Source organism: Talpa occidentalis, unplaced genomic scaffold, assembly GCF_014898055.3.
Source record: "Talpa occidentalis isolate TD23 unplaced genomic scaffold, MPIMG_talOcc4v2.1 talOcc4.8, whole genome shotgun sequence".
Lineage (NCBI taxonomy): Eukaryota > Metazoa > Chordata > Mammalia > Eulipotyphla > Talpidae > Talpa > Talpa occidentalis.
Genome location: NW_023605194.1, coordinates 43,702,866 through 43,844,712, shown reverse-complemented (window position 1 = coordinate 43,844,712; position 141,847 = coordinate 43,702,866). Strand labels below are relative to the sequence as shown.

Here is a 141,847-nt window from a genome sequence, read left to right as displayed (position 1 = left end):
ACCTCCACCCACCCCACCCATGGACAAAACTTATCTGACAGTGCCCGCTCTATCCAAAAGTGATGCTTCTTCTTTCTTTGAACTAAACGAGGCTGTCTTCTGGGCTCAATTAAACCAGCAGTTTATGAAAACACCCATTTCCCCAGTCCCACCTCATTATTTGAGGTCAGCAGTCTGATTTTTGCCAAATTGCTAAGGAAAAAAAATAGTCTTTAATTTTATCTTAATATGATTTTCCCAGATTACTGAGAAAGAGAACATCTTTTCATATGCTTATCAGCCATTTGGATTTACTCTCCTCTGTATTTGTCTGTTGTTATGCTGGGTTGTTTTTTTTTTTAAATTGATAGGCATGAATTTTTAATAAAATCATCTTTATTCATGGGTGGATGGATAGATGGATAAATTGATAGATAGATAGGTACTGTTTACAAGCAGTTCTTTCTCCCAGATTATTTGCTCTTGTAACTTTTATGGAGTGTATTTTGTCATAGAGAAGTTGTAAGTTATGATGTCGTCAAATGCTGCATTTGGTTTCTTATATCATGTGTAAGCAACCTTCCCTCTCCACAGATCTATGTTTATTTCCTATGTTTTCTTTGAATTTTTGCACAATGTTGTTTTCTAAATTTAGTTCTTTAATTCATTTGGAATACATTTTGGTGAATGCCATAAAGCAGAGAATAGAATGGATATTTTTCCAAATGAGTATTTGTCTAGTAGCCCATTTTCTCTGCTTCTTGAAGTACAACCTGCACCATGCATTTTTCTTCCCATCATTGAAAATGGCCGGGATTCCAGTACCCAGAGCTGACTCCAACAGCCTCTGAAATGAGCACTAGGTCCCCATGTATTCCTGGGGCCACAGAGTGGACATGTGGTTGTCTTCTCCCCAGTCCCTACTCATCTTCTAGTGACCATCTCTGAGTTTCCATCTCAGGCGCAACAGGGACCGAGAGCCACCCTGTCCACCCCGTGGTCCCGACGCCGAGATTGGCTGGGGGCTAGGCATGGACTCAAGCGGCCACTGAGGCCAATCAGAGCTTATCCTGAGCATTTGCTGTGTGACCAGAAGGGTCTTAACGACCTGGTTAAGGGATAGCCGAGAGAGATTTCTCCCAAAAGACACCCCTTCCCATCCTCAGAGCTGGCAGTGTGGCTTCCGTTGGATACCCGGATGGCCTTTCCACCCGTTGGGTGTTGGTGGCTGTTTCCTGGGCTTGTGAGATGACAGCGTGTTTATTTGCTTCACAAGGGGAAGTGACGTCATTGTCACAAGGGTTTTGGGAGAGACTCTCCATAATCTAGGCTCTGAGGGGTCAAGCGTCCTGAAGTTTCCAACCCCCTGGGAAGGGAAGCCCTGGCAGTGGGGGCTGTGGAAGCACTTGGTGGTAGGGGTGTGATGGGGATCCTGTGCTAGTGGCCCCATCCCTGGGCTTCTCTGCCTCTCTCTTCTGCATTAGGCTGTTGTACTGGGGACAGGCTTGTCCCTCCTGCCTTGGTTCCCCTCCTCCAGTGCTCTGGCCTACTCACTCCTTGTCTGCGGACAAGCAGGATCGAGATGTCTTACTGAGATTTTCCAAGGAAGATTTGAGGAGGAGGAATGTTGGCTCCAGCCAGAGCAGGTCTCCTGGCAGGGAGGTGACAGCAGCAGACCAGAGAAACAGGCTATAGACAGGGGTCCTTGTGTCCCTGAGCCTCCCCACGCAGAGGAGTCTGTGTGTTTCCTGAGAGAGTAGATTGTATTGAGCATCTCATGTACACCTGAAAAATTGTTTCAGTCCACTCTGCTCCCTCTCTATCTCACCTCCTTTGATAAGAGGTAGCCCTCAGCCATCTGAAGGACCTGGGGCAGGAGAGGTGTCAGCCCACAGCAGGGGCCCTTTCTAGCGCTGGGTGCCCTGCACACTGGCCACTGCTTCTGCATCCCATCCTGCCCCACACATGGGTATATGTGTGATCTGAAACTGCCTTAACTGCCAGCATGTCCAGGCGACACATGACGAACTGTGGACTCGGAGAGGGAACCACTGGCTCCAGGTCACTTAGTAAGTTAGAGTGTAGCCCACCACACACATCTGTCTGGGAAGGCTTGGGTATGCTGTTCCCTCCAGATGGAATCAATAAGGGCCTTTTTGCACAGTTTTGTGGATACTACGAAGACAGTAAACAAAGACATGCTTTTTGGAAATAGTTGGGAGATGTAATTAGGGAAGAAAAAACCAGAATGTCGAAATCATGGAACCTTCTCAAGCAAAACTCTAATATCATTTTCATATACACGACAGATGAAAACCAAGAAAAAGCTACTGTATGACCCAGCTGGAGTCCCCACAGCACCTGCTTCATGTCGCAGATACTGATCGCCAAGGATTACTCAGGGTTTATAAGCTAATTTGCATGGTTTGCTGAATAAGCACATTTGTATGGTTTTAATGACGTACAAAGGACTTGAAAGCAATTTGGGTTCCTAACAAAGCTTTATCATTCCCTGCCGTCTACTTTGCCTGTGAATTAGCTCAGCAAACCATCTTTTTGTTTTGTGTTTTGAATTATAAACAGATGTTTACACGTGGACAGCCTGCTCCAGCTTCAACACAGCCTCCTCTTTCACCTCTACCCGGCTCGCTCTGTAAGGGGTGAGGAGGGGGTTCTAGCCAGCCTGGAGTCCTGTACTCTGGGTGCCCCCTCGCCCACAGCTGCCTCCAGCAAATGCTGCCCCCTTGGGTGAGGAGGGCCCTTGGAATGAGAAGGCGGTGGTGCTTTTTAGAATTAGAAGGAGTGGGCCCGTCTGGCCCAGGGTGTATGACCGTGAGCAGGCCCCCATCTGTCCTGCTTGCAAGTGGAGGGGTCAGGGAGACAGAAGGAGGTCGGCGTACCCAGTCCAGCGCCCCCCACAGAGGGACGCCCGGTAGATGCTGCTCCCTGCTTGTCCTTCTGGCTCGGGCATTCCCAAGTCCGGCCTTCCCAGTGCTCTTCTGGTCTAGAGGTGGGCATAGGAGCTGGGGGTCTGGTTCTGTGGGGGCCCCGGGAAGGGAACCACCTGTGCCCTAACTTCTAGCCCCTGGAGAGCTCTGTGCAGCCTGTGGGGATTGTTTCCAAATACTGAGGAGTCCAGAAGGCCCTGGCCATGGTGGGCAAGGATCCTTCCATGTAAGACAGGCCCGAATGGAGGGAGTGAGGAGCCAGAGAGAAGGAAGAGACCCCAGGAGACCCTCTGCGCTGGCTGGGGGGAGGCAGGGGGAGCTTAGGGCAGTGAATATTGCTTGGGGTCTGCAGTGGCCGAGGGCAGCCAGGCTGGGGTGTCAATGGGAAGCAGAAGCTGGGCGCAAACCCAGAGCCATTGGCAGCAGCTTTCCCAGCACTAGGCAGCCAGGGGGCATTAGGAAGCCTTCCTCAGCTTCAGTTTCCTCAGCGGTAAGGCAGGGCTCTCAGGACAAGTAAATGAAATAATGCCCGGGGGGGGCCTGTCCCACAGCAGGTACTTAAGAAATGGAAAAGTAAAAGGTAAAAGCAAAGCAGCCCTTGAAGCCCATCCTCCCCTTGTGTGCCTTTCAGGCGCATGTGCCAGAGCAGGGCCCCCTGGCTTCCCTCTGGGTCAAGGCCCCCTTTTCCAAACATAGCAGCTCTCCAGGCTGAGGGTCTCACATTGTTTCAAGTAAAAGGGGAGAATTGGTCTTTCTTGGGGGGAAGGGGCAGTGGGAGGAAGTTGCCCTCAAGGAGAGCCCAGAGGGAGGAAGAATTCCCTCCAGCCTCACCCCCCACCCCCAGCCTCCTCACTCCTCATCCTCAGGACCAGGGCTCCAGGCTCCCTTTTTCTCACCCTCCCCATCTTGCTGCCCCCGCCTGCCCCCTCCACAAACCATGGGTCCTCAGTTCTCAGCCATGTTCATTCACTATGGCCCGACAGTGCTTTCTTGTTGGGGATTTCCCTTTCACACCAGGCTTGGTGGAAATACTGAGATAGAGGCGCCGTGGTCCCTACCCTCAATGAGCTCATGGTCCTGTACGGGGAAGCACGTCAGCATCATTCATTCAATCAACAGTGCTTATTTTTTTTTAAAGAGGGATTTTTTTTCATAGATTTATTATAAAAGAACTGGGGTAGAGTCAGAGGTTTGGGAGAGTGAGAGAATTCACCAGACAGAGCAGGGAGCAGAACAGGCAGATGCACCTAAGACAATGCTGATGGGAACAGCGGGCGATGCTGGAGCAGTCTGCTGCGCCATGTGGGTTTCTCCCCGGCTGGCTGGGATTTGACCCCGCGCTGCAGGCAATTTGTACAGCTTCACAGCACAGTGCTCAACAACCTGTACCACTGGGGAAGGCCTCAACAGTGTTTATTGAGCCCCTACTATGTCACGCCTGTGGTAAGGGCTATGGAAATGGTGATAAAACAGAATGAGAGAGCGTACAGGGAGGCGTCCATTGTTCAAGGGGAGAACTCTAAGGGGTGGGCAGAGTGGTGAGAGAGGACTAGGCCCTTAATGCCTGGGAAGGCTTGGAAATGCCATGGCCAGGTCATCAGCACGAGGGTGGTGTCTCCCATGCCGGAGAGCTGAGCTGGATGTGGGGTTGTGTCTCGTTTGGCGGGTGGGAAGGGGGGCACTGGAAGGTCAAGGCAGTGGCTAGCTGAGAAGCCAGCGGCAGGTTATGGGAAACAGTGTGGTGCTCCTCAGAGGGTTCGACATAACCTGACAAAGTCTAGCCATTCCTCCCTTGAGTAGATGTCTAAAAGAAGCGAAAGCAGCGACTTAAACAGATACTTGTACCCCAGTGGTCATAACATCATAATTCACAGTAACCCAAGGGTGGAAACACCCCGAGTGCCCATTGTGGTGAGGCATGGAGAGCTGTGTCCCTGCCCTGGGACGTGTTCAGCCATCACAGGGCCGAAGTCCTGCAACCCGCACAGGCGTGGACCTCGGGACAGTGTGCTAAGTGAAAGAGGCCATATTCCCCGACTCCACTCAAGGCAGGGGCCTTGAACAGGCCAATTCACAGAGACAGACGGTAGAAGAGAGGTGACCAGGGTGGAGGGTGGAGAGAAGGGGAAGGAACTGTTTCTTGGGGACAGAGTTTGCGTGAGAGACCATGACCATCTTCAGGCAGAGACGGAGGTGATGCTCACGCAACCTTGTGACTGCACTTAAGCCATGAATGGCAAATGCTGAATGAGAAATGCTCGTAGCATCGGAAAGAACAGAAGTGGCAGGGTCTTGCCAGCTACCTCAGGGCGTGGCGGTGAGGAAGGTTTGGAGGACAATGCGGGAGAGAGGGGATGGAGCGTGAGATTCTCGACCAGCATTTCAGGAGTCGGGCGCCGGGGCTGGTGGAGGAGGTTTGGAGCCAGTGTGAGAGGAAGCCCCCAGCTTTCTAAGAAGGGGTTGAGTCCAGTCACCTGAGAAAGTTGTTGGCAAGAGCAAATGGAATCACGCAAGTACAGTCCTTGAAACATGCCAAGAACTGTCATTTATTATTTCATTTGGATGTGAGTGAGAGAAAAATAATGGACCGGAGCGGCGAGGAGCAGCAGCGAGGTCTTTCTCCACTGCGCCGACTGGAGAAATGCTCTATAAAATGATCGGGGTCCTCGCTTCGTTAGGGCCTCCCGCGTGGCAGGACCTTGGGCGGAGGTCCCAGACCTAAAGCTGCTGATGGAGCAGGAGGAAAGGGAGACGGAGGGGCAACCTCATGTCATGACCGCTGAGTCTCACAGGAGTTTGGGCTCCCAGGGGAAAGCCGCGTCCTGCAAGCAGGTGACGTGTCACTGCTCCTTTAAGGGAAACCGGAACCAGCTGTGGTGGAGGGTCATTGTGAGTCCAGATGTGAGTGGGAGCCTCAGAGTAAACAAATTCCCATATACCCGTCAAAACAACAGCAGCTGTTTTGGGTCTGGCTGGCTGGGTTGCCTATCGGGGCCTTTGGGAAGAGAAAGGCTAAGCAGTAGAACTTCTCCAAGCCTGGAAAAGTGGTGCTCGTGGAGGATGTCTGCTAAGCAGATTTGGGGTGATGGAGCTATTGGGCTATTCGGCCATGCCCACTGAGAGTCAGGGTCTAGATGACGGGTTCAATCAGGGCCCGGCCCCCAACTCAAGCTGGAAAGTGGTACAACAATCATTGTTCTAGGAACTCATTTTACATGGCACACCCTGGGGCCTCAGCCGCGTTTTCCGAGATTGCGATGTACTAAAGAGAGCTGATTGAGTTGGGGCTCAAAGTCACATAAAAATCAAAGTTCAGGGCCTCCCCGGTGGCGCAGGTGATTGAGTGCCGCCCTGTGAGCTGTGCGCAGCCTCTGCAGTGCAGGTTCATTCCCGGCAGTCCAGCGAGAATCCCACATGGCGTGGCAGACCTCTCCTGTCCCGCCCGCTGCTCCCCTCAGCAGTGTTTTTCGTCAGTCTGCCTGCTCTGTTCCCCTCTCTGTCTCTGGTGAATCCTCTCACCCTCCTGCACATATGGCCTGTACCCCGGTTCTTGTATAAATAAATGAATCTTTAAAAAAAATCAAAGTTCATGGGCTAGATCACTATGGTTAACATGTGGTGAATGTGTGGCTGTGTCATTTCATTTTCCTGCATCTCCCTCTCCGTCATCACAGCCACAGTGGTGCGAGAACCCTGCCCATGTCCCTCAGGCCCTGTACCCAGCTGGCCCTGCTACTCTGGGTTGGATGTCAGTCCTTGGCTACTCTCGAGGGTCCTTTTTGTGACAGTGATTGATGTCTTTCTGTGTGACACAAACCCTAAGCACCCCATGAGCATGTCATCTGTGACCCAGCTCAGACAGTGTGAAGTCAGGAGGATGCTGTTTGCCCCACTTATGTCTGTGGCATCCTGGGATGTGGATGGCTGGGCTGGAAAGAATCTCATGGTCAGGTGTGAGCAAGGGGAGAGGTGTAGGGGGAGAGGAATCCCACGAGCAGGTTAAGGTGGTGAGCCTGGCCCTACTACAACCTACCTAGGCCAAGGGGGCACTAGCAGTACCCTGAGCAAAAACTGCTCCGTTGGGGCAAGGAGAGAGTGGAGGGACATAGTCAACAGACTCCAAGAAAACAGATGCCAACCAAGAATACTCTATCCCGCAAAGCTCTCTTTCCTCCATGAAGAAAGAATAGGACCTTCCCAGACAAAGAGAAACTCCGGAATTTCATTGCGACTAACCCCCACTCCAAAAAATACTATAAGGAATCCTAAAGCCAGAACCTCAGAGGGACGAATAACAACGAAAGAAGACCAAAAAAAAAAAAAAAAGTTATTAAAAGAATAAATAATAAAATCAAGGAAAGACAAACATAATGGCAAAATACAGATGCTAACATATCAATATTAACTCTAAATGTAAATGGACTAAACTCTTCAATAAAAAGACACAGAGTTGCAGCCTGGATTAAGAAACAAAACCCAACCTTTTGCTGTCTCCAGGAAACACATTTAGCTACAAAAGATAAAAATAGGCTCAAAGTCAAAGGATGGAAAACAATCCTACAAGCAAATGGGCCAAAAAAGAAAGCAGGAACAGCTATACTTATACAGATAAAACAGACTTCAACTCAAAAAAATAAAAAGAGACCCCAATGGTCACTACATTATGATTAAGGGGATAATACTTCAAGAAGAAATAACACTCATTAACATATACTCACCAAACGAAAGAGCACCAAAATATATCAGACAACTGTTGTCCTCTCTGAAAACAGACATCAGAGAAAACACATATGTAGTGGGAGACTTCAACACACCACTATCAACATGGATAGATCAACAAGACAAAAAATAGTAAGTAAAGAAACTAAAGCTCTAAATAAGGACCTAGAGCATTTGGGCTTAACAGACATCTATAGAACACTAAACCCCAAAAAAACGGAGTACACATTTTTCTCAAGCGCACACGGATCATTCTCCAGGATCGATCACATACTGGGGCACAAGACAAACATCAACAGATACACCAAGATTGAAATCATACCAACCATCTTTTCTGACCACGAAGCCATCAAACTAGAAATAAATCATAAAAAGAGACAGGAACTATCCTACCTCATGGAGATTAAAAGCCACACTACTGGAAGACCACTGGACTAACGAGGAGATCAAAGAAAGAAGAAATTAAAAAAATTCTTTGAATGAATGACAAGGAGGACAACAATATCCTAAATGTATGGGATGCAGCAAAAGCAGTAATAAGAGGAAAATATATAGCAATAGAAGCTCACATCAAAAAACAAGAAAGAACTCAAAGAACAACCTAATCTCGAAGCTCAAAGATCTAGAAAAAGAAACAACAAAAAACCCCAGAACCAGTAGAAGAAAAGAAATAATAAAAACCAAAGCAAAATAAATGAAATTGAAACTAAAAAAACAATCCAAAAGATCAATGAAACCAAGAGCTGGTTCTTTGAAAAAATAAATAAAATAGACAAACCCTAGCCAGGCTCCCAAAGGAAAAAGGGAAAAAAGGGAGAAAGCACAAATACACAGAATCATAAATGAAAGAGGAGAAATCACAACGGACACAGCAGAAATCAAAAGAATAATCAGTAACTACTATGAACAGTTATATGGAAACAAGTTCAACAATCTAGAGGAGATGGACAAATTCCTACAACTCTACAATCACCCAAAGCTAGATAAAGAAGAAAAGAACACCTAAACAGACCAATTACAAGCAGCGAAATTGAAATGGTAATTAAAAACCTCCCCAAAAACAAAAGCCCAGGACCTGATGGATTTACAAATGAATTCTACCAAACATTCAGAGACGAATTAGTGCCTATCCTTCACAAACTCTTCCAAAAAATTGAGAAGGAAGGGACAATACCAAACACGTTCTATGAAGCCAATATTACACTAATACCAAAACCGAATAAGGACAACACAAAAAAGGAAAACTATAGGCCAATCTCCCTAATGAACACTGATGCAAAAATCCTCAATAAATTTTAGCTATCAGAATCCAACAATGTATCCATAAGATAATTCACCACGACCAAGTTGGATTCATTCCAGGGGCACAAGGATGGTTTAACATCCGAAAATCAATCAACGTTATCCAACACATCAACAAAAAGAAATATAAAAACCATATGATAATATCAATAGATGCTGAGAAAGCTTTCGACAAAGTGCAACACCCATTCATGATAAAAGCCCTTGAAATTCTTGGGATACAAGGAACATACCTCAACATCATAAAGGCCATCTATGACAAGCCAACAGCCAGTATCATTCTCAATGGTGAAAAGCTGAAAGCAATTCCATTAAGATCTGGAACAAGACAAGGATGTCCCCTCTCACCACTGCTTTTCAATATAATACTGGAAGTCCTAGCCAGAGCAATAAGACAAGAGAAAGACATCCAAGGAATCCAAATAGGAAAAGAAGAAGTCAAACTATCACTATTTGCAGATGATATGATAATATACATAGAGAACCCCAAAATCTCCACAGAAAAACTAATTCAACTCATCAATCAATTCAGTAAAGTGGCAGGATACAAAATCAACACGCAAAAGTCAGTAGCCTTCCTATACACAAACAATAAATCTGAAGAAGAAGAAATCAAAAAAAAACCACCCCTCTTTTATTATCGAACAAAAAAAATCAAATATTTGGGAATAATAACTAACAAAGAGGTAAAGACCTATACAAAGAAAAACTATAAAACACTGTTAAAAGAAAATAGAAGAAGACACACAAATGAAATGGAAAGACATCCCTGCTCATGGATTGAAGAATAAACATTATTAAAATGGCATCCTACAAAAGCAATATACAGATTCAATGCTATTCCAATCAAAATTCTCAATGGCATTCTTCAAAGAAATAGAACAATTATTGATGAAATTCATATGGAATCACAAAAACCCCGAATAGCCAAAGCTCTACTGAAAAAAAAAGAAGGAAATGGAGGCATCACACTCCCAGACTTCAAACTATACTACAAAGCCATAATCATCAAAACTGCATGGTATTGGAACAAGAACAGACATACAGACCAATGGAATCGAATAGAAAATCCAGAAATAAACCCACAGATTTATGGTCAACTAATCTTTGACAAAGGAGCAAAGACTATGCATTGGAGCAAAGAAAGTTTGTTCAATAAATGGTGCTGGGAAAACTGGGTCGCTACATGCAAAAGAATGAAGCTTGACCACTACCTCACACCATACACAAAAATCAACTCAAAATGGATTAAAGAACTAGACATAAGACCTGAAACCATAAAATACATAGAAGGAAATATAGGCGAAACACTACGGGATTTGCACATCAAAGACATCTTTACAGACACATCACCCAAAGCAGTGATAGTGAAGAGAAAGATAACAGCTGGGACTACATCAAATTAAAGAGCTTCTGCCACAGCCAAAAGAGACAATAACAAAAACAAAGAGAAACCCCACCAACTGGGAGAACATTTTTGCACCCAACACTAATGATAAAGGACTGATCACAAAAATCTGCAAAGAGCTGATGAGACTCAGCAACAACAAAGAAAATAATCCAGTCAAAAAATGGGCAGAAGAGCTAAAAAGAAACTTCTCTGAAGAGGAAATGCAAATGGCCAACAGACATATGAAAAAATGTTCAACATCACTTGTAATCAGGGAAATGCAAATCAAAACTACCATGAGATACCATCTCACACCAGTGAGAATGGCACATATTAAAAAAACTAGCAACAACAAATGTTGGCGAGGATGTGGAGAAAAAGGAACTCTTGTGCACTGTTGGTGGGAGTGCAAACTGGTCCAACCACTATGGAGAGCTGTGTGGAGATTTCTGGACCTACTAAACATAGAGCTTCCATATGATCCAGCAATTCCACTCCTAGGTATTTATCCAAAGGACACAGAAACATCAATTCCAAAGAGCACCTGCACTCCTATGTTTATAGCAGCACTGTTTACAATAGCTAAGCTTTGGAAACAACCCAAATGCCCAAAAATAGATGACTGGATCAAGAAGATGTGGTACATATATACCATGGATATTACTCAGCATTCAAAAAGATAAACACATGCAATTTGCAGCAACACATGGATGGCACTGGAAGGGATCATGCTCAGCGAAATAAGCCAAAAAGAAAAAGAAAAATACCGGATGGTCTCACTCATAGCAGGAATCTAGAAAACTTAAATAAGGGACCAGGAAAATGAATATAAGAAAGTGAAAATCAAAATCAACAAAAAACTATGAACCAGAGACACTTTTTGGGGGGTGGGGGGCGTTAGGGGAAGGATTGGGGTCAGAATGGGGCGTTTGCAATTGTATGGGGGAATATAAAAATAAAATTTAATATTTAAAAAAAAAAAAAATTGTCAAGTGGATCAAAAAACAAGACTCAACTCTATGTTCAATATAAGGATTAGTAAAGTTGGATTTCTCCATTAAAAAAAAAAAAAAAAAAAAAAAAAAAACTGCTCCGTTGGACCCAACTCAGCTGGTGGTAGGGCTCATTGAGAAACAAGAGGGCAGGGTTGGTAACAAGTAAGAAATGCTCTTCACCTGCCACAGAGGGGCCTCACTTCTGTTGTCAGTAACAGAGAGGAGGGCAGCTGGCCCAGTCCACCTGACCACCACCTTGACAGTGAGTGGCCCTTCTGTGGCTCCTTCAAAGGGGAGGTGTGAGAGGCACGGCTGCCTGGACAGGAGTCAGCATAGTGGTCGTTCTGCCCAACCAAGCCACCACTGGGCCTGGAGGGTTTAGAAAGCAGGTTTTTGTGTAATATGACAGGTCATGGTTAGAAATGAAAGCTCAAGGTAGCTCAAGTAGAATAACTACCTCCAGAGGTAATGATCTGGGAGAGTTCAAGCAGAGGCTAGAAGATTCTTTGGTGGATTTCATTCATTCACCCATCTAACCATCCATCCAACATTTTTTTAAAGCATAAATTTATGTCAGGCACTGGACTAGATGATTCAATTATGACTAAGATAGGAGTGGCCCTGGGTCTCACAGTGCTATGATGGGGAAACATGGAAGCAGTGTTCTAGGGGCCATGACCTAGACTTGGCAGTCAGGGAAGTCTTCCTGGAGGAAGCTGCCTTTGAAGTTGAAATCTGAAGGCTAGTGGACTTACTCAGGGTCTTTTCTCCTGAGGAGAAAAGTTCCAGAAAGAGGAGGCAGCGTGTGTGAAGGGCAAGAGAGAGGCATGGCCAATAGAGGAACCAATCAGCTCAGTGACGCAGAGCTTAGTGGGGACCGAATTGAGAGCAAAGCTAGCAGGCCGGGCCTGTGGGTCATTTTGGGAGGATTGTGCTTTATCTCAAGAGCACAAGGAGTCAATGAAGGTTTTAAGCAAGGCAATGATGTGGTCAGATGTGTGTCTTAGCTGATGTCCTGAGGCTGACCTTGAGATGGGGATTCACAGGTAGGTTGTTCATATGGGAGGCGATTCCAGAAACAACCAGTAGAGTGGGAAATTGAGACTGGGAGGGAGGCAGCAAATAGAGCATGTGCAGTCAAGCAAGTTACAGCTGTGGTAACTGGAGTTTGATCTTGTCGGCATCTCTGGGAGCCAGCACAGACTACTTCCCTCAGCATTATTCTTGCCAATGGGGAGAGGGCTGGGGTGTTCATATACCACCTCCCACTGGCCATTGGTTGAAGGCTGTTCTGAGCTGGACCAGGCATGTTCACTATTCCCTAGCACTTTCACCTTCCGATGGGGCAGGCAGAGTGAATTGCAGGTGTTCCTCAGGCAGAGTTGTGGGGGTTGCCTTGGAGTGGGGCCTGCAGGGCTATGGTGTTGTGGGGTGATGGAACAGGGAGGGGTAGATGGGAATCTAGAGATCATGGAGGAACTGGAGGAAGACTATTCCAGGCAAGAGGTATTGATGGCCCGAGCTACAGAGGCAGAAGGAGGCAATATGAGAAGGCAGAAATGTGACACGTGACAGATGTGGGGGAATAAAGAACACTGGTGTCCACAGCTTCTCAAAGCACCCCCTGACTGAGGGACACTGAGAGGAGTAGATGCCCTAATTTCTGCAGACCCCCATCTCCTGCCCACTGACCAGCTCAGGCAGGTCAGCCTCCTGTGCCCTCTGGGGCCAGCAAAAGGAAGAGAGCTGGCATAGTGGAGGGTTACCTAAGGGGCCTCAGGTGGGCCTCAAGTGGGGTGAAACAAAAATGTCATGGGGGGCCTTGAGTTAGGACTTAGGGTGACACTGCTTCCTTCCCTTTACAGGGGCCATTCCTTCTCCTTGTCCTCACCACACCTTCCCCCCAAGAGTCCTCTTTCCCAGATTCTATTGGCCTCCCTAAGTTTTATTCAGACTGTAGTCCCCAGGACTCAAGACCTGGCCCTGCCATGAACTTCTGTGGCCACAGTTAAATCCCTTCTTTGGGGTCTCACTTTCCCTACATGTAAAACCAGCAGGGCCAAGCAGAATACCTTTCAGGACCCCTCTTGTAGAACTCACCTTCCAGAAAGGCTCAAGGCCTCCTCCCTCTAAACAGTCCCAAGAGGAAGTAGAAAAGTAGTGTCCTTTGGGGCAGCCCAGGCAGCGGAGAGACTTGCCTGAGTCATTGACCACCAGGGCACATGAACGACTCCCATCCTTGTTGGAGCTGTCCGGGAGCCAGGCCCACCCTGCCCCTACTTCCTTAACCCCAAAGGTATGGCCCACACCCATGTTTATTTTCAATGAGCACAGCAGCGAGTGTGAAGTTTTAAGATTTTTCTTGTGCCCCTGTTTGTGTGTGAGGCTGTGAATGGAAACATGTGAGAACGGTGGTTGCAACTGGACTTATCAAGCTCACCAATACCTCCCGCCCCACTTGGGGATTCAGGGCTGGGCATTTGAGCTGCTGGATCACACAAAACCCAAAGGGATTAAAGTGTAGGGAGTTTGCAATAAGTCAGGAATGTTGTGCCTGTAGTTCTGAGCCCCTCTGCAATGGTCTGGCAAAGCCACATCCTCTCATGTCTTGGAGGCCACCCTGAGTTTTGCCGCCCACCCCACAGGGCTGTGTTCTGAGACCTGTGTCCAAGGTGCATGAAACAAAGGCCATTTACTGATATATCAGAACCGGAGGCTCTGGGGTTGATTGCCTGCCAAAGCCAGGAGACCCTCAGATACCATCTTATTGGAACTACTGGTTCTCCACCTCAGATTGTGGGATAGGAGAAGCTTTTCAAACTGTCAAAAGGGTTCTATTAAAATTAGAGTTTTTCAAATCAATTGCTCTGGTACAGTTATGGCCCATTACCATGTTCTCTTTGTTTTGTACCAGATTTGCCTACATTGTGTTGTTTTTAAAGAGTGAAGTGAATTGCTAATAATTAGAAGTCAAAATGGGATTTCCGGGTATTTTAAGAAGCTGGAAGGCTGGAAATCATGGGCTCCTACTCTGCAAGGGACCATTGGGGTGATGCAGAGCTGCAGGCCAACTTTAGAGATGTTCTTCCATTCACCATAGTCCGCAATGTTCCTATTGTCACCCAGCTGGGACATGAATGTCCACTGCCATTTATCACTAAGTATATGTTGTCGTTTCTCAAATCATAGAGTTATTGGGCACAAAATATTTTGGGTTCCCACATTTCCAACAAAAGAAAAAAGGCAATTTATTTGTATTATCTGCCTGCCCTTGGGGTGAATGTCAGTCTTTTTGTATAGGGTTGCTAACAGAAGGCTATCTCTGTGCCCTGTTTGTCGCTCTCTTCATCACTATCACATCATTTTAAGAATGTATTTATTTATTTTCCATTTTGAAAGGGCAGGAGGAGGAGGGAGAAGGATCCGAGGGAGGGAGGGAGGGAGGAGCACAGGGGACTGAGGTGATGGTGCACGGGTGCATTGGGGAAGGAATTCTATGGGGACTACACGTGAGGTGATGGAGGAAGCAAATGCTGAAAAATGAACAAAATGTGAAAAATTAAAAAAAAAAGAACCCTGTTAGGCCAGACATTCTGGTCCTCTCTGGCCTGCTGTTCTCACCACGATGCCCCACTCCTGTTTCCTGGAGGCTCCCCTAGATGCCCTTGGAGTGCATAGTCCATGCAGGAATCCCCCCCAAGGTGGTGCAGGCACTTGACTTGGTAGGAGAATTTCAGGTGACCTTGGCTTAGGTTGCAGTTCACCTCGTATGACCCAGATTTTGGTTCTGAGTCATATGAGATGAGAAGGTCATCATCCCAGCCATGGTCTTCGTCCCAGACCTGCACTCTCAGGGGCCTCCCCATTTCCAGGACCACATCCTGAAAGTCCGGCGTTGATCGCCAGGTGGGCTTGTTGTTGTTCCACACTGTGCTTGTCCTCAGCTCCTGGTCGCCGAAGAAGGCCTTCACATAAGCGTCTGTTTCAGTGGTCCAGGCTCCCCTCAGGCCTCTCGTCTGGAGGTTCTTAAGCTCCAGGTGTGCCAGTCCCCTCTTGCGAGGACAGCAGCCGTGGTTGGTGAGTTCCATGGCACAGGCACTGGCACGGGTCTTGGGGGCTCTTCTGCTGCCCCTCAGGGCAGGGCCGGCTGCAGTCCCTCCAGAGAGCCCTGTGCAGCATGTACTTGCTCACGGCCTGCCTCAGGGCCTCTCGGTGTGGGTCCTGTCTCTTCAGCAGCACATGAAGAGGCTCCAAGGTGTAGTCCACAAGGCCTGGGGTGTCCTTCAGTGAGTTTACCCATTGTGAGAACTGCTTGGGCTTGGCATGGATCCCAAATAGCAGCTCATGCGAGGAAGTGTGGTGGCCACCAACTAAGTCAACATAACGTTCCCGGAAGGTCTGGTGGAAGGAGTTTGTTATCTTGCTCCTCTTCCTCTTCTCCTCACAGGCCTTGAATTCTGCTGAAGAGCTGACCTGGAAGCCTATGCTGACCTCAGCCTCGACAGCCAGGCAATCCTCCACCTCCTTGGCTGTCAATCCCTGTAAGACCAGTTCACAGGTGCGCAGGGCCGTGAGGGGAGATCCGGCCACCCAGCTTCATGGACCGGATAAAGTGGGTGCCGTAGTTGGAGATGAGCCTGAAGTACTCAGTCTCTGTGGATTTGTTGAATTCGGGGAGTAGGGCCCTGAGGGCCTTTTTGAATTCAGGGTGCAGTGGGGGGTTGTGTACTAGTTTCAAACTGAGGGAGAGAAAAACAAGAGGTCCAGCAGTGGGTAGTATTTTCCCCATTCAATAACTCCCTCAAGATGGCCCAAGGTCACAGGGAAGTGGCCGAACTAGGACTTGAGCCCGGGTGGTCTGGCTCCAAAGCCTAAACAACTGAATCACTGAGCCCGCAGAGAAACCCTTCCTGTCTGTTTTCCTGCAGTGATCAGGACTTGATATATAAGTTTGCACTTTCCTTTTCAAAATAAAGTTTTTTCTTTTCTCCTTATTTTCTAATTATAAAAAGGGATGCTACTATACTGATGGTATGTTCTGGATTTGGAAGATAGTACTGTTGCTGCGGCCTATCTGTCCACTTGATTGGGATCTGCATGCGTGGACCCCTGACAGTTCTGGCCACATAGGTGCCCAGTCTCACCCTGAGGGAAAGTTGGGGTCCAGGTATAAGAAATCAGACTGGGTGACTCTGGAGTCCATGCATTTCTCAGGTTGGAATCTGGGTCCCGAGGGCTGGGGGTGATTGCAATTGTTCAGCGCTAGAGTCCTCATGCCCAGCACAGAGCCTAATGCCTTAATGCCCTGCACAGTGTCAGACTTAAATAGTAGATGGAAGGACAAATGAAGTCAGTGATGGGAGGGACACAACCAGGTCTCCTGTCTCTGCCCCATGCAGGAAGGACCCCACAGGAGTGCCAATGCTCATAGATGAGGGGATTATGGGACGACCTCAACAGCCTCATGTTCTTGGGCACAGCTTGCTAGCTTCCCTCTACCTGTTCTCTGCCTGGGCGCTTCCAGATCTGGACTACAGAGGGGAGAGGCCAGAGGGCACTTTACCCTTTGGTGTGTGAGAACCAGGATTGCAGTTTCCTCCTGGTGGAGGGAGTCTCTCCATTCCCAACCTGCCATTCCTGGGCTTTTAGACCACTCTAAATTTCCCACCTTTTTTTCATGCCCCCTCCATGCCCCTCTGAAGCACATCTGTAAAATTGACACTCCACCTCATCCTTGCTGAAGATGTACTCGTTTTGGTTGGTTTTCTCTGCTGTAAATTTAACTGCCTCGGAGTGCGAACCAGCCATGGACATGGGTGCATTGACCGTGGGCTGGGGAGTCACATCTAGCTCCATCCGCCAGTCATTGTGGATGTTGCTAGCTGCATCCCACGCCACACCCTGGACAGAGGTGACCTTGGCTCTAACTACCTTGTGCTGGCAAACAGAGGACTGGGCACGCCAGTGCGTGAGGGCCACGGGTAAGCACTGGAGGGTGTCATCCTGCAGGATGTTCTTGCAGAGGGTGCAGATGCTGTCTGGCCGCAGGTAGTGGGTTGTGTCCACTGGGAAGGCGCCTGAGCGCTGGAGACTGGTCACGTCTACTCCCTCCCCTGCCAGCCATGTGCCGGGCACGCAATTCTTGTGTCTACTGCATGCAGAGTATTTGAAGGTGTTGCAGAGGGCAGGGGTGGGTGTGGGCAGCAGAAGGAGGAGGATCCCCTGGAGAAGCACACAGGTGGCCATGGAGCTGCAGAGACAGGAGGCACAGGGCTTCAGGAGGGTCCTCCCCCAGCTGAGGATTATTGGGACCTATGGAATCCAGAGGGAATGCCATCTCTTTTAAGTCACTGAATGTCAGAGCTGGAATAACACTTACAAACCTGGACCACCCTCAACATTGTCCAGATGGGCCCACGGAGGAGAAGGAAAGGACATATAAGCAGAGGATGCCCTGATTTCATTATTTCAGCCTAGTGGAGATCCAAATTGATGACTTTATCCTTTGCATCACAGCCTTTGCTGGTGGGAGGGTGCTCTGGGTAGAGAGGAGGGGCAGGCAGTAGCTGTAGCAAATTTTGGGGAGGGAACTGGTGAGTCTAGAGAAGTCTAGGTTCTGGAAAATGTTACTTTGACCCCAGAATACTCACTTCTCCTACCCTCATCTCTCTTACTCTCCATCCCCACCCTATAGGCACCTTAGGTTCTTGATATAACTGGGAAAAAGGGGAGGTTGTGATTCACCCTTATTCTCTCCATTTCCTCTTTCTGAGCCTCATGGAAGAAAATCAGTCTGAATTCTAGAATAAAAGCTCCCATATGCCTATACCCTAAGATCCTGCATGGGGGAGGCCTTATAGTTTGCTCTCCAGGTCTCCTACTGATGCTCGAGTCTCCTGTTGGTTAGTCCCTGCCACACTGGGATCCAGACAGTAACTATGAGCTACCTATTGTCTACAGTTGGACAACAATTACCTAGAAGTTTCTTCCCCAGTTTGAGGTGGCTCTGGAGCCTCAGCTGGGTTTGTTTATAATCTGTAATCTCCTCTCTCTACCATTATCCAAACTGAATTCCTTGGAGGCCTTTCCTCTCTGGCACCTGGCAGAGGCAGCCACCTCTCTGAGCCACTGGGTTTATGGAGGGCATGAACTCCCCCTGCACTCTACCTGGAGCCTCTGGGCCTTTCACAAAGCAGTGGCTTGAATAATGGAATTCCAGGCATTATGGTAGCCCCAGAAGTAAATAGCAGAAGAGGAGCCTTCCAATGGCACTGGGATCCACCTGTACCTCTGTGTTTATTGCAGCACTATTTACAATAGGTAAGCTATGGAAACAACCCAAATGCCCAAAAATAGATGACTGCATCAAGGTGTTGTACTTTAAAGTCAAAATCAAAATCAACAAGCAACAATAAAGCAGAGACACTACAGGGGAGGGAGGAGGGAGTAGGATCAAAACAAAGGGGAATGGACATTGTATGTGGACAATAACCAGATGAAAATGCATACATTGTACAAAAATGAAAAATGATGCAAAAAATATATTAAAAAAGGAAAAAAATATAAAGGATTTAGGGAAAACAAAACAAAGGCCCTGGGATTATCCCCCTTGGGAAGCCAGCAGTTTATAACCTTAATCCAAGGAATTTGGTCTCCATACTGACCCATATCTCCAGGGCACTTTTTTTCAGCTTTCTTAGTGACTCAGTCAGCATCAGAAGGGCCTAAGAGACTGTGTACTCTATACTCTTTGCATGGTATATGAGGAAACTGAGGCACAGAGTGGGCTCAAATCTGCCCAATGAGTTAGCCCCGGTGCACAGTCTGGAATCCAAGTCTCTTTCTTACGTGAAACAGCACTTCCTGCCCCTTCAGGCTCTTCCCTCAAGGAAGTGGTTTCATGCCCATGCTCCTCTGTCCCTACCCAGGGCCTCCCAGTCACCCCAAAACCCTCCCACTTTCCTACCTGGAGTCCTGTGTCAAGCTGCTCCTAAACAAACATTCTTGCTCTTCATGGGAGGCTTCTGAATTGGTGGTGTCAGGCCCCCAGGCAGGCTCACCACAGAACTCATCACTTCACTTCTGCTTCTTGCCCCACCCCAGCACCACCCACCCTGTCTTCCCCTTATACTGTTACAGGGCTCTAAAACAGGTTGCCTGTCTATGGGTCCTCACCTGTGCACTTAAAAGGGACTTACACTGCAGGCACACACAAAAAGTTTAACAAAGATTTAATTACAAGGGAAAGGAAAATGAGGAAATATACAACTCAGAGAGAAAAAAGGGAGATGAATTCTTAAATGTGTCCTACCTGTTCTGCCAACTTGGAATCCCAAGTGACCCGCCAAGACCAAACCTGCCTGGCCAAGAGCAGGAGCCAAGTGAGCCCAGACCCCACTAACATGGGTGATTATAAACTGAAGTGGGGGAAAATGGCTGCTTAACTCCACCCTTAGGTCCTCGCAACCTCCCTTTGGGGATCATGGGATTTGTAGTTCCCAGTGTCTTGATGGAGTGGGGGTGGCATCCACAAAACCTGTATGGAATTTGCTCAGGACATCCTTCGGGCTCCAAGGCAAAGTTCGCTGACCCCTGCCCCCCCAGAGGTCAGAAGTTGCGCCCCTTGGGGGATGAGGGTAATCTTTTATAGGGCAGAGTTTGACCTTGGTCAGAGGTGGAGTGAAGTTGCTCTTCAAAGAAGTTGTTCTCTCTTGGAACTTACTGTTCTTTCATGGCTTCTTATCAGGCACTGTTGCCTCAGGCAACACCACACTGATAAAGAAACGGGAGTCCTGGAGCAGGCTACATAATGCAGGATGCTGCTGAAGAGCAAGATCCTGGCCTTTTTATTCACTCACAGCATCTGTTGTAAGGGGAAGGAGCAAAAGGAAAGGGGAAGGAGATTAAAGAAAGGGGAAGAATGTAAAAGAGTAGGGATGGTGAGTCTGCCCTCCAGGCACTTCTTATCTGCTTGATGACTCGGTATTGTCATTGAGACCAAGCCCTAATTCCCCCCACCCTGGTTTTAATCTTATCAACAAGGTGTTCCACTGATCAGCTTCTGGGTTCCCTTGTCATACATTGGTCCTCGGCCCCCCGGGCTTACCTGGTCATACCTTGTGATGTATGAGTCGGGAGTACATGTTATGCATCGGTCCTCAGCCCAGCCTCGGGCGTTCCAGGTCATACCTCCTGATGCATAGCCTTCCCAGTGTGATCCAGCTTTGTGCTCTTGTTTAATTTGAAGGGCGCCTTGAAGGGTTAGGCTCTGTATCTAACTGATCAGGCCATCTTAACCTTGCTTAGAGCTATAGGTGACAAATTGGTGGCCAACAGGCCACTTAGTGTAATAGGGTGGTCCCCAGGAAAGGGGGAGGTTCCATGTTCCCTGCCCCACCCAAATGGAGGGTGGAGCTGAGCAGAGAAAAGAAGAAGCTGCAGAGGAGACTGAGGAAGGAAGCAGGATGGAGCCAGAAGGAGACCTGGAGGAGGCACATGGAGCCTAGAGACACGTAAAGAAACTGCGTTTGTCTTTTGATCATGGACTGGGTGACACAGATGTGGGTGAGACCCGTGGGGAGGTGACAATGGCAGCTTTTATCTTGATGTTGATTTTGCACTTTTCCTTCCGGGCTTGTCTGGTTGTTTCTGACCCTTTTCTGTGGGTCCCCACTGGAAGATGCTTTAGACTTGTGGCGGGCTTTGGGTCCTTGTTCTGGGCCGATCCCATATGGATGGACTTTTACCCACGAGGGGACGGGTAACTGGGTGCTTCATTTAGAAACTAGACTCTTTGCCTTTCCTGTATTGTTTCCTAGTGTTATTAAAGTTCCTTCCCATTAAAGTCTCCTATGTTTTGTGTTGATGCGGCGGATGGCAGAACCCATGTAGAGCAGGCAGGTTTGCGGGATCTGGGGTGCCCCTCTCCCTGCCCTGTAACATTAGGAGTAGCAGACCCACAAGGTGCGGTGCAAACTGGGTAGAGCCAGCTCCCGGGATGCAGGTGGCCACAGTTTGATGTTCCCCCCTCTGCCTCATCTCTGCCCTGGCCTCGATCTTACAGTCAGGACCACGAATATTCACACTGAACATGCCTGCCGCATCCCCAATTCCCGAAGTACCTGCACCAGCTCGGCGTACATCTGCCATCTGCTCACTGTCTCCGGCACGTCTCCTGCATCAGCACATACTTACTGTTCGTATGGCAGCCACTATCCATTCCAGCAGGGTGTGATCGCCTTGGCCATACTGCCGGCTGTTCTGTAGCCTCTGTCTCAAGGATGGGTGTAAAGTCACAGTTTCTCCATCTCCTGTGATGTACAAATAATCCCATTCACCCCCAGGTCCCACAAACGTAGCAGCCAGGCTGCCAAGGGTTCCCCTGGTTTCTGGCAGAACTGTTTTCCCAAGTCTACCAGTTCAGCCTGGGTGTATGGTCGGAATGTCGTAAATTCTGTCATTTGTGGGGGTCCAGCAGCCTCACCCACCGGGGCCATAGGCCGCTTTTGCTTCATTTTCTGAGTTACCACTGGATGGGCCCGGAGCATGGGAGTAGCCTCCTCCTCTCCAGAGGAGTCCGGCATCCCTGGAGTTGCAGGTTGGTTTGCCACCACCGGCTGAGACTCAGGCTAAGGTCAGCCTCCCTCTCCTCCCCCCCTGAGAAGGAGTCTGGCATCTTCGGAATGGTGGGTTGATTTCTCTGAACTTCTTCCTCCAAGAATCCTCAAACGTTGTTGCAATTCCTGTGTCTCATACCATAGTTGCTGGATTCTGGATTGCTCTTTCGACTAGACTCTCTCAGAGTTGTGAGAAAGACTTTAGTACCAGGAAGGCACAGAGCTGGTTCTCTATGATCCGAGAAGGTGGGTAATGGAGAGTCCTGGAGTCTCAGTGGATTTCTCAGGCTTTTATTGAGCTGTTACATGGCAGGCAAGTGTGCCAGGGGGCCAGGAGGCTGGCAGGCCTCAGCCCCCAATTGTCTTCCCTCCGGGTTCTCTTCTGTGTTCCCTTTCCCTTTCTCTCTCCTGCCTCTCCTTCTCTCTCTCCTGCCTCTCCTTCTCTTGGCGAATATCTCAATAATGCAGCCATGGCCCACAGAAGTAAACACACACAACTTATAACAATGTAACAAATGCAGGCACCTGCATCAGGCATGCAATCCTAATGGTGGGAGGGCAGAAAAGCCTGAAAGACATTTACCCTACAACACCCATGCCACAGCCTCTGCCGCCTCGCCTTGTGGGCACTTTATCTATCCAGGGTCTTTTTTACTTCGTATAGGGTCTGCTCCAACTGCAACGGGGATCCATCTACCTCTGGCCATTGTTGGGGAGGTGCCCACTAGGAGAGGAGGCTGGCCACCCCTCCATCCCTCCCCAGGTTTCAAAGGGTTCCATACCCATCTGCATTGAACCGTTCTGCTTTGAACCGTCCTGCCGTCTATGCCAAATGTAATGCAATCATCCCATACTGGGTAGGTTCGTCACCGGTTCAAGCAGCCCTGTTGGTGTTTTCATGTTTTCCGCTGTTCGCCACCACACCTTGCTGCACTCCACACCATGCCGCTCTACACCACGCCATCCTCTGCCCCTTGGCCGAGTGTGCATGTGCAGTGGAAGGGCAGAAAAGCCTGACTGTAGGAGCAGGATGGGCCACTGGGCAGGTTATCTATGATCAGGCAGATGGGTAAAGTAGAGTCTTGGAGCCCTTGGTGGGTCTCTCAGGCTTTTATTGAGCTTTACATGTAGTGTGGCAACCAGGTACACAGCAGGCAGGGGTGCTGGGTGGCCAGGAGGCCGACAAGAGAAAGACATACAAGGAATCCAGATGGGGAAAGATGTAAAACTATCATTATTTGCAGATGATATGATAATATATATAGAGGACCCTAAAAACTCCACAGAAGAACTACTCAAAAAAATCAACCAGTTCAGTAAAGTAGCAGGATACACAATCAACACACAAAAATCAGTAGCCTTCCTATACGCAAGCAATCAATCGGAAGAAGAAGAAATGAAGAAAACCATCCCTTTCGTAATTGAAACCAGAAAAATCAAATACTTGGGAATAAACCTAACAAAAGAGGTGAAAGACCTATACAAAGAAAATTATAAAACACTGTTAAAAGAAACTGAAGAAGACACAAAGAAATGGAAAGACATCCCCTGCTCATGGATTGGAAGAATCAACATTATTAAAATGGCCATCCTCCCAAAAGCAATATACAGATTCAATGCTACTCCAATAAATATCCCAATGACATTCTTCAAAGAAATAGAACAAATGCTGATGAAATTCATATGGAACCATAAAAAACCACGAATAGCCAAAGCCCTACTGATGAAAATAAAGGAGAAAGGAGGTGTCACTCTTCCAAACTTCAAGCTATACTTACAAAGCCATAATAATTAAAACAGTTTGGTATCGGAACAAAAACAGACACACAGACCAATGGAACTGAACAGAGAACAAAGAAATAAAGCCGCACTTTATGAACAACTAATCTTTGACAAAGGAGCAAAGAATATGCAATGGAACACGGACAGTTTGTTCAATAAATGGTGCTGGGAAAACTGGACCTCCACATGCAAAAAAAATGAAACTAGACCACTACCTCTCACCGTGCACAAAAATCAACTCAAAATGGATAAAAGAACTGGACATAAGACCTGAAACCATAAAATATAGAGAAGAAAATATAGATAAAACACTACAAGACATACATCTCAGAAACATCTTTAAAGGCTCATTACCCAAAGCTGTGATAGTGAAGGCAAAGATAAAAACCTGGCATTACATCAAACTGAAAAGCTTCTGCACAGCGAAGAGACATTAACCTAAATAGAGACACCCCACTGATTGGGAAAAAATCTTTGCACTCCATCCAACTGATAAGGGACTGATCACAATGATATACAAAGAACTCACATGGCTCAACAAAAACAAAATAAACAATCCAGGCAAGAAATGGGCAGAACAACTCAGAAGATATTTCTCCAAAGAGGAAATGCAAATGGCCAACAGGCATATGAAAAATGTTCAACATCACTTACCATCAGGGAAATGCAAATCAAAACCACACTGAGATACCACCTTACACCAGTAAGAATGGCACATATCAAAAAAAACAAGCAACAACAATTGTTGGCGAGGATCTGGTGAAAAAGGAACTCTCCTACAGTGCTGGTGGGAGTGCAGACTGGTCCAACCATTGTGGAAAGCTGTGTGGAGTTTCCTCAGTCTACTAAAAATGGAGCTACCATATGATCCAGAAATTCCACCACTAGGGACCTATCCAAAGGACACAAAAACAGTGATTCAAAAGAACACCTGTACACCTATGTTTACTGCAGCACTATTTGCAACAGGTAAAGCCTGGAAACAACCCAAATGCCCAAAAATAGATGACTGGATCAAGAAGATGTGGCATATATACACAATGGAATATTATTCAGCAATCAAAAAGATAAACTCATGCCATTCACAGCAACGTGGATGGCGCTGGAAGGAATTATGCTCAGTGAATAAGCCAGAAGGAAAAAGAAAAATATCGCATGGTTTCACTTATAGCAGGAATATAGGGGAACGAAATAAGACATCAGTGTAAAAAAAAATAATAACAGTACAAACCACAACAAAGCAAAAACAGACAATTATAAACCAGAGACATCCTGCAGGGGAGGAGGAGGGAGAGGGGTGAGAGGGAGGGAGGAAGGAGCACAGGGGACTGTGGTGATGGTGCACGGGTGCCGTGGGGAAGGAGATTCTAGGGGGACTCAATCTGAGGGGGTGGGAGGAAGCAAATATTATCTAAAAATGTAAAAAAAAAGATAAATGTTAAATTAAAAAACAGCAAAATAAAAAAAAAAGAGAGAAACAAAACCCAAACTTTTGCTGTCTCTAGAAAACACATTTAACTACAAAAGATAAAAATAGACTGAAAGTAAAAGGATGAAAAACAATCCTACAAGCAAATGGACCAAAAAAGAAGACAGGAACAGCTGTCTTTGTATCAGATAAAACAGATTTCAAACTCAAAAAGGTAAAAAGAGACCCTGACGGTCACTACATTATGATCAAGGGGACAATACTTCAAGAAGAAATAACACTCGTTAACATATACTCACCAAATGAAGGAGCACCAAAATATATCAGTCAACTATTATCATCTCTGAGAACAGACATCAGAGAAAACACATATGTAATAGGAGACTTCAACACACCACTATCAACAATGGATAGATCAACAAGACAAAAAATAAGTAAGGACACTAAAGCTCTAAAAAAGGATCTAGAGCTCTCCCTGGAGCCCCCCAGACACAGCCATGGGTCAAAATGAGGGCCTATGGCAGAGAGAGTCAGGGCTGCCTGACCTCCTGGAAGACAGCTCCAGCACAGGGCAGCGGGTCAGATTCCTGAAGGCCTTCCCTACTCACTGGAAGTCCATCCTCCGGGGAGGGGAGGCTGTGGAATTCCTGCCTCTGCCTGGCTCACCATCCGTCTTATGCCACTCCTACAACTGCCTCCTTGACTACCCCTTTGCACCTGCCTGGCCACAGCCTCCAGTGCCTGGCCACTGCCTGGCACTGACTACTCCATGGATGAGCATTGCCGCTTTGACTTCGGCTCTGGGTACCACAGCTGCTCAGCGGTGAGTCCCTACTGGTCCTGCCAGCCGGGTGCCATGTCCTGTGACCCAGGCTGGTCCACCCAGCCCACCAGCAGGTCTGGTGATGTGCTCCCAGGCTGGGTGGTGCCACCATAAGGGACATAGGTGAACAGAGCTCATTCTGCCACCTTCTGCTACACCCCTGCCCTCCTTGCCCTACCTGTGTGCTCTCCAGCGAGTACAGTGGCTGGAGAACGCTTTAGTGCCAGGAAAGATGGCAGAGAGCAGAGTAATGAGATCCTGGCTAGACTGGTCTGGGAGCTGACCTGTGGGGGGTCTTTGAGTCAGAGCAGGCGCTGGGCTCCAGCTGGGAGCACAGTTGTCACCACCTGCTCTTCAGGGGCATGGAGGAAGGTTTGGGGCTGGCTTCCCACCCTGGTGAAATTCTCCTGCACACACCTCCCTCCAGGGGGTCAGCTCCCGCCCCCTAATGCCCTTGTGTCTGAGGAGATAGACACAAGGCCGCATAACCCTGCCCCAGCCACAGGGCAGAGCAGGGCACAGCCTGGGGATCAGTGAGGGTCACCCAGAAAAGAGATGAGCAAAGGAAAGGGGACAGCCCAGGCCAGGTGCTTGCAGAAGGGGTCGGGCGGGCCTCGGCGACCCAAGTAGCTCAGCCCCCACCCGGAGCGCAACACCCTGCTCGGCTCTACAGAGCTGGGAGGCATCGATGTGCCAGGTAAGCCTGGGAGACAAGGCCTCGGCTTTGTGCTGGAGAACACAGGGGAGATGGCATTTTGATGGCCATGTGCTGTATTTGTTGTCTGCCTGGGATGATAGGAGAGACTATTGGGAGAGACTATTAGGAAATTGGGGCTTTCCTTGACATTCTGTTACACAGTTACCCTCCCACCTCTGGCGTGGCAGGTGACAATGGAGGGAGATGGGAATCCTGACCTTGTCTGGGTGCTAGGGTCTGGGAACCCAGGGGCTTTGATGCCCACCATGTGCACGGGACTCAGAATTTCTAGAACCTTGAACCATAGTCCCTGCTCAGTGACAGTGTGGCCTCTACAAGGCCGGGAGGGCTTAGGGAGGAGACAGGGCAATGTAGGCTGTGGCTGGCTCCTTCTCCTCTGTGCCCTAATGGAGAAGAGGCATCTGGCAGCCACTGGCACTTGGGGTAGAGTCAAGTTGTCTCTGTGTGTGTGTGTGTGTGTGTGTGTGTGTGTGTGCGTGTGTGTGTGTGTGTGTGTCTGGACGGGCTCCTCCTGCCTTCCTGGCAGTATTCTGGGCCCAGCATCCACCACACCCCCCTCTCCCTCTGTCGCTACCCTTTGCCCCCTGGGCAATGTGGCAGAGCTGGAGCACCAGTGCAGGCTGTGAGCCCGCTCCCCCTGCCACGCAGTTCAGGACCTTTGAGCCCTGCAAGCAGCTGTGGTGCAGCCACCCCAACAACCCGTACTTCTGCAAGACCAAGAAGGGGCCCCCGCAGGATGGCATGGAGTGTGCACCCGGCAAGGTACCTGCAGGACGGGGGTCTGTAGCAGCCACAGCCTTCATGGGGTGTGGGTCCCAGGGGATGCCCTGCCCCCCACCAACTGTGCATGTGGAGTCAGTGCTAAAGGAGAGGTGCAGGCCCCGTGTGCAGGGAAGGCTGCATGGAGGCCTCACGGGAACTTGCGCACACTCAACACTTTCGTCTCCCACACGCCACAGTCCTTTGCTCCTGAGTTTGCAGACTTGGGTCTTCCATCAGCCCATGCAGCAGGATGCTTATTTCCACTCTGCAGATGAGGAGGATGAGCCCGGCCATGGGGAGCTCCGTGAGGTCACCCAGAGAGATTAGCAGAGAAGAGAGGCATGAGAGACTCTGGGCTCCTCCCTGCGCTTCCCCCAACACCTGCCCTTTCACTTGTCAGTAGGTGTTGCCCCCTCAGCAGGTGTGAGCAAAGGGCTTCGTTTCCAGGGGCACCTTGTGCCCAGGTGCGAGTGCCCTGAACTGGGGTCTGAAACCCCCCTTTGCTCTATTGCTGGTCCCTGGGTCATCTCTGTGTGGTGACCTTGGGCCATTTATTGAATGTCTCCGGGCTCTGGCCCCTGGCCGAGTGTCCTTCTCTCTCTTCGGCGTTGTTCAGAAGTTACTGAGTCACGTCTCAGTCGGTGAGGGAGCACGTGTGCAGCGGGGTGCTAAGGGGTATGATTACTCAGCACCAGCTGTTAGTCCTGACACGGACCCACACCCACCAGCCTACCCTCTGCCATCACCAGGCTCTTTTCACTCACATGTGCTTGTGTTTGCACAGGCCCTGGGGCACCAAGCCTGGTGAGTGATTATCCCAGGAACTGGGGCGGCTACTCCAGGAATTCCAGATCCCAGCCCTCTCCAGACACAATTGGAGCAATAGTTAGTCAGGGGCTCTCCATTTTGGCTGCACATAAGAAGTCCCCACCCCTAGGACAGGGAGTGGCTGCCCATGGGCACGAGCTATCTCCTCAGGGTGATGGAATTGTTCTGAGGTTGGAGTGTGGTGATGGTTGCACAATGCTGCTAGGAAAAATCATTGAATTGCACACTTGAAATAGGTGAATTTTATGGCTTGTAAAGTCTACCTCATTACCCTTCTTTAAACAACCGCTACCCCTGGGGATTCTGACTCAGGGGGTGTGGGTGAAGCCAAGGCATCTGGAGTTTTAAAATTCCCCAGGTGATTCTGAGATTGCGAACCACTGACCTCTCTTAAGAAAGTTTTGCTACATTTCTCTCCTGTCACCCTAGAGAATAAAGGACGGGAGAAGTTTGGCTGAGTCTTCCTTTGCTTCTGACCCTGCGCTAGGGCCTTTGTAGGTGTTACTGCTTCCAGTTCTTACAACAGTCCCATTTCACAGGTGAGTAAACTGAGGTTCAGCAAGGTGGAGTGACAACAAACCACACAGAGCTAGAAAAGGCTGAGCTGGGACTTGGACCCAAGTCTTTGACTCATGCATGTGCTCCTCCACTGCATGCATGAACCTCCCTGTGTGGCTGGCTTGCCTCCGGGAACACCACTACTTGTGACCCCTAGGTGTGATTTTGAGGCACAGTGCTGCAAGTTCAAATGCTTGGTGGCATGGGCACGTTGTCTTCCCTCTACTATCAGTCCTTTATTTCTTCCAGGACACAGTTGTTATCATCACTAGTAATTCCCTCTGCTGTTTCCCAAGCTGCGTGTGCCAGCCTTTCTCCTTGGCACAGCAGCCCTGTGGGTGGTGTCCACATCGGGCAGTTGAGGAGTGCCTTAGCAAGGGGAGCCTTTTGCTGAAGGCTACTCAGCCCAGGGGGAGGTGTGGGATTCTGTGTAGCCCCCCTGCGTGGCTCACACTCAAAATCCCTATCCCTGGGCTCATCCCTGGTGCCACTACCTGTGTCTGCGCCAGGCTGGGTACCTCTGTGGCAGCCTAGGATGACCTCACCCCCTCTGATCCATCTAGTGGTGCTTCAAAGGTCACTGCATCTGGAAGTCGCTGGAGCAGACTTATGGCCAGGATGGAAACTGGTGCTCCTGAATCAAGTTCAGGTCAGGTTCAAGGTCATGTGGGGGCTGGGTGTGATACCGCAGCCAGAGCTGTGATAATCCCTATGAGTGTGCTTGGCTGGGATGGGCAGGGCAGGGCAGGGGACCCCTCTCCTTAGACTTGGGGGGGTTGGAGGGGAAAGAACTGGGGGCCTGGGCACAAGAGAAGACCCCCTCAGGTTGGGTGTTTTAATGGCCAAGGTCCCGCGTCACTATTGGTTAATGACCCATCAGGTCTGACACCCGAGACTGGTCCTAACCAGGATGCTCAAACTCTTGTATGTGGAAGAGTCCTTGGAAAGTCCGGGTGGGTCCAAGACTCTGCCCTCCTGGGCCCCCACAGCCCAGTTAAACTTGGAGCAACACTCATGTAAATGCCCAGTAGCCAGGTCTTCAGAGAACAAATACCACATGAAGCAAAACTTCCTTTAATCTTTCTTCACTTACCTGTTTCTAGCATCCAACCTCCACTCCCACGCCACCACCCGAATGTCAGCATTCTGGGGAACAGCCCATTTTCCCTTGTGTGCCCTCTGTGGCAATCCCCTCCCCTCCCCAATTCTTCGGGGCTGTGAGTGCAGCTGACCGTGGCTCAGCAGCCTGCTTGGCGCAGCTGCAAGAGAGATGGAGCGGCCGGCGCGGGCGTGCAGGGCAGCGCTCCAGGAACAGAGATGGAAGCGCTGGGCGGGGGCAGCCAGGCCAGGCCCTCCCGGCTCCGGGTAGCGTGATGAGGAGAAGGAATGACAGAGTCCAAGGATGGCAGCGGCTCTGGCACCCTCAGGCCCTGCGTGTTCTGCTGCTTCCCTCCATGGCCGGGGCTCACTGCCTCCGGGGCAGCCTGCTCCCGAGCGAGATGCTGAGTTCCCCCCTAGGCCACGGGCCCACGGGAGCTACCCTGTGACTCCCCCCTGGGGTGAGAAAGCCGGGCTTAGAGGGAAGCCTCGTGGTGCCCACTCTGAGTGAACCACCTTCCGGCCCTGATGGGCTTTCATACCCTCGATCCTAGCATCCATTTATTGAACTCCTCTGTAATAAAAACTACTTTTATTTCATGCGGCTTAAGTGAAATAACGTGTTGCTCTCAGCACCATGTCCAGCACAGATGAAGCACTTAATAAAGGACAGCAGCTTGTAATACATGACACACTTTTACTAATATCAGTATATCAAGTGCTTGCTCTGGGCCAGATGGGGTGTTAAACACTTAGGTGCATCCACCCGTGTAATTCTCCCAGCGCCTCTGAGCAGGGCCGGTAACCTCGTGCCCTTGACACTCTGCGTTAGTAACCTTGCCTCATCCTCTTCCGTTAGTGGAGAAGAGGCTCTAGATGGTTTTACAATGGCATTTCTTATTGATTCTTCACAGAATGGTGGGAGGGGGTAGAACAGGAGAGGTGTGATGGTGCCTCCTTTAAAGGGAAACAGTGAGACTTAGCACCTTGCCCAAGTTCGCATGGTCAGGACTCAGAAGCCACCTTCTGAGTGCAAACCCAAATGTCTTACAACCCCATGGTTCATGATATCAAGTGGCAGTATGTGCAAATAGGAGTGGATTACTCATTTATTGAGTGCCTATTGTATGCCAGGCCTTGTGTTAGGGTGAAACAATATAAGATGACAGGCTGAGTTTTCTAGCAGTCCAGTTGGGGAAGGTTGTTGTCCCTGCCTTCCCTCCTACACCCTCCACCTCCTCTGCGCCTACCTTCCCCTTCCCTCTCTACTCTTCTCTCCCCCACCTCTTACTCCTTTCTTCTTCCCCCCTCCATAGACAGATATCTACATGCACACACATGTACGCACACACATGCATGCACACACACGCACACACACGAAGAGGCAGTATATATGTTTGGGTCCAGAGGGGTCAGGAAGCCTCTGATCTCAGCAGTCCCCACAATGGGTCACTCTAGTTTATAGGTTAGTGAAGCCCCTCTTTAGGCTGCTCTAAAAGGCTTAACCATCCTGGTGGCAATACGGGAGTCTGATCCTGCCAGTCTTCCCTGCCAGCAAGGTGACAGGCCTCTCTGTGCCTGCCACAGTCCAGCCTACGGAGGCCACCTGTGCCCAGGGCCCATGTTCCAGTACCAGATCTGCAACAGTGAGGGGTGTCCGGGGCCCTACGAGGACTTCCGGGCCCAGCAGCGTGCCAAACGCAACTCCTACTACCTCCATCAGAACACCAAGCACAGCTGGGTCACCTATGAGCCCATGGAAGCTGGGTATGTCCGCTCCGCCTCACACCTGCATGTCCTTGGGCATCTGCTGGGTCCACATTCTTAAGGATGCCACTCCTGGGCCCACCGGTGAAGGTGGAGGGACTGTGGGCAGGTTGCCACATCACTTTGTGCAGGCCTTTCACTGCGTACCTCAGGGGACCTCTGTTCTCATCAAAGCTGTTCCTGATTTGTATATTTATGATAACATTTTTCTGGCTGATGCAGAGGAATGTTGTGAGCCAAGGCCATGTCACCAATGTGGAGGCCGTCAACAGAGTTGGCCATTGGGTTGGTGCCTTGCAGACTTGGATTTACTGTACAGGAAGGCATCTGCCTATGCAGGCATGCCTCACTTTGCACAGCTGCTGTCCCAAGAACTTGGTGCTGTTCTATGCCATGGTTTTAGGATCTACCCAGCTGGTGCCCGTCTCTCTCTTCTGGAACATTTCTGTGACGGCTGTTATAGCAGCAGAGAGAAGCCAGCGAAGGGCTGGGATTCATGGCATGTTAGAGCCTTCAGGCTGGAAGGACCCTTCACAGTCCTCTGTGCACCCATCCCTGACAGCCTCTCGGTGGTCCTTCCACAGACCCATGCTCACCCCCTACCACACAGCTCTTGGGCTCTGACAGCAGTGCCGATTAGAAAAGACTTTCCACTCCTAATCCAAGACTCTTTCTTTGTGGCCCTGTTCTCAGTACGTTCAAGGAAGGACGCTCAGCTCTTCCTCTTTAGGACGACAATCAGCAAGTTGGAGGGACCTCAGAGGCTTATCCATTCCTGCTGGTGTAAAGACTTCCCTGGAACATCCTAGCAGGAGTGTCTACCCTCTGCCTGGATTCCTCCCCCTCTGGAGAACTCACCACTTCCTTGGCACTGTCCCTGGCTCCATGACTGCTTGGAGACCCAGCTGCCCAGGGCAAACAGGTCTGGGCCCTGCCTCTCCTCAGTGGGGTTGGGGTCCCGTCATCTACCCCGGGTCCCACCAGGAGCCCGCTTCCTGGGCATGAAATCCAAAGTGGTCCTGGGAGTTGTGGCTTCAGACCTGAGTCCTGAGTGTAGGGCAATTTGGGAGCCCATGGACCAGGAGCAGGAGCAGAGTTTCCTTAGAAATTTGGCTGAGGAAGTGACTTGCTGTGAAAGACTTGCAAATCCATTCAGAACCAAAACAAGCACCTCATCATGGGGTGTGTAGGGGTGTGAATGGAGTTGGGGAGGCCATCAAAGGGGTTGGGGTGGGTGAATACTTAGTGTAGGGTGGCATGTCTATCCATCCTGATAGGAGTCGTGTATTGGACACAATTTGTATTTAGGTAAAAACCTTCTTTTTGGTGATTGGCCTAATTTCTAAACAGAATTGCATTGTTTTTTGAACACTGGCTCAGTAAATTCTCCAAACAATAGGCATCTTGCCCCCTACTCCTATATCCCAGTCATCTTCCTTCACCAGCTACAGAGCCATTCCCAACCTCAGATCTTACAAGAAGCCTTCACTGGCCCCTTACTCTGTAGGGTCAGTGCTTGACTTGGCTTCACACGCTGCTGAGGCCCAGCTTCCTGCCATCACCTCCGTCCTCTGCCACAATTTCCTCTTCCTGTCTACCACCACCTGCCTCTCTCGCTCTGCCTCCTCTCTCATGCTAATCCATGCCCAATATGCCCTCCATTTGATGCCCTCTCTGGCCAGCTCCCTGCCTCCTGGATCTCATGAACCGCTTTGCCCTTGTCTTTGGCCTCCTCCAGCGGACCCCGAGGTCTGTGTGTGGGCCTGTGCGTGTTCATGTCGCCGTCCCTCCCTCCTGCTCTGGACGTGAAGGAGCTGATGTGGCTCTTCATGGTTCCAGGTGCTTTCTCACCTACTGTGTGGGCGTCCTACCTCCGGAAACATGGAGGCCGAGAGCTTAAATGGGAGAACTAGGACCGGAGCCCCGTTTCCTCTCCCCAGGCATCAGAGCACTGGGCTGGGTCCCTCACCCCTCCTTCCACCCAATCCCAAGGCCTCTGGGCTCCTTGTGGGTGGTGTGGGTGGGCTGGCTGTGTAGTTACCCCGCCCTCAAGGGAGCCTAGGAGCCTGAGTCCCCGGAGGCAGAAATGGGAGGCCTCCCACTCCTCCAGCTCCCATTCTTGGGGCTGTGGGCTGTGTCACATCCAGGGTTGGTGATGGTCCCCCCAGGAGCCTTCCCATGGTGTTCCAGACACACGTAGCTTGACTGCCGTGCCTTCCCACGTAGTTCCTGCTGCTGAGGAAACAGCCCCTGGCCCACTTCTTTCTGGAGAAAAGAGAACTGCTGTGGGCCCTGGGTGGCCTTGGGAAGTAAAAAGTGAGGTACAGTGCTCACCCTCCTGCTCCCTCCAGGCGGGCAGCACCCTGGAGGGTTAGAAGAGCGCTGTCAAGCGTGGTGTGGACATGCTTCAGGGAAGAGCCGGCCGTGTGTGTGCTCGGCCTTGTCTGCTGGCCTGCTCCTGACCTCTATGCTAGGGAGAAGTTTGAGAGGACCCCCTGAAGTTCCCTTCCTCCTGAGCATTAGTCTTTCATGAGTCTTATTAGGTCACTTCTACCCACAAACCTTCAGTGGTTCCTGAGGGTTGGCCCCTGGTTAAAACTTGTTTCTCTCACTGGCCCTTAACCCTGGTGGCTTTTCTGTGATCTGTCAGCTGTGAAGAGCCACTGAGGGCTGCCTACCCTTCTACCTCAGATCCTGAACAACTGAGAAAGAGGCGAGGGAGTCATTCAGGGACCAGAGGGGGCAGAGGGCAGATGGGTTTCTCCCCCTTCCCAGGCAGAGAGCAGCTGGCGGCAGCAGATCCCAGGCAGAGGGAGATGAGAGGATCCCTGCTGGTCCACAAGCCAGAACCCCTATGGCCTACCCTGGCAGACCCCTGCATGGCCCCTCCTGGCCAGGGAGCAGAGCTCTCACCACCCCCACACCCGGAGGCCTGGGCTTTCCTCTAGCCCCGGGAGCGTTGGGGACCAGGAAGGAGATATTCTTCCTTAGGGTGACAGAGAGTTGGCCAGAAGGCCCCTACCTTGTGGTCAGAACTGGACATCCTGTCCAGGGCCCCTTGGACCCTCCTCACCCCTCAGGTACAATGGAGGTTGTATGCCTGGAGCTTTCTGCTGGCAGCCTGTCCTTGTCCGGTCTCCCTTCAGAACGGAGCAGTGGTTAGAATTTCACGAGGAAATAGGGGTTCAGGGAGGCTGACCACCCTCCCAGGTTGGAGGTGGCTTCTTCCTGGCACCAGTACACCTAATGGCCTTTCCTGTAACCTGGATGGGGCAGGGTCCCTCCCATTGCCATCTGAATCCACCCTCTGTCCCTGCCCTGGTGCTGAGGGCAGCAGAGGGTGTGAGTGTGTGTGTGTGTGTGTGTGTGTGTGTAGGGTTTACATGAGTGTGCATGCGGGCTTTATGTGCGCTGTGTGTGAATGGGGGTGCATGTGGCATGGGGTATCTGTGTGTGGGGGGCATGTGTATGTGAGTGTGTGTTTTATGCGTGAGAGTTTCGTGAGAGTATGTGGCGTGTACATGCGCGATGTGTGGGGTGACCCCCAGACTGACTCCCGTATGTCCTCCAGGCAAAGGCAGCCCAGGTGGAGCAGGAGGCCCGGAGACTGCATCTGCGGAGTCTGCAGTACCTGGAGCGCTCTGTCCACCTGGTGCTTCTCAACGCACATCTCCACCTGGAGAAGGCGCAGTCCTGGCAGAGGCCGTTCAGCACCTGGATGCGGGAGGTGAGAGGCGGGAGGCTGAGGCGCAAGGGGCGGCTGCAGGAGGGGCCAGGTCATTCCCGTCCGCTGTTGAGACTTCCACGTGGCCCGGCGTTTCTCCTGTCTCACTTTGGGGCTCAGCACCGTGTCTGTGCGGGACAGGATGATCATCTCAGCTTGAAGAGTAAATGCGTGCACGGGGAGGCGCGAGGGGTCCTGGCGGTCCCCCAGGTACTGTGCCTGCTGGGCTCCTGCTGTGCTCATCTGCCAGGTGCCTCTGGCTGGCTGTTGTGCCCGGCCCTCAGGGCAAGCTGGTGTGGTGGCTCAGCTCCTGCCAACTGCCCTCTGTGACCTTCGGCAAGTGCATTGGTCTAGCCTACTCTCCTCAACATTAAAATGGAAATAACGTTGATCCTGTAGCGTGACCTCACAAGATTTTGGGGGGATTCCGTGAGGTCAGTGTTGGGCTGTGATGAGCAGGACTGTCTTCGGGGCGATTGTTGCTCCTGTTCTGCAGGGTGACCGGCACAGGGAGGTCAGTCCTTGCTCACGGTCAGTGTGAGAGCCAGGTGATTGGTTCTAAAGCCCCCCATGTCTGTCCTGAGACACCGTCCTCAAGGTCCTCTTGATCATTGCCCTCTGCTCATCCTCTGGTTGTCCTTCTTGGACACCACTGCTTTTGGAGGCAGAGCTGCCGCCTCCACACCTAGGCCAGAGGTCAGGAGAGAGGCCTCCTCTTCTCGCAGTGCAGCCTGTAATTACTCTCCGCCGGGAAGCTGGCCCTCCTGACCTCACCACCCAGTCCTGGCAGTTCTAACCTGGACTCCAGGCTGGAATTAGCTCCCCTGGGGCAGGCGGGCAGGGGGTGCACACCTCAGCCAGACTGAGGATGCGAGCCTGTAGGGGCCTTAAGCACGTCTACCAGTGGGTTCAGAGCCACAAGGGAGGCCACGGCAGTGTCCAGGGGCATGGACGGTGGCGACTAGGCAGTTGTGCTAAGATGAGGCTCCCCACTTCCTTACTGTGTGAGTGCATGCTGTGCTGAGCCTCCTCAGGAGGCCCAGGAGGAAGAGCCACATCCCTGTTAAAAGGAACCTGAGGCTCAGCGCAGTTAACACAAGTCAGCTCAATCAGGTCGCTTAGCTGGGGGGCGGCACTGGCCCCAGTCTTGTTCAGAGCCAGCGAGGAGAGCCTGCCCTGTTGTTCAGGTCACCCTCCCTCACCTGGAGCGCTGCACCCTCTCTGCTTTCCTCCCCGGTGGCATCAAAGGCCGGAGTTTATGAGAAACTCCACCAGTTGGGCTTCCCTGAGCTGGAGTGTGTGGAGGACCCGCCCTTGTCCGGGCTGCGCTGCTGCCGGTGGGCCTGGGCCGCAGGGGACTTCCTATAGGAGGGTCTTCCCCTGCCCCTGCCTCCTCCTGGGCTGGTGTTCCCGGTGCTCTTCCCAGGGTGGTCATGAGGAGGCAATTCCTAGTCCCCCAAGAAGGACTTGGGTAGGGACTGCTTCTATGTAAGACCTTTTTGTGGGACAGTTGGCACAGTCACACCTTGTAAATGACATGGCCTCCCGGAAGAGGGGCGTGTGTGTGTGTGTGTGTGTGTGTGTGTGTGTGTGTATGAAAGAGAGAGAGAGAGACACACACACACATGCCTTGCAGATGGGCTGTCTGGGCTCCCCTTAGCACGCTAAGGAGCTCACACCCCAAATTGCCAGCCAAGCTCCGGGCTACTTCCCTCCTCCTCTGTCCCTTTTTACCGCAGCACTGGCAGCCCTGGTGCAGGGCAGGCAGGCTGCAGGTAGTTTCCTTCCCTTTCTGTCCCTCCCTGCTGGGCCCCTTGGCTTCTCCCCTCTTGCTGCTTGAGCACTGCCCTTGGGCTCTGGCTCCCTGGGGAGTGTATGCAGTTTGGGGGAGAGGGGAGATTGGTACTTTAAAGGCCGCTTTATCCAATTTTCTTGCCTCTTGGGCTCTGGCTCCGGGTTGGAGACTTCTGCAAGGATAACAGCATGGCCTGCTGGAGGCCCCTCCCTCTCCTTTCTTTTCCTCACCCCCTTCCCTGGTACTGGGAGGGCTATGGAGGATTCCACAGAGCCAGGAACATCAAGAAATTCCTTTCAGGGCAGGAAAGAGCTTCCAGAAGGTGGGTGAAATCCTGTGGAAGAGGCCTGCTTGATTTGCGTGGGAGCCCATCTAGAGGTGCTGAGGGAGACAGGCTCCACTGGAGAACCTCCACCCTGCCCATCAGCTCCAGATGGCTCTGCGCCTCCACCTTCTTCAAGCAGCACCCCCAAGGACTGACAGATGCCTCTCAACAAACTGGGGTGAGGGCACAGGGCAGAATAGGGCTCACCTGGATTCCAGACCATGCTTGCTGAGCACCCAGGAGTTGCCTTCCATTCTGGGTAGAGGGATAGAGGGGCCATGCACCTTGAAGTTCGAGGCACCAGGACCAACACTTGTGGTCAGTGGGAGGCTCCCCAGAGAGGTGGAACGGGCGGATGTATTGAGCTGAGCCTTGTAGCTCTTTCTCTGGGCCCTGCGCCTGTGAAAACCCAAGTCCTGAACAGTGGGGGACTGCACCCCAAGTTGGCTTGTGAGGTCTAGGAGGTTGCTCTGTGCCTAATTTCTGCAGAAAAGCAGGTGGAGGTGTTACTGGTCATGTTTAGAAAGGGGAGAAGAGGCTGAGGTTATTCACATCTACCTAGTCTTGGAAAGAGTTTGACCATCTTGTCTGAATTATTTTGCTGAACTACTGTATGTCATCTGTTCACTACCTTTTCAGATTTGTTGTTGGTATTGTTTTTATTTTTGCATGTATTTAAAAAATTTCATTTCTTTGCCCACAAGGATGAGGGGCCAGAGACCAGGGTTGAACTGGGAGGGAGCCTTCATGTTCTCATGGTTGGCCCTGCATTCCAGCTGTGCTGGGACCACTGACTGGTCAATTTCCCTCTCTGCCTCAGTTTCCCCATCTGTACAATGGGAGAATAATACTTGCCTGCCTACCTCACAGGGGTGTTGTGAGGATTCATTTGTGATTTTTTTTTTTTTTGTGCAGAGCTTTTGAGCATTAAAAATCACAAAATGTGAATTGTGCCTAACTTGATTTGTCTGTATTATGGGGCAGATGGTAGAGAATGGGTGCAAACTGGGGTCCCTGCTCCTTTGGATAAGAGTGGGTGGGCAGGGCGAATGATGAGCACCTGCCCTTAGCACTCCTGATTCTCAGTGAAAGTGTGTTTTTCAGATCTCCCTTGCCACCCTTGCATCCTGTCACATCCCCAACCTGCCTTACTCTTTCATTTGTGCTGTCCAGGAGTGTCATCTAAGCCCTTCTTTGAAGAAAGCAACCTAACAAGTCAATTTACACTAAAGTGTGAAGGACAGTTGTATCTAGAAAAATGGAAGAGAGTGGAATTTCAGACTGCTAAGGAAGGTAGACCTCTGCCTCCACTTCTTCCTCTTATACCCTCATGCTGCTCTTGGCTCCTTCAGGTCCGGGGTGCTTGAGCACACTTGCATTGAGAGCTGTGTGTAAAGAAACTGTAAGGAGAGAGGAAGGTTAGGCGAGTACTGACCCCAGACTGCTCTCCAAGCTCTTTCATTCAGGATTTGGGTTGTAGTGCTAAGGTCAGCTGGGGATGGTCAGAATGGAACATCCTGGTGATCTCACGAGCCTGGGAAGGAAGGCCTCCTGGGTTATTTCCCAGCATAGCAGGGTCCAAGGATGCTCCCCTTGGCTTCTGAATGAGAGCCTAGAGGCGTGTGCCCTGGTGTGAGTGTGTGTGTGTGCGGGGGGCAGTCTGCACTTTTATGTCTGGGATAAGGGGTCTGGGTAGGGACACACAGATGTGCCTGGTGTGTTCAGGCGTTTTGTAGGGTACATTCAGCATCAGTGCAGGTGAAGTGCCTTGTGTGCCTAGCACGCAGCAGGTAGTCTTGCAGAAATCGTTTTTGGCTCCATAGAGTTGGTTACTTGAGTTATTTGTTCCTGCATCTAAGGAGGCCAGAGAGGTGTCCCTAAATTAGCCACCTGGAGACCAGAGGTTCCTTAAAAGTCAGGGAAGCTTGAGCCCAAGGGGATTGAGCTGGGGCTGGAGAATCAGGGAGATCTTGGGAAGGGCTAACTTGACAGTTTGCCAGAGGAACTCAGCAGGGAGGGGGTGAACCAACTCTCTTGTTTGTGTGACTGAGAAGAGCAGGATTGGGTCTTGAAGCTTCAGGGTAATTGGAGGTCTAGAGTTTGCTGGGGTTCTGGGTAAATCACTTCCTTCCCCAAGGATTATTCATGTGAAATGGCCAACTGATCCTTGCCTTAGTCACGTGATTTGTGGGAAAATAGGAAACATGTGTTTTCCCTCTGCCCCTTGACCTAAGGAGGGTGGACAGGACAGACGCTGGGTTTTGCTGGCATCTGCTGTTCTGGGCCCCGGTGCTAGCTTTTTACATGTACCATCATATTCACAATAGAGAGAAATCTGGAGGTAGGACATTTATAGAGGAGGAAACAAAAGATCAAATAGAAGGCAGAGACCCATTCAAACTAGAGGAGTTTGGAAGAAAGAAGAAAATAAAAATCATGTATAGTCTCACAACCAATGCCCAACATTTTGTTCTATTTCCTTCTCTCTACGTGCCATACTGTGCTTTATATGTGAGCATGTAATGCATTCACATCTGCTCTATGAAATTAGGATCCGGAAGTTTGATTACCCCATCTCTTCATTTACCATGTTGTGACGGTCAATCAACATTATTCTGGTATTTCTGTGAGGGGAGTTTTGAATGAGATTAGCATTTAAATCACTAGACTCAGTAGAGCACATTGCCCTACCTCAGAGTGGAATCTAAGCCAATCAGCTGAAGGCCCAAGTAGAACAAAAAGGCTGACCCAAATGTACAAATCTGACGTGTACTGCTTGATGAGTACATCTCATCAAGTACACTGCTTGATGAGTACACAGATGCATACACCTATCTAACCCAAATCTCTATCATCAAGATACACATCCTTACATTTTGGTTATTTTTTAATGTTAAAATTTATGAAGAACATTTCAAGGAACATTTTCAAACACAAATATTTGGGCAGGTGATACAACTCCTGGAATAGCGAAATACTGAAAATGGCCCCCATTGACTTATTCAAAAAAAGGGATTGTAAAAAATAAGGTCAATAGAAATAGCTCAGAGGACCCTTAGTAGCATGTAGTAGGTCATTGGGAATTGGGTATAGGGAAACTGTCCAGGGAACCCTAGAAGCCTTCTTTGGCATCCACAGGGTTGTGCAGACCTCCTCTCAGGAGAACTGGCACCTTCAGACCCAGCAAGTGGGGCTGCCAAGGCCCACCTCCCCTCTCCAGTGCTCAGTCCCTTGGGCTGCTCCCAGCCAACAGCCAACAGTGAGCACCGCAGGGGCCCTAGAGCCTCGGCTCGGGCTATGTCTGCCCAGTGCAGTGTGCCTGCATCTGCCAGCCTTGCTTGGGCCTCCCCATGGTCTGGCCAGGAGCTCCTCAGAGCTGCCCTGCTCGGTGGGCTCTTCTCCATCTCTTCTTTGATCTGAAGGCCCTTCCTGCCTTCTGCCTCCTCCTTTATGCTCCACAGTGTCTTCTCCACATCAATCTCACACAGCCTATCCCACCCCAGACCCTGCTGCCTGAGACCTGGCTGATGCCCCCTCACTCTTGTCTTGGCCTCTCTGGTTGCTTTCTGGGAAGGTCAGTCTTCTTTCTGGGAAGGTCAGCCTTCTCTGACTGCACTTGAAGAAAGGAACCACCCTGGTTTCCTGTTGTCTATGTGCCGTTCCAGGCAGATGAAGTTGCCTATGCAGGCATGCTCGCTATGCACAGCTGCTGTCCCAAGAACTTGGTGCTGTTCTATGCCATGGTTTTAGGATCTACCCAGCCAGTGCCAGTCTCTCTCTTCTGGAATATTTCTGTAACAGCTATCATAGAAGCAGAGAGAAGCCAAAAGGGCTGGGATTCATGGCATGTTAGAGCCTTCAGGCTGGAAGGACCCTTCACAGTCCTCTGGCCCCCATCCCTGCCAGCTTTTCGGTGGTCCTTCCACAGAACCATGCTCACCCCCTACCACATAGCTCTTGGGCTCTGACAGCAATTCTGATTAGAAAAGCTTTCCACTCCCGACCCCAGGCCGTTTCTTTGTGGCCCTGGTCCCAGGATGTTCGTGGAAGGACCCTCAGCTCTTCCTCTTTAGAACGATAATCAGCCAGTTGGAGGGACCTCAGAGGCCTATCTATTCCTGCTGGTGTAAAGACTTCTTTGGAACATCCTTGCAGGAGTGTCTAACCTCTGGATTTCTCCCCATCTGGAGAACTCACCACTTGCTTGCCACTGTCCCAGGCTCAGTGACTGCCCAGAGACCCAGCTGCCCGGAGCAAAAGAGTCAGGGCCCTGCCTGTCTTCAGTGAGGTTGGGCCCCCAATCCCTACCCCGGGTCCCACCAGGAGCCTGGCTCCTGGGCATGAAATCCAAAGTGGTACTGGGAGTTGTGGCTCCAGACCTGAGTCCTGAGTGTAGGGCAAGTTGGGAGCCCTTGGACCAGGAGCAGTAGCTGAGGTTCTTTAAAAATTTGGCTGGGGAAGTGACTTGCTTTGAAAGTCTTGTAAATCCATTCAGCACCCAAAGAAGCACCTCAGCATGGGGTGAGGAGGGGCTGCAAGCTGATGGAGCCGACTACTTTCTGGCTTTCCCAGGACTTTTAGACAAATCCAGGAAGTCAGATAATCCCCAACCTCCCATTTTCTAAGTAACGCAGCAAGTGTTGATAATATTCTCTGGAACCTCCTTTTTAGGATATTAGCAGTACAGAGCGAGAAGGGAACACCTAATTGGTAGAACAAGAAAGGCTGCTGGCTCCCTTGCTGCTGTTCTGTTTTACAAACCCAAACAGACCACTGTTCTTTTCCCTTTCACAGCCTTCCGAGGTGTTTGCATCTTTGTCAAGATTCACCACCGTCTGTGTGTCTGGTGAAGTGTGTGAAGAGTCACAGCAGGCTCAAGTGAGACTGGCTGCCTCTTCCATGTGCTGTTACCTGAGCAAATTCCTTAATGTTTCTGGTCTTTGGTTTCTTCCTTCGTGATCTTAGACCTTCTTTGGGGATATTGCAAGGTTTGAAAGAGTTAATTTATAAAAGGCATTTCAGTTTGTACATCAAGAGTGGGTAAAGGTGTCACAGACTAAGTGTTGGCTTATTGTTGTGATTATTATTTTAACACTTGCCACTGATGTAGCGTTTTATTGGCCAAGGATAATAAATAAGGAACTGAAGGTGGGAGAGCTCAGATTATTCACCCAAGTCACGTGGCTAATAAGTAAGTGACACAGCAGAGGGTGTAAGCCCCAGGCCATACCTGGTGCAAGAGAGCTGCTACCATCACATCATTTTGTGTGTCAGGTTATGTGTATGAGTCAGGTCAAGGCACTTATGATTCATCTGAGAGGCTAAACTTGGTGGGCAAAGAAGTTAGAGAAAACAGAAGTGCTGGGGCTGCAGGGTTGGATTTAATATGAAAAGGCATTCACCACACTAGAAAGGGTTGCAGAAAGTTCTTAAATGACAGCAAGAAGCTGGGTGGGAATTGCAGCTGCGTTTGTGCAGCAAACACACTTGGTGTGGCCCAGCCCAGCTCATTTCCAGGACCCAAGAATATGGAGGAGCTAAACCAGTTTGGACAAGGAGATTTAGGGCAGACCTGTAAGTTCAGCCACTTGAGTGAAGAAAAAAAAAAGAAGACTGTTTTCCATTAGGCTAATGGGCACTGTCTGTGAGAATCCTGTTAGGCCAGACATTCTGGTCCCCTCAGGCCTGCTGCTCTCACCACACTGCCCCACTCCTGTTTCCTGGAGGCTCCCCTAGACGCCCTTGGGGAGCATAGTCCCTGCAGGTAGCCCCCGTCAGGTGTTGCAGGCACTTGGCTTGGTAGGAGAATTTCAGGTGACCGTGGTTTAGGTTGCAGGTCACCTCGTGTGACCCAGATTTTGGTTCTGTGTCACATGAGCCGAGAAGGTCATCGTCCCAGCCATTGTCTTCATCCCAGACCTGCACCCTCAGGGGCCTCCCCATTTCCAGGACCACATCCTGAAAGTCCAGCGTTGTTTGCCATGTGGGGTTGTTGTCGTTCCACACTGTGCTTGTCTTCAGCTCCTGGTCGCCAAAGAAGGCCTTCACATAGGCGTCTGTTTCAGTGGTCCAGTCTCCCCTCAGGCCTCTTGTCTGGAGGTTCTTAAGCTCCAGGTGTGCTAGTCCCCTCTTGCGAGGACAGCAGCCCTGATTGGTGAGTTCCATGCCATGGCACAAGCACTGGCACGGGTCTTTGTGGCTCTTCTGCTGCCCCTCAGGGCAGGGCCGGCTGCAGTCCCTCCAGCGAGCCCTGTCCAACACATACTTGCTCACGGCCTGCCTCAGGGCCTCTCGGTGTGGGTCCTGTCTCTTCAGCAGCACATGCAGAGGCTCCAAGGTGTAGTCCACAAGGCCTGGGGTGTCCTTCAGTGAGTCTACCCATTGTGAGAACTGCTCAGGCTTGGCATGGTTCCCAAACAGCAGGTCATGCGAGGAAGTGTGGTGCCCACCAACTATGTCACTATAACGTTCCCGGAAGGTCTGGTGGAAGGTGTTTGTTATCTCGTGCTTCTTCTTCTTCTCCTCACAGGCCTTGTATTCTGATGAAGAACTGACCTTGCTGCCTATGCTGACCTCAGCCTCGACAGTCAGGCAATCCTTCACTTCCTTATCTGTCAATCCCTCTAAGACCAGCTCACAGGTGCGCAGGGCCGTGAGGGTCGAGATCCGGCCACCCAGCTTCATGGACCGGATAAAGTGGGTGCCGTAGCTGGAGATGAGCCTGAAGTATTCAGTCTGTGTGGAGTTGTTGAATTCGGGGAGAAGGGCCCTGAGGGCCTTTTTGAATTCAGGGTGCAGTGGGGGATTGTGTACCAGTTGAAAACTGAGAGAGAGAAAAACATCAGGTCCAGGGGGCAGTAGTATTTTCCCCATTTGATAATTCCCTCACTATGGCCCAAGGTCACAGGGAAGTGGCCGAACTAGGACTTAAGCCCAGGTGGTCTGGCTCCAAAGCCTGAACAACTAATCTCTGAGCCCACAGAGAAACCCTTTCTATTTTCCTTCAGTAATAAGGACTTGGCTTAGAAGTTTGCCCTTTCCTTTTCAAAATAAAGTTTTTTTGTTCCTTTTTATTTTCTAATTATAAAAAGTGAAGATACTATACTGATGGTATCTTATAGTTTTGGAAGCTAGTCCTGTTGCTGCGGCTTATTTGTCTGCCACTCAATTGGGCCCTGTATGCGTGGACCCCTGACAGCTCTGGCCACATAGGTGCCCTGGTCTCACCATGGGGAAAAGGTAGCATCCAGGTATAAGAAACCAGAGTGGGTGACTCTGGAGTCCATACATTTCTTGGGTTGAGATCTGGATCCCAGAGGGCTAGGGGTGATTGCAATTTCTCAGCACTAGAGTCCTAATGCCCAGCACAGAGACTGACAAGTCAGACTTAAATAGTGGGTGAAAGGGTGAATGAGGTCAGTGATGGGAGGGACCCAACCAGGTCTCCTGTCTCTGCGCCATCCAGTAAGGACCCCATAGAACTGCCAATGCTCATAGAAGAGGGGGTTATTGGGAAGACCTAAATAGCATCATGTTCTCAGGCACAGCCTGCTGGCTTCCCTCTACCGGTTCTCTGCCTGATCTGGACTACCGGGGGTTAGGGGGAAGGCCATAGGGCACTGTATCACCTGGTGTGTGAGAACCAGGATTGTGGTTTCCTCCTGGTGGAGGCAGTCTCTTAGTTCCCATCCTGCCATTCCTGGGCTTTTAGATCACCCTAAATTTCCCAGCTTTTTTTCATGCCTCCTCAACCCCCACTCCCAAGCTCACCTGTAAAATCGACACTCCACCTCATCCTTGCTGAAGGTGTACTGGTCCTCGTGGGCTTTCTTGGCTGCAAAGTTAGCTTCATCAGAGTGCGCACCTTCCATGGTCATGCGTGCGTTGCTGCTGGGCTTGGGATTCACGTCTAGCCCCACACGCCAGTCATTTTGGATGTTGCTAGCAGCATCCTTGGCCACACCCTCGACGGATTTGATCTCGGCTTTGACTACCTTGCGCTGGCAGACTGAGGACTGGGCACGCCAGTGCGCAAGGGCCAGGGGCAGGCGCTGGAGGGTGTTGTCCTGCAGGACGTTCTTACAGAGGGTGCAGGTGCCATCTGGCCGCAGGTAGTGGGTTGTGTCCACTGGGAAGTAGCCTGAGCGGCGGAGACTGGTCACGTCTACTCCCTCCCCTGCCAGCCACGAGCCAGGCACGAAAGTCTCGTGTTCATTGCACTCAGAGTATGTGAAAGTTTGGCAGGGGGCGGGTGTGGGTGTGGGCAGCAGAAGGAGGAGAATTCCCTGGAGAAGCACAGAGGTGGCCATGGAGCTGCAGAGACAGGAGTCTGTGGACAGAGCTATGGAGGACACCCAACTGCTCCCCCAGCTGTGACCTGTGGAAACCAGAGGGAATGCAATCCCTTTTAATTCACTGAATGTCAGAACTGGAATGACCCTTATAAACCTAGGCTGCCTCCCTCTTTGTAAAAATGGGCCACAGAGAAGTGATTCTACCAAGGACACACAGCCAGAAGGATCTCCCAATTTCATCATTTAAGCCTTGTGGAGATCCAAATTGATGACTTTGTCCTTTGTATCACAGCTGATGCTGCTGGGAAGGTGCTCTGTGTACAGAGAAGGAGGCAGACAGTTGCTGTAGCAGATTTGAGAGAGGGACATGGTAATTCTAGAGAACTCTGGGTTCTGGAAAATGTTATTTTGTTGACCCCAAAACATTCATTTCTCCTACCCTCATGTCTCTCTCTCTTTTAAGATTTATTTATTTATGCACACAAGACCTGGGGTACAGGCCAGAGGTGCAGGGCATAAGAAGATTCACCAGAGACAGAGTGGGGAGCAGAACAGGCAGATTGACAGAAATACACTGCTGAGGGAAGTAGCGGGCAAGACAGGAGAGGTCTGCTGTGCTTTGTGGGTAGATCCCTGGCCAGGGATTGAACTCATGCTGCAGTAGCTGCGGACAGCTTCATGGTACTGAGACTTAACCCATTGCACTAAAAGGGAGGCCCCTTAACTTCATCTCTCTTATTCTCTATCCCCACCCTATATGCACCTTAGGTTCTTGACATAACTGGGAAAGAGGAGTGATTGTTATTCATCCTTATTCTCTCCATTTCCCCTTTGGGGACCTCTTTCTGAGCCTCATGGAAGAAAATCAGTCTGAATTCTAGAATGAAAGTTCCCATATGCCTGTACCCTAAGATCCTGCATGGAAGAAGCCTTGAAGTTTGCTCTCCAGGTCTCCTACTGATGCTCGAGTCTCCTGTTGGTTAGTCCCTGCCACACTGGGATCCTGGCAGTAACTGTGAGCTACCTATTGCCTATAGTTGGACAACAATTACTTAGAAGTGTCTCCCCCAGTTTGAGGTGGCTCTGGAGCCTCAGCTGGGTTTGTTTATAACCTGGAATCTCCTCTTCTACCCCTATCCAAACTGAGTTCCTTGGAGACCTTTCCTCTCTGGCATCTAGCAGAGGCAGCTGCCTCTCTGAGCCCTAGGTTGATGGGGGGCATGAACTCCCCCTGCACTCAACCTGGAGCCTCTGGGCCTTCAATTCAAAGCAGGGTCTTGAATGATGGAATTCCAGGCAATATGGCAGTCCCCTGGAGGTAAACAGCAGAAGAGGAGGCTTTCAAAGGCCCTGGGATCATCCCCTTTAGAAGCCAGCACAGTTTATAACCTTAATCCAAGGAACTTGGTCACCATACTGTCCCTCCTCATTTATCTCCCAGGGCAGTTGTTTTCAGCTTTCTTAGTGACTTAGTCAGCATCTGAAGGGCCAAAGAGACTGTGTACTCCACCCTCTTTGCTTGGTATATGAGGAAACTGAGGCACAGAGTGGGCTCAAGGCTGCCCAATGAGTTAGCCCTGGTGCACAGCAGTCTGGAATCCAAGTCTCTTTCGTATGTGAAACAGTACCTCCTGCCCCATCAGGCTTGTAGGGGCAGGATGGCCACAGTGCAGGTTTTCTGATGCAGCAGATGGGTGAAGGAGAGTCCTGTAGCCCTCAGAGGTTTTCTCAGGCTTTTTTTTGAGCTGTTATATATAGAGCAGCAACCAGGTACACGGCAGGCAGGGGTGCCAGGGGGCCAGGAGGCCACAAGGCCTCCAAGGTGCCGGCAAGTCTTCACTCTGGGCTTCTCTCTCTGTCTTCTGGCTTTCTTTCTCCCCTTCTCTCTCCTACCTCTCTCCTGCTGCTTTTTCTCTTGGTGACTATATCAGTACTACTCCCATGGCCCACAGAAGTAAACAAGTCAGCTTACAACAATGGAACAACTGTAGGTGCCCCATCAGGCAGGGCAATCTTAGTGGTCAGAAGGCAGAAAAGCCTGAAAAACCATTTACCCTACAAGGCTCTTCCCTCAAAGGAGTAGTTTCACACCCATGCTCCTCTGTCCCCACCCAGGGGCTTCCAATCACCCCAAACCCCTCCTGCCTTCCTACCTGGAGTCCTGTATCGAGCTGCTCCTAAACAGACAGCCTAGCTCCTCGCGGGAGGCTTCTGAAATGGTGGTGTCAGCTCCCCAGGCAGGCTCACCACACAACTCATCACCAGGCCTAGTTCACCTCACTTCTGCTTCCTGCACTGCCCCTAGTGTCGTCATGGGTTCCCTTAGCTCTCCCCACTCACACCACCAACCACAATGTCTTCACCTCATCCGGCCCTGCTGACAGCCCTCAGAGGACCAGAGGCTCATCTGCCAAGCAGAAGTGTTGGGGTGTGGGATGGGGCGAATAGATGAGGTTTAGGCTAGAGGAGCACACGGGACCGAGGACTTCAAGATTCAGCTCTGGGATGGAAGAAGAGGCCCGCGGGGGTGATCTCCCTGCACTTGAGCCAGGGCGCTGTGGTGTGAGATGCAAGAGGCGACAGAGGGAAGGCGCTCACTGAGTGGGCTCGGGCTGAACAGCCTGGGCTGGGGCCGGCTTCGGTATCCACTAGCTGTGTGGCCTGGTAACTTCTTTGGCCTCTCTGTCCCAGTTTCCTTATGTAAAAATGGGGATAAAAATAGCTAGACCCACAGGCTATGAATATTAGGGGAGTTACTACATGAGGCTCTCAGAACAGAGCCTGGCCCTCAGTGGGTGTTAGTACATGTGACCATTCCCTCCTTCCTGAGCAGTGGGGAGAAAATTCATGTTGCTTAGACCTCCTTGTCCACTTCCTGCCAACACCTACATCTGGCCCAGCCCAGGTTCTGAGACCCAGACACGGGGTCTCCTGCTCCCCCTTTTTTTTTTTTAAAGAGGCATGTATTTTTATTTATTTATTTATTTATTTGTTCGTTTGTTTGTACATGCACTGGGTACAGTCAGAAGCGCAGGAGTGTGAGAGAATTCACCAGAGCCAGAGCGGGAGCAGTCCTGCTCCCCTTTTTGAAGAGAACCAGAGTCGGTGCTGCTTCCCAGGCTCTTCCCAGCCTTGGCCAGCATTTGCAGCCACTGGTGTTTGAGCTGTAGTGGGACCCCGCCCAGGAGAGCTGTGGGTGAGACCCAGGGTCTTCATTAGAGAGAATGATGGAGCTGGAATAAGTGAAGGGATAATGACCAAGATGTTTTTCAGAATGAGAAAAGATGTGAACCTTCCATTCAGGAAAAACAAATCCCCAACAGGAAGAATTAATAGAAACTAATATCTATGTACAAACTCGTAGTAAAATTTCAGAAATGAAAAGATCTTAACAATAATTCCTCCACCCCCCAATAAATTTCTAAATTCTCTATAGAGAAATGACCATTAAACAGAAACAACAATGGAAGCCAGACAATGAAATAACTTCAAGGTGCTGAGAGGTGTCAACCAGCAATAACTTCAAAGTGTCTACCGGCTAAAAGTATGATTCAAAAACAAGGGTGGAATAAAGATGTTTCCAGCAAGCAGAAACTGACAAGTGTACTGTCAGAAGTCACCCACATGGTGCAGCAGACCTCTCCTGACTCGCCCACTGCTCCCCTCAGCAGTGCATTTCAGTCATTCTGCCTTTTCTGCTCCCCACTCTGTCTCTGGGTGGAGCCTCTCACCCCCATGCCCCCACACCTCTGGCCTACACCCCAGTTCTTCCATGCAAAAAATAAATGAATCTGAAAAAAAGTTTGTAGAGAAGATAAGTCACATTATAAAGACAATAATTTAAAAAAATTACACACACACACACTAGTGCCTTAACAGTAAAGCACAAATAATCCTGTTTCCCCTTTCTCTTATCTACAGATTGTATGGTCAAACTTATAGGTCTTTGTTCAGATAATTTTTACTTTCATGTTTTATTTCTTATAAACTCTTTATTTCATTCTGTTCAAATGTCATGACTGTTTTCTACTCTTTTGAACTTTTTTAAAAGCATTTAAACATAGTCATTTACATTTTATGTATAGTCATGCTAGTATTTAAATTTTTGTGTAGCTCATTCTTTATGCTATTTTATCAACTGAATATCCCCTCTTGGTGGCTTGTATCCTTAAGTGTTTTGCTTATAAGTTTAGATTGTGAGCTTATGCTGGGCTGCTCTTTGTCTGTGGGAATCCTGCAAAGCCCGGGTAGAGAATATTCCTTCAAAGCATGTTTGCATTTACTTTGGTGAGGCACCTTCCAGTTTTACCAACCTACCTATTTATGTTAATTTTTTGGCTTGTCATATATTCTGACCCATAAAAGTAGCATAAATTTGAACTTCAAATGCAGGGAAGGTAGGTCTGTGGCTATAATGTTTTAGGAGAAACTCTGTCCTTCCACTCAGATTTGAGACTGAGATAAGCAAGTGTCTTTCCTGAGTCCCTTTTCCAATAAGTAGATCTGTTTCTAGTTTATCCTTCATTGATGTTATTGGTGCTTTGAGAATTTATTTAGGCTCTATGTGAGATGATCACAGCTTCAAAATTCCCCTACCCATCCCCTCAAGTGCTATTGCTTGTTACTCCTGTGGTCGTGATAACCTTAGGCTCTGGGATTCTGGATACCAAGTGCCCTCTGGGCATCCAGTGGTCTACCTGTTCTTTGGCTTCTACTTCTTGGAATTTCCCTTACTCATTTCCAATTTTATACATGTTTTCTGATACATGCCATATATTTGATCTACTCTTACCAGGTGTTTTATAGCAAGGGAGATTTTAAGCATATTTATTCTATGATATTTGATGTCCCAAATATTATTTACTCAACACATGTTTATTCAATAAATATGGAAGGAAATAAACGTTTATTGATTGCCAACTCTCTGCTATTCTATTCTTTCTATTTTATTCCAAAATACTCAAAAGACTGATCATTTTTTAAATTCATTTTTAATTTTTTTTTATTTTTTACATCATTGTTCACTTTTAAACAATATTTGTTGTCCCCCAACCTCCTCAGGTGTAGTCCCAACAGAGTTTCCTTCACCAATGCACCCCTGCACCATCCACCACAGTCCCCTACTATTTAGAAATGGCAGCCACACACTTCCCTTTGGGCTCCATGGCTCACTCTCTTGATTTTGCACAGCACAGAAATTATAGCTTACAAGACCTTCACATACATCATTTCATCTCCATCTAAGAATGCTGTGGCACACGCAGAAAACTGTTATTCTTAATTATTGCATCTAATGAAAAAATGGAGACCCAGCAAGGATCACTTGTTTAACATGATACACCCAACAAGTGGCAGAGCTGTGACCAAACCCAGGTTTTGTGACTTGAGGCCAATGCTTTCTTAGGAGTCCAGCTCATATACAGCTGCCTAGAAAATACACTTCCAAGTGGAATTCCAAAGTCTGGAGAAATTGGATTTCTAACTCATCAGTGAGCTCTCAATTTTCCGATATTTCTATTAAAGAACAGTAGGTCTGGGATTTCCCTGCGAGAGTGGTGGCCTAGATTATAGAGTTTAGAAAGTTGGTGTGGGTTTTGTGAATGTTCTGAGGGCCGTGCTTGGCCATGCTTGGGAGGTTGTTGACCGGTTACTGGTAGCCACAGGGCTGTGAAAACATGAATGTCTCACTGAGTTCAAATCTGAATGGAAAAAAGTTCTGAGTAAGTCTGAGGAATGACTCTTTGGAAGAAATTGAGCAGTGTCTGAGATGTTTCCATCTGCCTTTCAGCTAGAAAAGTTTATTCCTAACACCCTGTTGCCCTGGCACAATGCTCTGCACACATTTATCTGTATGAAGTCTCTACTAAATAATAATTACCATTATAAATCTCCTACAATTAACCTTCACTATCACCCTGGAACTACTTAATAATTATGATGTAAATGAATCCTCCCAATGAAATCACTCCCAGAAATCTTGAAACTCACCAGCCAAAAAGCCCTTCTTGGTCAAAGCTTGACACCTGGGAGTAGTGGTTGGTAACAGAATCTAAACAGAGCAGGACAGTAAGAAGCCCAGTAAAGACCAGATACAGATATAAGTAGGGGAGAGAAACAGAAAGCAGTTCAAGCACCTCCCTCCCAGAAGAGGGAGCCCTAGAGTTACGAATCTTGGTGAAGAAATCCTTGTCTGTTCTCCCCATTGAGAAGTACAGTCAGGGCCTCCCTGGTGGTGCATGGTGTTAAGATACAACCTTTGAAGCTATCAGCAGCCACTGCAGCACAACTTTGATCCCCAGCCAGTGAGGCGACCCACATGGCGCAGCAGACCTCTGCTGCCTCGCCTGCTGCTCCCCTCAGCAGTGTATTTCAGTCATTCTGCCTGTTTTGTTCCCCCTCTGTATCTTACCCTCCACTCCTCTGGCCTGTACCCCAGTTCTTGTATGCATAAATAAATAAATCTTTAAAAAAAGAAAAGAAGTACAGAGAAACCTGTTTCTTTCACACAGGGAAAGGTCACTGAGAAGGAACCTGTCCTCATTGAGGGTTCCTATAAGAAAATTAGGCTAGTGAGCATAACAGGTCATCAGACATAAAGGTCTCTAGAAAGACACACACATAAAAATAAAAGAAAAAAATTAACATTTCAAAATGAATTAAAGGAATTTTTTAAAAAGTGACCCAATCTATGAAATTAAAATATAACTCTGAATTATAAAAATTCACAAGTGAAATGATTGGAGAAAAGGAAAAATTGAAATGTGCTCATATAAAATTCAGTAAAGTAGTTTATTTCCTGGAAAGAAAAATAATTTCAGAAATTAAAATTAAATAAGAGTGAATACAAGGGTCAATAAATAACACAAATAATATCATAGGAGAAATAAAAGATGCAAAGAGGAAAATTAAAAAGAAATAAACATAATCTGGAGAAGGGGGAAAAAGATGTGAAGAATGCAACTGATATGGAAGACAGAGAAGATCCAACTTGTATCAAAGAGAGCCTGAAGGAAAAAAAAACTCACGAAATGGGATATCTCATCTATGAGAAATAGGATCTACAGCCTGCAGACATGCCTGACTGAGCACCCTCTGTAGCCCGTGCATCTCTGGGACCTTGGGTGCTCTGTTGAATGCGTATCTTTTAAGGCTGCATGGCCATGGGCTAAAGCTTCTGTTTACACATCTAGGAGTCTTCATCCCTTCCTGCCCAGCAGTCATACCTGGTCACTGAATGTGAAAGGGCCTCATAGGGCCCTTTGACAGGTAGCTGCCAGCTTTGTTCATCCTCACCCACTGCTCTCGCTTTAGTGAGATGAATTAGGAAGCTGAGCCTGTGATCACCATGTCCTGATCCTGCAGAGGGTCTAGTCATTTGGTCTGCTTCCAGGCCTTTCTGACAAAAGCATGTTTTAGGCTGTTTAGTTATGGGCAGCATCAGCTTTCTCACTTGAATAGTGTTACAAAGGATTTTCAAACCCACCCATGATCTCATTTGGTAATTTATTAATAGAGCAGAATCTGCACTAAATGCCGTCACAATAACTGTTGACATGTGCCAGTCACTGCTAAGCATTTTGCATATAGTCACCTTCACCACATTTTGATAAACCAGCTCTGTGATTTTCTTATTTTGCAAATGGGGAAACTGAAGCTGGGGGCGGAGCTTAAGAAATGGTCCCAAAGTCTCAGAGCTGGTAAATGACAAGCCAACATTGCTACCTTTCCTTTAGCCCTTCCAGATCCTGCATCTGACAGGGACAAATCAGGGGCAGTGCTTGGACTCCCCTGCCAAAATAGTTCATGTCTGAGTGGAGGTATAGACTACTGAGGTTGAAGAGAAGGAGGTGGAGTTGGGCTCTAGGGCACCCCCAGTTGGTGTGGGTGCTTTGGACAGGAAGCTGGGGAACTTGGGTTGCAAATCAAATCTTATGTACCTATCCACTGTGACCTTGGCCAAGTCCTGTCCTCTTTCGGCTTTCAGTTTCCCCACCGGAAAAACTGCTGGAATACTAGTGGTCCTCATCACACAGCTGTTCCATAGCAGCTTAACCCTTCCCAGGAATCATCAGCTTAATCTTTGTAGGATCTCTCATGGCTAGATACCTCTATTCTTCTCATTTTATAGAGAAGGAAGGTAAGATGAGAGGTGAAGTAATTGTACTAAGTCACCTAGATGTTTAGTGGTGGTGCTGACTCGAACCTGGCCCAATCTAATTTTGGGCCCCTCTGGGGTCTTCTGTTCTGTCTAGGGTCAGGGGAATAATTCAGATTAAGCAGGGCAGGACATCCCAAGGACAGGCATCCTCTGTGGGCAATCACAAATCATCTCAGCCAGAGACAACACCCCAGAAGCCCCCTCTTACTTGAGAAAGGATGCCTCCACTTTCTTGGTTGCTTTCCCTCTTCTGGACCCCAGGTACTACCGAATCCCCCCCCCCCCTCAGGGCTCACCTGGATTGTCTCCGATCCTGCCTCCAGGTGCTCTAGTCCTAGGCAGGGCTGAGCAGAGGGAAAAAGATGGAGCTCAAGGCCTGCCCTTGTACTCATGGATGTGAGTCTTCTCCTACACAGGCATGCTTTCAGCCCCAGTACCTGTTGGAGGATAATCCTATGCATCTTTTCCTGACCTGTTGCAGCTTTTGTTCTCAACTATCTTTTCTGAGGATTTTCACATAAAAGTGGCTCTGGACAACAAGATCTTATTTCTCTCCAGACAGAAGGCGGATTTTCTTGCCGTTTCCCTGGGTGATGATTGGGCGGTTTGCTCATGGACCCCTTCTAAGAATGGACTTTCCTAAACTGGGGTTCCTCAACTGTGATACCAACCTGTGTGGGCACAACACCCACCTGGTCTAACCTCCAACTTGGCCCAGTGGGACTTGGGGGGCTCAGGAACATGCAGCTCATGCTGCCTGCTATGGTCCTCGGTCCTTGGAGTCTGGAGCCTTCTGCCAGGAAACTATGGATTATCCTACAGGGGTGACCGCCAGACCCTTCATAGCCCCTTAGTGTCAGGCCACATGGATGGTGCTGATAGAGAACGCATTCTGGGAGAGGAGGGCACAAGAGTCTCATGGATGCTGCAGTGAAGGGAGAATATAAGAGGACCCACGGGCCTGGTCACAATGCTCTCTCCCAGGTGGTGCGAGAGGGATTGGGGAGGGCAGCAGGAGGGAGACAGGTGGCCCTAATGTCACCTGGGCTGCTCACGCTCCTGCATACAGTCAGAGGCAGGGTCAAGGGTCCCCAGAGCTGCTGTATAGGCCTGGGAGCACGGGTTGCATGGCAGCTTTCTCTCCTCTGGCTCCCGCGTGACTGACAGCCCACATGACCCTGGGCACTAATCTGCGTCTTGTGTCTGGCTGTCTGGACCATTTTCACTCTGACAGTGTTGCACGGAAGTCACTCCCGAGGCCCAGGTGCAGCCCCCCCAGCGCTCATACCTCAGTCAGGCTCTTAGGTCACTGGGTGTGGCTGCCTCAGGCCAGCTGCTTTCTGGGGCCTGTGGTTGGAGAGGTATGTGGGCCTATTTTGAACATTCAGGGGAGGACAATCACTCTGAGTGGGAGGATGCTTCCTCTTGGCCAACTGGAGTGGACTCAGGGACTCACATAGCTTGGGATTCCTGGTTTTGTAACCTGTAACCTGCAATCTAGAGTCCTTTTTTAGCTCATTCTGGTTTTGGTTCTTCACAGTGTACTTTAATTCTTCAGCACTTTGCTCTCTCTGTGACCTTCCTATGGCAGTCTGTACCCCTCTGCCCAAGGCTCAGCTCCACTGTCCTAAGTAGCCATGCAGGGTCTAAGTCAAGGGCCCTCAGAGGGTTGTCTGAACCTGTTCCCATCCCAGAAACCTCCCAGCTTCCCAGAGCTGACTTGGCTAATTGGTCCAGCGGACTGGCCAAAAATCATATCCAGGAGGCCTGTGGAGGGTAAATGTAGGGTGGTACAGGGCCTGGCTGGCCTCAGCTGCTTGGAGTTATAAAAAGAATAGAAGTGGCTGTGGTGGGTGGGTGACTAATGGTGACCCCTGAGGGTGTCACCTTCAGCTGTTGGGTGAGATGATGTGTATCAAGCCTCACACAGTCCCAAGACAGGCATCCCTGGAGGCTGGTACCTTTCGCACTATCTAGTTGGGCCTGCAGGGGCCATTTTTACCGAGATCCCGGCCTTAAGCAGAGACCTGCAGTCTCCTGAAAGCTGGCAATGAGTCCAAGGCACCTTGGGGAACCATTATTTGCTATGAGAAACCATTATGAAGCTAATAATTTGGTAAGAACTGATGGGCTTGCAGAACCCATAGAAGGTTGGAGAACATGGATTTTAGTATCTAAAGAGCAGACTCTGAGACCCAGCCCTGCCACTTATTGTGTGAGCTTTAGCTGGTTACTTAACTTCTCTGAACCTCAGTCTACCCACACTGATTACATGAAAAAAGAGTAAAATAAATTTTTACCTGACTTTGTGTCCTAAGGTAGGGAGAAGTTATCCCTGGCTGGGTCATGCTCAGAATATCTAACCCCGTGAAGGCTGAGCTGAAGGCACTGGCCCTTAACAGCAGCCTGCCACACTTCACAAGCATCATTGTTGTTTTGTTGACAGGAGGAGCTCTGTCCTTGGGGACCTTTTCACTCAAGTCTGGGTCCATCAGCCATGGTGGTGTCAGTCCTCTTGGGCACTCTTTTGGAGCTGGCGGGGTTTGCTTTGCCAGCTCTATGCTGCCGAGTCTGGCCTGCAGTTCCCCACACTGTGCCAGGTAGATACTTCTTATGTGATCCCTAATCCCATACACCCTCCCTGATGATGGAGCCAAACTCTTAGAGGAACCATTTTGCCAGCTGGAGAGAACTGCTCGTTCCGTGTGGAGGCGCAGGGAGGGGAGTTCAATGCCATTCAATGCAATACACACCCAATGGGTGCCAAGCTCTGGTGGGGCAAAACCAAGTAGTATGTGTCTTTCTCTTGTTCGTAATAAGGGATACCCTTATTACGGTATCCCTTACTGGGTTCTGTGCCAGGTACACAGCTGGTGCTCCATAAATGCTCGTAGCCTTCTCCATGGCCAGATGGTGGGTAGAGGCCTTTCCCTCTTTTGGAGGACATGTGAATGGCAGCTTTTAACTCACAATGAGTTAGAGCTGGGGCTTGAAATCTCTGTGCAAATGGAAGGCAGGAACTTCACAGGCAAGGCTGGGGTACCCATGTTGCCCCCCATTTGAAAGTGGGTGGATTAATTGATCAAATGGAGATTCATATCTAACGGGTGTGCCCTCTTAGTGGGGGCAACAAAGGAGACTTCTCCATCCCTCAGGGTGTTATCGTTTAGGGGCTGAGCAGGAAGCAGAGCTGCCCACAGTGCTATACGTTGCCCGGTCTGCTCCTGGCTCTAAAGTTTCCGGATGTATGTCTGGTGTCGTGGGTGCCCATCAGAGGTGGTTCACAGGTATTTCTAGTCTCATTTTCCAAATTTAGAAAGAGAAGGATCACAAAAGGACCATAGCCCTGGAGCAGTGCTGGCCTTGTGTGAGGGGAGAGAAGTCTCCATCCCATGTGCCCTTTTACTCAATTTCACAACAGACTGTTCCCTCATTCCACTGAAAATACATAGATATAAAATAACAGTCTCAGTTGTTAGAAACCTATCATATTAAGATGTATATGTTTATATTATATATTTTATAAAGAGATAAAGTTCTATTCCCATATAATTATGAATTATAATTGTGTTATATGTTATATATGGTATACATTTTTTATGTCATAGTATATAATTTATTATATATTTCACAGTATATATTATATAAATATATAGAAATGTAGATTATAAATATAAAATATGTAAAAATATACCTTAATAGGTATATTTGATGAATTTCAAAAGACAAAGAATACTATTATAAGCTCCTCCTATTCCATATCCTCAAGTTTTCACCCTTTTGGGCACTAAATATCCTACTATACAACCATGGTTGACTCACCTCAGTGTGAGTGAGGAATTTAAAAACAGGTTTTATTCTCACCAGCTTTCTAAATCCTAATTCTGTGCCTGCCTTATCACAGAACCTTCCAGTGACTGCCGAGAGCCCTCTGCACAGGCCACACTCTTCCCCAAGACCCTGCTGGCTTCAGAAGGGGGCCTCTCAGCACTGCTCTTCCTGCCAGTCCCTCAGCCTCTGCTTTCCATCCTGGTCTCGTTTCTGATCCTTCCACCAACCATGCAGTTCCTTGTGCCTGAGATGCCCTCCCCTTTTTCTCTCACCAACACCTGTGCCTGTAAGACTTGGCTGAGAAATCAGCTTTATTCAAAGATTGGCCTGGTGTCCCTCCTAGGCACACTCACCATGCCTGTGTCTACTCCTCACCCAGCAGGTCACCCCACCTTGGCACTCCAGACCCCTTGCCTATGGCCTTTCCTAGGCAGCAAGCTCAGAACACACAGACTGCTGTGCCATGGTCGCCTCTGGACGCCGGTGTTCAGCACACGCTGGAGAGACATGTCCAAGTGATGGTAGAACTGAACATGAGTTGGAGGTAGAGAAGGAGAATCTGTGTCTTAGGGGTGAGGGAGTCAGTCCTCTGACTGGTTAGAACCAGACGGAGAAGCACCAGCTCCAGCATTTTGGAGATTTGGCCCATTTTAAAGGTTGGCATCACGCCTGGCTTCCCAGCCCCAAACCATTCACTCCCCTTTCGCCTTCCTCCTAGAATCCCAGTTTTGTTCCTCTCCTATGAGCTACCCTGGGCTTCAAGGAGGGCCTTAGCCCTCATCAGGGACAGCTGCATCAGGGACACTGAGTCTTGAGGGTCAGTTGCTGCAAAAAAACCTTTATCTGTTCTTTAAAAGGGGCACAGGAAAATGCAGAATTCTGTAAGATGAATGTCCTGGTTTTGTCAGAGATTGGAAGAGAGAAAAGAGAAAAAAAGAGTGGAAACTATTTAGAATAGAAGCTGGCAAACCTTTTCTGTAAAGGCTAGGTCATAGGTATTTTAGTCTCTGAGGCCATACTAGCTCTGTAAAAACTACTCGACTCTGCCTTTGTAGCAGGAACCAAAAGAACATATAAACCAGTGGAGGTGGCTGGTGTATTTATAAAAAGAGCCAGTGGGCTGGAATTGGCCCCGGGGTTCCATTGGCTTACCCATCATTAAAAGACAATTCAGAGGCATCAGTCAAATATAGTGCATGGACTTTGGACCTAGAGTCTTAAAAAACAGAGTTAAATTAACAAATTGTGACAGTTGGAGAAATCTGAATAATGATAGGGTCTAAGATGGTTTTAAGGAGTGGTGGTTTATTTTGTTACATATGACAAAGACATGGTTTTTGTTGTGGATGTTACTTTTGTTTGTTTGTTTTTTAAGATTTATTTAGTTATATAAGAACTGGGGTACAGGTCAGATGTGCAGGAGGGTGAGAGGATTCACCAGAGACAGAGTGGGGAATAGAACAGGCAGATTAATGAAATACACTGCTGAGGGGAGCAGAGAGACAGGAGAGTCTGCTGTGCCATGTGGGTTTCTCCCTGGCCAGCTGGGATTGAACCCTTGCTGCAGAGGCTGCAGACAGCTTTACAGTGCGGTGCTCAACTGCCTGTGCCACCAAGGAGGCCCTTGTTTTTGCCTTTAAAGAAGATAGTCTTTATTAGGCTGAGTCTAAATTGGACGTGATGTTTAAGACTGCTTGAAAATAATCCATAGCGTGGAGGAGAAGGGATCAAAATAAAACAAGACTGGGGCCTCCCCTGGTGGCGCAGCAGTTGAGCACTGGGCTGCGAAGCTGCTCGCAGCCTCTGCAGCGCCAGTTCGATCCCCGGACACCAGCGAGGGTCCCACATGGTGTGCAGACCTCTCCTGCCAAGCCGCTGCTCCCCTCAGCAGTGTGTTTCGTCGGTCTGCCTGTTCTGCTCCCCGCTCTGGCTCTGGTGAATTCTCTCACCCTCCCACACTTCTGACTGTACCCAGTGCTTGTATAAATAAATAAATCTTTAAAAAAATAAAAATAAAACCCATAGGATGACAGTGATGAAGCTGGATTATGGTAAATGAGGGGCTAGGGGGCCTTCTTTCTATCCTTCTTTTTTGGTGCATGTTTGAAAATTTGCATAATAAAATCTTTAAAGGTTAAAAGGAGGGGACATGAAAGAACTCCCTCTTCCATCGCCTCTAGTCACTATTGCAGCTGGTAAACATATGTTGCTGGCACTAATGCAGCCATTTTGTGGCTCAGTGGGGACAAGCCTGGAATCAGACTGACCACCAAAACTGGCAGAGTGGAAAGAGGAAGGAACTGGGGCGCTGGGTGATTTTGTCAGACTGTCATATTAACCACAGCAAGCCTGGTTCAGTATTCAATATTAAGTAGGCAATACTTGAAGCCGTGATTAATTAATTAACTATATATATTTATGCTTGTGTGTAAGTCATCTGATTTAGACAAAGGAAAAGAATGGAGGTCTGGCTCCCCTTGCTGCAGGATGCCACCCACAGCATTGAAGAGGTCATCAGGATTAGAAGAAAGGCTTGTGAGAAATGGGTTCTAGCTCGATTTCTCTGGGTCTGTCTGTCACAGCCAGGGGCTCCAAAAAATGGAAGAGGTTTCTGCTTTCTCTCTCATCCCCCTTGAAACCCAAAAGGTCAATGCCAGGGGCTGCACTGGACTAGAAGGATGCTGATGTTGCAATCAGAGACCTACAGTTTCAGGAGACAAAACGCAGACAGAATTCCCGGAGGACAGCTGGCCTTTCTGGCACCCCTCCTTATAAGGATCAGGGGGCCTCCTCTTCCTGATCCCCTCAACACGTAGTAACCACAACCACACAAAGTCCACACAGGGCACAAACAGCATTGTTTCTAACTGATCTCATGGCTCAGCCAGTCTCAGGGGTATCAGCTGTTCTGTAATGCATGACAAATCACTGTGGTTAACTTAACCCGTCCGGGTCTGCTGGATACGTTCATTAGACACTTGCCAGAAAATGTGCAGCAGGAATGCTGGGAAAAAGGATAGAGGTCATGCATAGTCTCTGGTTCTTCAGGACACTCCTGGAGCTCTTCCCAGACTTGAGTTCAGATACTGCTAGAGTGCAGGCTTTGGAGGCTGGGGTGGAGGCAAGGGTGGTAGCCTTGAACTAGGAGCAGATTACAGATCCTCAGGGAGTTTTTTTCTCAGTTGTAGTTTGGCTTGATTTCCAAGGCTTTGCTTAGAACAGTGATTTTTAAATTGGAGCATGCATTAGATTCCCTTGCAGGGCATGTTGAGACACAGATTCTTGAATTTCTACTGAGTAGGTCTGGGGTGAAGCCTGATAATTTGCATTTTTAACAAACACCCAAGTGATGATGATGATGGTGATGATGGTCTGGGGGACAAAGATTTGAGAACTTCAGGCCTTGAACTTCTTAGCAGGACTGTGGGATTGTGGTTCTCAGGTAGTGGGAGGAAGTGATCCAAACTCACCTTTTTCTTCTTTTTCTCTTTGGGTTGAGATGGAACTCAACCATGAATGGCCATTGGGCCTTTGGTCGGGGATGGGGGGGATGGAATAGGGGGTAGGGACCAAGAACGGTGATGCTCTAAGACCACCTGACTAGGAACCAGGAGACTTGGGGTGCTATCCCGAATGATCTCACTATGTGGCCTTGGGGGTGTCACTTCTGTGCTCTAGGCCTCAGTTTACCCCTTTGTAAAATGAGCAGATGGCACTTTTGGGGTATGTATTACACAGTTTTCACAACGAAAGATTTCTAAACATAAAAAAGGAAGCAGAAAACAAAATGCACTGGGTGACCTCTTAAGGGGAAGAGGGTGTTAGAATCTCCTGCAGATATGCGGTATCCTCAGAAGCCTGGGGTTGGAATTCAACTTGGGTGTGATGGGACTCCGATATTTCCTAGCTGTGAGCGCTGGGGCAAATTCGCTTCATCTTGAAGAGCCAGAAAGTAGAGAAAAGGATACTACTTGCAAGGTTATTGTGGGAACTGAAGTAAATATGTGAAGTAGCTGGCCAACAAGTAGCAGCTATAAGGATTGCTTTTGTTATTTTTACAATCTTTTCAATATGTTGGGGAACAGAACAGCAACTCTTTTCTGCCATCCCTGGCCTATTGGTCACCTTCATGTTGACGGTAGTATCAGGATTTACAAGTGTGTGTCTCAGGGTTTCCCCAGAAATGATTATTCTGAGACTTGCCTAGCAAATTTCCATGAACTGTTCCTTCTCCAATGCCCATTCGTTTGATTAACTTAACTAATATTTATTGAGGTCCCACTAAGTGCCAAATACAGGACAGGCACTGGGGACATAATAAGGAAAAAAATCCAGACAAGGTTCCTGTTTCTTATGGAACTCATTGTCTCTGTGTGTGTATGGGGGTGGAGGTAGAGTCGGGGGGTGGGGGGAGGCAGCAGATATTAATCTGTGAATCACACAGAATTAATGAAAATCAACAGTGCAAAGTGCTGTGAAGGAGAAGATAGAAACAGTGTAACTAAAGACAGGGGGGGTTTGACCTAGTTGGGAAGCCAGGACAGGCTTAGGAAGTCATGACTGGCAAAATGTCCAAAGGGTGAGCCAGGATTGACTGGGTAAAGAGCTCCCGAGCGTGGAACATTTTGGGAAGAGGGAATGGCCTGTGCAAAGGTCCTGCAGCAATCTGAGCATGGTACGTATATGGAGTTAGGCTGGAAGGATGAGAAGACAGGAGGGTTGGGATCCTATATAGACCTTTGTAGACTGACTTAGGGAGTCTGGTCTTTGTCTGAAGAATAACAGAAACTTTGGAGGCTTTATAGTGGAGATTCCACATGATTACAGTTTTCAGATATCTCCTCTGGATGCAGTTGGAGAAAAGATTGTAGGGGACAGAGAAGAGGGGGCAATCTGTCAGGACAACTTATTGGCAGCGTTTCAGTGAAGGGATGCCGGCAGCCTGAATGGGGCAGGGAGTGTGTTTGCGATCCAGGGAAGTAGCTGTATTTGGGAGGCCCTTTGGAGCGGATCCACAGGACTTGGAGGTGATTGGTGTGGCTGGTGAGAGAGAAACCCAGGTGGCTTTCTGGCTTCCTAGCCGGGTGGTGGCTTTCACTGAACTGGGGTGGAGTTTCTTTCTCCTCTCCTGAGCATGCAAAGACCAGCTGACCCCTGGTCACATAGGGGCTTATAAAAAAGAGACTCTCTTTGTGTGTTTCAGGACAACCTGTAAGTGATCAGCACAGCAGCTGGCACTTAACAAATGACAGCCATCTGCCAGCAGCCCCCTGAACTGTGATAACTCTGTGCTCCCACTGTGTCACCTGTGACCCTCCCCCCCCCAGGGGCTCCTGGCCCCTTATCCCAGACACCTGTCTCACACTGACATGCTTGCTTCCCTAGAGGGTGTCTGTGACTCTCTCTGAGATGGGGAGATTTTGTTGTCTCAATCTCAAACCACCTCCTCTTCACCCTGGAAGGTGGAGCAAGGGAGAGAGAGTGGGTGCTTGGGCTCCAGAGGTGAGGGTAAGTCACCTGGGTTCTGAAGCCGGGGTATCTGGCCCTACTTTAAACTAGCTGTGTGACCAGAGACAAAACTCTATCCCTCTCTAGATGGGGCTGGGGCACTGCATTGGAGGCTGTCTCAGGGCAGCGTGTTTCCAACTCTGGGGTTTTGTCTAAGCTCAAAGAATGTGCTTGAGTCCAGCACTGCCTTCCTCCTAAAGGGGTGCTCACTCAAGGCAGGCTGGAACCCATTTTCTTCCCTGTGCTCAAGGCAGTTTCCTTTCCAGACCCTACCCCCACCACGGCCCCACCCCCCGGGGGAATGCTCCCTTGTCTGGTCTCCATAGGTTGAGTTAATCCACCTGTCCAGCCCCTCTCCTGCCTGAATCTGCATAGCCCTCACTGGGGACCCTGATCCTTCATCCAGAATACATATCTCTTCCACTCTCTTATCTGGTTTTCAGGCTTTCTCACGTACCTGTCACATCTTCCAGTTGGTTACTCACTCTGTGCAATGCAAACATTTGTATCTCCCTCCTCTGCCAGGATCTTGGACAGAGGAGTGCTGGTTTATGGAAGACCATTAGCAAGAGTTGGTGATGGTCATTCTCCTGTGGGAAAAATTCCAAGGTGAGAGACAGGACTTGCTTCCCTGGGAGGGTCCCCACCTGATGCTTGTAGACTTCGTAGCTTTACCTCTGTTCATTCCCAGAAATGGGGCCACCCAACCATTTTCCTCTGGCCCAGACTCCTAGCTTTGCTCCCATGCCCCCTCTTTCTAACAAAGGCTTCTCAGTAGAAAAGATTTTGAACATATAATATTTGCCAACAAAAGCAACCATTGTAGCCCAGGGGAAGGGGGTGGGGTTAGGGAGCCAGAGTGAGGCTTTACTCTCTGTTGCCAAGTCAGGCTGCAGGGAAGGCCCTAGCCCACTCTGTATGAGTCAGGATGCTGGGTCCTGGCTGTAAACTGTCCCTCTTCACTTGCCATATCTAAAGCAGAAAGAATGGCATACAGTCTGTGGAAGGGGCTTGGGTCTCTGAGTTTTCTAGGTAAGTTTCCCTGGAATGGCCCTGCAGTGGGGAGAAAAATTTGCAATCACATGCCATGACTTTGTTCTGCCTCCACATGGCCCCCACTCTGTAGCTGGGAGAAGTGAGACCCTGTGAAAAGGCCATTTTATCCTGAGCTCACTTAGTGGGCTCATGGAGAGGCAGAACAGAGACAGCCTCCTTTCAAGTTCCCACTGACATGCACATGCCCCTCACGTCTTACTTCATCAGCCTCCCGCATAGTCTGGCTCTTGACTTGACAGATCTAAAAGGACCAGTAAGAGGAGAGAGAGAAACTTCATTCTTCCCAACTTAATATAGACCAGGTTGGTGGTGCCATTTCCAGATCTGTATGCTCGGATGTTGCCTGTAATAGAATATGTCCTGCCTTTGCACAGAACCTCAAGAGTGACCATCTATGACTCCTTCAGTCCTCATAGTTCCCCTTTGACAGATGAGGTACTGCAGCTCAAAGAGGAAAATGACTTGCCTGTGGTCACAGGGACTGTACTTGGCAAGATTCAGCCTAGAACAATTCCTACCTCTGGATCTTGTCTCTCTTTTCTGCTCTGCACTTAGTTCTGGGTTCTGATTCCAGCTCTGCTACTTACACGTTGTGACCTCAGACACATCACTTCAGCTATCTGAACCAGCTTCAAAAAAGCACTGATCCTCAAAAACCTTGACACCATTCCAATCATTTCACAAGCACTGCCTTTTAGAAGGCCGCGGGTCAGGTCCCGGAGGCACGAGGATGAAGACTCCAGGTCCTCTACCAGGATGAATGCATTTAAAGTCCAGCACGGGTGTAGACTGGGTGACCTCATGTCGAGGGAAGAGGGCAGGAACCCAAATTCCTGCTCAGGCACCCAGAGAACCCCAAGAGAAGCCCGGTAGGAGAATTTCCAGCCACAAATTTGCTTCTTTTTAAGAAAGCCACACAACAAAATGTTTGAACTCAAAAGCAGAAAGATTAGGGGTCTTTATATACTTCATACAAAGGTTTCTTTATTCCACAGTTCTTGAAAGAGAGAGAGAGGGAGAGCAGGAAAAAAAACTCTCCTTTCTCCAGTTTCTACCTCTGGATTGCTTGAAATACAGTTCAGTTGAAATCGCTAGGAACCCTTTTATGGAGTAAAGTGGTAGCTGGGCCACTACCCTGAATACGCTATTGGCCTCAGCAACATTACAAATGCAGCACCCACTCTCATCCCTCATTCTCATTCTTCACAGGGTCTCAGTTCTCCCAGTTACAGAGTGGGGGCCAGATGGGGGCAGAACAAAGTCATGGCATGTGATTGCAAACTTTTCTCCCCCACTGCAGGGCCATCTCAGGGAAATTTACCTAGAAAACTCAGGGGCCAGAACCCCTCCATGGCCTGTACCCCATTCTTTCTTGGTTTTTGCCACTTGAGCTGGGCAGGTGCTACTGGTGCCAAGGTTTTAAGTAGAGAACAGTTATTTATTGAGCAGCTACTATGTGTGGTAGTAAATGCCCACTTCACGATGAGGAAGGTTCAGAGCTAGGGCTTCAGTCAAGGCTATCTGACTCTAAAACCAGGGTTCTCCTCACCTTGCTCAGCCCTGCTCTTGATTTAGACACAGGCCAGTCATCGCACTTGGGGGCCCAGGGAGCTGTTTTCTGCAAAATGGGAACAACCAGGGGCCTCCCTGGTGGTGCAAGGGGTTAAGCACCACACAATGAAGCAATGCACAGCCTCTGCAGCATGAATTCAATCCCCAGTCGGCCAGGGAGCTACCCACATGACGCAGCAGACCTCTCCTGTCTCGCCCGCTGCGCCCCTCAGCAGTGTATTTCAGTCAGTCTGCCTGTTCTGTTCCCTGCTCTGTCTCTGGTGAATCCTCTCACCCCCCACACCTCTGGCCTATATCCCAGCTCTTGTATACATAAATAAAAATAAATCTTTAAAAAAAAAAGGGAACAGCCAAGAGGTCGAAGGTTCATTGGCGGCATCACTGAAAGGAGACGGGGTGAGGGGAGGGGGTGTGCAGAGAGGGGGCTGTTGCTGCTCACCGTCTCCCAACCAAATGCAGAGGGACATGCCTTGGACCCAGCGGTTCTGGAAGGCTGGCCTTGCATTAAAGCAAGCCGGGCGGAAGAGCCAAAAAGAGCCGCTCACACTCCGGGGAAACCCGTGCGGCTCTGGGGATACTCGCCCAGGGCGCCAGGAGCCCCAGCTCTGGCTCCGCGTGGCACTTCCGATCCGGCCACACGCCGCAGCTCTCCCAGCCCCGCGCCCCGCCTCCGGGCGCGCAGAGCCCCTCGCTCAGGCCCGCGCCGGCCCCGCCCCGCCAGTGTGCCCACCCCCGGCCCGCCCCGCCGCCCCCTCGGCGGCTCCCGCGGGGTCCCGGAGCTGCACGGCGCGGGCTGGACGAGCGGCCTGCAGTTGGCACGGGGGGCGCTGGCGCGTCAGCCGCTCGGCTCTCCCGCCGGCAGCCTCGGGAGCTCGGAGCCAGCGGTCCAGGCGGCGGCGCCGCGCGGGGGGCCGGGAGCAGGCGGGCGGGAGGCTGCGAGGCGGGAGGCGGAGGCCAGCCGACCCAGGCACAGGCAGCCCCGGGCGCGCCCCGACCTCGCCTGCAGCCCGGAGCTCCGGGCCCGCGTCTCAGTGCGGCCACATGGCTCCGCTCCGTGCGCTGCTGTCCTGCCTGCTGCCCCTCCACTGTGCGCTCTGCGCGGCCGGGGGCAGCCGGACCCCAGGTGCGTGCTGGTCGGGCGCGCGGGGCGTGTGGGGTCCGGGGTGCACGCGGGCCAGGGTGACCCAAGGGTGCTGGAGGAGCCGGGCAGCGATTGAGCGGTTGGGAGGCAGTGTGCACAGTGGGGCTGGACCTTCCTTCCTTTGAGTCTCCTGCTCTGTTCCAAGATTTCTCTCCCTTTCTGGCACCGGAGCTGTAGAGTGAGACCCCAGGAAAGGATTTGAGAAAAACGGACTCTCTTCTTAGGGAAAACCTCTCTGTCTCTTTTTCCTTTCTTCTTCAGCTCCAAGTTGTGCGGGTGCCTAGCTGTGTGTGTGTGTGTGTGCATGTATCTGACTGTCACATACAGAATCCTTGTGGCAGGTGGTTGCCCAACACCATAGTGAACACAGGACACTCACACTCCTGCATAGAAACACACCTGTCTCCCTCTCCCCCCAGCATTCTCTCACCCTATGCACAAACCCTTTCACACACAGACCTGACACAGTCCCCTCTCATCTTGCATGAGCATGGGGGAGGGGGCTGCGGTCATTTCCAGGCAGGTTGTCTACTTGTCTGTGTCGCTGTGTCCTTGTACCAAAGCAGGATTTTCCTAGCAGAAGTCTCCGCGATCTTCTACTGGGTGAAATGAGAGAAGTTAGTGTTCTCCACCTATAACTGCCTTGGGCATGAGGGATTTCCAAGGCACATCATTTTCTAGCTTTTATTAGTGCCATGAAGAGAGCTGGGAGACAAGAGATAGAGCCTTGTGGAAATGAAAATTCTTCCTAAACTCGTATCCATGAATCACCAGTCCTGGAAGCCAGGGATCTGTCATTCCTGCCTAGCCTGGCTGGGCTCAGGGAATGCTGTGTGAGGATGGGGCTGCTGGCATGCAGCCTGGAGCATGGGGCCATGACCTCACACTTAAGTCAGTCCGAGTGGGCAGGTCACCCCGTGCGTCTCCTTTTATTTTTGAAAATCTATATTTACCCGGTTTGGGTCTCGGCCATGTAGTAATCTCAGCAGCCACTGTGCTGCTTTAAAAGGTTTTTCTTTCTAAACTTGGCAAAATATAGAACCTGAACTCCCTCCCTTCCCTTTCCAGCTCCTCCTTTCTCCTTGACACGTGCCCAGGATCCCCTGGGTTTCTAGGTGTGTTTGTTTTGCCAGCTGTGTTCTGGGAGCTTGGTGAAGAGGCCCTACCCCAGGCTGGGCCAGTGACTTCAGCACACTGAAGGCGTTTGGGCAGATCCGGCCTTCCCTCTCTGCCCTGGGGGCTTTCGGGGAATTTCAGTCCATTCCTCTCGGTGCCCTAGGTCGGAAGGCTTGTTGCTAGAGTGACAGGACTCTGTTTGGCCTCATTTGTTTTCTTTTGCTAAGTTTAACAAGGACCTGGGGACTACAGGGAGCAGTTTATGTCCCTCAAGTACTTGAACACCGTTCACCCAAGTGCAGCCATCCAGAGGCTCAGGAAGCGATGAATGGGAACTAGATGAACTTGAGCTAGGAGGTCCCTCTGAGGTGACACTCAGGTTGCAGATCCCTCCCTGGCCCCCGGAATTTCCAGCGTTCCCTTACCTCTGCACAAACACTACTGAAGTAACTCTTTGTTTACTTCCAACAGAGCTGTCCTTCTCCCGAAAGCTCAGTGACTATGGTGTGACAGTGCCCTGCAGCACAGATTTCCAGGGACGCTTCCTTTCCCATGTGGTGTCTGGGCCAGCGGCAGCCTTCACGGGCAGCATGGCAGCGGATGGGCCACCGGCATCGCCATCACACTCCAGTCACCTCCGTGTGGCCCGCAGCCCCCTGCACCCTGAAGGAGCCACCCTGCAGCCAAGCCATGCAGGGCGCTCCTTCCTGTACTTCAATGTTACTGTTTTTGGAGAGGAATTGCACTTGCGCCTGCAGCCCAATCGGAGGCTGGTGGTGCCCGGAGCCTCGGTGGAGTGGCAGGAGGATTTTCAGGAGCTGTTCCGGCAGCCCTTGTGGCAGGAGTGTGTCTATACCGGGAGTATCACGGGCATGCCGAGGGCGACTGTCGCCATCAGCAACTGCGATGGATTGGTAAGGAACAAGCCTTTCATCAGGCTGCACCCCCCGCCTTCCCAGTCACCAGCTGCCTCAGCCAGGTCGATGTGATTGTCTCCTTGGCTTCCTGCAAGGCCCAGTGTACAGTCTGAGCCCAGTCAGGGGCTGCACTGCCTTCCGGAGTGAGCCCCTCATGCTCCCTTGCCACCAGGTTCAAGTCTGTCAGGGTGAAGCTGCTGAGTTAGGAGGGTGCCTTATCTTATATATCCCCCTCATCTGTGGGCTCCCAGGACTGCATCTTACCTGGCAGGAATCTCGAACCTAGATATAAGCAGGGATGAGGAAGGTGGGTCATGCTGGGGTTGAATCCTGGCTGTACTTCTCACTTACCCTGAGGCTTCAGATTACTTTTACTTGCCTTCTCTGGTTCTTTCCCTGTGTGTGAAGCAGGATTTATTCACTTGCATCTATCAACTGCTCAGGTCCCACGTGCCCAGCACACTTCAGTTGCTGAGGCATCTGCAGTGCTCCAGGGAGACATGAGTTGACATGCTGCTGCTGAGGCTCTGGGCTGCCCCAGAGGGTAGGCGTGTGGTGGGGTTGGCAGCTGCCTGGCACTGGGGCAAGGCTCTGTGAGCATGAGCCGCCATTGGTCTTCTTACTGCTTCTTTTCCTTCCTTGTCCCCGATTGTCTCTGGCCCAAAAGTCAGCTTGCTCTTTTCTGGCACTCTGTTCTGTCTGTTCCCTTCCCTAGGACTTGTCCCCCCGCCCAGCCCCTCAGGCACTTGGGGTACCCCTGGTAGTTGATTCTAAGTGTTGGCCCAGAGAGTCAAGGGTGGCTTCCCTTCCTAACTCTCAATTCAGGCAGTGTCTCCTTCCCCTTGTGTGCCATCCGCGGCGTCAGACCCTCGTCAGCCAGTGGCAACCCAGGGCCCCCATGGGTGCTCTGCTGGTAGTGTCAACTTTGTCGGCAACATCAGGTAGGAGCTGATGTGTCCTGGGTTCCTGCTTGCCCCATCTGCCCCTCCGCTGTAAGAGAGGGATAAGGTGGGGGAGAACCCGAGCTGGCTCTTTCCTTACTGGCAGCGCTAGGAGCACTTAGTGTCTTCTTGGGAGGTGTTTTCCTGCTGAATATCATAGCTGCCTTTATCTGGGCCAGTGTTTCTCTCGATCTTTCTTTCTTTTTTTTTTTCGAAGATTTATTTATTTATACAAAAGCTGGGGTACAGGCCAGACGCGTGGGAGCATGAGAGGATTCACCAGAGACAGAGGGGGGAGCAGAACAGGCAGACTGATGAAATACACTGCTGAGGGGAGCAGCGGGTGAGACAGGAGAGGTCTGCTGCACCATGTGGGTATCTCCCTGGCTGGCCAGGAATTGAACCCGCGCTGCAGAGGCTACGGACAACTTCACAGCGCTGCACTCAACCTGCTGCACCACCGGGGAGGCCCTTGATCTTTCTTTCATTATTAGTCCCTGAAGAAATCTTTATAGACATTTTCCCTTAACACCACAGATATGCTGGAATCTGTTATATACTGTGTATACCTGTGCTTTATAGAGAAACAGTAGATTTCTTGCTTTCTGAAAATGAACTTTTGGCCCGTTGGAGGCAAGAGGGCCCCCCTTGAGAGGCCTGGTTGAGGCGTCAAAGGTGAGCATGCGCTGCAGTCACCTGGACTGTAAGACATTGAGAAAACCAGCTTGGAAGGGCAGCGGGAGAAGGCTGGGACCTGTGCTGACTCCAGTTGAATCTTGGCTCCCTGCTTGCCCTGGCTTAGCAGTTCTGTGCAGCGGGAGCCCTTGGTCAACCTACTGGCTCGGTCTCTACTGTGGCCACACATTTTGGTTGAAAATCTGAAGTGATGCATGAAAACACCCACGATGCGGTGTCCATGCAGATGGAGAAAAGACAGAGAGAGGAAAGCGCTGGTGCAAACCAGACTTGCCTGAATCACACGGTAAACTCCTAAAGCCAAGACCACATAGAATGTAAGCTATTCAGGGGCAGGGCTGGGTCTCCCTCTTCATTGACAACCTCCATAAATGGACACTGGAAATCTGAACAAAGGTCTATATGGCTGATTGTCACCTTTAAGAAGTAACGTTCCACCCTCTTTTCACCCTGGAAACTTTGTCATCAAGCCAGTGCGGCAGCCTGTTAACAAATGGTTACTGATTGTTAGATGGTGGGGGACTAGGGCCACATAGGTACCCGACCCAGCACTCCCTGAAGCAGCTCACATGGCCATACAGGGCAGGATACACGGTAACAAGGTGCACTCTGCTTGTTGGGAGTGGGGCCTTCGCAGTGGGCTGGGGCAGGCATTGCCGACTCTTATCGACGTGGCTTCTAAGTAAACGTTCTCATCACTTGTAAGATCTGGGTGAGTCACTCCCCATCTCTGGGCTTTGCTGTTCTTATTTGTCCAGAGAGGGGCTGCAGCTGATGCTCCCTGGCAGACAGCCGTTCACTTTGTGTAACATTTACAGAGGCCAGATCTGTTCTCAGAGGCTGTCCATGGATGGGCTCCAGAGGCCTGTTCTGTGGCAGAATGGAGGCTCCAGGGAGTGGCTTGCTTGGGTCCCTCTGTCTTTAGTGAGGGACAGAAATGGACCTCACTGGGGCTGAGCCTTGGGCTGGGCCTCCTCTTGTGACCCTAACCACCAGGCCACTCCTGTGCCCTTGGCTATTTCCAGAGCCTAATCTTTAAGGCATCCCTGTCTAGGCCTCTGACAGGAATGCAGCCCAAAGCAGGACTCTCCTCTCTTCCAACTCACTCCTGAAAACTGCCCTGTGTCCACATGAGAGAGGGGCTATTTCACAGTGACCCCGTTGAGCCCCCATTTGGACCAAAAGACCACAGTGCAGCTTTTCTAAAGAGATTCAGTTCTACATGTGGTCTCTGGATCTCAATCACATCTTTTTTAACATTTCAGATGCCAAAATCATTCATTCAAAAAAATGGTACACAGAGCACTGGTCACAGGAAAGACCCCCAGGGAGATGGAAGAAAATGAAAGTGACTCAAACAGTAACAGCTGCAGAAGCGAGTCCTTCCCAAGGCCCAGGCACATCCACTGCCTTTGCTCATTGTCTAGATGAGGAAACTGAGTCATGGGGGTGGTCTGAAGATAACACAGGTAGCTTCTATGAGTCCAGGACAGTATACCTTACAAGTATACCAGGGCAGTGTACCTTGCCCCCTTTATATGGGTGTGTCACAGGTGTTGTTAGTGCACTGCTTTAGGGGTCCTTGAGGAACTTGATTGCTAACCAGGGGAGACCCCACTGGAAGTTTCAACATTAACTTGTTGCTTTTCCAGAACACAGTGGGGCTAGGTACTCAATAAATCGGGGTGATTGTTATCTTTGGTGTCAGAGAAGGTTGACATTTGAATTGGGCATGGAAGGATAAGTAGAAATTTGCTGGGACCAGAGCGTGGGAGTGGATTCCAAGTGGAGGGAAAAGCTTACGCAAATGACTGAGGGAGCACAATACTAGAAGGGGCTGGAAGGGGGCCCCAGAAGATGTGCTAGGTAGGTGGGCCTTGTTTGAACCCTGAGGGAAGTAGAGGGTGGAGAGGGTGGGGATGGGGCGGTTTGCTGTCTGGAAAGAGTCTGGATTGTGTGACCATGAGCAGCTACCTTCTTTCTTGGAGCTTCTCTTACCTAATTCCCCAAGGCTGGAACGGATGAGCTCAGAGCCCCTTCAGCTGTGGCATGATGGGGCAGGCCTTGCTGGAGAAGTTTGAAATGAGACACCTGTAAACCTATAGTTGACTCCTCCATCTTGGTCAGGTCAGGGGCCTGCTCCATGACAGGCCTGGGCTAGGCTGCAAGTGCAGAGAGGGAAGACACCAGTCCTGAGTGCGACACTCATGGCTGAGCATCCTTCCAGTGGTAAGGTGATCTTGAACGAGCCCCTCCCTCTGTTGTGCAGCCAGTCTTGCAGCCCTTTGGCATCTTATCTGCTCTGTGGGAAGCATGGTATCTCAGCTTGATACCATGGCTTGATCCTCATTACTAACTGGAATGCAGTCCGTGACTGCTACCCCTTTCCACTTCTATCCCAGTCACTCACCTATAGGTCTCTGGGATAGACACTGGGAAAGTCCTATGCACTGTGATTAATCAATGCCTAAAGGTGAGGGAAGGGACTTATCTTCCTATCTGCTCTTCTGGAGGGCCTGGTATGTCACATTCTGGAGAGGGAGTAGGGAGGGACCCAGGAATGAGGAAACCAGGGCCCCTGCGGACTAATGGGGATCCACACTTGAAAGCAAACAAATAATCTTGAATGATTCAACAGCAAAAGGCATGACTAATTTATTTTGGTTAGGGCATCTAGGAAGGCTCCCTGGAGGAGGTGGCAAGACTGTTCAAACATTATAAACATGAAGGAAAATGCTAAGCTGGCCAGCAGAGAGAACAACTGATCCTAGCAACTTAAGGATATTTGGGGGAAGGACATAAGGGATGTGGAGAGGCTCAGTTCTACCTGCAAAGTGTTTCCTCTGAAGGTAGAGGCAGCTGTCAGAGTCCCAGGTTGGGAATGTGCCTGGGCAACAGCAGCAATCCAGGGACCACTCTTCAGAGCCCAACTTAGGGAGCTTCACCAGTCAATGCAGAAATCCTGGCAAGCTCAGTGATCCCCAACCTCTGAGGGCCTGGTGCGGCAGGGAGGACCTATGTTATCTTAGGAGGCCCAGTTGGGGGCCAGGTGCAGAAACACCCTCTGTTGGTGATTGTGGCTCTGAATTCCTGGGAGGAACATGGAAGAATGTGGTGGGGGCAGTTCTTTGTGGGTCCTGGAGGGTCTGTGGGGTACAGGATTGGGGTCAGCAGAGTGGGTTCCCTGCTTTTCTGTGGGGCTGTGCCCCTCCAGAACCAGTACTGCCAGCCAGCCTCTCTTGTTGCCATCTCTGTTGCCCTGAGACCTGGGCCTTGCTGCGTCTGCACTGGGGTGATGGGAGTTTGGCTGTGTGGACTGTCCCTCTGCCTTCAGTGTCCCTGTGAGTCATGGGACTGGCATGGAAGCAGCTGTATGTGTAAGATTTGTCACCACATGGTTCCATTTTCCACCCTTTGCAGATGGTGCATGTTTAGTGGGTTACACTGAGTAGACCCCTGGCAGGCAGTGTGGGGAGGGGGCAGGAAGGCTATTTCCCAGCCCTGCTTCTTACCCCTGCAATTGTGGCACAAGTCACAGAAGCTCTCTGAGCCTCAGTCCTGTCTTTAAAATGGGATTATAGTAGGGGTAGGGTAGGGGTTGGTTCAGATGTCTTTAGGGAGTGATGAAACCTTGTAAAATTGATTGCGGTAGTGGTTGCACAGTTTTGTGCTTATACTAAAAACCCTTAAATTCTGAACTCTAAATGGGTGAATTGTATGGCACGTAAATCATATTTCAATGAGGTTGTTACATAAGTTCCTGGCCTAGAAAAAACCCGAGACAGGCATTGTTAGTGGTGATTATGGGAGAGAGCAGGGTGGTGGGAGGGTGGAGTCTCTTCACACTGGTGCAGACTAGCTGTGTGACTTTGAATAAGTTCTCAATTTCTCTGTGCATGGACTCCTCATCTCTAAGGATGGGAGAAGAACAGCTGTTTATAGGGTGGTTCAGAGGATTAGATAAGATAATGTCAAAAAGTGCAGGGTCTAGCGTACATTGAAGCCTTAAAATAGAGATTATTTTAGTGACTATTAATTGTAATTTTTATTACATTTTAACAGTAATTCCTATAGTAGTTACAATTCTTGTTAATAGTGAAAAATGCTACAAACATCGTGAGAGTCCCTGGTGTCGCAACGGTACGTAGATTATCAGTGTTCTCTGCTGTGAGTCCGAGGCCATCTCTGCTCCCCAGTTTGGCCAGATTCTGACTCCCCTCTGCTGTGGCAGCTTCTCTGCAGAGTGGACTGAATGGTGCTTGCTGACCTTGTAAGGTCAGATGACAGCCATACCAAGGTCAAAATGCTTGGTAGTGTGGAGATCCCAACTGGCCTGCAGTAACTCCAGATGCCATCTGGGACTGGGATGGGAGATACTGAGAGGTGCCTACTAGAGGATTCCATAAACAATCAGTGGGCCTCTTGCCCAGAGCTTGGCCCTTGAGTGGGTCCCAGGGATGCAGGGATGAAACTCAGCCCTCTCCCTGTACTCCAGAAACCCTCAGTTGAAAGAAGACTGATGCGCACAGCAGACAGTGGGAAACAACAGACCTCACGAAACTTCAGTGTTTTGTGGGAAAGCAAGGAGGCATAATGTGCTCAGTCAGTGGCCTGGAGGTAAGTACTGAGATGGAGGGGTGCTCAGTGAAGGCTTCCTATGGGAGGGGACATTTGGACAGGGTTTTAAAGCATTAATAGGAGTTGTTTAAGCCAAGAGATAGGCATTCTACATGGAAAGAAATCTTGTTTTTTGCAGGATTCAGGAAATGGCAAGTCACGCTGGCTCTCCATGGGAGAGGGGAGTGGTGAACATGTAGTTTGGAAACTCTGCCTCACCATGGAGCACAGACGTATCCTATCCCTGTGGCTGTAGGGAGACATGGGAGGTTGCTAAGCAGGAGTTACATTAGTTTGGGGAAGATGCTAATCTTCCCAGCTGCATGCTGGTGAAGCAGATTTGCCTGTGGCTCATTGTTGTCTTTATGCCAACACTGTCTTGTCCTAGGGGCTATACCTTTCTGGCTGGGGTGAGTATGGGCTGTCCTGACAACTTTTTGGGAAGCATCCCCTGTAGCCCCTCCCTGCTGTCCACCCTACCCTGGGGATTGGAGTGTGAGGCTAGAGTTTCAGCAGGGCCCTCACCCAACCACCAGCTGGCCTATCCCTAACATCTTTGCCTGTAGGCCATTTGTCCTCACACGTCTTTGCTGAGAGCCTGGGAGGGGCAGGCAGTGTCGGGCCCCACATTGGTATAGGCATCACCTCCTTGCTACACCTCTCCAGTCTCTATGGTGGCTCCTGTGTGCAGTTCACCCTACCCCAGCCAGGATAGTGTTCCAGCCTCACTTTCAGCCTCCCAGCCTTTGTTCATGCTGTCCACAGATCCACAGGTGCCTCTGCCAGAGGCATCCCCATCTCAACCACCTGACCTCAGAAATCAGGGACTTTCTGTCTTAAATTTTTGCATATTTCTGAGTACTGGGCTGGGCTCATGGTGCATGGGATTTCAGATGCCTGCAGCAGCAGGGAGTAACTTGAGAAGGAGCAGCCGGCCAGGTATAGTAGCGGGAAGGGTGATTGTAGCAAACTGGAGAGGACATGCCTGTGTAAAGGGAATGCCAATCTGGCATCTCAGGTCTTTGAGTGATTTTTTTTTTTTTTTGTTAAGATTTATTTATTGATGCACACAAGAACTGGGGTGTAGACCAGAGGTGTGGGGGGTGAGAGGATTTACCAGAGAGAGTGGGGAGCAGAACAGGTAGATTGACTGAAATAACACTGCTGAAGAGAGCAGCGGGCTCTCCCCAGGAGAGGTCTGCTGTGCCAAGAGTGTTGCTCCCTAGCTGGCCTGGGATCGAACTCGTGCTGCAGTGGCTGGCAATAGCTTGATAGTGCTGTCTTTTACCCCTGCGCCACTGGGGAGGCCCCCTTTGAGTGTTTTTAGGAGAATCAGAGCTGTGGATTTTAAAATAGAGTGTTCTATTTTTTTTTTTAGGACAATGTATGGACGCAATAGAGCAGGAATGTTAGGTGGAGGTTGTGGATTGCAGTAAATGCAAGAGATGAGAGTGGGAATACTTAGAACCAGATGGCTTGGGTTGCAATCCTAACCCTGCCTTTTGCATGCCTTGTGGCCTTGGGCAATGATCACATCTCTGTTTTCTCATCTGTAAAGTGGGGATTATAATAGTAGTCACTTCATAGAGCTGTTATATCTGCAAAGGGCTTATGAGCACAGTACTTTATAGAGTTGGGTCTGAGTGGGTGGTGGTGGGAAAGAGGGGGAAGTTCAGAGCTCTCCATTTGTCAGCTTGACATCCTATAGTGGTTTCTAAGCCTTCTGCTGGGCAGGCCTACCAGGTGTCAACCCCACCCAGGCCTCCCGGTTCTTTTCAGGTTGAAGTTTGCTTTTGCCCCACTTTGTATTCTTGCCTATAATCTTCCCACTGGTTCCTGAGATTGGTCACTTGTTCGTCCCTGTGACCCCAGCATGGGTCCTGCCACAGGGCAGGCTGTTGGTGGGTGCTGGTGAGCTGGCTGGGGAAGGCATGTAGAGGGCTGGCTTTCAAAGGTGGCAGAAAGCTCATATTTGTGTCCCCCTCATCCCAGTTTGGTGAGGAGTTCCAGCAGCCTGGTCATTAGTTCATGGCTGAATTCTCCATCTGCCTCTAGGTCAGCCATGACAGATGTGACACTCGAACCCCTGTTTGCCCTCCTGCACCTGGCAGACATCACAGGTCAGCTGTGCGTGCTGTGTGTCCTATGCGGTCACATCCTAAGATGGTGTGCGAGGTGAAACCCGGCTGTCTCTCTGTCCCCTGCACTCCCTTCACTAGCGAGCTTCTGTCTCTAGGACTCACGCCCTCTCTGATGGGGAGACCTGGTTTATGGCATTTGCTATTCAGATAACCCAGTTCTTTGAGAAACTTTGCATCCATTTTTTAGAATTTATGCTTAGAGACCAAAAAATTGTTTCTTAGGAGAGAAAGAGAACTTGTGACCCCATCTACTGTGTAGACCGCGGGTTTCAGGTGGAAGGTGACCTGCAGTCCTTTCTAGGGTGAGCGTGTCTTCTCGGCCGCTCCCTGACTGGGGGTGTGGGGTCTGGTGGCCGGAGGCAGGGGCAGCTCTGGGAGGTGGGAACACAGGATTCCTAGGCAGTGTGGGGAAACTGAGCATCTCCAATCCTTACCCACTGCTGAGGGACAAGCCAGCCGAGAACTGCGGAACTTAAACCAACAAATAAAGGGCCTTCTGGGAAGCAGTGGTTCCTCCGCAAGATCTAAGTGGCCTCAGTCACATGCCCAGAGAGCTGGGCTGGTGGCTGCGTTCTCCTTGTGTGGATGCTCCTGCTCTGGGAGACAAGGCTGGCTTCTTTCATGGCAGCCTTAGAGTAGCACCCCAAGGGGGCAAAGGTGGAAGCATCTGATCTTGGTCTAAAATTAGACCCAAAGGTCTAATCTTGGAGGTTGTATAATGTTGCTTCACTGCATCCTATTTGGTCAGAGCAAGCCAGATTAGATTTCCTGAGAATGGGGCAATGGACTTCACCTATCAAAGGGGAGAGCGACAAAGTGGCATTGCAAATAGGGGTGCCTACAGGGCCTGGAGGGATTGTCGCAGCCATTTACAATTGTTTGTCCACCCTGACCCTACAGACTTTACCTTTCTGAGCTTTAATTTCCATATCTATGAAGTAGGTGTCCCTGCCTTCTAGTTTTGATGAAGTTCAAGTGCTGCCATAGAGTCTAGAACTATATGCTGTGGCTTTTATTATTATTGTTCTTGCTGTCTTGGAATGAAGGCAGAAACTGAGGCAGGATCCACAGAGGGATGGCTTCCAGAGCCAGGTTGTCCATGCTGGTGCTCTTCTCGCTTCACAGAAGGCCCATCCTGTCTGGACCTCTGTCTGAGGACTTCCAGGATCTGGGTCCTGGGTGGTTTTCCAGTCCTCTGGACTGTCTGATGTTTCAGAGTTTCGCCTACCACGGCTGTGCCTCACTGTCTGCCCTGGATTAATAACTTATTTATGATATAGAACAAAAGTCAGACATCACCTCACTGCTCTTCCTTCCGAGCAGAGCCAGCCTCCCATTCCAGCCACCACAGGTCGGGGGGCTGATTTTATTTTTCTTCTGGCATCGTCAGGCTGACTGGAGGGAGGGCGGGCTGTGGGATTTTCTGTGGCCTGCTCTTGCCTTCCAGCTGCCTCCCAGCCTCAGAGTGGTAGGGCCTGGAGTGCGCTTCCGGTGGTTGAGCACTCAGGGAATTCCCACATTCCCTCAACACCGTAGTAGGACAGTCCCTAGTCATCTGCCAGGCCCAGCATTCCATTTTCAGTATGCAGGCCTTGCCCTGCCTTCAAAGCCTTAAGAAACAATATTAGCAATAGTGATATTTACAGATTGGTTCATTTTGAGGCACTCCCTGTCAGCACAAATCATCCTTGCCTTAGAAAAACCTGCCTTATGAAAAACCCTGTCTTTGGCCTGACTTGTGGACAGCTGCAACTGCGAGAGGCTTTGGGGGCTCCTCAGTCCCTTCTTCACTTTCCAGATGAGGAAGCTGGGACTCAGAGAAGGAAGAGACTCACCCAGGCTCATACAGAAGGCAGCTGTCTGGGTCACTGGAGATTGGGCCCCTGACTTCCATATCAGGTCTCCCCACTCAGCCCACCACATGGCCTCTCCTGGGTCAGTGGAAAAGGATTCAGCAAATTTCAAGTGACATCAGTGATGCTGTGGGCTCTGTCAACTCCTGCAATGTCATGGTCCTCCCTAAAACTGAGATGCCAACTGAGAATAAGCAAATGTCAGTGGCCCAGTGGGCAGAATTGAAGCACAAACAGACTGTTCTGGGTGTTTCTTATCCTAAGTCATCATAGCCTCTGTTTTATCACTTTCAAAGTAATGGGGGCAGTACTGTTATATGTATACTTGTCATGGAACAGTAGAAACCCTTAGGTCTCATTTTCTTTGACTTTAGGTAACACAGTTAAGGGGGCTGTAGAATGGGTTCCTTTTAGAGAAACATTGGAAGGTAGGAGCGTTTGCCAGAAGCTGGCTGCTTCAAGCTCTTTGTCAGCCTTTGTTTTTAAGTCAAACAATTATTTAAACCTTTGATCTATTCAGAAAGTGCTGTAACACCTCCACCGCCTCTACCCCCAAGTCATCCCTCCCTATCATTGAATTTTCACCCATGAAGCCCTGGCCCATACTCTGAATTAGCTGCTTCAGCCCTAATTACTCAGCAGGCTGCTGGCCTGGGTGCGTTGAGCACTGGATACTTTGTCACCTCATCATTCACAGTCCAGGATGGGAGACTTGAGGTAACACATTCCAACCCCTAAGCCACAGCCACATTTTGTGGGAAAGCAGATCTCTCATGGAGGGCAGTGTGCCCGAGGGAGCTCATGCTGGAGGCTTGGCCTCAAGAATGTTTATTTAGGTGGTTTCCCTCTGAAGTTGACCCCATGGTGTGGAATCAGAACTGGTACTCTGGAGCTCACATTTAGAAGAGGGACAGGCAGACATATCGGATAGGCACCTGCCAAGAGTCACCAGAAGCAGAGTGGGAGCCATGGTGGTGTGACGTTTGAGATGGGCTAGAAGGGTATTCCTGGCAGGACAAAGTCATGGAGGCTGTGTGAACATGTGTGGGTCTTGATGCAGAGTAGATCCCACATGCTGACAGTGGGAGATTTTTGTTGCCAATAATCCCCAAAGGGAAACAAACACAACTTAATGATAACAAGTATTGGGGTGGTGCAGGCCTTCCTCTTTCTCCCTGGTGATGGTGGTGGCTTCCTTAACTCATCGCCCTGCTCCCATCTGCTGCCTGTTCACCAATATCAGCGAGAGCAGTGCAGGCACGTCCAGCCCTCACATGATACCCCCTGGGGAGGAGCCCAGCAGGCCTTAGGTACTTCTTCCCTGGGCCTCCTCTGCACCCTGAGACACTCTCTGGGCTCCTCCTGACTGCACTCCTAGAGGGGAACACTGCTTTCCAATCCTGCCAGCCTGTATCTCCTCTCCCTCTGGCTTTTGCCCATAGTTCACCATCTGAGGGGTATCTGCCTTGACTCTCATACTTAAAATTTTGACTCCAGTTCTCTCTGTGGCTTCATTTTTCTCCATGGCTGTTTTCATTTGGTCTGCCTTATTTTTATTGATTGATTGCCTGCCTCACCCCTTGGTAGAGTGTTAGCTCCAGGTATGGAGCTGTCTCTAGCACCCAGTCGTTAACTGATGGATGAATGAATGAGTAGATGATTACTTTTGCAAACAGAGGTTCAGGGAGAATAAAATTGCAGAGATGTATGTGAACATGTAGAGTGAATCAGGAACCAGTAAAGGGCCTGAGACAAGCTGTGGTGAAGTGTCAGGGTTCCAAGAGGGCTGGAAACATGTGACAGTGCCAGGCACCCGAGGTGAGAGCTGGCCTAACACAGGAGTTCAGTGTCCAGGTCACTCCTTTTCATCCTTCTGTGCTCGGTGATAAACATTTTACATGCATGAGTTTTTACGGGAGGGTGGATTTAAAACCAGGTCAGCATCCCTCCGGGCCAGGCTGACGGACAGATGGAGGGAAGGTCTGGCTGGGAAAAGTGACCCACTGGGTGCCAGCCCTCAATGTGGGAGGGCCTGGCTGCCTGGAGCTGCCCCCTGTGAGCTGACTTGCTTCTGAGCCACAGGATTTTGACAGCAAGGCCTCCATGCAGGGAGCCGCTTCTCAGCATAGGGGCTGGCAGCCACACCACCTCCTGGCATTTGAGGGCTCCTTCCTGTCTCCTGAAACTGCCACCACTGCTGTGACTCAGGGACCAGGAGGGGGCTGGGCGCAGTTCCAGGTCTCAAGCTTGGTGGGCTGTGGTGGTGGGAAGAGAGGGGGAAACCTTGGAGTCACATGGCTCCTGGGCATAGGCTGTGGAAACTGGAAGTGGCTTCCAGCCTGGCAGGGTCTGCCCTTGATTTTGGCTGGGCACAATGTGGGATTCGCAGCAGAAGGGGAGTATTTGAGCACCTGAGGTCCCCTGTCCCTGGCGTATGTGTGGGGGAGGTGTCATAATAAACAAGCACCCTTCCTTTATGAACACTTACCAGACATTTGAAGAGCTGAGCAACATTGTTCTCTACCCAACTGGAGAACAGAGCCAGTCATCGCCTTCATCATCCTCATCATCAGCCTCATCATAGTTGCTACTAATTGTCCTCACCCTCTGTGCTGCGGACTTGCCAGCTGGGTGGCTGTGCCATAATTGACTTGCCACTGGCTGCCCTGGACATCACAGCCCCTCTACCCACCTCCTGCCCCCCCAATTCCACTCAGGGAAATTTTGGTAAATCACTCTTCACCCCAAGAGGAGATGATTAGGGTGCACGACAGACCCTAAAGCACAATTTGTGTGTGGTCCTTGTGATCCTTGGTCTCGCTCAGCCCAGAGAGATGCTCACACTCATAAGAGGTGAGCAGTGATCCTGTCTGGACCAACCCTGACCCCCTCGATCAGGATACGCACCCCTGTGCTCTCATTCCCTCTCTGTCTTCCTTGCCCACTTCCTGCACTGTGTCAGGCTAATTCTGGTTGAATATTCCTGGGCTGCTGCTGCTGTTTTAATCTGATCATCACTTAAACATCCCATTTTGTACCACTCCATTGTGTGGACACTTCCAGAGTTTGGATCCCAGCCCTGGTTGCACCTTCAAATAAGCTGGGCAGCTTTGAAAAAATACTGATGTCTGAGCCCTACGCACAGAGAGATGATCCTCTAGTTGGGTGTGGTGTGGACATCAGTAGTTACACAAATTTGCCAGGGGATTCTGATGCACCTCTCAGGTAAGACCTATTGCTGTAGCCTCCTGGAAATGTGTATTGTGTATGGTGGAAAATTTAGGGGCAGGTCGTAAGGAATCAGGAGAGCCAGGCCAAAGGAAGGAGGGGACAAGGCCACCAGCCTGCTGTGGGGCAGGCCTCACGAGAAGTATTTCCCCTTCAGCATTTCATTCCATCTTTCCAGCAGCCCTGTGGCTTCAGATGTGGAAACTTCAGATGAGGCTTGGAGAGGCCTTGTGGGGAGGGGCTGGACCAGGATGGAGCCCCAGGTATTCTACTCCCAAGCACAGCCTTTCACCCCATAGCAGGGAGTCTGGATAACAGAAAGAGAGGGTTCCTTTTTTTTTTTTTTTTTAAAAAAGCTTTATTTAAAAATAGGCCATAATGTTACTTGCTCATTGTGATAGGCAGATAATCTATGTAGAGTCAACTTTTTAAAATTTAATTTAATTTTGGGCCTCCCTGGTGGCGCAGCGGTTGAGCGCTGGGTTGCGAAGCTGCCCGCAGCCTCTGCAGCGCCGGTTCGATCCCCGGCTGCTCCCCGGCCACCAGAGGAGGGTCCCACATGGCGCGCAGACCTCTCCTGCCGCCCGCTGCTCCCCTCAGCAGTGTACTTCGGTCCTTCTGCCTGCTCTGCTCCCCGCTCTGGCTCTGGTGAATTCTCTCACCCTCCCGCGCTTCTGACTGTACCCAGTGCTTGTATAAATAAATAAATAAATAAATCTTAAAATAAATAAATAAATAAAATTTAATTTTATTTATTTATTTATACAAGCACTGGGTACAGTCAGAAGCGCGGGAAGGTGAAAGAATTCACCAGAGGCAGAGCGAAGAGTAGAAGAGGCAGACTGACGAAGTACACTGCTGAGGGGAGCAGCTGGCAGCAGGAGATGTCTGCGTGCCATGTGGGACCCTCACCCAGTGGCCGGGGATCGAACCGGCGTTGCAGAAGCTGTGGGCAGCTTCGCAACCCAGCACTCAACCGCTGCGCCACCGGGGAGGCCCTAAAGTCAACTTTCTTTTCAGATAGGAGAATTATAGAAAGTGTAGAGATGGTGCCTGAAAGTTTAAAGAGGAAGGAATCGCCTACAATTCTGCTACCCAGAGACAGCTCCTTGGCACCAACCGTTTGTCTGTGCATGTTCTTTCTCACTTTTAAAAGTGCCCTGAACCAACCTCCTCTTCTTAGCCAGGGCTCTCCTACCAAGATGCCCAAATGCTGGTGTTTTTCCTCAGGGATGTCTTCCTGTTTACTGGCAGGGGATCTGGGCAGGTCAGAGCCAGGTCACAGCAGAGCTACTCTCTGCCCTGAACTCTGGCTCCCCACCTGAGCCATGGGGACTCCCATGCCCCCTTTGAATGATGATTGTGATGATCACGGCAGCAAACGTGTACTTACAGAGTCTTTGCTGCCAGCTCAGACCATTCCAGGTGCTCTAAGTATATTTCTCAAGGCAACCCCGCAAGACAGGTGCTTATAATCCTAAAGCAGAGGGATGTTAAGCAGTGTGCCCAAGACTGCAAGGCAGAGCCCACGGATTCTGGCTCTGGAGTCTCTGCATTTACTCACCACACCCATCACATTGATTCGCCCTGAGAAGGATTCTTGCTACAAATGGAGTGACCCCATAAGACATCAGTAGCCTTTTACTTCATGTCTCCTGGGGTGTGGGACCCTCAGAGGTCACGATTTTGGGAAGTGGAGCTAAGTGACCATCCCAGACAGTGACCTCCAGTTGGTGGAATGTTTCTACTTCTGGATGTTTCTTCCTAGCCTGTGAGCTGTTCTGCGAGTTTTAATGCTGCCCAAGTAGGGCACAGTAGGGTGTGCCAGTTGAAGAAAAGCCTGGCAATTCTTGGCCCCATCCTTCAAGAACTCCTTCCTCTTTCTTGTCCCCAAGGCTGCAGGTCCGGGTGATTCAGTTTCCAGAATTTCCTTGGCTTGGCCCCAGGTCTTGGCAGCCCAGCCTCCAGCAGAGCTCCTGTAGCCTGGAGCTTCCACATCAGCTTTGAATTATATGAGATCTCAGTTTTGTAGGCTTCCATCCCAGCCGTGCTGACTCACGCTTCCGTGGTAGCAGGGAACCCGTGTGCCTCGTGCCTTAATGTCATCTCCGTGTGTGTCTGTTGTCTGCCTGCACATATGTTATCTCTGTGCATCATTTCTGGGCCCTCTTGGTGCATGTGTCTCATCTCCATGCGTGTCTTCCATTTTCCTGCATGCATGTCATTTTTACTGGGATACAATTCACATATCATATAATTCATCCATTTAAAATGTATAGTTCAGTGGATTTTTATTATATGTACAAAGTTGTATAATTATTGCCACATTCAATTTTAGAGTGTTTTAGCTATCTCAAAGAAAGCCTTGCATTCTTTAGCTATTACCCTCTTAATCTATTACCAACCTACTTTCTGTCTATAGATTTCCCTATTCTGGACTTTGGACGGAATCATATGTGTTTGTAATTTGTGTCTCACTTCATTTACTTAGCAGAATGTTTCCACAATTCACCCATTCCTTTTGTTGTGCCATTCCTTTTTTGTTGTTGAGTAATATTCCATTGTATGGACGTACCACATTTGTTTATTCAGTCACTTCAATTAATATATGGGTTGTTTCCACTTTTTAGCTATTCTGAGTAATGTTGCAATGAACATTTGTGTACAAATGTCACTTCTCTTGGGTCTACGTCATGGAATGAAATTGCTGGGTTACATGGTAATCCTATTTAATAGTTTGTAGAACTGCCGGACTGTTGTCCAAAGTGGCTGCATCATTTTATATTCCCACCAGCAATGTGCAAGGGTTATAGTTTCTCCATATCCTTGTCAACACTTTCATTATCTGACTTTTTGGTTCTAACCATCCTAGTGGGTGTGAAGGAGTATCTTATTGTGGTTTTGATTTGCATTTTCTTTTTTTTTTAAAGTTTCTTATTTTTATTGCATAAAAGAACTGAGGTGTAGGCCAGAGGTGTGGGGGGTGAGAGGTTTCACCAGAGACAGAGTGGGGAACAGAGCAGGCAGATTGACTGAAATTCACTGCTAAGGGGAGCAGCGGGCAAGACAGGTGAGGTCTGCTGTGCCACATGGGTTAGCTCCCTGGCCTGGGCTGGGCAGTGGTGATAGCACTGAGACTTAACCCCTAGGCCACCAGGGAGGTCCCTGATTTGCATTTTCTTAATGATGAATGGTGTGAAGCATCATTTCATGTGTTTATTGGTCACATGTTTATCTTGGAGAAATATTTACTGAGATCCTTTTCTTATTTTTGGATTGGATTGTTTGTTAATTATTGAATGAAGTGTTCTTTCTATATTCAAGATACAAGTTTCTTATCAGGAAAGCAGAGACTAATCTCGCATGTCTTTTCCCACCCATTCACCCATCAAGCCCAGACTACAGTAGACACTTCAGAGAGACATAAGGACATACTGAAGGAGGAAGAGTCCCAGCAGGAGTGGGGGTCCCAGGGACAGGGATGGGAGGGGATGGCCTCCTCATATTTGTCATGAATCAAAGTCAATAGCCCAGGTGACCCATCAAAGAGTCTATTCCTAAGGGGTATGTTGGGTGCACCTTTCAGTCCAATTGACTTCAAGAAACAAGAGAGTACCTCCCTGGTGGTGCAAGGGATTAAGACACAACCTATGAAGCTGTCCACAGCCACTGCAGCACAAGTTCCATCCAGCCAGGGAGCTGACCCACATGGTGCAGCAGACTTCTCCTGACTCACCCATGCTCCCTTCAGCAGTATATTTCAGTCAATCCGCCTGTTCTGTTTCCCACCCTGTCTCTGGTGAGTCCTCTCACTGCCCCCTCACACCTCTGGCTTGTACCCCAGTTCTTGTATGCATATATAAATATATCTTTAAAAAAAAAAAAAAAGACACAGTTGTTTAAAAAAAAAGAAAAAAAAGAGGGCTTGAAAAAAAACCAATCCTTGGCCCTATACCACCACTCAATTTGTGATTTGTAACAATTGGGAAAAATATAGTACCATTTTCAGAGATGGGGTGGGCAAGGGTGCTTTAAAGTTTGAGGTGCACAGTGGGGATCCGGGGTCATTATCACGGAGGCTGCTGGACAATTCTACATGGGATTCTGAGAGGGTTCTAGACTGGGGATGTAATTTTGGCGTTGTCTGCAAATACATGGTATTTATTTATTTTTTAATTAATTAATTAATAATTATTTTTTCAATTTTATGTATTTTTTACATCATTTTTCATTTTTGCACAATGTATACATTTTCATCTTGGTTATAGTCCCCATACAATTCCCACCCCACCCCACCCCCCACCCCCGGTTTTGATCCTACTCCCTCCTCCTCCGCTGTAGTGTGTCTCTGGTCTATAGTTACTTGTTGATTTTGATTTTTACTTTATTATAATTAGTCTTTCTCCTTGTCCCTTATTTAGGTTTTCTAAATTCCTGCTATGAGTGAGACCATCTGGTATTTTTCTTTTTCTTTCTGGCTTATTTTACTGAGTATGATCCCTTCCAGCTTTATCCATGTTGCTGCAAATTGCATGAGTTCATCTTTTTTGATTGCTGAGTAATATTCCATTGTGTATATGTACCACATTTTCTTGATCTAGTCATCTATGGTGTTTAAAGCCATGGAATCAAGGGGACATCCCCAAGGAACATGTGTTTGGCTGGAGGAGCTGAGTGAGACCAGGACAGAGAAGTGACTGCTAGTTCTGGCCACATGAAGTCACAGGTGCCCCTGATGAGAAGTTTCCAGGAAGTGGTGGCTCTGGAAGCCCCCAGGGAGTGGTAGGGGAGAAACCATAAGGCCCTCCCTGGAGGCAGGGAGTGTACACAACTCTTAGCTGTAGAGGGAAAAGGCCTGGGGCAGTTGTGCTGGGCAGGGCAGGGCAGGTGGAGTTTTACAGGCAGGAGATCCCTGTGTGTACTTGTGTGTGGACAGGAATGATCCAGGGAGAGGGAAGGCATGGTAGTACCAGCTAATTGCTGTAACTACATCCAAGAGGGTGTGAGAGGGGTGGTCCTGAGTGCAGGGTGGGACAGGAGGAGAGGGTGAACATGGCAATGGGAGTTCATAGGGCGGTGGGGATCAGGGGAGGTCCCTGAAAACAGGAGAGAGTGAGTGTGGGGTGATGTGGGAAGTTCAAGCCTTGGGGAGGCCTGAACTGCAGATGTAACAGGAGGTGCAGCAGTTGCCAGCCAGCAGCGTGCTCACGTGAGAGTTGTGGCTGCTGAGAGACCAGTGAGCCCACATGTACATTTTCTCCATCAGTGTGCAGGCATGGAGTTGGGGGCTAATGGGTTAAACAGGAAAAAGGCTTTTCTGGCAGGTAGGATGGAGGGGAAGTGGGGGAGAAAGTGGGGGACAACTATTATGCAGCTAGATCTGTAAGTTCAAGGTGGTGAGAAGGGAAGTGAGGACTTGGAGGGGGGATTGACAGTGACCAAACGGTGGGGTCATGCCTTGGAGATCCTGATGAAGGTGAATAATGGCCAGAACAAGTGTACTAGGGTTAGGTGAGCAAGGCAGAAGTTGAGTTTTCTGAGACTGTAGCAAATTGTGGCAGATGATATGGTTCGAGGAGGAAGCCAGGCTGGTAGTAGCTGGGCATGGAAGCAGGTTGCTGGGATGGGGGTGAACCTGGTGGAAAGAGTTTATGATTCCTGCTTGTGTGTATCACCCCAGCCTTCATGTGCTGGTTTTCTTCCCCTTCTCACTGTGGAACAGTTTCAATCTGAATTTTCTGGAAGTCCAGAACTCAACACAGCACACTGGACAGTAAAATCCTCCTAATGGGATTTCCAGAGTGAATTTGGCCCCAAGAAGGCACTCTCCTAGAGAGGTGACAGGGTGCTTGATTTGGAGGTAGCCTGCTCTGCCTCCTTCTCCTCTGGGAGGCCCCATACAGGCTGCCTTGGAAGGAAAAGAAAGAGGAGACCTGGCCTGCCCCTCAGCTAGCTCTGCTGGAGCTGCCATTGTGAAATGGGTCCCGCCTCTGGGCATTCCAGAGAGGTTGGCAAATCTGAGGGCACAGGCAGGGGTCTTAGAATTCCCCCATTCCCAAAGGGTCTGCTGATGTCCTGTCAGGACCAAGCCACTGGCCCCTGCCCAGACCCGTGACCAGGCCCTTGCTCAGTCTGTGCTCCTGGCTCAGCACAGATGGAGCACCGCCTTTGTCTACGCATGGACTTCTGCCCCATTCGAGCTCACGGGCCCCCAGGATCTCTTCCTGGGGCCTCCCTGGAGATCTCTTTGTGGACTTATCGTACCCTTGCCTCCAAATTTACATGCAAGTACATGCAATGGTAGAATGAACATGTTTCTGTATACACATGCACATATACATGTTTCTATGTACGCATGCACAAATGTATACATATACATTTAAAATCAGGTGGCTTTCGTTATCTGCTGAAATATCTTGCCCTGATGATACACGGGGTGCTGATAAAACGGCCACCTGAATTTACTCAGTTATGACCCATTGCAGGACACAAGGTGATTTCTAGGCCAGCACCCCCTCCCCAGTCACCACATGAACTTGCCTTCTCCATGTACCCTGGAGTTGCAGCCTGGACTTGGGGGCTTCCCCTGAGTGCAAGCAGGACTGGATCACCTCAGTCAGCATGGCCTGAAAGCCTCTGGATGAAGACACAGCAGAAAGCATCAACTTCACAACCAAAATGATGTCACAGCCATTTTGGAAAATTCAAACAAGTTCCCCCCTCACGCCCATCATCCACATGTCTCCCAGGAAAGGCACCTCAGAAGCAGTTGATCAAAGGGCCTAGAATATACCCAAGGGTGGCAGACCTGCTGGGGGGCAGTCTACATTCTGAGAAATTACCTGAGCGCCCATAGAACATGTGACTCTGCTGGGTGTTAGCAGCTGTTTGTTGTTTTTATTGCATGAAGAACCTTCTTAGTATGGATTTTCCTGTTTCCCAAAGAAGAAGGTATAGGTAAGAACAGATATGGCTGACATTTATTCTCCAACAACTTATTTTCCCCCTTTTCTTGACTTTTCATATAGAAATTTGATTCGATTTTAGTGCTTGAAAATTAACCACCACTTTTCAGAAATATAAACATCTCATAAATTGAGAGACGGGAGTAATTTGGTGAGAAGGCGCAGAGCCAGAAAGTTCCCGTTGCCAGCCTGTCTGCCCTGTGTGGTGCCTGGTTTCCTGGCCAGGGCAGAGCTGGTGGGGAGCAGGGCCAAATTGATCCTGGTGCAGACAGGAAAACGGAGGGCCTGGGGGAGGGGCTGTCCCAGCAGGCCTCCTGATCTGGTCGCTGAGCCTCGCTTCCCAGGTCTTGCTCAGGAGGGAGGTCTCAGAGGCTGGGGGCACACAGGCCTGACAAGAACTGCCTGTCAAGACCAGGACATGATGCATGAAAGGGACGAGGAAGGTCACTGGGGAGGATCTGTCCTTGACCCCTGGGGGTTGAAGAGACCCATAGCTCCAGAGAGGTTTGAGAGTTATTTCTCAGATTGCATATTACGGCGCTTGCTATTAGCCTTAAACAACTAGCTAGGTGGGAAAGAGGCTTCTGTGACTCTCCCCTGGGGAAAGACCTGTGGGTGGGCATGGGGGCTGGAGCAGACCTAGGATCTTCAGAGGAAAGCTGAGGGTATCCGAGGATGTGTGTGGGGCAAGAATTCTTTCAGATTGCTTGGAGGGCACCTGTGGGGAGAGAGGGGTCTGCTTCTTTTGGGGCAGAAGAGTCTCCTCTGTTCTCATCTCCATGGTGGGAAGTGGACTGACTTCCATAGACCAGTCAGGCCAGCCCAGAGGCCGGGAGTTTGTCGATGGGACTATGAAAGGACAGTTTCCTTGCTTGAAGTGACCGCCAAGGCACAAGCAGGACCTGAGATAATACAGCGTAACGGTTATGAGCTACACAAAACTGGACTCTTGTTCTAGTGCTGTCCCTTGCTGGGTGACTTTGGGTAAGTTACTTAACCATTCTGAGTCTCTTTCCCCTCCCATGAAATGGATCTAATTTTTGTGCCTACCTTGTAGAGTTGTTGTGAAAAGAAATAAGTTATGAAAATATAAATGGAAGATAGTGTTATTGATATAGGGGATGCTGAGACTGTTTATAAAGGGTAGAATGTAAGGGAGTGTGTTTTGCTCTGTGAAGCACTGAGTGTCCCTAAACAGAATAGGTTATATCTTCAGGGAGGGAGCTCTCTGTCACTAGGGGTAACCAAGCAAAAGCAAGAGATCCCATAACTGGGGATGTTGTGGAGGTACTGAAGTCTCAGACTGGAGTGGGCAAAGTGATCTTGGGAGGAGGGGTTGGCTTGCCCTTGGATAGTGAAGCAGGGAATGCCAGATTTTGCAGTATTCTATATGCAGTTGGTTAACCAAGGCCCGGAAGAGGGAGAGCTTGGTGGGGTGTCTTGGTGTGGGGGTGGCTGAGTGAAGTCTTCTGCCTCCCATTCTGGAAAATTCTCCCTGCCAGACTGCTTCCAGAGCTGTGATGGGCAGAGGTAATGCAAGCTACTACTCTCTGCGAGTTTGGGTTTGACCTGCATAAGGTACAGACCTTCTGACTTGTGCTGTGTGGGCCTCCTGCCTTGCTTAGTTCATGGGGGCTTGAATAGGGCAGGAATATTCCCCCCAGGTATCAGATAGCTTTGCAGAAAGAGGGATGGGATGCAATAGGGTGGGGTGGGGTGGGATAAGATAGAGTGGGCTGTGCGGGGCATGGGGTTTGGCTGAGAAATTGTTCATAAATTCTTTTGACCTCAGGGTTTCAGTGATTTTGGGAGAATTCCCTGGGCCCAGAAACTGGCATCTGGCCCTCTGGTCCCTTGTGTCCTTCAGGGGATTCTTCAGGACTACAGTGATAAGGGTCCTTTGTTTTAGCATCAGTTGTTGATTCCAGCTGTGACCATGAGTCTGAATGCCTCCTCAGACCCACACTGCCCTCCCACCATGATTCCACACCCCTGCCTACACCCTACCTGGTGGGCCCTTAACATCTCAAATGGGTCTCCTTAGCATCCTAAGAGTTTCTCCTTTCTTCCCATGCATTTAGCACCCTTCCTCTGGCCACAGGCCCTGGCAGGGACTGCAGGTTCCAGAGTGACCAAGAGACTCAACCAGACCAAGTGCAACCCTGCCTTGGGCTCCTGCAGATGAAACAAAGTTTCCCTTGGTCCCTTGAGGCAGGGTGGCAGTGTGCCTATAGGAACAGGGTGATGAGAATGAAACTGAGGCAGAGGTTGTCCAGGGGCTAGGCAAGGAGGGAGCTGAGGGCATTGGGTCCCTCAGGTCAGCATCTGTCTCGGCCATGGTTTGTCATGGGGCCAGTGCACTCCCCTTTCGGCCAAGTGGGTTCAAGTTGAATTTCTGCATCTTGCAACAGAGAGGCTGATGGACCCCTGTGCATCAGGTGTGCCCACCATAGCTCCAAGCATATCTGGCCCCTTTGCTCTCTGTGCACCCCACCCCCCTTTCCAAGGGATGAGCAACTCAGCCAAACACTGGGCCTTATTTATCTGATTCTCCCTGCCCTGGGCACGCAGCAGATGCAAAAGTAAAAGAGTGGAAGTGCTTTGGCTGAATGAGTGTGTGCTGAAGAAGGTTTGACATGGACATTTTAATAAGAAGGCCAGAACTTTCACAGACAATTCACTATCACCTGATAAAAGGGCCACCTTGGGAAAGCCCAAACTTATTCCAGCGACGCTGCTGTTTTTCCCTAGGACAGTGCTTGACCTCTTGATTGGGTCTGCGCAGGCATGGAAGGAAGTCTCTCATGGTTTTGTTCCAAAATGGTGTTTGATCATCAGAGGTAGCAGGGACAGACATAAGGAAGATGAGCCGGTGCCAGGACTTGCGTGTGTCCTCAGTCCCTAAGAAGCAATCACAAAAAAGGTTGAGGTGGCAACAGAGGTGGAATTGAGTTGCATAAAGCAACTGCTGGAAAGAGGCAGCTCATATTCCAACAGAGAAAGTCCAGTAGATTTATAAAAATGTCTTTCTTTCACTGCTTTGTATTTGCAGCTGCGTTTTCAGTGCCTGTTATGCAGTAGGCCCTCAATAGATAATTGTTGAATGAGTGAAGGGATACAGCAGATATGTTTATTAAGTATCACCTACTATTTTCCAGGCACAGGGCAGCTAGGCTGGTCTTAGGACTTTATGGAGTTGACATGGGGTAGGAGCATGTGTGGCTCCACATAGATTCACGCACACCTAGCTGTGTGTTTCCTTGGCCCCTGTGATTATTGCTAATAACATGTTTGCTGGGAGTTGCCAGGTTGTAGTTTTATATTTTCATTTTCAAGACCAATGCCTGATTTATTTTAAGGGAATATTTTGAGGCAAAAAATTAGATTAAGATGAGAGCATGCACTCCTGGGGCCCCATCCTGGTTCCTTTATTGTCAGTGGACATTAGCTGCTCTCCATGGCCTGCGCACACTGTGCTTTAAATCTGAAATAATAGCCCTTTGTGCTGGAGTGGGGGACCAGCACCCATCTTAGGATAATTATCCTACACGGATAGCCTTTTTCCCTCTCGTGGAGCAGAAAGCAGAGCCCTGGTGTGTGCGCTTATTCTTTGTGGTAGCAACTTTGCGCCCACTTTGTCCCCCTTTCAAGCACGGATCTTTCGTTTAATGAAATGTTACATGGAATCCCATGGGAGCACAACATGGTAAAAGTGGATCGTTTTATTTGAGATGGGCATGCACACCCTTGCTCAGCCTTCCTAACGTTCCCTCCCACATCTCTGCGGGGCTTCCGGCCCTGGAAGCAGAGCCTGCAGGTGGGTGTGGTCACACGTGCTTGCATGCACAGACGTCTGTTCACCTTCCACACCGTGTGTTCATGCCTCTTCTCCCTCGTCCTCTCTCCTCCTGCTCGCTGCGTCCTGGTCCAGGCGGGCCTCATCCGCACAGACAGCACCGACTACTTCATTGAGCCCCTAGAGCGGGGGCAGCAGGACAAGGAGGCCAGCGGGAGGACGCACGTGGTGTATCGCCGGGAAGTCGTCCAGCAGGAGTGGGCAGAGCCTCGTGGGGACCTTCACAATGAAGGTAGGCTGTGGCGGGGCTCCAAGTTCTACCTCTGTCCGCACCTGGGGGTGCTTTTAGGTAACTTCTGACCTTAACCTCTCAATACCTGGCCTCAGTCTTCTCATGGTAAAATGGGATTGGGTCGTGTAGCTCTTCAGGCCATTGGAGAAACCCTGCAGGTTTTGGGGCTACTCTAACTGGCTAGAGTTGGGGCCAGCCCTCTGAACTATGGTCCAGCGATCGCTGAGGGACTCAGCATTGCTTTGCCAGACTATTTCTGAACCAAGGGCGAAGGTAGAATAATTGCAGTTAACTCTTTCCCTAAAAACCACTCAACCCCCGAGGAGCCACAGGCAGGAAGTTCTCATGGTATTCACCGCACTGCGGTCAGCTTATGCCCAACGCCACTTTAAAAATCCTGTCTCCAAGAGGAGGCAAATTACTTGACATTTCTGAGTCTTATTTTCAAATCTTAAAGTGGGGCTGATTATTGTCTTCCGAGGTCATGGGTATTAGTGATAGTGTATATAAATATAAATGCGCACTATGTTTGATAGTGCATATAAAAATCCCAGCTTGGCGCTCGGCACCTGTGCCTGATCAATAGCTGCTCTTAATACAGCTTTGTTATTAGGGTAACTAAGACTTATTAGGGTGTCAGCCCCTGAAAGCAGGGGCTTCCCTGCACCTGTGTGATGAGCACAGAAGCCTGCACCCCTGTAAAATTCAGGACCCTGGTTGAGTGAATGAAGTTGTGGGTGTGATGTGTGCTGGTCCTGCACCCATGCCAGCTTCTGAGTCCAACATAACTTTGTCACGAAGCCTCTTTAGTTAATAGGACATGAGAAGGCAATGGCTGGACCCTGGCCATGAGCAGATCACACCCTTGTACCCAGGCCCTGGCGGGGTTGAGCAAAGCATGAAAGAATGCCTGGAAACTGTTGTCCCCAGACAATGCCTCCTTTGAAGCCCCAGATGCTCTCCCAGTGTGGCTCATAAGGGAATTCACAGCACCATGAGCTAAGCCGTGGGCTTTGCAGGCCTTGGCGGTGGGGGTGAAGCCAGAGGACTGGACAGAGCCTCCGAACGCCCTGGTGGATTTCAGAAGCAGGTTGGGGCAGGCACTGTTCCCTCCACCGTGGCTAGGAAAAACAAGTCTCTTTGAGTTCCACTTATTTGAGGCCAGTTTTGCATCAAAAGACCATAAATTCTCCCTTTTTAGGAGAAAGTTTGGGAAGTCTCACTCCACTGCTCTGAGCTTCGAGCCAATTACGTCACCTGCCACCAAAGCCGTTGGCTGGGAGGCTGAGCCCGCTGAGCTTGTGGAGCTGGAACTCAGGCCCTGGGGAGTGTTGGTGAGACTCCCCCTCATCACCACCTGCTAACTCCTATGGGTGACGCCCTGTCCTGGAACCCCTCTGTCCTTCCTTAGAGAGAAGAGTGGCAACAGAGGACTTTCTTGGAAGACTGCAGCATAGTGCGTCTGAGCCTAGTGTGTGAAGGATTTCTGAGTGCACTTGTCTCTACTTAACTTCCTTGATTAAGAAAAAAGTTTTCCCATAGTCTTTGGGCTCACTTCTCAGCATGTAGAGAAGTGTCTCAGAGGCCTGGGTCAGCTGCTAGTAAATGGATATTTAGAGAACTTCGCTCAGCCTGAGCTCCTTCCCCATCTCTACCCATCCCCATCCTGTCCAAGTATCAGCCAACTTAGATGTCCCCTCCCTCAGTGTCCTGACTTCTTCCCAAACAGGCTGGTGGCTCCCGGATCACAGATCCATGCCTTAAGGATCTCTGTGTCTCTTTGTGAGGTCAGCTGCCCCAAAAGGAGTGTGTGGCTTTCCACAAGGTGGCATCAGACAGTCCACTGGACTGATTTCCTGCCTGAGTGTGGCATCTTCCTGCCACCTGGGATCTGCTGCACAGGTGTCTGATGTGCATCAATGAACTTGGGCTGATGAGGACACTTCCCCTTCCACTCAGGGGATGGCTTGGATGCTGCTTCCTAAAAGGAGCACTTGTGCACCCCCACATGCTCACAAACACCGGCTCATATTCACCCTCTCACATACAACATAGGCCCACATGCATACACAAATCCCTCCACACCCACACACAATTACACCTCGCACACACAGTTACACCTCACACATACACTCATACACACTCACACATGCACACAATTATACCTCACACACATATTCATACCCACCCACATACACAAACACACCACATCCACACATTAATACCCACTCACACACTCACACACAATCACACCTCACATATACTCATACACACAGAGAAGAACACACTTATACTCACACTTATAAACACTCATACCAACTTTGATGGGCTCCAAAAAAGAGTTAAAAAATTCTTTGCTCAGGGACCCTGTGAGAAATCTAGAACCTTCTCAGCCCAGAGGTAGGAATTCCCTTCACCAGACCTCCAGGTGAGCTGGCCCTCGCTCTAGCCCCACAGACACTTGCCGTGGGACCTGCATTGGCCTTTGAGGCTTTGCCTTGGCAACTCCTGCTCTCTGCAAGCCTTTCACCCTCCAAGTCCTGCCTGAGGAGGGAACTGGATGCCAATGGGAGGCCACTGTGGCCAGAACTCTGGCTTCTTGGCTCAGGGCCAAGGCTCATCCCTTCAGGGGCAGCCAGCCAGGCTGGGGCTACTGCTGATTTTTTTTTTTTTTGTGGGACCCCTCGCCGGTGGCCAGGGAACAAACCAGCACTGCAGAGGCTGCGGGCAGCCTCGCAGCCCAGCGCTCAACCGATGCGCCACCAGGGGATGCCCTGCTGATTTCTTTTTTAATTGAGAAAAAAATCAACCATTTTAACCATTTTAAAGTACACAGTTCAGTATACTTATTTTTTTTTTACCTTATTCATGGACTGTGCAACCATCACCGATGTCTAATTCCAGAATATTTCTATCACTCCTATAAAATACCTTGTACTCACTAATTCACTATTCCTCCCAATTTTCCCCTCCTCAACCCCTGACAACCACTAATCTACTTCTTTCTCCATGGACCTGCCTCCTCTGGACATCTCATACAAATGGAATCATACAATATGTGTCCTTTTGTGACTGACTTCTTTCACCTAGGCTGTTCTCAAGAATCTTTCAAGTTGTAGCATGCAATATCCTTTTAATGGCTAGGTAATATTCCATTTTATGTGTGCATACATTTTACCCACTGTCTGTTGATGGACATTTAGTTGTTTCCACCTTTTGGCTATTATGAACCTTTGTATACAAGCTGTCATGTGATCATATGTTTTCAATTCTCCTGGGTAGATATACCTTGGAATGGAATTGCTGGGTCCCACAGCTACTCTATGTTTGCCTTTTGGGGGAACCACCAAACTGTTTTTCAAAGCAACTCCATCATTTTGCATTCTCTTGGGGCTTCTTGGGTGGGCTCCTGAAAAGCTTCCCAACAGCCTGCTGGCCTCCGCCCCTCCCCTCTTTGAGGGTACCTATCTATGGCTTGAAGGAAGAGAGACAGGAAAGGGTGTGTTGGAATCTCTCAGCAGGCCCTCCCCAGTTCCCCTCCCCTGTTTCTCTTGAGAGAGAAATCTGGGTGGGCCCTGACAGGGTGTGATAATGGGTGAGAAGCAGATCTGAGTTAACTTTCTGGGGTTTTGCCATTAACTTGCTGCGTGACCTGGGGTGAGTCAGGTAACCTCTCTGGGCCTCTGTTTGACAGACTTGGCAGGGAGAACTATAAGAGGTCAAGTTCCACATTGCCCTTGCAGTACTTAATCTTCCAGGCACCGTTCGTGTGTTTGAGGTGATTGTTATTCTCCCCATTCCATGGTGAGAGCCTTTGCCTCTTTCCCAGGAACTTGTCAGTAGGCTGCTGCCTTCACTGTTGGGCTCAGATGCCAGGACTACCAGGAGGTCTTGCGCAGTGTGACCTACAGAGAGAGGCGCACAGGCCTCCGGGGCCAGAGTGTTACTCAGGGAGTCAGCTGCCCTTTTCTGCTTTCCCCAATAGCCAGCAGCCACATGTTTTCCTCACTGTTCAGTCCTGTGCATTCTTTCCTTTGCACTGTAGCGCTACTTCCTAAAAGGTAAATAGAAAGAAACAACAGCACTGGCCTCTGATTTCAGTTCCTGAAGTACCCAAATATGGCCCACTGTTTGCGATTGCAAATAAAGTTTTATTGGAAAATATATCAACTCACTTGTTTATATATTGTCTGTGATTATTTTTATGTTTCAACAGCCTAACTCAATAGCTGAGATAGAGGCTATGACCCACAAAATCTGAAACATTTACTATCTGGTCCTCTACCGAAAAAGGTAGATAACTCCTAGGTTACATAATAAAATGCTTGTAAAATAAGTATTTTGCCTTTTGCTCAAAGACTAGGGCTGGAATAGTGATTTTTTTGAGTTGCTGGTGGTGACTGGGTGGAATTTGGAAGCCCTTAACTGTTCCCAGGGTTCCTCAAAAGCCCTGGGTAGATCGCAGTCACACTATGATTACTTTCCTTCATCAAGATGTTTCCACCTTTGATTTTTACAGCAAATATGTGGGGCAAGAGATCAAGGATTGTTTACCTCATGTCACGGTAGGGGGTGGGGGGAAAGGATGGTGGGGGGAATGGAACTGTGGGGGTGGGCGATGGAGGCCCAGAGAAGTGAAGAGGGTTGGCCTAGGCTGCACAAGGAGAGAGGACCCAGTGGGAACTAGAACGCAGGCTTCCAGCTCAGGGCCAGTTCTTAGCTCTCTGCTCCTCTCTGCCTCAAGGACTTAGCTATGCTCTTGTGCCAGGAAAAGGGCTGGTGCCCACACATTAGCTGGTATGGAGCAAACCCTCTAGCTACATTGGCTTACAGAACCAGGAAGAGGGGCACGTGTGGCCAGGACAGAGGTGGGTTGCTGGCAGCCTCAGGGTGATGGCCCCCTCATGCGGTCTAACCTTGGTTTCTTCCTTCCTCATTCCAGCCTTTGGTCTGGGTGACCTTCCCAACCTGCTGAGCCTGGTGGGTGACCAGCTAGGTGAAGCGGAGCGGAAGAGGCGACACGCCAAGCCGGGCAGCTACAGCATCGAGGTGCTGCTGGTGGTGGACGACTCGGTGGTACGCTTCCATGGCAAGGAGCACGTGCAGAACTATGTCCTCACCCTCATGAACATAGTGAGTATCCCCAAGTGCTGGGTGGTGGGGCCTGGGCAGGAGATGGGATGGCCACCAGCTTTGCGATGGTTTCTCTCAGGCCTGGTATTTTCTGGGGGACTCAGGGAGTCTACCTTGTTCAAGTGGGAAAGGCCAGTTGCTTGGTAAAATGGGTATGAGCTCGCCTGGTGTCTGCCCAGGTTGTGGCCTGATCTCAGCTCTACAGGCTGGTGCTGAGGTGCCCATAGGCCATTGGTGCCAGCTCATAGCCAGTTGGAGCCTTTGGACAATGGTTTGTGGGCTTGGGCACATTCAGAACCTGGGTCAAGCATGTTTGGGGGCCTGGCTTGCCTTGGAATTGAAGGGACTTCCCTGTGGCTCATCATCTGGAGGAAGTGTCTAATCTCAGGCTGGGAGGTTGGCCAAGGAGTAGGCAAACTACTTGGGGATCCCAGGCCCCTGGCGTGGGTGCCAGGCAGGCAGGGAAATGGAGAGTAGGAGTAAATATTGAGACTTGGTGAAGCAGAGAGCCCACATCCTGGCCAAAGTGGGTGGCCGCTGCTCAGCTGGCTCCCACATAGCTGTAGGGCTCTTATCACAGAAAAGTCAGTTTTTCAAGAAAAATCAGAAATGCTGATGTTTTCAAGAGTTTTTTTTTAAAACAACTTTCACTATGGGCAATTTAAATCCAGAGAGCTAAGTGAAACTCCTAATTTTTAAACAGTGAAGCAAAAAACCACCTGAAGGCCCCGCTCGGGCCATGGGCTACTGGGCTAAAGGGCAGAGATAAAGGAGACCAGAAAGGAAGAAAGAATAGACGTGTCAGAGGTGGCCCAGTGCTGCTGATCTCTTAAGGAGAGCTTGTTTGTCAGCATGCCCACAACTGTGGTTCTGGGGAGGGTGGGGACCGGCCTAGGTGCTAACAGAGGAAATTATACAGACTATGGCAGATGCTGGGGATGGCAGCCAGGACCCCAGGACTGTCTCAATGGAGTCAGGTGGGGTGACATGTTGGGTTCAGACCTAGCTTGGCATGCTGGAGTGCTTTGGGGTCCAGATAGAAGGAGACGTCAAGTGTGGGGTGGCCAGCAATGGCCACACAAAACAGGAGCCAACAGGGCAGGTTTTTACATCTGAGTCTGCAGGTGACCCAGCTTAAAGGCTCGGCATAAACATCCATCAGGAACACAAGAGCTGAGAAAGAAAAAAAAAAAAAAAAAAAATATATATATATATATATGGATACACGCATACGCGCGCGCACTCACACTCACACTCACACACACACAAATGGTAGGCTCTGGAATATTGGAGTGGGACCTCTTTTGAAGACCAAAGTTGCCAGACCCTACAAGGCCCTCCACTGACCTAAAAGTTAGGGGCTTTGCCCTGTAAGGAAGTTGGCTGGCTGCAGCTGCATGCTGACCGAAGATGACTGCTGGGCCCAGGATGGGATAGAGACTGACTACACTCAGCCTGACAAAACAGCCCCCAAGCCTGTGTTGACTGTGCAGCCAATCAAAATACCACAAGGAGAGGAACACGAGTAACATTAACTAAGAACATGAGCGTTGGGGCCCAGTTTCTGCTCCTTCCTGTCTTTTCACTTTGGGGGCAGATCACTAACCTCAACTGTCCTTTTTCTCTCCTTCAAAGCAGCATTCACAATGCTTACCATGCAAGATTGGGGGGCATTAAATGGGTGCACAGTGAATCGTGTACCTCACATGGGGTAAGCTCTCATGAGTGGCTGGTGATGATAATGACATGACTTCCATGAAGTAAGTGGTAACACATTTCTGGGAAGTAGGCAGTTGAGAACCCTATGTGAACCCTCTGGTCAAGCCAACCCCCTTGGAAACTTTGTGGGATAATAAACCAGCATGATGCTGCTCATGCTGTCTGGGGTCCACAATCTGGCCACAGGCTGGGTGGGGTGGCTGCTGGGGCTGGCAGCCAGCCTCTTATTCGTTGTGTGAGCTCAGGCAAGGGACCTGCATTTCTTAGGACTCTGTAGGTGGCAAATGACGGAAAATCAACTCAAACTAGTTTAAGAAAAACATGGCAATTTATTAACTCGTGGGCCAAGCTGTGGGAGAGTAGAGGATAGAGCTGGTGGTGAGTGTAATTGGTACCAGAGGCTCACACAGACTTTGTTCCAGTTTCTTTTCTCTTGGTGACTTTCTGATTTTCTGTGACCCATTTCTCTACAAGACAGATTCTGACCACCTGCATCTCACCTACCTCAGAACTCCATGGTCAGAGACAAAAGAAATTTTTCTGCCATTTCCCAAGAGGACTTGGAATGGTCCAACTTTGGGTGACATGATTAACCTTTTGGATCAATTACACTGTTATGTTGGAGAAGGAGCTAGAGCTTCCCAAAGGAGGGGATACGGGCATTGGACACGGGCATGGCCACCGGAGAAAATGTTCTAAGCTGGTCACGCACACAATCCGTTCATGCTACAATATTGAAACTCCCACCCAGAGCCTTCATTTTTTTCATAGTAGTATCTGGTCGTGGGTTTTTCATGAAGGTTAAATGCATATAAGGTATTTGGCAATAGGGAGTACTCAATTAATGTATTTCTATTATGTTATAAGTCTCTGTATGTGTGCATTAAGTATTTCTTTGTCTAATTCTTTGAAGATGAGTTCCTTGAGGATGGGGACTTGGCCTTAGGCCTTTTTGAACCCCAGCAGCAAACAGCACAGCGCCCAACTCCTGATAAGTGATTGGTAAATACGTAAGTGAACATCCTCGATGGGAGAAGCAGGGAGCCAGCATTGGCCGAGATGGGAAAAGTGGAAGACAGTAGATTTCTGTAAACAGTGCAGCATTAAGGAAAGGGCCGGGGTAGAAACCATCCCTAGGGAGACGAGGGGGTGCCAGAAAGTCTGCCCCTTGCCACCTCTTTGTTTGGATATGAATTTTTCTATTTTTTAGGTAATATGTGGCTAAGGACTCAAGGGGCAAAGGCCAACATGTGGGGCTGTTTGAGAGGGGAGGGTGGGATGACTCTGAATATGAACACACCCACCTCTCCGGTGCACTTGACCACCCACCAGACTATAAATTGCTGGCCCAACCTGAGACCACACAGCTGAATGCTAATTCTTTTTTTTTTTTTAAGATTTATTTATTTTTGCATACAAGAGCTGGGGTACAGGCCAGAGATGCAGGGGGTGAGAGGATTCACCAGAGACAGAGCAGGAAACAGAACAGGCAGACTGACTGAAACACACTGCTGAGGGAAGCAGTGGGAGAGACAGGAGAGGTCTGCTGCGCCATGTGGGTTGCTCCCTGCTGGCCAGGGATCGAACTTGTGCTCCAGGTCTATTAGTGGGAGAGCCCTGTCAGCCCCAGGAGCCCGCAGGTGGAGACAGGAGGGCCGGTGAGGGAAGGGACTGGGGGACCTTAGGAAGCCCTCAGGTGCCGGGAGCCTGGACTCTGGGTCCCAATGTGGCACTGAAGAATCAGGGATGTTAACTGTACCCATTTCACGGTCCCAGAGACCTTTAATTGCTGAAATAGAATTTTCAGAAAAGGTACAATCACGACTGTCCTAGAGACATAAACAGGAGCATGCGTTAAAAATTTTACTCAACTCATTGGTCAGTGAGGAACCCCGACAGATGTTATAACTGGCTCAAAGAGAACCCAAGAAATGGAAACCTTTCCAGATCAGGAAATTGAAATTTTGAAATCAGTGTGTAGAGACAAAATTTTTCGTAGGGTGGAAGAGAAGACAGAATTTGCATCCACAATGTTTTCATTGTAAAGTAGCTGCAGTAGCAGAAGATTCAGGTAAAGCCAAAGGGTGATCTGTGGACAATATGCAGTTTCCATTGAAGTGCAAATTTGTATTCTCTGAATTTGAGGCCTGGACTGGGTCCCGGGGAAGCACCCCTTCCATGGGTGGCAGGGAGTTGGGTGGCCATCTGAGTGAAGGTCCCCATCTTGGCAGCCTCGGCCCTCCCCAAGAGCTGCCTTTGTCACCTGCCTCTCCCTTCCTGGCTTCTGGCTGGGAAGCGGGGGTGTGGAGAGAATGCCTAGGGCTTGAGTGGTGGCAGGTGAGGAGTCCAAGGAATGCCACAAAGTTCTTTTTCTTGGGTCACATGCCCCATCCTTTCCCAGTGAGGTATCTCCATGAAGAATTCTGTTGCATAGTTTCCCCTTAAGTGTTTCTTGGTTGGACTGAAGTGTGAGTAGGTCAGCAGGTTCTAGAAGGTGGAACAGACTTTCTGAGCCCCCATCCCCATCTGGCCTCACCCAGGCTTGGCTGTTATCTGTTCATTCCCTCTGCACCAGGTGCTGTGCTGCCTCTGTGGGCGCTCCACAGTGCTAGGCTTTGGACAGGATGGGGATGGTGTTAGTCAGGGTGCTTGCCATTGCAGGTGATGGAGACCTACCCATGCTGGCTTTGTCAAAGGTGGGGAGGTCTGCTGGACAGAAACTGCCAACTATGTCCACAGAATCGGTGCAAGAGCTCTGGACATGACAGCTCCAGGGACCCAAGGACTCAGCCTCCCTCCCTTCTCCCTGCTTGTCTTTGCTCTGTATAATACACCAACAGCAGCCAGGTTTGCTCCCAAAGACAGAAAATGGGGCCACTGACAACCCTAGACCCCCACATTTCTGTTCCTAAGACCCAAAGGCAAAAGAATTCTTCCTGCTCCCCCTAGGGAGGATTGGCCCTGGTTGGGGCCAGTGGCCATCCAGGAATAATTTCCTGGATCCCTCTGGGTGGGGCCCACCACCGTGTGTGTGGGGGGGAGGTGAGGCCAGATCTGTTCCTAGAAAGCTGGCAGTGCAGCATGCAGACAAAAGGAGAGCCTCTGAGCTGGCCACCAGGGCTCAAAGGAGGTAAACAGGTACTGACAACTGCAAACAACATCATTGTAGAAATAAGTAGAATCATTTCTAAGCAACCACTGAGAATCATGTTCTTTATAAACATGACTTCAGTTACTCAAGTCTTCCTAATGACCCTTTGCCTGTCCAGATGTCATTACTCAGAAACTGGGGTCTAGAGAGCTGGTTTTTAACTTTCTGGTTTCCTGTCTGGTGAGCCAAAGGGTTGGGTTTTGAGTGCTGCTCTGTCACCTTCAAAGCTCACCCTTCTCCTGCGGCCTCTACATAGAAGTCTAACATCAAGCCAGGTAGTATTGTGGCTAGTGGCTGCTGTGTCAAGGAAGAAAACAGCTTTTTTTCTATCCTCTTAGCTTCAGTGTCTGGGGACCTGCAATTTAAAGAGAAAAGACAGATTAGCAAGAGAAAAGAATTTGTTTCTGTGTGCAATAAGATTCCATGCAGGAGTCTCAGTGATGCATGACTCAATGGGGTGCTTATATACCTAACTTAGCAAAAGGGAGGAGAGAGAAAAACAAATGAATTTCTTTAGGAAAGACAAATGGTTTTTAGGAAAACAGATTGGAGATAAGAAAATTTGTGGTATTTGTTGATGCAGGTGCAAGTGGTCTTTCTGTCTTTATTTTTTTTTTTTTTTAATGGCAATGAAATTTCTCTTAAGGGGGGATTTATGGCAGCTCATTTCCCAAAAGTTGCTGCTTTGTCAGGTAAGGGAAATGCCAAGAATGTTTCTTTCTGCATCTGTTGAATCTAAAATGTCTTCAGCTAAAAATCATCTTTATACCAACTCTGCAGTTCTGGGTGGACCCCAGGAGATGAGCAATTGTACATACACACCCTGGAGGGGCTATAGACCTTGGCCAGTCCCTGAGATCCCTGCTTGGTGGGAAACCCACATGTTGTGGGTTCTGGACCACAAGGTGCCCTTGGCAAGGCCCCCACTAGCAGGTCTGGTCTTATCTAAGCCCTTCTCAGGAGGACTCTGGGAGGGTCAGTTCAAGTGGCCAGAGGGGAAATGGGTCTGCTGTTGGGGCCATGGCAAAAGGCGAAAGGTAAAGGGCTGAAGGTGACAACATTAGGTAGGTTATGGGGAGGGTCAACTGGAACTTTTTTCAAAAGTTGGGGTCTTCCCTTGGAAAGTGGAAAAGCCTTGATGGATCATACAAGGAGCCATTTCATTTTGTTGAGCAAAGTGTGCTTTTGAAATTTGGTATTCAAAAGGCTCTCCCAGAAATGTGATGAGTTCAGAAGAGTCTAGTTAAAGCCCTCTGATCTGGAGCCATGCAGTGATAGTGGGGAGTGTGTGGGAAGTTCTACTAAGTCCTCAAGATTCACAATGTGGAGTTGCCTCTGCTCCTCCTTCCCTGGTGCCCCTCCCCTGACCCTGGAACTTTTTTTTTTGGAGGAGGTGAGCTGTGACCTGTTTCAGATCTCTTGGCCAAATAAACACATTCTGACTTCTGACTCTCACCTCTGACCCACAATTCACAGCCTTGGCTGGGGAGCCCCTCTGCTCCATCCCTTCCAAAGTCCATGCCATGAGGGCCTACGTTGAAGATGTTATTTGCATGCTTGGTTCCTCCTTTCTTCTTTCCATAACCTTCCAGAAAGTAGGTAAAGAGAGGAAATGTATTTCCAGAGATTCTAGAAGGTTGTTTGAGGCTGGTTTTTCTTATTGCTGCCTTTCTCTTGTGGATGTAGGAACAGAAAGGCCTGGGGATGTGCAAGAGATGCAGTCAAGGCCCAGATTCCCATGGGCACCCATTCCTGTGGTGGGAAGAGGCTCACATTGCCAAGACAGCAGGTGGAGCCTGGCAGTCCTGCTGCCACCTCAGGGAAAGGTGGGCCTGTGGGGTCCTGACTTCCCAGAGGACAGACTGCCAGAGTTCTGATATGCAGGCAAGCATCCAACAACCTCTCCCTCCCAGGGGACCAACAGTTTGTCCTGTCCATTGTGTGAGAACTTTTATTTGACTGGGATGCTTAGCACTAATTCCCTTGGGAATTTCATGAAGCCAGTACAAAGAGCATCCTTTTGCTCTCTCCTCAGCGTGCTGCCTGCTTGTGGCCATTGCTGATTTCCAGGGCCAGGGCTGGCCTGGTGGCATCCAAGAGAGGATATCTGGTTCCCAGGATGGAAGCTGCCATTGTGCTAACCCAGGAAGGAGGGGACAGAGCTCTTAATGAAATACCCAAAACGATCTGATCAGGCTCCAGTGACTGCTGCCCTCAGGGCATCCTGCCTCTCATTTTTCTTTAACCTGTGGATGTGCTATAACTATTCATGCAACAGCAGGTGCTGGGAAAGAGTCTCTCCTCATCCCCCCTTTCCATGACAGTGGGCCCTGGATGGACTTAATTTGCACTGTGCCTCAGCTTACCCATTTGTATCAGGTCACTTTCCTTAGGCATTCTTTAAATCTCAGGAGTAGGGAACAATTTAAGAGCTTTGAAACATAAGTAGTTTCTTCAGCATTTAGTGAATACCCGGTGTGTGCCTAGTATGAGACAGACTCTTATTCTAGAAGCTTTGGTCTGGCTGTGAAATCAAGCCTCCATCCCATGGAATAATCAGGAATCACTGAGGGCAGTGCTAAAGGAGTTTAGAGGAGGTGGCTGACCCTGTAGACTGATGGGGGGTGTACAGAGAAGGAAGGCTTTCTGGTGGGGGCTGGAGCTGAGCCAGCCTTTGGAGGGAGGGAGCATTTGGTGAGGGGAAGATTGTGCAGGTGCATGGTGGTGGCAGGTGACAAGGCAGGGTTGTGGAGGGCACCCTGGGTGTGCCAGGAGGTGACCGGGACCTGCAGAGACAACGCTGGAATTCAGTCATGGCAGGATGGCCCATCAAGCGGTATGATGGGCTCCTGATGGGCGTGTGTGAAGAACACTACCCGAGAGTGGCACTGAGGTGGGCTTGGGGACGGAGAGGAGGGGCACCTTTCTGTGATGGGCCAGTGGAAAGATCCAGGAGACAGGGAGTTTGAACTATCTTGAATATCTCAAATATCATCGTGTCATCCCACTACCTACCGCATGTCAGAAACACGGCTGAGCACTTTAGTATCAGGCTCTTTGAATCTTCACCACGGCTTTATATGGGCAATTTGCCTTTGATCTCTGTGGTTCTGAGACGCTGTGGACTTGCTCAGAACCTATACACATAATACATGGCAGAGTCAGGATTTGGGGATTGCACCATATCTGTCTGCTTTCCTCCCACTGCCACTGCTGCTGTGGCAGAGCTTGGGGCACACCACTTCGGGGAAAGAGGGAAGGGAGAGCCCTGGCAGTCCCTTTACAGAAGGAGTGTCTTCCTGAGGCAGGGGGTCTCCCTAGCAGAGTCAGCATCTGGAAGCTTCACCCTGGGCATGTTTCCTACCCATGGCTCCTGGTGGGGGCCTTGCCTGCATCTGCAAGGGCCCTCTCCTTTCCTGGGGGTATTGCACTGAATCTCTGGGGTGAGGACTCCCTTGGCATGGGGATATGGAACCCCTCCTAGGGCCTGGAGCTGGAGCAGCGGGAGGGTGAGAAGAGACAAAGAGGCCCTTTCATCATTCCTTACCAGGCCAGTCTCCAGTTAGGCCCCTCCTGACAGCCCACCCATCTGGCTGGTAGTCTCCCGACCCATCCTGCTCCCCACCTGCCCTGCTAGGCCGACATTACAAAGGTGTTGGGTGTGGTTGCTGGGGAGACTTTGGCTGGTGCTTCTGCAAGAGTCCTACCAGCTCTGACACATCTTGGGTTTCCTGAGGCCCCAGTGCTCAGTTGCCCTGAGCACTGAGGCCACTCAGGTCCCTGCTTGGAAAAATTTGGCACCCCTTCTAGAGCCAGGAGGTTGGGGTGCAGATGGCTGTCAGAGCAGGACCATGGTGGCCTCAGCCTGGGAGGGCAGCATTCTGTTGGCCCAACATATGTGTTACATATTCCCACGAAGGCTGGTCTGGAACACTAGCTGACAGAGTGATGCTTTGCCAGGCCCTTTTATTTGGGGGCATGTGAGCCTCCAATACAGCTCACTCTGCTCACTAGAGGATGCAATATCCCCCCACTTTTTTGGTCCTTTCTCTACTTTAGTTTCCCCCCCAAAAAAGACTTCCCCCCTAAAACTTCCAAAACTGAAAACAAAATTTCACTTACTTTAATGTTGTGGTTAAACCAAGGGCAATTTTGCTTCCAAGGGATATTTTCTGATTTTCTTAGCTGGAGGGGATGGGCTGCTATGGGGATCTAGTGGGAAGAGGCCAGGGAGGCTGCTAAACACCCCACACTACCCAGTGCTCCTGTATTGGACGTACTGGAGGTCAGAATCTAGAAATCCTGTTTCTGGGTAAGCTAATGAGCCACTCCTAAGTTATTATTTTTTTTTTAAAGATTTATTTATTTATTTATACAAGCACTGCGTACAGTCAGAAGCACAGGAGGGTGAGAGAATTCATCAGAGCCAGAGCAGGGAACAGAACAGGCAGACTGACAAAATACAATGCTGAGGGAAGCAGCGGGCGCAGCAGGAGAGGTCTGCACACCATGTGGGACCCTCGCTGGCGGCCAGAGATCGAACCAGCGCTGCAGAGGCTGCGGGCAGCTTCGCAGCCCAGTGCTCAACTGCTGTGCCACCGGGGGAGGCCCAACCACTCCTAAGTTTCTAAGCAGAAGGTAGACTTTTTCAACTAACTAAAGCATGCTGTTAATCGAGCACTTATTACATACCAGGCCCTGTTCCAAATGCTTGACATTTGCCTCACCTTCTGTGCTCAGATCTTCTCAAGGTTGACTTCCACACGCTTAATTGAGGAGTCAGGTTCAGGGGAATGAGATCATGCAGCCAATCCCGGAACTTTCCAGACCTCCATACTGCCTGTCTTTCCACAGACCAGCAGCTGAGCAAGGACATCAAACCTATTTCATTTTGGAAATAGGTTGTGGGGGATAAATGCTGAGCATTGTGGGCTGGTGAAAGGGACTCTGTTGGGCTGGGAGGTCTGACCCTGTGCACCCTGGAACCACCCTGCACAAACAGGCTGGGCATGAGGTGGGCCCAGTGGCTGGGCCCCAGAAGAACCTCTTGGGCCAGCCTGCAGGCTCCAGGGAGCCCTGAGATAGCCACACCTTTAAGAGGTATGTTGTTTGGAAGACAGCTCAAAGTGCTCACTTGGAGCCCATACCAGCCCTTTGAAATACAGGGCCATGATCATGAACTTGTGGGGAGGGGATAGAGCAGCTGAGCCTTCACAACTGAGAGGTGAATTAGGAGAGTCAGCACCCTCCTACCAGCAGCCTGAGCCTCCAAGGTCTCACCAGAGCCCTGGGAAGTGGGGCCTGCCAACAGGGCATGCAAGTGAGTCTGGTGCCTGGTGACGTCTCAGCGTCCCCGTCCAGGGGAGACCAGAGCCCAGCTGTCGCTACTGTGTGGGTCAGCTCCAGGGGGGTTGGGGAGGACACATTTGGACGCCCTTGTGATATGGATGGCGAGTAACCTCCCCCACACCCATCACCCCTGTTTAACCTTGAGAAAACATCAGAGAAAAAGAAACATACCCAAATTGAAGGAGAGTTTACAAAATACCTCACCAGTACTCCTTGTAACTGTTTCAGCCATCAAACACCCAGGGGCATCTGACAGACATCAGAGGTGAGAAATTCTAGGGCAGCCTAAGAAGCTGTGATGACTAACTGAGGTGGGCTTTGGACCCAGGTCTGGCTGTCTCAGGAAAGCCTCCTCCCTGACACCTCCTGCCCACGTGCGCACCATCTTCCTTTCCCCCAACTCCTGGGGTCTGTGCCCAGAGCTTGGTACCGCAGTCCCTGGGAGCCTGTGGTCTCCAGATTATTTCAGGATGCTGAGTGGTCTCTCCAGAGGGTGTGCCCCTTTCTGCTGGATCAGTATTTGCACTTAGACCAGTTAAAAGGGTGAAAGCTGGCATCAGGAGGCCCCATTCAACTCCAGCTGTGTTGGACATTTGCCATCTGAATTTGCCTCCTGCTCAGCTAGGCAGCAGCCCCTCCCAGCCCCCTCTTCCAGCATGGACCTCCCAGTGTCCCAGACTGGTGGTGGCAGCCCTTGGAGCAGGGGGCACTGGGGGCCTTGATGGTGGTTTGGGGTCAGAAATGAGTAACACGGCAGGAATCTGGCAGCCATCCACCTGACCCACTTGGAGAGAGATGAGAACAGGAAGACAGTGGTCTTGTGTGACTTCCAAATGCCCGAGGCCATGCAGCTGCCACCACCCAAGTATCCCAGTGACCTCTCCTCTCCCCACCCGCGTGTATACATGGGGCCCTGATGCAGCTGCACAGAGAGTGCTTGCCCGAGACCTCATCCTTGCTCTGCGGGTACGTTGGGGGCCCTGCCCTGGTGTGGAAGAAAGCCTGTGTTCTGGGGCAGTGAGGGGAGGGCTGAGATGTCAGGTTATTTAAAGCCATTCTATTGGAAACTATCACTTCAGGGGATCGGCCAAGAATCCTGTTGGAATACCTGTGTATATGATGGGTGGCATCCTTTCCTCCCCATGGTTCCTCTAGGATAGTTCAAATTTGTGACCATGAAGTCCTTGGCCTGCTGAGAAGGGTGGAAGAGGGTGGAAAGAGGTTCTGCCACCTTTTGGGCCCTCCATCATCCCATGTGGTGGGGTGTTGGGGGGCCTGCTCTCCCACAGTGGGTACTGCTCTTTGGTCTCTGCTGGGTCCAGGCGTGGTGCCAGGCAGTCCCTGGCAGAAGCCTGGCTCTGGCTGCTCTTAAGTCTACATCCTCTCTGCCTGAGTGGTTCACTCGCAAGCTGGGGCAGCAGCCAGTTCTGGGCACTGGGAGGGGGGTGCTGTGGCTCCGGGGCACAGTATGACTTCTGCCGCTGCCTGCCTGTGCCCACAGCCCAGCTCTGCCCTTGGCTAGCCCAGGATAGGGGTTGGCATAGAAACAGACCTCTAGTCTGCCTCTGGCTTTCCCTTCCCGTGCGACTATCACATAGAGTTGGCCACTCTCCATTTGGCGCTGTGGACTGATTACTTGACTCATGAGCTGAAGAGCATGGAGAGGTGAATGTGGCAAAACAGGGCTATACTTGAAGCCCCATCCCAGCGCCCAGGAGGCCATGTGGGCAGAAGCGAGAGGCTTCTCCATCATCAATGTGCGACGAACTGCCTATGAGTCGCTCATTATTTCCAGATGTTGAGTTGACACAGGACAGCTGCATGCCAGTCCCGTGGCACCATCATTCCCCACTACTCTGCAGAAACAGGACATCCCAAGGAATTACTCCACATACCCCAAGTTGCCCAGCTCTTGGGGGCAGAGCTGGGATTTGATGCTGGGCCCCGGCTCCCAAGCTACACTGCTTCCCCATGGCTGTCCTGACTGCCCCTCGCTGAGCTGATCGTTTCTCCTCTTAGGCAATCCTTTCTCTCTGGAATCGTGTCCAAGTAAGGGATTAGTTACATAAGTCACAGCCCATCCCATGGACACATTAGAAAGGATGCTTTTCAGTACATAGCAAGTCTCATGAAATGAGCAAGATACATAAGTGTATTCAGTATGGTTATAATTTTATAAAATGAGACACACATGGCAGGAAGCATGTTAATGGTGGTTATTACTTATCTGTAATAATATGGGTGATCTCATTTTCTTGTTTTACTTTTTGGTTACTTTTCAAGGCTTTTAAAGGGAAATGTTTTACATTTAGAAAAAAAGTTATTTCAAAATAAAATAAAGTTGGAGTTGCCCAAGAAGACAACACAGAGTGTGGCATGTTCAGGAGAGGGTCCTGGGGGTTGACAGGCAGAGGCTGTGCCCATCACTCAAGGACACTGTTTTTGTGGCTTTCCGAACAAAGGAGTGGCCACAACTGCAAGGCACTGCCCCAGGGCCCTGGGCCCATGGGAGAAGGAGTTATCCCTTCAGTGTCCCTCAACCTTGACTGTGCCTGAGAATCACCAGGATCTTGTTCAAACACAGACTTGGGCTCAGGAAGTGGGGCCTAGGACCCTGCATTTCTAACAAACTCCCTGGTGCTCCTTTAGCTGCCTGGCCTCTCTCTGCCTCAGTTTCTTTTTCTGTAAAGTAAGGCTAAGAATGCCTGCCTGAAAAGGCCCTGGAAAGGATAAAATCAGATAATATGTCTGGCACCGAACCCAGTAGCTGGCATGGACTATGCCCTTAATGAATCTTGGATTCCCCTTTAACTCACAGCTCTTCTCCCCTTTCAGGTAGATGAGATTTACCACGATGAGTCACTGGGGGTGCATATAAACATTGCCCTGGTCCGCTTGATCATGGTTGGCTACCGACAGGTAAACCCCTCCTGTGGGTAGGCAGGTTTGGAGGGGGATGGGGTGTGGACTCAGAGCTTTGAACTAGCTCTGGTGTGGGAAACAGGGATTGCAATAAGACATTTTGTCTCAAATCAGAACCCGGAGGTCATAAGAATTGGGGCATGAGGGATTTAGGGGCTCCCTCCATTCTGATAAACCAGCAATCTCATACCCTTGCCAACTGAGTCCTTCTCCTTGAAGAATAAAGGAGGAAAGCAGGGAAGAGAGGGACTCACACTGAGGGATGTCCTGCCATCTTTGGGTCCTGGGGGCTGGGATCTGCAACCTCAGACCAGCTTTCTCCCCAAAATGGGGGTGACAACTGAAGTTTCCTCTGGAGACTAGCATATGGATTAACTAAGGTGATGAAAGTCAGTATACTGAGGAAATGTTCAGAACAGCAACCTGCCTGGCAGGTTAGTTGGGGATCAGAGATGTGTGTCCAGTGCTTAGCATGCAGCATCTGGGTGTAGGCCTTGGCATGGGGATATCCACTAAAGTGGGAGGGCCGTGTACCAGGGCAGTTGGAGTCAGACAATTGGCAGTTTGGTACTGGCACTGCCGCCATGGCCCTCTGCGGTGGGAGGGGCCCTTGGGTACCCGCTGTGGTCTGGGACCAACCCCTCTGTTGTGGATGCTTTCTGGTCCTGCAGTCCCTGAGCCTGATTGAGCGTGGGAACCCCTCCCGTAGCCTGGAGCAGGTATGTCGCTGGGCACACTCTCAGCAGCGCCAGGACCCCGGCCATGCAGAGCACCACGACCATGTGGTCTTCCTCACCCGGCAGAACTTTGGGCCCTCAGGTATGCAAGGTACTGTATTTGCAGTGGCCAGGTGTGTGCAGCTGCAGAGCAGAGGCCAAGGCTTGGGATGAGGCGTCTCTGGGGCCACGCTGGGGAGGTACAGACATGGAGCACATCATACACAGACAGACATATGAGTCAATGCATAAACACATGCACACACAGAGCCGCATGGGCAGAAGCACATAGCAATACAGAGACGTGTGTACAGACACACAGACAACACAGACACACGGCAGATGCGTGCACACACAGTCATAAACAAACATAGGCATATGAATATGCATGCACTTGCACAAGCATGTGCACATCAGCCATGTGTGTGAAGACACATGCACATATACTTGTGTGCACATATACTTGTGTGCACATACACACCACACACATGGATACATGCACACAGTCCACACACATGCATAGACCTGTATACTTGCATAGCAAACATATAGCAAACCTCAGACCTACAAGACAACTGGCTCCAAGAAACCTTCCCACCACAGCCTCTCGCTATACCCCAAAAGCATCTTGAACAAAAAGGCATTTCAGCACTTCTGAAGGTTGTCTGACTGGTTGCCTGGCAGGGAGCGTGCCCTGCCTGTCCCCTGTCCTTAATGTCTTCCCTGGCCCATTTGCCCTCCACAACATGGGCCTGTGGGTCAGTCTTGACAGCAGGCCCCTTAGCCAACCCGGTAGCTGCTTAGTAAATGTTGGCCACAGCTGTTGCTACCACATGCCACATGCCAGCCCCAGTGCATTGCCCATGGCTCCCTGAGGCCTGCACGGTCATGTCTGCAGCTTTGCCTGTGTCCTCCCACCTACATGTCCTCTCCCCCACCTTGGGAGGGCTGTCTCCTCTCTGCTCTATGCCCACCTCTCTGCCCTCCCTCAGGTTGTTCCCCTTTAACTACTTTTCCAAGCCATCCCTGCTCACCGCTCTGCACTCTTTGAACCCTGGCCTTGCAGACCCACATCTGATAACCTCCTAACCCCTAGTCCCCTGCTAGGTCACCTGCCTTTCAGTGTGTTGTGTGTGTCAGGGCAGCAAGGGGCCAGAGGGGGGGGAAGTATCTAATTGCTCTGCTTTCTCCATGGATCTAACATATTGTCACCCCTTAGCCTCCTCATAGAAAATGTCTGAAGTTTCTTGACTGACCAACTGACTTGTTAGCTGGAGGTTGGAGGTTGAGTGCACAGGCTTGGGTCCTGCCTGGAAACCTGGCCTTGAGTAGAGGAGAAACTGACAGGCACAGGGAAGCTTCAGGCCAAGAGGGAGGCCATAAAACCTTAGGATGAGGAGGCATGGCCTTTTCTGCAGGTGGGACTGGCAAGAATCCTTCCTTGGGGGCCCTCAAGCAGTGGCAAGGTCAGCATGGTCCTGCAGTGGCCAGCTGGACTCAGACCTCATCATGTCCTGCCTCACCTGCCCGTGACCTCTTTCTGCCTCTCTCCCTTTTCCCCTGGCAGGATACGCGCCTATCACTGGCATGTGTCACCCCCTGAGAAGCTGCGCCCTCAACCATGAGGATGGCTTCTCTTCCGCCTTCGTGGTGGCTCATGAGACTGGCCACGTGTAAGTGACACCCAAAGGGTGGGCTGTTCCAGAGCTTCAAGGAGTTCTATGGTGTGTGAGGCTTTGCCAGAGAAGCTGCCTTGGCTGGGAGGGTGCCCAGCAGCCTGGACAGCAATTCTGGCCCACCTTGGGCTCAGCCTGCACATCCCAGGGCCATGGGGAATCAGAGATAATCCTGCCTTTGAGCAAGTTGGTAGCAGTGTCCCAGCACAGGGGTGATCGACTCTTCCTGGGTAGCTTCTGTCCATCCACCCACACCTCCAGGCCCTTCTGAGACACAGAGATGCTATCCTGAGGCCATCATAAAGAGGAGCTCAGGCAGCAGACCAGGCTGACCACTGGAGAGAGGATGTTTATTCATTTACTCACTCATGTTTAGGAATTGGGCTATAGCAGAGAACTGGAAATAGAAGGTCTAGAAACTGCATGCTGGGAGAAAGCAAAGAAGCCACTATCCAATGGGTCAGAGAGCATCTTAGAAGCTTTGCCTTTGGCATTAAGTGCTAACTCTAAGGAACAGACTTTTCAATTTAAATTATCATATGATAGATGCCCACATGCAAAATTCTGTGTCAAGTGCCACAGGGTCTTGAGACGCTTAAGAGGCTGGCATGAGAGCCCCAATAAAAGAGGCTGAACTGAGCGAGTGAGACCCCAACCTTACACTGAAAGGCCTTGGGTCTGTTGGGAAGAGGGCACATTGTTAATGTTGATGCTGGAGGTCCCTACTGTGGGAGGTCCGTCAGTGGGCAGGGTGGGTAGGGAGGGTTTCCTGGGGCAGCCTTGGAAGCTGTAGGGGTTTGAGGAGGGTACAGAGTACTGAGGAGCAACAGAGTACTGAGGAGCAGAGAATTGCAGGAATAAAGACTTCAGGGTAGAATGACTCTGGCCCAGTAGGGGGAATCTGGGGCCTCAGCTTCTACTTAGCAGCCTTAGAGAGAGAGAGAGAATTAGAGAAAGAGAGAGAGAGAAAGAGAGAGAGAGAGAGAGAGAGAGAGAGAAAGGTGATCCTCCCACTGCATGCTGGGGAAACTGAGGCCAAGAGGTACAGTTTGAAGCCTGGTCAGGGCAAGGTCACCCATTGCTAGGTTGCTTGCTCATCTTCCCAGGGCAGGTGTCCAGGGTGTAACCAGGGCTCCTTTCTATCTTCCACTGCACCTTCCAGTCTTGGCATGGAGCATGACGGTCAGGGGAACGGCTGCGCAGATGAGACCAGCCTGGGCAGCGTCATGGCACCCCTGGTGCAGGCCGCCTTCCACCGCTTCCATTGGTCCCGCTGCAGCAAACTGGAGCTCAGCCGCTACCTCCCGTAAGTTACTTCCGCCCTGGAGGCCAGGATGGGGCAGCAACCTGCCACTCCAAGCAGAGATCACCCTGAGTGATCTCCCCTCCCAACACCGTCCTGCTCCTGAAACAATTCCCGGCTTCGCTGGGCAGACACGTGTTAGACTCGGGAGCTCAGGGCTGAGAATGGGAGTGGAGAGGTTTTGGGTGGGGCAGGGGTGGGCAGAAAAGCTGCACTAACCCCCTGTGGCTGCTGGCCCGGGCCCAGGTGCGTCCTGCATGGTGGGCTGACGTTCCCTTTTCTCTCAGTGCAGTGAACCCTCCAGTTGTCCATGTATCAGCCTGGTCCTGGCCACATAGCATGTCCCTCTCTGGTGGGCGAAACCCAGCCTGTAAGATACCTACGAGCTGCACACCCAACCCCAGTTCTGGGTGCCTCTCCCTGGAGCCCCCCAGACACAGCCATGGGTCAAAGTTAGGGCCTATGCCAGAGGGCATTCAGGGCTGCTGATCTCCTGGAAGACAGCTCCAGCACAAGGCACTGGGTCAGATTCCTGAAGGCCTTCCCTGCTCATTCAAAGTCCATCCTCCGGGGAGGGGAGACTGGGGAATTCCTGCCTCTGCCTGGCTCACCATCCAACTTATGCAGCTCCTACGACTGCCTCCTTGATGACCCCTTTGCACCCGCCTGGCCACAGCCCCCAGAACTGCCTGGCACTGACTACTCCATGGATGAGCAGTGCCGCTTTGACTTCGGCTCTGGGTACCACACCTGCTCGGCGGTGAGTCCCTACCGGTCCTGCCAGCTGGGTGCCATGTCCTGTGACCCAGACTGGTCCACCCAGCCCACCAGCGGGTCTAGCTATGTGCTCCAGGCTAGGTCCACCATAAGGGAGCGAGGTGAACAGGACTCACTCTGCCACCTTCTGCTACACCCCTGCCCTGCCCAGCCCTACGTGTGTGCTCTCCAGCAAGTACAGTGGCTGGAGAATGCTTTGGTGCCAGGAAAGATGGCAGAGAGCAGAGTAATGAGATCCTGGCTGGACTGGTCTGGGAGCTGACCTGTGGGGTTCCTTGAGTCAGAGCAGGCGCTGGGCTCCAGCTGGGAGCACAGTTGTCACCACCTGCTCTTCATGGGCATGGAGGAGGGTTGGGGCTGGCTTCCCACCCTGGTGAAATTCTCCTGCACACACCTCCCTCCAGGGAGGTGATCTCCCTCCAAGGAGGTCAGCTCCCACCTCCCCCCAGGGAGGTCAGCTCCTACCTCCCCCTGCCCTTGTGTCTGAGGAGATAGACACAAGCCATATAACCCTGCCCCAGCCACAGGGCAGAGCAGGGCACAGCCCGGGGATCAGTGAGGGCCACCCAGAAAAGAGAATGAGCAACAGAAAAGGGGAGAGCCCAGGCCAGGTGCTTGCAGAAGGGGTCAGGCCTCAGTGACCCGAGTAGCTCAGCCCCCACCCAGAACGCAACACCCCGCTCGGCTCTACAGAACTGGGAGGTGTCGATGTGCCAGGCAATCCTGGAAGTCATGGCATCTGTTTTGGCTGGAGAATGCGGGGGAGGTGGCATTTTGATGCCCATGTGCTGCCTGGGATGATAGGAGAGACTATTAGGAAATTGGGGCTCTCCTGGAATGCAGTTTCCCACCACCTGTGCTGTGGCAGGTGAGATGGGAGGGAGATGGGAACCCTTACCTTGTGTGGGTGCCGGGGTCTGGGCTGGACCAGTAACCCCTTCAATGCCCACCATGTGCACGGGACTCAAACTCCCCAGAACGATAGTCCCTGATCATTGACAGTGTGGGTCCTACAAAGGTCGGGAGGGCTTAGGGAGAAGACAAGACAGTGTGGGCTGTGGCTGGTTCCTTTTCCTCTGTGCCCTACTGGAGAGGAAGCATCTGGCAGCCACTGGTACTTGGGGTAGAGTCAAGTTGTCTCTGAGAGAGAGAGAGAGAGAGTGCACGCGTGCGTGTGCGTGTGCGTGTGTGTCTGGACGGGCTCCTCCTGCCTTCTTGGCAGTATTCTGGGCCCAGCATCCACCACACCCCCCTCTCCCTCTGTCGCTACCCTTTGCCGCCTGGGCAATGTGGCAGAGCTGGAGCACCAGTGCAGGCCGTGAGCCCGCTCCCCCTGCCACGCAGTTCAGGACCTTTGAGCCCTGCAAGCAGCTGTGGTGCAGCCACCCCGACAACCCGTACTTCTGCAAGACCAAGAAGGGGCCCCCACTGGACGGCACGGAGTGTGCACCCGGCAAGGTACCTGCAGGACGGGGGTCTGTAGCAGGCACAGCCTTTGTGGGGTGTGGGTCCCAGGGGATGCCCTGCCCCCCACCAACTGTGCATGGGGGGTCAGTGCTAAAGGAGAGGTGCAGGCCCCGTGTGCAGGGAAGGCTGCATGGAGGCCTCATGGGAACATGCGCACACTCAACTCTTTCATCTCCCACATGCCACAGTCCTTTGTTGCTGCAGTTTGCAGAGTTGGGTCTTCCATCAGCCCACGCAGCAGGATGCTTATTTCCACTCTACAGATGAGGAGGATGAGCCCGGCCACGGGGAGCTCCGTGAGGTCACCTAGAGAGATTAGCAGAGAAGAGAGGCATGAGAGACTTGGGGCTCCTCCCTGCGCTCCCCCCAACACCTGCCCTTTCACTTGTCACTGGGTGTTGCCCCCTCATGCGGGTGTGAGTACAGGGCTTTGTTTCCAGGGGCGCCTTGTGGCCAGGTGCGAGAGCCCTGAACTGGGGTCTGAAACCCCCCTTTGCTCTATTGCTGGTCCCTGGGTCATCTCTGTGTGGTGACCTTGGGCCATTCATTGAACATCTCTGGGCTCTGGCCCCTGGCCGAGTGTCCTTCTCTCTCTTCGGCGTAGTTCAGAAGTTACTGAGTCACGTCTCTGTCGGTGAGGGAGCGTGGGTACAGTGGGGCGCTAAGGGGTACGATTACTCAGCACCAGCTGTTAGTCTTAACATGGATCCACACCCACCAGTCCTAACATGGATCCACTGGCCTCTGCCCTCACCAGGCTCCTTCCACGCACATGTGCCCATGGTTGCACAGACCCAGGAGGCTCCAAGCCTGGTATGTGATTATCCCAAGAACTGGGGCGGCTACTCCAGGGATTCCAAAGTCCCACCCTCTCCAGGCACAATTCGTACAGCAGTTAGTCAGGGGCTCTCCATTTTGGCTACATGTTAGAAGTCCCCACCCCTAGGACAGGGAGTGGCTGCCCATGGGCACGAGCTATCTCCTCGGGGTGATGGAAATGTTCTGAGGACGGAGTGTGGTGATGGTTGCACAATGCTGCTAGGAAAAATCATTGAATTGTACACTTGAAATGGGTGAATTTTATAGCTTGTAAAGTCTACCTCATTACCCTTCTTTAAACAACTGCTACCCCTAGGGATTCTGACTCAGTGGGTGTGGGTAAAGCCAAGGCATCTGGAGTTTTAAAAGTTCCCCAGGTGATTCCAAGGCTGCGTACCGCTGAGTCATTTCTTGAGAAAGCTTTGCTGCGTGTCTCTGCTGTCACCCTAGAGGATAAAGGAAGGGAGCTAAGTTTGGCTGAGTCTTCCTTTGCATCTGACCCTGCGCTAGGGCCTTTGTAGGTGTTACTGCTTCCATTTCTTACAACAGTCCCATTTCACAGGTGAGTAAACTGAGGTTCAGCAAGGTGGAGTGACAACAAACCACACAGAGCTAGAAAAGGCTGAGCTGGGACTTGGACTCAGGCCTTTGACTCATGCATGTGCTCCTCCACTGCATGCATGAACCTCCCTGTGCGGCTGGCTTGCCTCCGGGAACACCACTACTTGTGACCCCTAGATAGTGATTTTGAGGCACAGTGCTGCAAGTTCAAAGCTTGGTGGCATGGGCACGTTGTCTTTCCTCCACTATCAGCCCTTTATTCCTCCCAGGGCACAGTTGTTATCATCACTGGTAATACGCTCTGCTGTTTCCCAGGGCTGCTTGTGCCAGGCTTTCTCCTTGGTACAGCAGCCCTGTGGGTGGTGTCCACATCGGGCAGTTGAGGAGTGCCTTAGCAAGGCAAGCTCGGTGGCCTAGGATGACCTCACCCCCTCTGATCCATCCAGTGGTGCTTCAAAGGTCACTGCATCTGGAAGTCGCTGGAGCAGACTTATGGCCAGGATGGAGGCTGGAGCTCCTGGACCAAGTTCGGGTCATGTTCACGGTCATGTGGGGGCGGGGTGCGATCCCGCAGCCGGAGCTGTGATAATCCTCTGTGAGTGTGCTTGGCTGGGGTGGGCAGGGCAGAGCAGGGGACACCTCACCTTAGGCTTGGGGGGCTTGGAGGGGAAAGCACTGGGGGCCTGGGCACAAGAGAAGAAACACCCCACAGGTTGGGTGTTTTAATGCCCAAGGACCCCCAAATCATTATTGGTTAATGACCCATCAGGTCTGACATCTGAGATTGGTCTGAACCAGCGATGTGTGCGGGAGAGTCCTTGGAAAGTCCGGGTGGGTCCAAGACTCTGCCCTCCTGGGCCCCCACAGCCCAGTTAAACTTGGAGCAAACACTCATCTAAATGCTCAGTAGCCAGGTCTTCAGAGAACAAATACACATGAAGCAAAACTTCCTTTAATCTTTCTTCACTTACCTGTTTCTAGCATCCAACCTCCACTCCCACGCCACCACCCAAATGTCAGCATTCTGGGGAACAGCCCATTTTCCCTTTGTGTGCCCTCTGTGGCAATCCCCTCCCCTCCCCAATTCTTCAGGCCTGTGAGTGCAGCTGACCGTGGCTCAGCAGCCTGCTTGGCGCAGCTGCAAGAGAGATGGAGCCGGCCGGTGCGGGCGTGCAGGGCAGCGCTCCAGGAACAGAGATGGAAGCGCTGGGCGGGGGCAGCCAGGCCAGGCCCTCCCGGCTCTGGGTAGCGTGTTGAGGAAAAGGAATGGCAGAGTCCAAGGATGGCAGCAGCTCTGGCACCCTCAGGCCCTGTGTGTTCTGCTGCTTCCCTCCATGGCCGGGGCTCAAGCCTCCGGGGCAGCCTGCTCCGGCGCGAGATGCTGTGTTCCCCCCTAGGCCACGGGCCCACGGGAGCTACCCTGTGACTCCCCCCCGCGGGTGAGAAAGCCGGGCTTAGAGGGAAGCCTCGTGGTGCCCACTCTGAGTGAACCACCTTCCGGCCCTGATGGGCTTTCATACCCTCGATCCTAGCATCCATTTATTGAACTCCTCTGTAATAAAAACTTTTTATTTCATGAGGCTTAAGTGAAATAACGTGTTGCTCTCAGCACCATGTCCAGCACAGATGAAGACTTAATAAAGGACAGCTGCTTGTAATACATGACACACTTTTACTAATAACAGTATATCCAGTGCTCGCTCTGGGCCAGATGGATGCTAAGCACTTAGGTGCATCCACCCGTGTAATTCTCCAGCGCCTCTGAGCAGGGCCGGTTACCTCGTGCCCTTGACACTCTGCGTTAGTAACCTTGCCTCATCCTCTTCCGTTAGTGGAGAAGAGGCTCTAGATGGCTTTACAATGGCATTTCTTATTGATTCTTCACAGAATGGTGGGAGGGGGTAGAACAGGAGAGGTGTGATGGTGCCTCCTTTAAGGGAAACAAAGGCACACCGAGACTAAGCACCTTGCCCATTTGCACATGCCCAGGACTCGGAAGCCAGACCTTCTGAGTGCAAATCCAAATGTCTTACTAACCCCTAGTTTATGGTATCAAGTGGAAGTGTATGCAAATAGGAGTGGTTTCCTCATTGATTGAGTACTATCATTTGCCAGGCCTTGTGTTAGGGTAAAACAATGTAAGAAGATGATAGATGATTTTTCTTCCAGTCTAGTTGGAGAAGGTTGTCGACCCTGTCTTCCCTCCCACACCCTCCACCTCCTCTGCACCTACCTTCCCCTTCCCTTTCTACTCTTCTCTCCCCCAACTCTTACTCCTTTCTTCTTCCCCCCCATAGACACACATCCACATGCACACACATGCACGCACACACACGAGGAGGTGGTATATATGTTGGGTCTAGAGGGGTCAGGAAGCCTCATCTCAGCAGTCCCCACAATGGGTCACTCTAGTTTATAGGTTAGTGAAGCCCCTCTTTAGGCTGCTCTAAAAGGCTTGACCATCCTGGTGGCAATGCGGGAGCCTGATCCTGCCAGCCTTCCCTGCCAGCAAGGTGACTGGCCTCTCTGTACCTGCCACAGCCCAGCCTACGGAGGCCGCCTGTGCCCAGGGCCCATGTTCCAGTACCAGATCTGCAACAGTGAGGAGTGTCCGGGGCCCTTCGAGGACTTCCGGGCCCAGCAATGTTCCAAACGCAACTCCTACTACCTCCATCAGAACGCCAAGCACAGCTGGGTCCCCTATGAGCCCATGGAAGGTGAGTGTGCCCTGCTCCCCCACCCACCTGAGTGTTCTTGGGCATCTGCTGGGTCCACATTCTTATGGATGCCACTCCTGGGCCCACTGGTGAAGGTGGAGGGACAGTGGGCAGGTGGCCACATCACTTTTTGCAGGCCTTTCACTGCGTAACTCAGGGCGCCTCCGTTCTCATCAAAGCTGTTCCTGATTCGTATATTTATGATAACATTTTTCTGGCTGATGTAGGAGAATGTTGTGAGCCAAGGCCATGTCACCCATGTGGAGGCCATCAACAGAGTTGGCCATTGGGTTGGTGCCTTGCAGACTTGGATTTACCGTACAGGAAGGCATCTGCCTATGCAGGCATGCCTCACTTTGCACAGCTGCTGTCCCAAGAACTTGGTGCTGTTCTATGCCATGGTTTTAGGATCTACCCAGCCGGTGCCAGTCTCTCTTTTCTGGAACATTTCTGTGACGGCTGTCATAGAAGCAGAGAGAAGCCAGCAAAGGGCTGGGATTCATGGCATGTTAGAGCCTTCAGGCTGGAAGGACCCTTCACAGTCTTCTGAGCGCCCATCCCTGACAGCCTCTCGGTGGTCCTTCCACAGACCCATGCTCATGCCCTACCACACAGCTCTTGGGCTCTGACAGCTGTTCTGATGAGAAAAGCCTTTCCACTCCTGACCCCAGGCTGTTTCTTTGTGGCCCTGGTCCCAGGATGTCCATGGAAGGACCCTCATCTCTTCCTCTTTAGAACAACAATCAGCAAGTTGGAGGAACCTCAGAGGCCTATCCATTCCTGCCGGTGTAAAGACTTCTCTGGAACATCCTTGCAGGAGTGTCTGCCTTCTAGATTTCTTCCAATCTGGGGAACTCACCATTTGCTTGCCACTGTCCCTGGCTCTGTGACTGCCCAGAGACCCAACTGCCAGGAGCAAAAGGGTCAGGGCCCTTCCTCTCTTCAGTGGGGTTGGGCCCCCAACCCCTACCCCGGGTCCCACCAGGAGCCTGGCTCCTGGGCATGAAATCCAAAGTGGTACTGGGAGTTGTGGCTCCAGACCTGAGTCCTGAGTGTTGGGCAAGTTGGGAGCCCTTGGACCAGGATCAGGAGTGACTTGCTGAGGAAGTGACTTGCTTTGAAAGTCTTGCAAATCCATTCAGAGCCCAAACAAGCACCTCAGCATGGGGTGAGGAGGGGCTGCAAGCTGATGGAGCCGACTCCTTTTGGGCTTTCCCAAGACTTTTAGACAAATTCCAGGAAGTCAGCTAAGCCCCAACCTCCCTTTTTCTAAGAAATGCAGCAAGTGTTTATAATGTTCTCTGGAACCTCCTTTTTAGGACATCAATAACACAGAGAGAGAGACGGGAACTCTTAATTGTTAGAACAAGAAAGGCTGCTGGCTCCTTGGCTGCTGTTCTGTTTTACAAACCCAAAGAGACCACTGTTCCATTTGCCTTTCACAGCCTTCCGGTGTTTACATCTTCTTCAAGATTCAACCACCGTCTGTGTGTCTGGTGAAGTGTGTGGAGAGTCACAGCAGGCTCAAGTGAGACTGGCTGCCTCTTCCATGTGCTGTTACCTGAGCAGATTCCTTAATGCCTCTGGTCTTTGGATTCTTGCCTAGTGATGCTAGAATCTCCTTTGGGGATATTGCAAGGTTTAAAAGAGTTAACTCATAAAAGCCATTTCAGTTTGTACATCAAGAGTGGGTAAAGGTGTCTCAGACTAATGTTGGCTTATTGTTGTGTTTATTATTTTAACACTTGCCACTGATGTAGGGTTTTACTGGTCAGGGATGATAAATAAGGAAGTGAAGGTGGGAGAGGTCAGATTATTCACCCAAGTTACGTGGCTAATAAATAAGTGACACATACCAGGTGCTCCACCCACTTCCCAGTGCTTCCTGCTTGGACCAGGCAGATATCATCCTGGGACACCTCACATTCTCTGAGCCCTGCAGGGGGCTTACAGGGCCTCTCTTCTCATAGATGCCCAGAAGTGCGAGCTCATCTGCCAGTCAGAAAATACAGGGGACATAGTCTTCATGAACCAGGTGGTCCACGATGGGACACGCTGCAGCTACCGGGACCCCTACAGCGTCTGTGCCCGTGGAGAGTGTGTGGTGAGTGGCCCCTCGGGGCTGCCCACTTGCCACCAGCCCCAGGACAGTGGAGGGCTACATTGCCTGTCCCTCCTGCTGCTCCCTTTGAAACAAATATCCCCTCCCCCTTCCTACCCATGATACCCCTTTGGTCCTCAGCCTAACCCAGGGATGCTGGAAAGGGCTTAATGCTAGTCCCATTTGTGGGGAGAAGTCTGGGTTGGGTTTAAGACTTTGCCTGTGTCCCTTGGTGGTTTGTGGCTGAGCCCCCATCCAGTATGCTTCTTGGTTCAAGGTCCCTTTTATCTGGGGCCCGGGGACCAGGGAGGGAGCCAAGGGCCACTGGCCCTAGGGTGATGGGGGGCCTGGGTGCTGCCTCCTGCTGACCTCACCTCTGGTCTTAGCCTGTCGGCTGTGACAAGGAGGTAGGGTCCATGAAGGCAGATGATAAATGCGGGGTCTGTGGAGGCGACAACTCCCACTGCAGGACTGTGAAGGGGACGCTGGGGAAGGCCTCCAAGCAGGCAGGTGAGCAGGCTGGGACTGGGGGGATGACCAGGAACAGCTGGGGTTCTGGCTCAGCCAGAGTTCCTAGTACCTGAGCTGTCCTTCAAATGGCCCCCTCTTTCCTGGAGCCAGGCCACAGTTTAGGGTGGGGGAGAAGCCTATCTCCAGACCTTCCTATGCTTCCCATTTGGTCACCTTACCTTTGAGGCATGCAATTGCTAGAGTTTGGGCCTGGAATTTAGAAACTCCAGGAATATATTGGGATGGGAGTTCAGTCATCTCTTTGGCTCTGGGATTGTTAAGGGAGTGAGGGGTCCAGTCTCAGACTAGATGTAATTTTCTTTTCCTCTCTCACTTATTTTTTTAAAATCTGTATTGCTTCTTATTTTGAACTCTTGGTATCTTTGAGTTCCTTGATTTCCTTCCCTACCTCTAGTCTGGCCGAACCTACTCTTGAACAGGGTAAGATATTAGTCCTTTACACTTTAGTATGAGTTAGATCCATTTCTTCTTTGATGATGTTACAGCTTTGCCTGCCCTTTCCTTGTGGGAGGACAGCTAGGGCTCTGAGAGAGGGTTGTTTCTAAGCCTCAGGCTGGGAGGGCCCTGGAGACTCAGAGTAGCTATACTGAATCTTCACATCCTATTTCATCTAAATCTCTACATTAGCTTATGATGTAAGAAGAAAAGGGGAAAAAAATCAAGAGAGAGGAATCGGATCGAGAAGGTGGGAAATAACAACTAACACACACGCACACAGCTTTAGTTCATGGGCACTTTAAGCTGGTGTATCTTATTTGCTCTTATCAGCAGTGCCTTATAGAGAAGTGCCCATCCTTATTTTATAGATAAGGAAATTGAGATTCCTGGATACTCAGGGGGTCATGGGGGACGCTGGGTATGGGCCCACCAACTAGGATGCTCACTGCTTTTCTGGATACTCCTCTGTGACAGGAGCTCTCAAACTGGTACAGATCCCTGCAGGTGCCAGGCACATTCAGATTGAGTTGCTGGAGAAGACCCCCCACCACATTGGTGAGTACTGGAATGCTGGAAAAGGGACCTATCTTAGGTTCATGGGACCTAGGGGCAGAGGAATATATTCTAATGCAGGGGGGTTTCACAACTTTGAAAAATGTCAGCGAACCACTGTTTATTTCATTTTTCTGTGGGTCATCAATTTGGGGTGCCCTTAGCTGGGTGCATTTTCCACTTGTCTGCCTGGACTCCCTCATGCAAATGCAGTTCGCTGGTGGGTCTCTTGGGGTCTGGTTGGTCCTGCTGTCAGCTGGGGTCACAGGGCCATGTCCCCAGCAGGCAGCCCAGGATTATTCATGTGGTGTCTCAGGAGAGAGAAGGGTGTGCAAGCACTTTTCAAGCCTTGCCTCTCATCTTGCTTTCTAACGTCCAGTGGGTTATGTGTGTCTCATGTCCAAGCCCACAGGGTGGAAACACCCTATCTCTTGACAGGAAAAGTGGTGAAATCACATTACAAAGGTGTGTGCATACAGGAATAGGAGGCATTTGTGTCATTTTCACATGGCACAAGAGTCTACTGCATGGACTCTTAAATTATTGTCATTATAATAATACTTAAGCACATAGTTACTAGACTAGATGGCTGCCCCTATACTTACAACGGTATACAACTATCAACCTAGGACCGGTGAAAAGTTAGCACCCCTTCCCCCCGGAACTAAATGTTCTACAATATTCACAGCAGCATTATTTACAACAGCTAAGACATGGAAGCAGCCTAAATGTCCGTCAGTCAACATTTGGATCAAGTTGATGTGGAATATTACTCAGCTATAAGGAATGGGGAAATGTAACCAAATGATGCCTCAGAAAATGGAGAGAGTCTGAGAAAATTATGTGCAGTAAAGCAAGTCAGATTGATAAAAACAAATACTGGGTATTTACACAGCAGATGATTTGATAAAGTAAAATACTTATAAAAACTTGTGGACATTAATAAATACCATGGAGGTTCAGAGGGAGCAGGCAGGAAAGGAACAAGGGCACACGAGGGATGAGAGGGGAAAAAATGTTCTTCATTTTTGAACGATCAGGTTCTGACACAATTTTTGGCACAACTGGTTATAAATAAGCTTTGATTTAAATGACATGACAAAATAAAATTAGTGCCCCCAAATAAATCAATAAAATTCAAATTAAGAACATTATGTAATAGGAGAGATTTTTTGTTTGTTCATTTTGTTCTGGTATTGCTGAAACTAAATCAGCAGTCAGTCAAAAAAATGAACATCTCCAGAATAAGCAAGTCCATAGAGACAGAGCGTAGCTTACTGGTTGTCAAGGAAGTGATGGCGGGATTGGGTGGCAGGGAATGGGCACCGATTGTCAGTGGGTCTCAGATTTCTTTGAGGGGTGTTGCAAATGTTGTGGAATCAGATAATGGCAGTGATTGTACAACCTTGTGAACATACTAAAAAAAATCACTAAATTGCACACTTTCAAGACTGAATTGTGAATTGTATCTCAATTTAAAACCTGAGCATGGTTTGGGAGTAGGCGGGACAGGCAGCTGCCTTCATGTTGGGCAGTGGCTGGTTCTCCCACACTCTTGAACCCCTTAAGGAAGTGCCACACACCTACCATTTATTAAGTGCCTCTTGCGAGTCATGCACTGTGCCTAGGTCTTTACTGGGATGAACACCTATAATTCTCCTAAGAGTCCCATGGTGGGGTGGGAATGGGGCATTGCTTTTATATTCATGGGAGTGCAGCCCTATTATAATGATAGGTACAACTATCATTCCCATTTTGCCGATGGCGAAACTGAGGCAGCTTAGGGAGGCTGTGTAACTTCCCCACAATCTATCTGACTCTACAGCCTGTACCCTTAAACTTCATGCTTTGCTCTAGAAATTCTAAAGGGGGCATAATCCCCGAGGACTGAGCAGTCAAAGGTTTCATGGAAGAAGGGAGAATTGTGCTGAACCTTAACTAGGGGTGGCAATTAGTCAAACGAGAAGACAGTGAGGGTGGTGGGATAGGTGCACCAGGATCCAGAGGCAGAATGTGGGGGGAGGGCAGTGTGGTGACCTGTCTGCTGGGAAGGAGTAACCTGTCTGATGAGGGGCCTCCTGGGAAGGCCTTGAAACCCCTGAGGAATCTGATGTATGCTCCTGTGAAGGGGAACAGAAATCTGTGTGTCTTCTCCCCCTGGCCAGCGGTGAAGAATCAGGTCACAGGCAGCTTCATCCTCAACCCCAAAGGCAAGGAAACCATGAGTCGGACCTTCACCTCAATGGGCTTGGAGTGGGAGTACTCGGTGCAGGACGCCAAGGAGAACCTCAAGACCAACGGGCCCCTGCCTGAAGCCATCGCTGTCCTGGTGAGCCCCACTCTTTGTGGCAGCCCCTGCCTACCCCCTTGCTGCTCTAGCCTGTCCCCCTAGTTCACAGTCTGCTGCCATACTGGCTTGGGCCTGGTGGAAATCCTCTCTTTCTAGTATCATCAGGGTCCTGGATAAGGTCAAGGTAGCTCTCTGCTCAGATGCTGGCAGGATGACAAGTGAAAAGAGGAAAATAAATGTTTGTCTCACTATCAGATCAGAAACACCACACAGTGTCTGTTCTCCTTAACGAAGGGTCAGAAATGGGGCTGGGAGGAGTGGGAGAAACCTGGGCTGGTTCCCGGTGGTTCCTGGCATCTGCGGCATTGTGGCATTGCCAACAAGTAAGTCCAGGGCTGGTTTCCTGTGACTTCCAGGGCAACTGACCTAGGGATGCCATCTGGTACTGCTGGTCCTTGAGGACCACCGTCATGCCTGGGATCCACCACTACCCACACCTTTCTCTTCCTAAACCATAGACCAGGGCTCATGGAGCAATGACTGCTAACCCAAAAGACCAGACCAGGAGGGGCCCTGGCTGCAGTGCCCTTGGCGCTGGCCCATGGAGGGACTGGGGGCAGGTTCTGTTCCTGATGATGCCCTCACCACTTGGGGAGTCCTGAAGGACAGGGTCTGAGGCCTACTTAGGGTCTGAGGCATTTTAATTAGATCCTATGCATATTTTCTATTCCCCCTATATTTATCAGTCACCCAAACATCTCTTGGTTTTCAATGAGGGTTTTGAATTCATTCAGTGGGAGTGAGAATAGTCTCTTAGATTAATAATGCTAGGACAACTGGATATCTACATGTAAATGAATGAAGCTGACCCCTGCCTCACATTACATATAAAATTAACTCAAATCGAAAACTTATATATAAGTTTATATTATTATAAGAACTAAATAATATTATATAATATTATTATAAGAACTAAAACCATAGAACTGTTAGAGAAAACAGAAGGCTACATCTCATGACCTTGAATTCTTAGATATGACACCAAAAGCATGAGCAACAAATTAAAAAATAGTTAAATTGAGCGTCATGGAAATTGAAAATTTTTGTACATCACAGGACATTGTTAAGAAAGTGAGAAGACAGCCTGGGAGAAAATATTTGCAATCATAAGGCTGATAAGCCTCTAGTGTCCAGTGTGTTTAATAGACCATCTTTTAGTCACAGGCAGTATGGATGCTCTGCTCACTGGGGCAGACCAAAGGATACAGTTCCTTTGTTAGAACTTAGGCCTGGCACACACTGGGTGCTTAGCTTCAGTTTGCTGAGTGGCTGCTAGTTTGAATGGTCTCCTGGGCCACACTCAGTGCTGCCCTCCTCCTGGCTCTCACAGGCTCTGCTTCTGGCCTGTATCCTTCCCTTTCACCCCTCCACCTCTGCTCGCCTTGTTTCTCTGTTCTCCAGTCCTGTGCCACCTCCTCCATCTCCCTGCAGGTGCTCCCTCCGGCTGAGGGTGGCCCCCGCAATAGCTTGGCCTACAAGTATGTCATCCATGAGGACCTGCTGCCTCTTATTGGGAGCAACAATGTGCTCCTGGAGGAGACGGACACCTATGAGTGGGCACTCAAGAGCTGGGCCCCCTGCACCAAGGCCTGCGGAGGAGGTACCAACTGCCCCCGCCAGCAGTCCTCACCACCCAGCTGCCTGTGTGGGCAGCCTAGGGCCTCTCAGCAGGAGAGGAGCAGGAATGGCTGGGGGGAAAATGTCTCCACTTAACATAACCCCAGCTCATACCTCAGATTCTCTTTAAAAATCTCTGGGGTGTAGGGCCTTTAGGATGAGGGCGGTATGCCCCAGGAGGGTGGTATGCCCCAGAAGGTCTCACCGGCCATGTGGATACTACACCAGGGCTCATGAGATGGACTGATCAAGGAAACAATGCCTTGGGCAGGAAGGGGGCAAAGGTACAAGGAGGTGGGATTACCCTCTAGGGTCTCTAGAGTTTACCTTCCTGGAGGCCCCAGGCTGGGCAGCGGCAGAACCCCATGCAGCTTGCCCTCTCCACAGGTATCCAGTTCACCAAATATGGCTGCCGGCGCCGCCGAGACCACCACATGGTGCAGCGGCACCTGTGTGACCACACGAAGAGGCCCAAGCCCATCCGCAGGCGCTGCAACCAGCACCCGTGCCCCCAGCCTGCGTGAGTGCTCCTAAGGGAGGATTAGGAGCCTGGTTCCATGCCCCTAGGTGTCACAGACCCTCTCTCAGTCCTGGTCCCAAGTGGAGAAGTGCAGCTGAGCCTGCTTCCTCCAGCACTGCTGCTCAGAGGCGCTGGCCATTGCAGGCAGGACTCCCAGGAGGAAGATGCTTCCTTTGTTATGTCTCTCTCTGCATTCTTTTACAGATGAGGAAACCAAGGCCCAATTTGGGCACACAACTTCCCCCAATGTTTGAGGGAAGGGGTTCCATGGAGGTGAAGTAAATTTCACTGCTTGAGGCTCTGTGCACCAGCTCCTCGCAGCCCACCCATCTGGGGCCCAGGGCCACAGCCTGGTCTGTGGAGCTCCAGCCCTGATGAGCCCCTAGCTGGGATTCCTTGGCAGGAAGATACAGGTGCTTGTGAGAATAAGGCCATGTTCTCAGGGTGATTTGTAGGGTACTTCGAGGAATGGCATGAGTTGTGACTTGTGGAGGGTTCCAGGTCAGGCTTCTGAGTCTGTCAGAGCCGGCTCCCAGACTTCTTCTGCCCCACCAGGCTTTAATCACCCCCTGGCAGGACCAGTAGGACACTATAGAGAGCAGGGTCCGTTTCCACCTTCACGGAGGCCCTTCCCAGAGCAGCTGGCCGTCAGCAGCTCCTATCTCCTCAGGCTGGGGGACCCCAAGGCCAGTTGTATGATCAGGACCAGCGTGGGAGCTGGTGACCAGCTCAGCCTCTTTGTGCCTGGCCATGATCCCCAACCCCCAAGTCTTCCATGATTTTCTGTTATGTTTTGCTTTACATAGTTATTCCCTTACACATGTCTGTGAACCTGGAGCATGGGGGACCCACTCTGCTTGGGTGTCCAGGCAGGTCCCCTCAGCTTGTTTCCTTACCCCTAAAATTGCCAAATGAAGTTTGAGGGCTTTTTGGTTTTGTTTCATAAAGAAAGGGGTTGGCTGGAAAAGCCCTGATTTACTAGAAGATGCCTCAGGAAACTAAGAGAGGAATGGGAGTCGGGGCTGCCTTCCCCACCCCACTAGGGAAGTGTTGCTATGTCTAATTCATCCAATGGGCATATGCGCAAGATGCTGTTGGAGGTTGCTTTGTGACTTAAAGACACTTGAAGACTCTCAGCTGATAGTGCTACAGCTGTGTGGATAGTGATGGAGACAGTCTTAGTGCCTGCATTTATTGCATCTCTACTGCAGGCCAAGTGCTGTATGTAATCACAGGCTTTCATTGTGTTGACTGATAGTGACGTCTCAATAATAGTTAGACAAAGAGTTTATTAGGTAATAAGTGAGGCTTAAAACTCAGGAAGCAGTCCCACAGATTTTACTCCATGAGAGCTATTCCAATAAATACAAATTGGAATTTAGTTTATAAGTAGGAACAGTGAGTCATTGACATTAAAAATGTAATTATTCTTGATAGGAGGGACTTCTAATTCCAAGTTGTCTTGACCTAAAGATATGTTGATATTAGAGGAAGGCCATGCAGGATTTAATTTCCTCTTTTCTAAAGAAACACTGCAGAAATGCAAAGGCTGGGTACCCATTGTTAAATTTTTTTGGCTCCTTGGTCATTAGTGGGGGTGAAAGCACTGGCTTTACCTGCAGGCATCAGATTTTGTATAACTGCCAGACTTAAGTCTTAAGTTTGGTTTTCTAGGCTGGGAAATTGTACAATATATTCACAATTGTGCCAAGATCCCTGGGGAGAGAGTTCTAATATACAGTTTGTGATTTTCATCTGTTCTGTGCACTGCTGTAGCTCAGTACCTAGGACAGTGCCTGCACAAGGTAGACACAAATATTTATGAAATGTCTAGAGAATCCTGATGTGAAGACAGGGTAGCTTAGGCTTAGAGGGGTTAATAGCTTGCTCAAGGACATGCAGGGCAGCAGGATTTAAATATGCATTATACCCATTTTTTGGATAGGGAGACAGAGGAGAGAGTAGTGACTTTCCTGAGGTCACACAGCCCAGCAGCTGCAGAGCCAGGTTACCTGGTCCCAACCCACTCTGGTGCCTTCCTATAGTGGTTCTGGGGATCCCACCCACCCTCCACTTCCCACCCTCTCTGTTTCCAGCTGGGTGACAGAAGAGTGGAGTGCCTGCAGTCGGAGCTGTGGCAAGCTGGGGGTGCAGACTCGGGGGGTGCAGTGCCTGCTGCCCCTTGCGAATGGTACCCATAAGGCCATGCCAGCCAAGACCTGCCCTGGAGATCGGCCAGAGGCCCGGAGGCCCTGCCTTCGGGTGCCCTGTCCAGCCCAGTGGCGGACGGGAGCCTGGTCCCAGGTGAGTTGTCTGAAGAGTGTGGGAGGGGCTGTGCCAACTGGGCACCCATTCTCTGGGGGTCTGGGTGTAAGAAGTTCTGTGAGATCTGGTGTTTCTACAGGCAGTCTTTCTGGTTGATTTTTTCTTTCTATATCTGATCTGGTTTTTCTCAAAACTCTGCCAAACAGCTCTTACATAGCCTGGGCCCTGGCTCCAGGCCAAACCTTTACCTCCATTATTCCCTATCCTCTGTAACCCTTATGCCACGCTATGAGGTATGGGCTAATATCCTTTTGTTACAGATAAGCAACTTAAGGCACATCCTTGCACTTAATAAATATTTTCTTATCACCAATTATGTGCCAGGAACACTGTAGAGCTAAGAATGCCAGGAATCCACATCTACCAGACAGACCTGGTTCGTGTCACATGGAGCTCAGAGGCCAACAAGGGAGACTTAAGAGAGACCTAAGGGACAAGTAAATGAATAATAAAACCATTTCAGATTGTAGTTAAAACTGGGTGGGCAGTAAATAGTACTGCAATCTTGAGTCTGGGGTGGTCAAGGAGGGCTTCTCTGAGGAGGTGACATTTGAGCTGAGAACAGAGGGATGAGCTGTAGGATGATCCTGCCCCATAATCCAGGCCCTGAGGCCCCCTGAAGTTATGTGGGGTGGTGCATGGCAACAAGTTTTATGATACACAAAAAATTTAAGGACCCAGGCACAGGTGACGCATAGTGGATCCGTTGCAGTGCTGGGATGGAGCGCCGGAGGACACCTTCCAAGCCAGGGCGAACCATTTAGGTGGTGGAAAAGTACTGTTTACTGCCTGGCACAGGAGCACCAGCCAGTTTGATGCTGTGTTCTAGGGCTGTTGAGTCCTTGCATGTCCCTCAGGTCATGGGGATTTGGCACCCTTCTCTGCACCCTTTCTTCCCTGGCCATTGACTGCCTGTGGAGCTCAGTGACCCCTCTTCTTTCTCTCCCCTTACCCTCCGTGACCAATGGGCCTGACCTGGCCCTTACCTGGCCATGGCCCACCCATGACAGTGCTCAGCCACCTGTGGAGAGGGCATCCAGCAGCGGCAGGTGGTGTGCCGGGCCACCTGCGCAGGGGACAAGCCAGACTCCGTCCAGGTCTGCAGCCTGCCCGCCTGTGAAGGTGAGCAGGATAGGAGCGGGGGAGGCCCCCGTTCTCTGGCCTAGACCTGAGACCCAGCCCCACTTACTCCTGGCCCCCTAGAAATCCCAAATACTAGAGCTGCTTCTCCCCACCCATAGGAAATCTCCAGAACGCCACCATGAAGGCTGACATCTGGGAACTTGTGACCGCAGAGGGGCAAGAGGTGTCACGGTCTGGGCCCCCACATCTTATTCACAAGATACCATCAAGTAAGTATATCTCAGGCCTCCACCGCCTCCCCAACCTTCTGGCCGGGACGGCCTCACAAGCAAGGGCCATGCAGTGGAGCAGACCAGCTTCCAGTCTGACCTGAGAGCTTGGCCTCCTGGGACCTCAGATTCCTCAGGTGTGAGGTGGGATCATGCTCATTCCTTCGCTGTGACTCCAAAATGCAGAAAGCTGCAAATTTCCCTAAGTTTGATGGAAACTCATTTGGCAGCAAAATCTGACCTAACTAACAAGTTTCCTTCACAGAAACATTGCTATATGTAGTTGCAAAGAGAAGTCCCCATTCCTACTGGGATGTCATGTAACAATATGAATACATGGGTATGCATATTGTTACTGCTCTAGCCCAAAAGTTCTGGATTCGGAATCATATCTAGTTCTAAGATTTTTGAATAACATTTGTAGATCTGAGCTGCCTTCACAGGGCTGTTGAGAGAATCAAATAAGGCATCCTGCCAAGCTGTCAACTAACAATAAAAATACTAATTGCTCTCTGCCTCACGATCAGGAGTCCATCAGTCTGTCTGTCCATCTATCCATCCATCCACCCTTCCAGCCACTCATCTATCCACCCATCCACCTCTCTATCCATCCATCCGTCTACCCGTCCACCTGCCCACTTGTCCATCCATCCACCCACCTATTTATCAATCCATTCCTCTCCCATCCATCTATCCTAATTTTTCTTCTTTACTTCCCCCCTTCCTTTTCTTTTTCCATTAATAAATATTGGCTGAGCACCTGCTATGTACCAGGCTTTATGTTCTATGTCCCCTCCCTCCATTCCTTCTCTCTTTTCCTTCCTCACCTTCTGAAGGACCAGTGTCTGACAAGATGAGTAGCAGAAAAATCATGTGACCTTGTGCAAATCCCTGAACCTCTCTGAGCTCAGCAAACTCATCTGTAAAATAAAGGGGCGTGACTAAGTATCCTCAAAGGCTCTTCTGGCTCCTGCTGCCCTGCTCCTGTGCTGAAGCTCAGGCTGTGCAAGTCCCTGGTTTCCTTCCCGTTTCCTCCCCAGTGCACAGGGTGGGACTCCGATTCTAGGATTCTGGCACCATCTAGCGGCCAGTGACTTCCAGTTTTTCTAGGCTTCCTCCTATTCCTAACTGCCTCCTCCTCCCCTCCTGCTTTCCTGTCTCCTTCCTCCCTCGCTCATTCCCTTGCTGTTGTGCACATAGAACTTAGTAACAAGCAGAGCTTCTGCCTGCACATTGCCTGGAGAGACTTACTTGGAGTTATCACAAAACAGAAGCGCATTTTAGATTATATTTTAAAGTAAGCAAAACTACTATAATGAGCACCACTCAGTGCCAGGAACTTTATAAATGTTATTTATAATGACAATGTTATTATTCATTGATAAATGTCAGGGTTACCCCCCTTTACAGAAGAAACTAGAGTTGGAAAGTTTAAGTGACATGCCTAAGGCCTTGTTGCTTTTAAGTGATAGAGACTGATTGGAAGCTGAATCTGCCTGAATCCAAATGCCTTGCTGGAGGGTTTATTGTTTCAAATGTGTGCTGACTGGAGACAGGATTTTGAATCTGTTTGTCTCATGGATGAGTTACCTGGGCATTTGCTGGCTCTGCCTGAAGTGGATCAAACTCCTCTGGGTGAAGTGGGAGAGAGCAAAGTCTCCCACTTCTATCTGGCAGGGTTCCCACCTTGCCGCAGGCTAGACTATACCAGTGCCCAGGCTACTCCCGACTTGTCCAATCTCTCTGTTGTAGGAGGAAGGTAGAAGCTTTTGGAAGCTTCCAGGTCATTCCAGTTTGCTGCCAAGTCTGAGGACTAATGTAGGGCTGTGGCTCTCATATTTTTGCATGCCCTGGAATCACCTTGAAGGCTTTATTAAAGCACAGAGCTACCATCCTTGGCCTCCCCACCCCTAGCATTTCTGATTTATTAAGTCTGTGGGGTCTGCGAATTGGCATTTTCAACAAGTTTCAGGTGATACCTGCTTGGAGAGCCATAGCTCTAAGGGGTCCTCTCTCTACCAAATCACAAGGGCTCTTACTGGGGCTGGTTCTCCTGTCAGGTAGCCTGTAGCCCCCTGGAATAAAGCCCTCCAGCAGGAGATAGCAGGCCTGTAGCTGGTGGGTTGAGTGGGAGGTGGGGGCCTGTATCCTTGCTGATGGGCTTCTCCCAGCATTGGTCCTTGTGTCGTGTGTGCAGCGGAGCCCTGCGTGGGGGACAGGTCCCTCGTCTGTCAGATGGAAGTGCTCGATCGTTACTGTTCCATCCCTGGCTACCACCGGCTGTGCTGTGAGTCTTGTACCAAGAAGGCCTTGGGCATGGATGTGAGCCCGGACCCTAGACTGTCCTCACTACCACCCTTATCCACTCCTGGGACCTCCATGCCAGGACCTACGGTCCCTCCAGATACTGTGGAGTCCTCTGGGAGACCAACAGGATCAGACGGCCATCAGCATAGCCGACCCACACAGCTCCCAGAACCTCTGGACACAAGCACCCCAGTGACTCAGCACCCCTTTACTCCCCAGAAACAGGGCCCTGGAGCATTCTGGGGCACATCCCCAAGCACCTCTGGGGGGCAACCTTGGAGTTGGACAGGGTCACCTATACCAACTTCTGACAATAAGGAGCAGCTCAGGGAAGACCCAGAGCACTTGGGCACCGGCATGCCCACCACCTCCCCAGTCACATGAGCCTCCTAGCCTAGTCCACCAGTCATGTTTACACTCTGCTGCCCCAGAGACCCCAACTCAGAGAACACACAGCGGGGCAGGACAAGCACAGTCTTCCTTTTAAATTATTTGCCTACTTGGTGTTCTAGTTTGGGGCTGTGACACTTTTTACCCTATAAAGAAGGGGTTTAAGGCAAAAAAAAAAGATCAGGGAAAGCCCCAACAAGAGATACCTCAGCAGGCAGCCCAGGAGTCGAACCTCTCCGAGACCCCTGTCTATCTCTCCTTCCAGGGGAGGGCCAGCGAATGCCCCCTCTTCATAGCCACTGAACCCTGGGCAGAGCTAAAGCCCCACACTGGACCCATCAGCTACCTGCCTTGGCCAGAACTTGTGAGGATTCCTGTGGAGGCCCCATCTGTTGGGCTTTCTGCTCAGAGAGGCAAAGCAGGACCTGGGAAGGGGAGGGGAGCATTCACAGGGCATTCTGAGAGGAAGGGGCTAGGGGAGAATGTAGTTGTGAGGACCTGGCTGCAGGGCTGGCATAGGTCGAGCCAAGTTATCCCCATTCTTCATAGAGACAGTTCCACACAGCTCCTCCACACAAAGGCAAGGAGCAGAGTCCAGCTTGCCTTTGCTGGTTGGGGGGCTGTGTCCAGGTTCAGCTCTGCCCCTGCAGATGGCACTTTCTGTTACTTCTGGTGCCTCCAGGTCACAAGGCAGACCCCCCCAATCTCATCCTAGCCCACCTGAGAAGGGGCTCGTGACACTCTGGAATGTGTGGCTTCCTCAATCTGGACCTTCCCAATGGTGCTAAACTCCTGGCTAGACCAGGAAGGGCAACTTTCGTCATCATTTCAGGGCATGAATGGGAGTCCAGCCTGGAAGGGGACGGTGGGAAACAGATGATGTGAGTTGGCTTTGCCTTTCCCATCATTACCCTTCTACAAAGACCACTGCTGCTGGAGTCAGGGGTCTTCGTCCACATGGCTTAAGGGGTCTTCTTCATCCACATGGCGGGGCCAAAGGTCTGTCATGCTTGGATTGTAGGGTGGGGGTGGGAGGATTCTGGCCTCATGGCTGAAGACCAGAGCTCATTAATAGCCAGGCCTTGTAGATAACAAAGGCCATCCAGGCCAAGTGACCCAGGGCAGGATGTGAGTCTCTTACCCACACTGTAAGGCCTCCGCTGTGCTTGGTGTTACCTCCAAGGCAGGTGACTTCCCTAGGCTCTCAGGAAGCTGCCCTTGTTCCCAGGTTACTCCCCACCCCCACTCCCGGGGTCTCACTCTGAGTCATACTGAGGGTTTCCCAGCAGGTGATAGAGGTGCTTTCCAGTTCTTCCTTCCCCAGGGCAAAACGGCTATTCTGAGCCAGGCTAGAGAAATAGGAGTATATTCACCCTATGGAGAATAGAAGCCAGAGACGAAGCTCCCAGGTGCCTTCTCTACCTGCTGCCCACCCCTTCCTGGGATGCTGGGTTCACACTAAATCATTCCCGTGAGGCCCAGCCTGCCTGTGTGTGTGGTGTCAACTTTTGTGCCTTCGAGATCCAAATCTTTACATTTTTATGTATTTATTAATATTGCCCTTGGTGCTTTGTGTTGGATCAGAAAACAGTGTGTTGTGTTTTTCTTTTCTCTGTTTTGGAGGAGAGGGACAACAAAGCCAGAATTCTAATGTGCTGGGCTAGGCTGTAGCAAGATGATTGGGGTGGGGGTGTATAGGGTGGGACTGGAGGCACAAGAAGACTCAGCCCCCTTACTTGGTCCTGCCACCATCCAGAATTTGGTCCAAAGGGTGGAAGTGCCTGGAGGTAGTTTTGGGGTCTCTATAGGGAAGAGTGTTCTAATTAGTAGAGCTATTCAAACATGCAAGGGAAGATGATGAGAGCTCTTTCCCTGAAAAAGTCAAAGCAGAACATGAGTCCCTAGCAGGAGATGGGAGGATTGTAATGCAGCTTATTAGGCAGGGTGGGCCCCTGTGAAATGTCTTGGAAGATGTAAAACTCCTGGAGGATCCACACCTCACTCCTTGCCAAGTCAGACATCACTAATCCATCACCACACTCTTTCAATGAGTGTATCATGGACCTTTCCATAACATTTATAGAACCAGGACAAGGGCACAGAGACCCTCTTAAGGGACCTCAATGCTTGTGTGGGGGTAGTCAAAACCTCAAGTTCAAGCTCCATTTTTATCCATCGGCAAACAGTCTCCCCTTGGGAACTACTCCTTTTAAACAGCTGCCACTTGGGCCTAAAGGTATATGTAGGATGACCCAGTCCAATCAGAGGGGGCTGGCCAGGAAGATGTTAGGCCAGGCCCTGAAACTGCACTTGGGACTGTCCAGGCAACAAGTTCTGTGGTCCCATGTGCCAAAGGATGGCCTGCAACAAGAAGGCCTGTGGGCACCCTGGTGGACACCCGCCCTTGGACCAGAGCTTTCCTTGTTGTGGGAAGTATGGGCAGAGTGAATCCCTCCAAGTGCCCTAGCACCTTGGCACATTGCATGGGGCAGGATTAACTCAAGGAAATGCTTGCTGATGTGTTCCCAACATATGCCCATGGCAGGCATAGCAAATCCATCACTGCACTCACACCCCTTCCCCACCCCCACTGAGTCCAGATACACTTAAGAATCCTTCACATATTGTTCCAGTAGTGACCTCTGATGGACTTGCCAGGACAAGGAGCTGCCATGTTGGGTTGGATCAGTAATTTAAAATTTTATACCATTGAAAACTTTTGTTCAATGAACTTCTTAGGCAGAAGCTCAACATCTCAAAGCAGGATTGCAGTGCTTGAATTTAGGAAGAGAGACTCAGAAAATAGTCTCAAGGAGTTTTTACTCACCTTGAGGCCCCCACAGAGTCCAATGTGGGTGGCTGAGAAAGCTCTAAAGAGCCTTGGGACCTAAAATTCTGAGGAACCCTGAATTTATCTGCTCACCTGAAAAATGGGAGTGAAAGCATTTGCCTTGATAACATTGAAAACAGCACAACCAGAAAATGCAGGGGGCGATGATGACAAAAATGCCTCCCGTGGTCACTGGGTTATTCCTCGAGTGGGCATAGGGGAACCAGTAGCAGGGACTGTTGGCTGAGCCATAGTAGTGGCGCAGTAGAGTCAGGGCTCCCCAAGAGTCCACCTGTCAGTTTTGCCCCTTTTTCAGGCTCCTTGTGGCCTCCCACCCCTGCAGGCATGGTCAGCCTGGAACTTGGAAGCCCAAGTCACCACTTAGGATCTAGAAACCACAGGAGACCACCACACCCACCCTAACAATGAAAGAAAGACCGATAAGCTACGAAGTCGTATTTTTCAGCTCCTCAGAGGGCTGATGTTGCAAGGCAAGCAGCTGAACTAAATTCTAAAGGGTGACAAACCCCCTGTGAGAAGAGGCAGGACACACATGCATTTCCTCCACTCTTTGAACATGGAGATAGCGAGCATGTACACAGGTAAGAAAAGACAACTGAAATTTTAACAGATTTTTAAATGTTACTGTGACCATTTGGAATCATCAAGGCACCATGTACTAGGACCTACTCATCAGCTCCTGTCCACAGGCCTCTCCTGGATGCATACAAGGAAAAGCTGGGGCAGGACAGGGGCCCACAAGAGCACCCCCTGAGGCTCTGAACAAGTTTGAGAGTGCAAATAAAAATGCAATACCTGTTTACAAGCATCAGGAACACAATGCTTTTCTGTACAAGTATAAAAAACTACAGGGCCTTGCTGAGGCAGACACGGAAATATCTAAACAGGGTAGACTGTTTATGAATCAGTCTCATTAAGATGCCAATTTTCTCCAAAATGACCTATACATTTAAGGCTATTCCCATCAATTCCAACAGAATTTTAAAAAAGAAATTGACAAAAAGATCATATAGCTTTTGTGGAAATGAAAAAGATTTAAAATAGCCAAAACAATTCTGAAAAAGAATTAAGTTGGTGGTGCAGGGGTTAAGACACTGAGCTATCAAGCTATCGCCAGCCACTGCAACACGAGTTGGATCCCCAGGCGACTAGGTTGCTGACCCACATGGCGCACCAGACCTCTCCTGTCTCACCCATTGCTCCCCTCAGCAGTGTATTTCAGTAGATCTGCCTGCTCTGCTCCCCATTTTCTCTGGTGAATCCTCTCACCCCACGCACCTCTGGCTTACATCCCAGTTTTTGTATGCATAAATAAATAAATCTTAAAAAAAAAAAACAAAGTTGGAGAATTTACACTACCTGATTTCTAGATTATTGGGAGTCACGATTGTATGGCATTGGTGTAAGACTAGACAGAGAATAATGGAGTAGAATAGAAAATCCAAAAATAAACCCACACAAACTTGGTCAGTTTTTAACAAGGTACGAAGGTGATTCAATTGGGAAAGGATTGTCTTTTAAGTAAGTGATGCTAGGGCCTCCCCGGTGGTGCAGCGGTTGAGCACTGGGTTGCGAAGATGCCCGCAGCCTCTGCAGCACCGGTTCTATCCCCGGCTGCTCCCTGGCCACCAGAGGAGGGTCCCACATGGCGCGCAGACCTCTCCTGCCGCCTGTTGCTCCCCTCAGCAGTGTACTTTGGTCCTTCTGCCATAAATAAATAAATTTTTAAAAAAGAATATTATAATAAATAAATAAATAAATAAATAAATAAATAAATAAATAAAGTGATGCTAGAAAAATGGAAGATCCATGTGGAAAAAAATAAACTTCAACCCTCACTTCATATCATATGCAAAAAGTAGCTCATTCAAAATGAATATAGTTTATTACCCATAGGTAATAAACTATAAAATTCCTGGGAGAAAACATTGTTGAAACAAATTTCTGTGACCTTGATTAAACTCTGAAAGCACAAGCCACAAAAGACAAGATTGATAAAACTGGACTTGATCAAAACTGAAAATGTCTACTCTTCAAAAAACAATGGTAAGAAAATGAGAAAACAAAACAAAAGCTGGGAGGAAAATATTTCACACCAAATATTTGGTATCAAACTTGTATTCAAAATATGTAAAGAATTCTCAAACGACCTAATAAAAAATGGGTGAAAGATTTGGACACTTTTCCTAAAAAGATACATGAAGACAAGTAAGGTACATGGAAAGGTGCTTGGCATCACTCGTCCTTAGGGAAATGCAATTCAAAGCAGCAGGGAGATACTATCTCACCTATTCACTATTTCTACCTATTAGAACCACCTAAATTTAAAGGTTTGATCCCATGGGGTGTTGTGAAGACTGTGAGCAACTGGAATGCTTATGCTTTTTAGTGGGAATGCAAAGTGGCACAACCACTTTGGAAGACATTGGGACTGTTTCTTATGAAGTTAAACATACACTTACCCTCAGCTCAGCAATTCTTCCTCTAAGCATGCACAGGAGGGAAATGAAGACACTTGTCCAT

General features: G+C 50.1%; 2 protein-coding genes and 1 pseudogene across 3 annotated transcripts; 1 reads left to right on the top strand and 2 right to left on the bottom strand.

The window, feature by feature from the left end:
• Window positions 1–14,950: 14,950 nt before the first annotated feature.
• LOC119234299 (perforin-1-like) lies at window positions 14,951–17,635 on the bottom strand (annotated as a pseudogene).
• A 25,077-nt stretch (window positions 17,636–42,712) lies between these two features.
• On the bottom strand, window positions 42,713–48,026 carry PRF1 (perforin 1). The gene is made up of 3 exons (XM_037497153.1): window positions 48,006–48,026; window positions 45,329–45,935; window positions 42,713–44,381 (listed from the first exon to the last, which is right to left on the bottom strand). The coding sequence occupies exons 2-3, from the start codon at window positions 45,865–45,867 to the stop codon at window positions 43,253–43,255; spliced, it is 1,668 nt and encodes a 555-aa protein (XP_037353050.1). The 5' UTR covers window positions 45,868–45,935; window positions 48,006–48,026; the 3' UTR covers window positions 42,713–43,252.
• An 18,730-nt stretch (window positions 48,027–66,756) lies between these two features.
• On the top strand, window positions 66,757–138,061 carry ADAMTS14 (ADAM metallopeptidase with thrombospondin type 1 motif 14). Of its 2 annotated transcripts, none has more exons than XM_037495698.2 (22): window positions 66,757–67,100; window positions 68,706–69,148; window positions 93,524–93,680; window positions 98,623–98,813; window positions 111,868–111,951; window positions 112,626–112,773; window positions 114,238–114,343; window positions 115,509–115,652; window positions 116,277–116,409; window positions 117,771–117,884; window positions 119,720–119,868; window positions 121,815–121,990; window positions 123,961–124,094; window positions 124,478–124,601; window positions 125,535–125,615; window positions 127,778–127,941; window positions 129,394–129,562; window positions 129,967–130,099; window positions 132,196–132,403; window positions 133,435–133,546; window positions 133,666–133,776; window positions 135,974–138,061. In XM_037495698.2, exons 1-22 carry the CDS (start codon window positions 67,019–67,021, stop codon window positions 136,465–136,467), a joined length of 3,657 nt encoding a protein of 1,218 aa, XP_037351595.1. In that variant the 5' UTR covers window positions 66,757–67,018; the 3' UTR covers window positions 136,468–138,061. The 2 variants fall into 2 exon arrangements, with proteins under 2 accessions (XP_037351595.1, XP_037351594.1); XM_037495697.2 differs by having other exon boundaries at window positions 112,626–112,782.
• The last annotated feature ends 3,786 nt before the right edge of the window (window positions 138,062–141,847 follow it).

Bases quoted from the DNA above. Each gene is read 5' to 3' on its own strand.
- PRF1 (XM_037497153.1), bottom strand. From the start codon at position 45,867: ATGGCCACCTCTGTGCTTCTCCAGGGAATTCTCCTCCTTCTGCTGCCC. The intron at 44,382-45,328 runs GTGAGCTTGGGA...TCTCTCTCTCAG, and splicing joins GTGGAGTGTCGATTTTACAG to TTTTCAACTGGTACACAATC.
- ADAMTS14 (XM_037495697.2), top strand. From the start codon at position 67,019: ATGGCTCCGCTCCGTGCGCTGCTGTCCTGCCTGCTGCCCCTCCACTGT. The intron at 69,149-93,523 runs GTAAGGAACAAG...GTCCTGGTCCAG, and splicing joins TCAGCAACTGCGATGGATTG to GCGGGCCTCATCCGCACAGA. The intron at 124,602-125,534 runs GTGAGCAGGCTG...CCTCTGTGACAG, and splicing joins GAAGGCCTCCAAGCAGGCAG to GAGCTCTCAAACTGGTACAG.